Source organism: Psittacula echo (genome assembly GCF_963264785.1).
Source record: "Psittacula echo genome assembly, chromosome: 4".
Taxonomy (NCBI): domain Eukaryota; kingdom Metazoa; phylum Chordata; class Aves; order Psittaciformes; family Psittacidae; genus Psittacula; species Psittacula echo.
The window spans coordinates 23,722,684-23,850,972 of NC_137738.1; the positions used below are offsets into that span (position 1 = coordinate 23,722,684).

At 41.5% G+C, this 128,289-nt stretch overlaps 5 protein-coding genes across 9 annotated transcripts; 2 read left to right on the forward strand and 3 right to left on the reverse strand.

Annotated features, from left to right (window-relative positions):
* Positions 1–19,525: 19,525 nt before the first annotated feature.
* Positions 19,526–31,394, reverse strand: SULT6B1 (sulfotransferase family 6B member 1; the record flags this gene model as incomplete). The annotated part of the gene is given in 10 exon segments (XM_080615862.1): positions 19,526–19,548; positions 23,601–23,702; positions 24,548–24,716; positions 25,009–25,103; positions 25,732–25,858; positions 26,863–26,951; positions 27,196–27,312; positions 31,194–31,302; positions 31,306–31,376; positions 31,379–31,394. Coding segments are annotated over 10 exon segments (918 nt in total).
* Positions 31,395–34,530: 3,136 nt separating this feature from the next.
* On the reverse strand, positions 34,531–54,608 carry CEBPZ (CCAAT enhancer binding protein zeta). Of its 2 annotated transcripts, XM_080616096.1 has the most exons (16): positions 54,453–54,608; positions 52,769–54,291; positions 51,486–51,717; positions 50,734–50,908; positions 45,347–45,435; positions 44,795–44,848; positions 44,025–44,127; positions 43,513–43,581; positions 42,079–42,145; positions 40,641–40,741; positions 39,116–39,176; positions 37,842–38,050; positions 36,718–36,801; positions 36,168–36,229; positions 36,000–36,081; positions 34,531–35,193 (listed from the first exon to the last, which is right to left on the reverse strand). In XM_080616096.1, exons 1-16 carry the CDS (start codon positions 54,603–54,605, stop codon positions 35,054–35,056), a joined length of 3,204 nt encoding a protein of 1,067 aa, XP_080472222.1. In that variant the 5' UTR covers positions 54,606–54,608; the 3' UTR covers positions 34,531–35,053. The 2 variants fall into 2 exon arrangements, with proteins under 2 accessions (XP_080472222.1, XP_080472223.1); XM_080616097.1 differs by lacking the exon at positions 36,718–36,801.
* Positions 54,609–54,654: 46 nt separating this feature from the next.
* Positions 54,655–61,820, forward strand: NDUFAF7 (NADH:ubiquinone oxidoreductase complex assembly factor 7). The gene is made up of 11 exons (XM_080616516.1): positions 54,655–54,678; positions 54,823–54,980; positions 55,058–55,221; positions 55,315–55,395; positions 56,072–56,182; positions 57,180–57,390; positions 58,853–58,911; positions 59,604–59,717; positions 60,541–60,684; positions 61,032–61,205; positions 61,578–61,820. The coding sequence occupies exons 2-11, from the start codon at positions 54,914–54,916 to the stop codon at positions 61,788–61,790; spliced, it is 1,338 nt and encodes a 445-aa protein (XP_080472642.1). The 5' UTR covers positions 54,655–54,678; positions 54,823–54,913; the 3' UTR covers positions 61,791–61,820.
* A 486-nt stretch (positions 61,821–62,306) lies between these two features.
* PRKD3 (protein kinase D3) lies at positions 62,307–102,648 on the reverse strand. 4 transcript variants are annotated; one of them, XM_080614729.1, is made up of 20 exons: positions 102,561–102,648; positions 98,832–99,861; positions 88,981–89,119; positions 87,111–87,242; positions 86,759–86,851; positions 86,264–86,421; positions 84,701–84,890; positions 82,028–82,105; positions 80,490–80,673; positions 78,668–78,791; positions 76,103–76,180; positions 74,266–74,542; positions 71,201–71,253; positions 70,577–70,649; positions 69,650–69,756; positions 68,913–69,074; positions 68,389–68,487; positions 67,467–67,734; positions 66,492–66,577; positions 62,307–65,655 (listed from the first exon to the last, which is right to left on the reverse strand). In XM_080614729.1, the coding sequence occupies exons 2-20, from the start codon at positions 99,120–99,122 to the stop codon at positions 65,482–65,484; spliced, it is 2,766 nt and encodes a 921-aa protein (XP_080470855.1). In that variant the 5' UTR covers positions 99,123–99,861; positions 102,561–102,648; the 3' UTR covers positions 62,307–65,481. The 4 variants fall into 4 exon arrangements, with proteins under 4 accessions (XP_080470855.1, XP_080470856.1, XP_080470857.1 ...); XM_080614730.1 differs by lacking the exon at positions 102,561–102,648 and adding an exon at positions 101,234–101,356; XM_080614731.1 differs by lacking the exon at positions 86,759–86,851.
* Positions 102,649–108,633: 5,985 nt separating this feature from the next.
* Positions 108,634–120,764, forward strand: QPCT (glutaminyl-peptide cyclotransferase; the record flags this gene model as incomplete). Its single annotated transcript, XM_080615283.1, has 7 exons — positions 108,634–108,753; positions 112,622–112,768; positions 115,100–115,381; positions 117,906–118,082; positions 119,125–119,224; positions 119,708–119,824; positions 120,619–120,764. 7 exons carry the CDS (start codon positions 108,634–108,636, stop codon positions 120,762–120,764), a joined length of 1,089 nt encoding a protein of 362 aa, XP_080471409.1.
* Positions 120,765–128,289: the final 7,525 nt, after the last annotated feature.

Below are 128,289 nucleotides of genomic sequence, written 5' to 3' on the forward strand. Positions count from 1 at the left end.
GAATCTTCACTGTCTACATCCTTCCCAGTGCAAAAGGCTATGCACTTTCTTACTCAGAACAGGAAAATGTTCTCTATCCTCATATGAAGATATGCTCAGACTGAGAGGAAATGCACCATTTGATGTAAATCTTCAGACGGAAAAGCAAATGGTCCCTGTGGAGAGATAACCCCTTCTTCTATCTGCATCTGTCAAGTTTGAGTCATGACAGAATTATGACCCCAAAATAACATTTTAATAAGTGTTTACATGCTACCACTCCCCGAAGACTAGGCTGATAAAATTCTCCCTCAGAACTAATTATGCTTCAAGACAAGGCTACCCTCGGCGGATGCAGCAGTGAAAAACAGGACAGCGTTAGACCCTTCTCTGGCAGGCGCGGGGCTCCTCCTTGTGGATGTCGTTGCAAAATTGCGTCCTTTGCACGTATTCCCATGAAAAGACAAAAGAAACTGAAGTCATGTGTCAACATGCCTGGAATTTTCACTACCTACATTAGTTACATTAAAAATATGTTGACATATCAGCGTATCTCCCTTCCTTCTTCCAATCTTCTCCCTAATGGGACAAGGAAGGATAGATCAGCTAAATGATCTCTGTGGAATTTTTCCTTACTGTGGGTTCAGGATCAGCGCATTGCAAAGGTAATGCTCCTTGGTATTATCATCTTGTGTTATACAGGCTGTGAAGTGGACAAGACCAGACATTACCATTTCAGGTGTACAGATGGGAAGAGAAAACATGTGGAGACACATACCTGAAGATCTGAGGAAGATACAATGTCTTGGCGTTCTACATTCCAACCTATGCATTTCAGGCCAATTTCTATCCATCCCAGACCATGGGAGCAGCAATGAAGTAGCATGAAAGCGAATGGAGATTTCAAATATTGCCCTTTTCATCTTAGTGTCCAAAACAAAAAGGTTTCTACTGCTGGCAGAAGCTCTACAACTTGGCAGAGACAATGCCAGTATCAGTGGAGGTGCAGTTCAGATTTTGAAATCTCCATATCAAGCCTCAGACTACTGCTACTAGTAAATATTCCCACAGTAATTCTGAAAACAGTGGGCATCTCAAGCACATCTTTCTGAGCTACCTAGCACACAACCCTTCCCAAAGCAGTGGTTTAGAGCCACAGAATAGTCTACTGTTGCATGATTATTCACTGGAGCATCAAACACTTCAGGAGGGGATGTGTGTGTGTGTGTTTTCAAGGAATGAAAATTGCTGAAGAGATTAGTCCTCCCACAGTCAATCAAACCATATAATACATCCAAGAAAAGCACCAGTTAGGTTTCTCTTGCCTGCACTGTGCCTATCAAAAGTTCTTGTAGACTTTCCTGTTCTGATGGCAAGACATTCTTTAAAGCTACAGTGTATGCCTAATGTACTTGCTCTTTCACTAGCACAGTTCATCAGCTTTTCCCTCCTCTTCTCCTCTTGTCATTGTCATCCCTAAACACTCAGTCTCCCAGCCTTCATTCTGCTGGTTAAACAAGAATAGTTGTTGTAGTCTTTCCTTGTACCTTACATCTCCAGAGACCTGTGGCTGTGCTAACACCTGTCCTGGTCTGAGGTTATCTTCCTTGAACATGGAGTGATCAGAACTATCAGAGAAATATATATCAGGATCAGAAATTAATTTCAAAAGGGTTAATTCCTCACTGTCTTCAGTGGGAATACCTTATCAGAAACTTCCTATACTGGCTTTTGATGCCAGGATGTAATGACTATATATAAACTGATAAGTCTGCAATTTCCAATTTGCAAGAGAAATTCTTGTGCAATATGGTGAATCTGAACAAACAGCTTCATGTCTCTGGAACCTCTGTCCTCATGAAAGTTCCTGAATCACTATTTTACAATGTTCATCTGCTACTAAATCATCAGAAAATTGTTTTTCTTCCGCCATAGGTGAGTTTTTCTATTCTGGTTAGCTTTCAACATTCATACTACATTTAAAGGAATATATTTCTTTAACCCACAAATGATCAACTTCATTTTGATCTGTTATAATTAAAAAATAATATTCCCTGATTTCACTTGCAGTTTCTGAAATCTACACCTCTAAGAGTACATTTATGCTCTCCAAAAAGATTATAAGTCCTCATTCCTAGATCAACTGCCTTAGCAAGAGCTGAATAAACCCCAGGGACAGACTTTTGGCCCCAGGAAGTTCCCTTTTGGTATAACCTGTGATGTTCACCAGAACCTCTGACCAAAAGCAGCCAGAACTCCATGACAAAGGGAGCTCAGTGCACACCTGGTCTCTCATTCCTCCAGCTCACACCTTTCAGGGAATCCATATTGCCTGCTTTCAGCACAAGGCCTGTGCTATAAGGTAACATTTACTCTTCCTGGCACATACAATATAATACCACATTATCAGAGTTTGAGTATCAGTCAGAATTGCATGCTGTTCATGTTTAATTTGTTTACTTGTACAGAACTTAGACGGCACTTCTCTCTAAAAAAAAAAAAAAAAAAAAGTCATGTGAAAAATCATACATCAACCACAAAGAGTGCAAAACTGCATCTGTGCACAAGGTCACGATCTCAAACTAAGCTTAGAGCTGTCAGAGATCATTACAACTTCAAAAGCATATCTTCATCAGTAAAAAAAAAAAAAAAAAAAGCAGTAATGGTCCTTCTTTCTTTCTCTTTTTGGTAAGGGATCTTTATCCAGAATTTGAGCCATTACTCTAAGGAACATTAAGTATAGCAGTTCTTCACTGAGACAGAACGGCCTATCTTTAGACTACCCGAGAATGATTAACAAGAGCTCTCTAAATAGTTATTTAATTTCTCAGGTGGCTGTGTAATTTACAGTGTTATCTTCTTTATCCTGCAGGCTCATGGAAATCTTCCACCCTGGCTAAATAACCTGAGTGAAAAAGACCATTTCACCTGCTGATTATGACAAATAAATACAAAGCTTGCAATAGGAAGCCGAGATCAGCCTTTCAGCTATGTAACGTTGCCATCTAGCGATCGTCTCTGGATGTTACGCAAGAGAGGACCCACCTGACTGTATTTACATCTCTGGCCCTTACCCTGAATCACTGGAAACCTCACATCTGCAACTCGTCCTGGCTGACAGAAGTCGGTCAAACCAATTTGTAAGTGCTGGAGAGGCATCTTTTCAGTTTATGCAGCATACATATATATCTCTTCAGGGCAAACTGATATAGACCAAATGTTGGTTGCTACTCCCTTGACCAAAACAGAATTTGTTTACTGTACTTCCGGCTGTAAGTTGATGCTGATCTATAAAGTGAGAGATAATAGAAGAAATAGCCTGTAAGTCAACAGGGAGGGTAACTACTAGAAAAAAGGAAAATTTTCAACAAACACTTATTTCATATGCAGATTTTAAAACTCAGCAGATAATCATTCACTATGATTAACTTTGACTGAAGGGCAGTTTTCTGCATCAGGAATAATACAGATACCCAAGGGGAAGGGGAAACAATGAACAACAATAAAACCAATCATCAAGTGGGAAAAAACAACCAAGGAAAAGTCTTTAAGGATGAAAACATCACAATCCCTCAAGTGGAGACCTTTAAAGTATCTGGAAATGCCAGCACTGGGTAGTCTGAGAGGCAATATTTGTGTGGTACTGGCTGTGTACCTGCATCACAGAATATTTGGGGAGGTAGATGATAATAATGATTTTTACCCACCAGTCTACCTATGCCTGATTCAGATGGTGGCCAACAGAGAAGATCACCGGAGTTTGGGAGAGTCCAGACAGGCCACTTTAAAAATTTACTGCTAATCTAAACCTCTGCTGTGCCTTCGCAAACAGCAGGTCACAGGGAGAAAACAAAAGTAATCACTGACTTACGTACTTGCCCACTGCCAAACCCTGGGTTCCTGGCACGTAGTGCTTTCCTTCACTTAAAAATAAATAAATAAAGTCATTCAAAAACTGTAGTGAGAGAAAGTTGGGCAGTAAGGTCTTACTTTTGACCATTAGGTATAGTTAAGATATGCTAAAGTCAGAATTAGAAAGGCCAAACTAGAAAAGCCAAATCATCAAAAGAACCAAATTAGTGGTGTCATCGTTTAGCAGTAGCAGTCATTTTTTCTCCTTCTTAGTAGCTGTTGCAGCACTGTGTTTTTGACTTTCGGCCTGGGAATAGAGCTGGTAACACCGATGTTTAGACTGACCAAGGACTTTGTGAGTCTCATGCTCTGCCAGGGAGGAGGAGGGGCCGGGAGGAAGCAGAGACAGGACACCTGACCCAAACTAGCCAAAGAGGTATTCCATACCACAGCACATCATGCCCAGGATGTAGAACTGAGGGTTCCCAGGAGGGCTAGAACGCTGCGGGGTGGGGTCAAGGTATCGGTCAGTGAGGTGTTGTATTCTCTTCGCTTGTTATTTCCCTTATCATTATTATTATTGGTGGTAGCAGTAGTTATTTGTGTTATACCTTAGTTATTAAACTGTTCTTATCTCAACCCGTGGGAGTTGCATTCTTTTGATTCTCCTCCCCGTCCCTCTAGGAGCGGAGGGAAGAAAGGGGGTGGGGGGAAGTAGACTGCGTGGTTCTAATTTACAGCCTGGGCTTAAACCACAAGTGGCAAGCCCAAGTCATCAATATGAAAATTCTCAGAAAGAAAGGCAGCAAGTAAGCACAGTAGCGCAATGATAAAGATAAAACAACAAAAAGTTGTTTACCTGATGTCTTGTTATTATTGACTATTTGACAAGACCAGTACTGTCAACATTTAGCACTTTCCTCCGTCTTCCAAAAGACAAGGTCTAATTTTCAATCCTTTTGAGAATGCTCATCACATCAAAATGTCAGGAATAACTAATGAGGTTTTTGTTAACAGTCGGCAGAAAATTCGTTTATAGGGTTGTTTGCATGTGCATACATCTCCTTCTATGCAGGCTTCTAATTTGCTATCCTCCTCTCATAATTTGAGCACTTAACAGTGAGAGCATAAGTGTTCTTCAGAAATAAATAAATACAAAGCAGAAGCAAAAGAACCTGTGGAAGAAAAATTATCATCTGCCTGCCTTTTTAGGTTTTTAGTACCAAAGAGGTACTGAAGAGATCTGTCATCATCACCTAAAAAAATGCACACTGCCTGCAAAAGCCGAGCACTGAAGAAGACAGCACAGCAGCAGCTGCAGATATTTATGTTTCTCTCTCCCTTCATTCTAAGTATAAATTTCTCATGAAAAAATTTACCCAAACACAGATCATAAGCTGATCAAAGTGTATTGCCTATTTCCCTGACCTCAGGAAAGAAGTTAATTTAGAACTGACTTAATGAGTTATCTTCCCTTCATTCTCTTTTCTACTCCTCTGAATCCTGTTCTGTTGCCAGCATTTTCAGTTCAACTTGTTGATGCATTTTGATGCTGTAAGAGAAAGATTCAAAAAACTAGCAAGGACTATTCGCTGAGGGCCTTATCCAAAATATACAACAAAGATTGACTACACTGTTTCTTACAGCTTATTGTTTCTGAGCACAGAACAAAGTAAAACTGTTTTTCAACTGCACTTTAATCATTATCAACTTCCTTTTTAATTCTTCCAGCTGAGTGGGCTCTTTCATTTAAGCTTACATGTTTCAGACAAACCAAGTTGATATTTTGGATTCAGCGCTGACTGTAATGAAACAGAAAACAAAGACCAGAACCTAAGTCTGCCTTCTCCCAGCTACATATCTTAGCCACACACACACTCCTGGGACAGAACTTTAAAGCTAGCATACCATGTTAGACAGCAACATTACCCCTTCACTAAGTGTGATTAAAAAGAAATCAGTCACATGAAACTGCATTTTGTAGGGGGTATCTGACCACAGACCAACCCCATAAGCACTTGCAGAATAAAGCAGCCCATGCGCCAGGGGCAGAACACCACTTTCATTTCTGTGCCTTCAGAGGGTTCAGACATCACTTAATACCTGAGCTGCTTCACTTGTCAAGACAGGGATAATCCCTAACATGTACAGAGGGACAGTGCAGACTCTTGGGGAACTTCAGTCAAGCAAAAATGCCCCTGTGTAATTAGAAACCTCCAGGGTTTCTATACAAAGCTCTTTGGGTCATAATTTAGGATTCAAAGGTTTGAATTTATCCTAAATCCAATCTCAAGCATATAAATTCCAACTTGCACTTGGCCTTGTCCCTACTATCTCTCCATACAATAAGCTCTGAGCTGTAAAGGGAGGTTTGTAAACCCTGTGGGACCACTAACACAGTAACCACAGTCAAAAATTGTTGTAGGATCACTCAGAGGGAGATGAAACTGGCACAACCCTGCAGTAACAAGAAAACAAAACCATTCACATGAAAAAGGTATTAATCTACAGCCAAGTCTGCAAAACTGCATGCTTCAAAATTACTTCTCTTGCTCTAACATGTCTGCTATGGAGATAGGTTGATAGAGAACCTCTGAGACATCTTATTCTGTATCTGTGGTAGTGCTTCGCAGATTTTATGGCCATTCAACAATACCCTTTTCTTTCTCTAATTGGCTCTGCTCAGTACTTCACAACCATTTTTATTCTCTCTCTCTCCAGAGAGTTAAAGGGATTTAGACTTTAACTCAGGAGAGAAATTAAACCTCTAATTAGACCAGGTGTGTCTAGGATTACATTCCCCAGGAAACCTACATAATTCCACTTTCATTTCACAAATTTATAAACCATTAGAATGCAAAACCTGTAAATAAGAATTAGTCAGAAGCTTAAAACCATACTGAAACACCAAGAATGAGTTCATGCTTTCCACACTGAAAACATATCACAAAGCATTACATTCCTGATCCAAAGCTCAGTGGAATTAGTGAAAAGAGACCCACAGGGGTTTGGATCAAACTTGAAACCCTGCAGGCATACAGTGTTTAACCAGATAGAGCTGCCCTGGCTTGACAGAAACAGCTCAGAAGCTGCAGATTAGCTTACCCAATGAGCTTCCCAAGGCTCATGTAGAGGCTTTGCCTAAAGGATGAGAGCATGAATAAGACTGAACCTGTGGTGCTAAGTGCTTCTGAACAAGAAAGTCTGCCCACAGCTCAGATAAAATTAAAGTGCAAAAGAAGAAACAATTTACTTAAGGTCACATAGGAGAATCAGAATTACTATATATGTCATCTGAATCCAGTTCTTGTGGCTCATCTCCTAACCTCAAGCTTTGCCTGCTACACTGGAATGTTCTACGCTTCACCCAGCCTCTCCAGCTAACACTACCTGTGCAGGGAAAAGCAGGTCTTTGCCAGATAAACAGACATCAAACTCACTCTTTGCAAGGAAGAAAAGGTTATCCTGATAGCTTTCCTGAGCAGAGAGATCTGTGGAGAAAGGTTACTATGTGCAAATCAAAAAGCCCTCAAAGGGCAGGGCAGCTCATATCTCAAAGGGTATTTCTGTGCTATTAGACAGATTGCTTGACTGTTCAAAAAAAACACCTGTGGAAATCAAGCAAATGGCATTTCTGGTTTATAACATTTATGGCTTATCCATGTTAATTTATGAGGATGAAACCTGTCCATGTTGGTCAGTTAAGCAACCATTGATTTTCTCAATCATGGAAAAAAACCTGGCATGTCAGTAATTAAAATAAACAATAAGCCTTTCGAGGCATTCATCAATCTGAACATCTGCGGGGGAATTCAGAAAAGCAATGGCCCATATTAAGATTATTATACAAAAGGTTTAAAAGGGATACTGTCTCTGCCTTATACTGGATCTATTAAAATGGAAAATAATTACAAACAATATACACCCTCAAAAGGGAATGAGCTTTTCTAACTTTGGTCCAGAGTGTAGACAATTTTCCCTAGGACCTGTCTCTACTCAACTTAGTCATAAATCTTCTCCACAGACAAAGCAGCCATAACAGCTAGCAGCATCGCAAAACATCAAAGCAAAGAAATACTGAAGACAGGTGACTTTGAGAATCATGTGGCAGGTAAGGACAAAGAAAATATGACTTATAATAACCAAAGGAATCAAGTTGAGTAAAATGAGACATTTTGACATACACAAGGAAGAAAATACTGTTAAAAGACAGTTTTCAGAGTCTATTTCATATTTTGCTACCAATTTAAACAGGAAAACAAATCTCATTAAAGATAGATTCCACTTTACGCAGTGGCTTTAGCTAGTGATAATACACTACATCAATACACCTAGTTTTTATTAAATGATGCTCAGCACAGAGTTCAGGGCTGTAGGCATGCTGCAATTTTAAATTTTCTTTCTTAGAAAAGAGTAACAACTGGAAATTGATGAAGGGGTTTTTGTCTGGTTCAATTTTAAAAACAACTCAAAGCAGATATTTTCATTACATTACATCATCTTCTGTATTAGCCACTAAGATTAGTGCAGATGAAGTATAGCCTCTAGTCCACGTTTCTAGTTTATTACTCACAGGAGGGAATCTCTTTATCTGAAAATAACAAATTTTTAAACTTTCCATAAGATAAAAGTAGGACACTGGGCTAGCTGTGAAAAAATGATTGTTTTTCCTCTTCAGATTACAAGTTAAGATTCTATAATTCAATTCTATCAAACAGATGGGAGGGTGAGGGGGTTCTATAATGCCAAGTAAGTCTTTGCATGATCTTTTTATACATAAAAATCAGATTCCCCATAGAAGTTTTTCTTAAGATATTTCATACATAGGTACATACATTCACACACACACACACATATATATATATATGAAGATTTTGCTTTCTAGCAAGAGTCTAGTTAGAATATTCCACTGCAATTCCAGGTATACACATTTGGAAAGTTGATGCAGATTTTGGGCTGTCCTGTCCCCTGTGTTGAAGGACCACAAGTGTGGGAGCAGAAACCTTCCATTTATGGACACTGAAATTGTAAGGGACTAGCTGTATCAGCTGAATGTCCCAAGTCCATTGGGCCTGAGGGGATTCATCCCAGAGTACTGAAGGAGTGAGTGGATGTTATGCAGGACCCCTCTCAATTGTCTATCAAAAGCCCTGGGAGTCCGGAGAGGTCCCTGCTGACTGGAAACTCCTCAGTGTTATTCCAGCCTACAAGAAGGCTGTGAGGGAAGGCTCAGGCCACTGATAGTCTTACCCCCAACTTGTTAGTCAAATCTCAGAAACTGGAAAAAAATTATGGAGACAATTATAAAGGGTACTGTTGAAAGGTATTTAAAGAAACACATTTCCATTGCAGGACAGTATCGCCAAAAACTTGGTGTGATCTAAACTAAAAGTGTTTCCAATACCAGAGTTACTTACAGCTTCTAAAAAAAAAAAAAGTGAAAAAAATTATTCATATGAAATCACATAAAAAAATAGAGAAAAGGACAGAAGGTCTGTAGTGCCTTTTCTGATGTGGGCATCTTAAAATGTTATTATTGAAGCTCAAACCCATTTGAAGGTTTCCATAAACATTTAAGATAGAGATCTCATTCCATGAGAGGCAACTGCGGTGACACAAATACAAAGAAAACCCCCTCAAGAATTGGCTAGGCATAACTTCCGACTGCTCATGTGGTGCATGTGCTCTTCTTGCATACCACACAAAGCCTTTGAAGACTATCACAAACACAGCGCAGCAGTGAAGAACTTCACATGGAGAAATGCACTGAGGCTCCCTGGGTGTGCATCTCTCCAGTGCTACCCGAAAATATTTCGTGTTAGCATGCAACATGCTGCCTACTTTCCTCTTGCTGGGGGCTTTTAAGCAGTGACCCACTCTTTTTCAGAGAAGCCACATGGCAATGCTTCGAGGAGTGCCCATAAACCAGCAGCACAGCTGAGCAGGGCAGCCACTAGTTTTATGGCCTCTGGCAGCATGCAATATGGTGGCTTTTTCACAAAAGGCTGGCAGAGAGTGAACGAGTCCTCAAGATATGTTCAAGAAAACATACAGAAAAAGTGTTACAACCTACTTGGATCAGGAATACAGCTTGACAAAGTCGTGATGACAGCAACTTAACGAAGGTCCACTGGTGGTCTGTGGCTCTTCATGTCAGGGTACTTTAAAAGAACCAGAAATCTCCTTTTACTTTCATAGATCCCTGTGAACTCCCTAGAAATACTGGACTTTAACACAAATCGCTAATTCTTGAATAACTGTGTGCATTTGAGAAGAAAAATACTCCAAATTCAACCTCCTACACCTTTCCACTGCATCACAAACAGAGGTGTCAATATTTTGAGGGTCAGACATCTCTGAGGGCTCAGCCACGTAATGCACTGATGTAGAAGACACCAACCCACTTCATCTTCCTTAGCATAGTACATACAAGGAAACAATTCTGAACCTCACAGCCTTCTTTCAGGCAGCCATGTACTGCCATGCCTTCAAATTACAGTCCATACCAGAGGCAAACAGGGGGGAGGAAGGCAAGGACTGACCCTGCTATCAAAATAAAGTTTGCAGCCTGGCATTATCACTCTCTGAGAGTTCATTATATCTCACAGAATCCACAGAAATACATATTCTTACATTCCCCATTCTGTAAAGATATTTTTTAATGCATAACCAAACTACTTTTGAGTGCTCAATATTTCACATGGTGCCAGAAGGCAGGAGTATTTCACAAAGCACTTTGGGGTATTTACAGATTTTTGTGCAGTTCAATAAATACTGGAGGTCAGTTACACTTAATTTCAAAAGGTCACAGAGGCTTTTACACTGCTCCAGAAAATGAATTATCTTGGGATTTTTATCTTGTTAACAAAAAACCACATCATTCTGTGCATATGATGAAATAAAGTCTGTGTAATCCTTGACCTTTGCCAGTACACCTGAAGGCTATGTCAAAACTACATCTGAGCCCCAAACAATAGCTGACCCTTTAAGCCACAGGAATGGCAAACACTTTTACAAACTTACGAAGCAATTGCATAGGCAATCTGAAAAAACACGTGTACTTACACTTAAGGAGGGACAATTAGAATTATATAAGCTTCAGAAACAACTGTAACAATATCTGAATTGTTTCAGTACTGTATATCTGATCTACATCTGATATACTGAGATACTGATATACAGGTCTGGTGTCCTCAACATAAAAAGGACATGGAACTGTTGGAACAAGTCCAGAGGAGGGCCACCAGGATGATCAGGGGACTGGAGCACCTCCCATATGAAGAGAGGCTGAGAAAGTTGGGGCTGTTCAGCCTGGAGAAGAGAAGGCTGCGTGGAGACCTCATAGCAGCCTTCCAGTATCTGAAGGGGGCCTAAAGGGATGCTGGGGATGGACTCTTCATGAGGGACTGTAGTGACAGGACAAGGGGTAACAGGTTCAAACTTAAACAGAGGAAGTTTAGATTGGATATAAGGAAGAAATTCTTTACTGTAAGGGTGGTGAGGCACTGGAATGGGTTGCCCAGGGAGGTTGTGAATGCTCCACCCCTGCCGGTGTTCAAGGCCAGGTTGAACAAAGCCTTGCGTGGCATGGTTTAGTGTGGGGTGTCCCTGCCCATGGCAGGGGGGTTGGAACTAGATGATATTAAGGTCATTTCCATCCCTAACTATTCTATGATACTGTATACCTCAGTAAACTGTTAGTGGTTAGGCTGAAACTTTTATCAGGATGAATGGTGTCCTGCAGGTCTTGCAAATTCCCCAAAACCTAAAGCAGCCTGATCCCAGGTGGAACAATGTAGGGGCAATTCCCATTTTTCTGAAGGACAGCAAAAGAAAAGGTGTTTTCTGAAGAAAATCAGAAATATTAGTTCTGTTGACATGACCATTAAGTCTCATACAATATTAGATCTTAAGCAACAGCAAAAGCCAATTTCTTGATTAGATCTGCAGGACCTAGTTTGGTCCTAAATTTCAGCCCGAAATATACTGCACTTTGTGCCTTTGCTACACAGGGTCTTTAGTAAAAAAAGCCTAACAACATAAGTTAAACTTATTTTATGAGTAGTTAATGCAGACATGACAATGTCGGGCATAAATTTTTGTTTCCTACTGCGGCACATACATAAGTATGAAAAACCTCACAGAAGGTGGATCTTGGCATTTTGTATAGCAGACTGGAGGGAAACGTTCTATAATAATACAGTTGAAGGAGGAAAGAACAAACTCTTTGCTCCTTTTTAGTTACATTGTAGTTTCACCTCAAGGTCTGAGAAGAGAACTGATAGTTGCTATACCAAGCACTCTTGCCATTGCAGCTGCAACTCAGCCTGTGAAATTGGGGCTTATTCCATTCCATTCACTCCCATTAATATCCTGTGATGCTCCATATGAAAGACGTTTATATAAAAATACATGTTATTTTGCTAAACATCTTTATGTTTATCAGGTAAGAGAAATTATCAGCCTAGCAATACCCTGCACTGGTAGAGTGGCGTTTGATGAACTGAAGCCCACATTCAAATCCTAACTACAAACACACTTTCTTCAAGTGAGCAAGGTTAAAACTCTGAATTCACATTTCTCAGCTGATCACATTATTTAAAACAATACAGACCAATCCCAGAGATAAATATACCCATGTTCTAAGAAATTAAACATTTGGACTCTTTTCCTAATTAGGGTTCCAAGGCATTATAATTCAGGTAATATTAAATTATAAATTAAGAATATGCTTTTGAAAACTAATGGTACGATTTTGTTTCAATACTTTGGCAATGCCCTGCATGCAGAATGTACACTATTTTAACGGGATATTGCAAGGAACAAGAGGCATTCCTTGGCAACAAACCTGTGGCCTTCTTCTTGTTGTGGAAAGTCACCACTAGAGCAGGAGCAGCAGGGACCACTTCCATCCTGAACCTGCCAGAACAGCTGCAGCCCTCTGGGACAAAGGAGCCCAGAGCAAAGGTGAGAGGAGAAAAGGCAGTCTCAGCTTTACACAGTGCCCACAGTCTGTGTGAAAATCTCCTGGAGGACTTTGAGGTTCATCCACCTTAGAATCAAACATTTATCTGGAGGGAATACTTTATCAGCATTTGAGATCAAGGAGAGTGTTGGATGAAGGATGAATGAGACCATAACTAATGAACTTAACCCAAACAGGCCCATAATACAAACCCCTTTACTAGGCAGGGAGAACTCCCATGTGGTCTACAGAGACATTAAACTAAGCCTGTTTTCACATGTTTCTGAATGGGGACTGTTTTAAACAAGTGCTTTTTCTTAAAGCAGGGGCTTAAGTAGAAGAGAAATTAATACAAGAATTTATCAGGAAAAAGTAAAAATCAGTTACTTTTGACTCAAAATGAACACTGTGGGCAAACTAGGTTCAAAGTACATCCTGCTACGCAAACACAATTAGAATTTGTAGTGGAAGGTTCTGTAGTATAATTAGCTAATTCTTAACAAAAATCTTTCAACACCAACCTAAAATCTCCCTACAACTAAAATGTTGTCAAATTTCATTAGCAGTAAAACCAAACAATCAGTGAACTCAGCGCTGGAGGTAGACTGTTATTTAGCTGGTCAATAAACAGCAACTACAGCAGTTTCAGACTTTGTTTGGGGAATAGTAGGGCTGATAATGAGACATTTACAAGACTAATAATCCTCCACAAATTGTTTCCTAATGTACTTTTGTGTAAAAATAACAGTAACTACATGAGTACATAGATATGCCATGAATACGCATGCAGAGTCTTGGAACAACACGTGGCTTAGGGTGAGAGGAAGTCTTCTGTGGTATGAATAAACTGGATATAAAATGCTTACACCCTGACTTTTTTTGCTATATTTTTAACTCACAGCCACTGACACCTCCCATTTTGTTCTCTTACCTGATGTCTCCTTTTCCTCTTCTCCATCTTGCTACTCCCTTTAAGTATTCTTTCTGAAGCAGCTGGCTTACAATGATTAACAAATCCTTGACACCTGCAGGTTGCAGCATTAGGCTTACTTTTTCAGTGGGCCTTCCCTAGAGAATCAGAGGTGAGTGGGGCTTGTGTTATTAAATACAGTCCCTGGAAACAACAGTGGGAACAAAAAGACAGTTTAGAAGCTGAGAGCTGTGACACCAATGTTCCCAGGGCTGTTACATGCCAAGATTTCCATGCATTGCTGTCACATCTTAGAGCTCTTTAATCAATTCTCTCCAGAAGAGCTGCAGAGACAGCGCAGGCTAATTATGACACTGCAAACTAAAGATTACCCACTCAATCTCCTTCTACGTACCAGTGGCAAAGTGCCATCAAAAGCAAACAAACCACCTCTTTTCCTATATTTTCTGTGCTGCTTTAGGGGTGTCCAAGCTGACACAGAGCATGTGTGACAAGGGAGCAGGAAAGACATCCTGTGATGTCTTACACGTGCCAGAATGGGTATCTTTAGACAAGAGTTAGGATATGGCATGAGCAAGTTGCACTAGAGGTTGAAAACTATAGAGTACAGTTGGATAAGAAGGTACAAGCGAAAAGTGGTTGTACAGAATTTTAGTAACCCTCAGCTACCTTTTCCCACCACGGATCTGCCAGAAACTTGTCTTTTTCAAACTGCTCCAACCTCTCTTCCTAACCATTTCTTTCTCAGCAGTCCTGTTGCTTGTCCTGAGAGATATGGAGAGGGGGTACTGCTCTCATATCCAGTGAGTGTAGGATAGACAAGCAGAGGAGTTTGCCCAGATGAATGTTACTCTGAGAGCAAACATTTCCATTTGACCTGAGGATCATATTGTTTTCATGCCCATACGTCTATGTACTTTCATTCTCCCATGTCTAAACCTGCCAGAATCAGCAGATGGACATTCCCCAGCCTCCCTGAGGACCCCTGACCTCACGTGCCTGCCTGACATGCACCCATAGGATTGCTCTCCACACTGGGCACAGCACCAGCAGCCATTTCCATTCAAGAAATACAGCACATTCAGCAATTAATGTACTATTGAAGAACACAAAAGACCAGTAATTTCCTTCCCTCCTCAAGTTTCAGACCCTCCACCATCCACCAACAGCATATACACTGGCTCAATGTCATGTTCCCTCTGTCTTGCCCGATTATTTTGATCGTTTTAAGCTAAATTCAACAGGAGAGTGGCTGAAGTCCCCTTATATCACAGGAGCCTACAACTTGGCACTTTGATTCTATCTGGGGATCCATAGGTTTGATCCCTCCAGCTGCAAAAGGAATTAAATTTAGGAGTATGATCTCACCATAAGATCGTCCCACAAAGACAAGAAGGGCACACTGGCATCATCATGTGTGGGAAGGTGGAGGTAGGGAAGAGGAGGAATCGATGTCTGACCTCAGGGCACCAAGACCTCAAAATCTCCTGGGGATCTACCTGAAGGAACCCCAGTTGATATTCTAGGGAAAGCAGTACAAAGAACAAACGAGCAGTCCAGTATGTTCCTTGTATCCTGTAACCACTGACAGTACTAGATGCTGATGGCTTCATTCCCAGGACTATTTCCTTGAGAGGAGAAGTGACAAATTACCTACAATTAAAGAGACTTCACTGTCCCTCAGGATTTTCCCTGTAATTCAGCATCTCTCTTCCGTAATGGTGTGAAGATATTTTGGGCTTTATGGTTTTACTCTGCACAGAGAACTGAGTTAATCACAATACAAACACTGACATCTATGGGACAGGATCATGCCATGTTTTGCTGAAGGGCATTTTGATAGGTCTTTTCATTTATTACTTTTGACTGAACCAGGTAATCAAACAGATAGAACAAAACTAATAGTCACTGACTAAACCAGCCCATCAGCAACCCAACCATGTTCCCATGGCATTAACACAAGAGCACAATATGAATTCCCTCCCGTTCCCTTCAATAGAAAGGGAGTTGGAGCATTTTCCAGTACACAGAGGAGAGCAATCAAAAAGTCAAACTCATCCCCAATAGACTGATGCCAATGCCATGACAGCAGTTGTTTCTAAGGAGAGCATTTATCCAAGACCATAACGTGGCACTGCTCTTCTCTTATATTTAATTTCAGGTAACTTTTATAGTCCAAAGAAGCAAAAAATAAGGTGGCTTTTTTTTTCTGTAACAATCCTCACTATCCAGCTACGGTCTCCAAAGGTAAATGTAGACTTTCTCTCCATCCCCAAATTTGCTACTAATTAGAGAATTAATTGCATGATATTCTGATGCAAAAAACTTTATATAATAAACCAGAAAAAGATGGCTACAAAAACATCAAGCACATATCCCCCTGTAAAATGGTTCACTCAGATTTAAGAGGAAAAAAAAAACCAAATTCATTTTACTGAATATATGGCCAATTATTCAAAGCATCAGATTAACATAATTCAAATTATAATGGATTTCTTCAAAAGGGGGCTGCTGTAGTAATTATATAAGGCATTCTAAACAGGAAACAAAGCCAATTGCAAATTTCAGATGTTGTTTTATGCAAATAATGTAGCTGTAGTGTTCTGAAGAATTCCACTGTGCGCTGAATTGTCCGTTTCCAACGCTATGAATAATTGCTTACCCATTTGTTTGTAATAACCTATAATTTATGTGCCATTTCTTTTGTCCTTCTAAATGGTATGAAGCCATTTAGAGAAACCACCTACATGACAACTTACCAATTATCTTACAAAACCTTGTAATGCTTTGTATTAGTTGCGCACATAATTAAATGCCAACTAACTATTATGTTCATATAAGTTAGCAAAACTCTGTGAACCCCAACAATATAATATTTAATTCTAAACAACTACTTCTAAAAGGAAATAATTTATATATAATCACCCCAGAACACAACCAAAATTACACTCAGTTTACCATTAAAAAGATTAGTGAGTGCCTATATCAATATTTAAATATTTAAATAACACCTTCATTTTCCAGACCATCCCCGAAATCAACTCATTCTCTGCTTTACTCTTCCAGTGCACTGATATTGCATCCACTTATGCATGTGCCAAGAAGTATGCCCATAAGCAGCCTCAAGGCATCACATGTGTACCCCCATGTTCCCTTCGGGATATACAGACATTGCATTTGCCCATTGGGCCACAATCTGGCTCAGAGTTGACAAGCTGGGTTACTCAAGCCTGTTGCACCCATGCTGCGAGACTTGGCTTTCCTCTTGGTCACACTGCTGAGTACCAGTGCTGCTCAGAGGGACTGCACTTGCGTTCTCTGCCAGCACACAGGCCTGAGTCCCACCATGTTCTGCAGCAGTGCCATATCCCTACCGCCTGGGCAGAGTGAGGCAGCCCACCGTTGCCAGCAGCATAGCAGAAGGACATGACCACGCAAAAAACTTTAAATGTGTTTCTACTCAGGCTTCTTTCTTCTCTTTAAACTCACCAAAAAATTGCTGCAGCATCTCATTAGCTCCCATGCCCAGGACACCATGCCTGGGGCTGCCTCAGTGGACGGCAGCGTGGCTGTCAGGTGCAGTGGGTACCTGAAGGGAAGAGACATGCTGCCAGAGTTACATGGGCAAGTTACAAGCAAGCAGAACTTGGTCCTGGAAGCCTCTTAAAGTATCTTAAAACAGGGCTTCATATACATCATTGTATAAGTGTAAGCATAACCTGGGGGCTGGTAGGCAAGAGGAGCTCAATTTGTCTGAAGGGATCTCAGCCTAACTTTCCATTTCTTTAGCTTCAATTTTTCTGTATTTATGTTCATTCTTTTGCAATGAGATGCTGCATTTGGTTTGAGTTCCCTCTTTTTCCAACCGAACTGATCCTTAGCCAATGAACATGATTTGCCATATTGACTCCTTTGATACACTTTCCTTGCATCAGCATCCACCTCTGTTTCTATGCTACTGAAAGGCTGCAGCATCGCTGTATCTAAGCTAATGCTGTCTTGTTTCTTCCTTTTACCCCCAGTGATTTTGACTTAACTTTGGACTCTGAGCAGTTTTCCTCCTGAAATTTCTGTTACTGTTATTCTGGAGGGTCTGCCATGCTGGCAAAGAACTTTGTATTTACAGCAGTTTATAATGATACTTATTCTACTTCATTACATAGTTGTCTTTTATATTAATGTATTTTTCATCTCTTTCTGTGCCCTCAGGCTTTCAGCACACAACTCATTTGTGGGCAAAGCACTTGTATGGCCCTATATTGTAAACCATTCCAAACACTGGCAGTAAAAAATGCAACACCAGAGAGCCCTAGAGGGCTTGTCCTCCACTGCACGGAAACCGCAATCATCCATGTATAAAATACACACTCTGTCTCTTGTGCTTCAGATTGCTTATTTAAAATGGCAACAGTCAGGGCCAGATACATGGGCCAGAGAGGCATAAAATGGCCTGCAAAGGCAATTACAGTGCCACAGAGACATTCACCTTTGGTAACTGCAGAGGATTGTTTATTGCCGTGTTTACTCCTCCATCACGAATACTGTGCTCCAGGGAACAACAACAGGAGGCCTGAGCACACCCCAGGACTTGGACACATCTGTTGTTGGACACCCCTGAGGGTCTCCAGCACATGCACACTTACCACCAGCATCCCTAAGCAAGTGTCTTTCTCAAGGCTTTTTCCTCCAAATTATGATCTCCAGCCACATGGGAACACACTCATCAAACCTCATCGGCTTCAGAGCCACTCTCCTTTCCAGGCTTGCTTGTTTTGTGCGTTGCCATTCCTCCACATGCTCCTACACCATGTTTGCTCTCTCTGGTAAGACCACAGCCAGGCTTTACTGCTAGAAAATCCTCAGGAGGCCAGGATTTAGAGCATGGAGGGGACCACATTTACCACCATGCAACCACTGCTCGCCCCAGGCCTGCTGGCACAAAAGGTGTGTCAGTCACCAGGATGGGAACTGACTCCCCAGTGCATTGCCTCTGACAGTGAACCTTATTTTTCAGACACAAGAGGACAACTCCTCTCACCTTTAAAAGTAGCGCAGGACATCCAAGAGACAGGACCTTTGGCAGGAGAGCCCCAGGCCACTGGGCTGTGGCAGCCATGGACCCTGCTTTTCTACTGCTCCTGAGGTGACACGAGAGTGGTTTTCCCTTCACAACCTCCCCTCAGCGTAGCAAGGGCCCTGGGCACATGTCTGACATGACACTGTCACCTGATTTTGGAAGGACTGAGGCACAGGGAACCCCAGCCTCCACCACTGCTCTTTGTCTTACTCCAGTTAACATCCCATCCTCTTGGGACAGAACCATCCTGTTTAAGACTATTTAACGGCGCCTTGGCAGAAACCATGGTCCAGCTGACCCAGGCACAGGCTGACTGGCTCCCAGGGTCCACCTCACCCACTGGCATGAAGTCTCACCACCTCCGTAAGTAAAGTTCCTCTTTATGTTCCCTCAGCACCACAACATTAAGGTAACTTTTCTCCGCTGATGCACAAATGCCTGACCATGTCTCTGATAACACAGCAGCAAGAAAGGTGGGCATTCAGATGCAAGTGAAGACAAACACAGTGGCTTGTCAGGAGAAAAAAAAAAAAAAAAAAAGAAAGAAACAGAAGAAAAATAAACAGTTTTCTAATTAAATAACAGGGGAAAAAGATTCCATGTAATTTGGGAAAAACAGGGTGGATTGTGCTGGGAGACTGGAAAAGAAATGAAAACTGTAGTCAGCATAAATACTCACCCAAGGTATGAAAGAAGAGACCTGCTCACTCATGTGCAGAAGTTATTCCAATCGCTCTTCTATGCCTGCAGAAAACAAATTAAGAAGAGGGAAGAATAGAAGTTTTCTGGGTTTATTTGGCTGTTGGGTTGTTTGGTTTTTCTTATTTTGGGGGACATACGTCTAATGCCTAAGATTACCTTGTATTTCTTTTTTTCCTCTGATTACAAATACATTGCCTATGGATAGATCAGAAATACACAGTAATGAAACTATGACTTATTTTCCTGCTAGGGGAACACTAACGAGTGTTCTAGTAATGAAAAGCAGATTCACTGGCTTGTAAAATGCGAAACAGCAAGGAACTCGCTGGAGACCCCACAAGCATATGCCAATAAACTTCCATTATTCACAAGTACAGAGACCTCCCAAGACAGCAGTTCCCCAGCCTCCTTTCACTTCCTGACTGCTCCTGACTGCCTCACATTTTGAGCGAAGACTTTTTATCTTCCTCAAGCCTCTGAAGTTTTTTGCAGAAGCCAAATGATCCTACGAAAAACTGTCCACTCAGATGCAAACTGAACCTTTTATCAGCTAATACTTCCTATTATCCGATCTACAAGTATCACAAAGTGTGATAGCAACACAGGACAATTGTATCCATGACTATAAACATATGAACATCAATAACATTTTACCAGAGTGCTCTAGCAATGCACCCAGCCACAGCACTGATACAGTATGCTCTCATTCATAATGCTGTTGTTCTCTATTTCTCCTGACAATATTATCGTGCAGAATGAACACTGACCAGTCTCATTTCAACACTTCCAGCGTACATTGCCAAGCTCTGCAGTGTTTTCAGAGTAAAAAGGGAGTGCTAATCCCCACCAAAGGTGATCATTCAGCCAAAATTCAGAACAAAGTGTGAGGATTTTAACAAATAAAACCCAACATTAGAATACAAGTCCAGGCATCTGCTGCCATAAAATTATTTCAATGACTGCATTTCATGTCCCCCTTCATTATAAATCCATTCTGTATCCATTCTAACAGCGAGGCTACCTTCAGAAGAAAAATTATTTGATGTTCCTGTGGATGTCATAAGTGCCCTGTACTTTTACAGCAATTCTATTGTAATTCAACATTATCTTTCCAATTAATGTACTGCATAATGCTGCAATATGAAATGCTTGCATTTTGTAAATGAGAAAATTGAAAATTGAGCTCAGTTCTGTCTACTTTGATCCCATTTTACTTTTATTATAATTCAGAACCAGAATCCTCTTCCTTTTTGGTTGGGTTATTGACACCCTGAACACACACACGGGAGCCATCTCTTGCATACGAAAGATACATTTACGCTTCTCTTTTCGAGAAGACCTCAAATTTCTCTTTTTCAATATGATTTTAATATACTTTCCTGCCTTATGATTATTACTGAACCACCCATAAGGGAAATAGATGTGACAGAAGTACTAATAGAGCAGCATTTACCAGTTACCATAAACACAGACATCATAAATACCTACATCTACTGAAAAACGGTAAGTGTGAAGCAGATAACAAATACAGAAAAAAAAAAAAAAAAAAAAAAACTATGGTCAGGGAGTGAAAAAAAATTCTTCTTTAGAAGCTGAATGATCCAACATACTCCTTAAATGTTGTGTGTAAAAAATACCATTTAAAGTTTTACTGCTGATTACCGAAATAAAAAGTATAAAAGCAAAGATACATACAAAATATATAAAATAAAGAAATGGAAAATATATATCCAAAATTGCTCCCTGTATGTATGGATGAAAGAATTTATGACTGGTGATTTTCCACAATGAGGAGTTTAATTTTTCTGTTGTGTCTGAATCTTCTGTTTAGTTTATCTGCAGTCATCGTGGGCTACTGGATTTGACCTTAAATGCCACTATCTCAAAGCACTTCACAGTGCTTTTTCATCCAGAATGGCTGAAGTGCTTGAGGAAGCTACAAATCCTGTCTCTGGTGACATTATGTCTAGCTGCTTTCCCTGTTATCCCCCCACGTCATTTTTAACATAATCAAAACTACAACACAAAGAAAGCTGCAAAAAAAAATCAGTCACCCGTCACATTCACTAGTCTTACACACTTGATGCTTATCATTTGCTGGCAATTACTGAGTATGTGCTGAGAAGAATGTGCAGATCAAATTGATGTCACCTATAAAATGTTCCCTGAGACAGCTAAACCACCTCAGGCAGCTTAAATAACCTTGCTGGTCAAAAGGTGCAAAAATCTAAGAGTAGCCTGTTTAGCATCTTGAGATAGGATTTCCTCTTGAACTGCCCTGGAATACTTCATCGTAATCTTAAACTGAGAAATACAGCGGTTTAAGTGGACAGGCTGGCTACCACTGATCTATCAGTAATTCAGGCAACCTACTTTCACAGGAAGTAGTGCTCCTGTTTCAACATCATCCTCAAACAAAGCCTTTTGAACATCCTTTTCTTAATTGCTTAGCTATGATCTTGACCTACTGCCGCAACAAGGTATAGCTGAGGCAAATCACCATGGAATGATGACGCTTTCTTCTAGTGCATATGTAAAGCTTACAGGGAACCTCAGATTTGATTGAGATAGCTTTAGTGACCTGAAAATTCCATTTGTTTGGTATTAACCCACTTCATTCTGATACAGTTTGGGTTTGTTTGTTCTATTTTCTTCTTCAATCCTCACTGGTACCCCACTTTTGGTGTTCTTATTTTAAATGGCCGTTATTACAGCTGTTAATCTTGAAAGCAAATTCACATCTGCCTTGATCCTTTTCTACAAAATGACAAGATGTTCCTAACTACGCACTGAAGTTAACCTGTGGTAAACCTGTGGTTTTCCAGTCAAATCAGAGTAGAATAATGAGAAATAAATGAGAAATAAAACCAAATCTTAAAAACTTCTTCCCCCCACCCCTTCCTTCTTTCCAGACTGAACTTTACTCCCAGTTTTCTCTATCTCTACCTCGCAGCAGTGCAGGCAGATGGGCAATGGGGTTTCTGGTCAATTCATCATACATTGTCTCTGCCGTGCCTTCATCCTCAGGGGAAGACACCTCACACTCTTTCCCTGCTTCAGCGTAGGGTCCCTCCCACAGAAGACAGTCCTCCACCAACTTCTCCAACGTGGGTCCTTCCCACAGGCTGCAGTTTCTTCACAAACTACTCCAGTATGGGTCCCTTCCATGGGGTGCAGTCCTTCAGGAACAGATTGCTCCAGTGTTGGGTCCCTTCCATGCAGCCTTTCAGGAACAGACTGCTCTAGCGTGTGTCCCTTGCATGGTCACAAATCCTGTAACAAACCTGCTCCAGTGAGAGCTCCTCTATCCCACAGGTCAGAAGTCATGTGGACAAAAGCTGGTGTTCTCAACATGTTTTCAATTTCCCACGAGTAAGCCTGTGTTGAGGTGAAGCAACAAAGCAAGCCACCACCAGGAGGGGGACTTCAACCTCCATGAGCAAGTTCTATCCAAGGCAATTCCTTCAGTTGCTCAGGATGAGATCTCACATCATCAAAGGAAAAGAATTATTATTGCCAAAAGGGGAAGAAAATTTCCACCACTGAGTTCCTTTACTTTTTTCTCACATTCATCAGCACACAGAAAGTAGCAAAAGACTCAACTACAACACAACCTTTTGAAATTTCATTTTATACTATGAACCGCAGAAATTAACATTATAAATTAATACTTTGAACGTAGAAATTAAGAATTAAAATGACACTTTATGATTGCTTTAAAAAAATCTCTTGGAAAATCACTTCCAGTGTACCAAACATATTTCCAGTGATTTCAGTAGGTTTAACTACTGCATATATATATTCCACATAGGATTCTACCAGGTAACATAAAATTAATTATTAGCTGAAAATCAGTGTTAAAAACCAAGTGAGGCCAAAGAACTACAGGTCATTTAAGAAAACCCAGTGAAGTCAATGATACTAACTGCACAATCAAGGGTTGTTTGAGTAAGTTAAGCCAGCAGAAACAGGCTTGCAAACTGCATGCATTTTCAATTTTTTTTAACCAGGTATTGCCCTGGTTTCTGTTTATTTCATAAAAGTGAATGAAAAGCAGCCTGAACATGAGCTTTTTCCATAAAGGAAGTTCAGACCTTGCAGTACACTTAGAGTTCCTTCTAAGCACACTTTGAATTTGGCATCCATTTCCTGGTTCTGAGCTTCAGTGAAAAGATTTTTCCAGTCTTCAACAACACCTGTTATATAAAGAAAAGTAAAATATTACCCTTGACTGTAAGTACCAAGGAGTATGATTTAAAACATACAGGGTTATTTTTTTTATTTTTTTTTCTGCAAGAAATAAAATCTCTGACTCAAGAACGAAACTCTTATGTTTGCCCTCTGCTTGGTGTCCTCAATAGAATGTGAACATAAAGTGAACATAGGAAGCTACTGGTCTGCCTTCATAGCTTTGGCATGTGCCTTGTACAGCTGCACAAGACTGTAAGATGACCAGCAGTTGTGAAAACAATCCGGAAAGTTCAGAGATATGGCTTTTAACAGCAAGAGCTTTGTGCGCTGCCTTAAGGTACAGTTTATGTTGAATCTAGATTTTGGAGAGCCCACAGTCTGAGGCTATCTGAGTCTACAGCTCTAGCTTGATCCATGGGTAAAAGACATAGCTCAGTCTGTGCAGTGTCTGGATTCCAGATGCTGACTGAGGCTCCTAGGCAATGACATGGCTATTTAGAAAACCCCAGAAGAAAAGTCAGCAGAGGCATTCTGTAGACCCAATGCCAGGCCATCCCCAGCACTCACAGAAGCCAAAATAAAACCCTTCTTTGTTTCAATAGATGCTTACTGCATGCCATGACTGAAGTTATCCTACCTGTAGGGCACTTCTGCTTATCATGTCATATAGGGCTTTAACGAAAAGTACCGGCCCTTGTGAGGAAATCAGTGACAGTGTCCTGAAGCACAATCAAGCGTTTCTTAAACAACTCCCAACCTTGAAAATTGTATGTAAAGATTAACCATCTACTGACCCAAACTCCTGTTTGCCCAAGATGCAGTCCTACCATTCACCACCCTGGCAAAATACAAACAAATTTGCCTTTGTGGAAAAGAAATGAGCCAACAGCACCATGAATCTCCTGAGCCTTATCCTTCACTGCCTGGTAAGTGGCCCTGTCTGCAATGGACTGGATCTGCTCTGCTGTTGGAGAGAATCCAAAGAACTCAGCTATCTGCTTTACACTGGCAGTCAGGTTCTAAAAGCAATACAGTGAAAGGGAAACATGCAATATGCTTACTCTAATAAAGGAGTTACCCACTTGGGATGTGCATTGCTATCATCTATTAACAATACATTTTCCTTCACCGTATGTTTTCTGCATTACACTGGAGCTCAGCTTTTGTATAGCCCGATTCAAGCTGTCTCAATTCAATTTGATTTTGCTCTTTCACAAACACAGGTTTCTGAAATTTTCCTGTTAATTTCAGCAAATTTCAAGTAATAGGCTCAGATGTGTTTTGCCTGTCAGTTCATAGCAACTGCTTTACCTCTTTCAGGTCTTCATGTATTACAATCATAGTGTTCTCATCCTCAATGTGTTTGTTCCAGGTGACTGCATGATCAAAACAGGATCCCCAGCTGACTGTAAAGGAGAGAAAAAAGCATCAGCATGACATTCTTTTCTTACTGGGTACTTATTTCTCATCCATGCAAAGGAACGAACAGCCTGCCCTTTCTGTGCTACCATACAACATAATGACAGAGGCTTCCTCTGGACTTTTTATAGGTAAACGGTTTCCACACAGAAATACAAATTTATCTAAGTGCTTCCCCTCTGTTATTTATTGTCATTTAAACACATCTCCTAAAAGCCAAAGCCACACATCAGTCTAAACCTAAAATTTGGGTTACTAATGAGGTGTTTGGCCTCATGTTCAGAAGCAGTAAAGTCATCAAACTGTCATTTTATTAACACTTTGGATCTGTAGCATTTCCTTCATCACTAAGTGGCAGAATGTTGACCCAATGCTATTGTCCAGCTGCCATGCAACTCCCTCACCCTTGCTTGGAAGAGCAAAATACCCAGAAGCAAAGAATCTTTTGGACATTCTCCCCATTCTGGCATTCAGCTGCCTCCTTTATCACGACATATGGCCATCAGTAAACTAATTATGACACAGCTGTTTTCCCAAAGGCCCCATTTAGTTGTTTTTAATTTTATTCTTTTTTTCTGATGTTTCTTCAGCTACATTCGGTAACTGCAACAATACCTTTCCCATTCATGAGCTCTGAGAAGAACTCATCCCAAGAGCTGTATCTGGGGATGCCTGGCACATTGTTGTGGAAATAGAGAAATGAAACAGCTGTATCTTTAGGGTTTCGAAACAACACTAGTATCTGGAGTGGGAGAAAGTCAACAAGTTTAGATCACTTATTTCCCCTGGCAATCAAAATGAGAATATAACCAAACATTCTGCAATCAATAATATACTGGGGGCTACAAAATATTTTATTAGTTAAGGCATGGAGACCAAACTTACAACATAAACACAATAAAGACCTTCTTACAACTTCCAAGATTTGCTTATGTCATGAAGCAATTGTAGAAAGAAGCAACTGGGAAAACTGTAATCTTGTGATTGAATACTATCCCATAAGATTTGGTATAAGTTGTGAGCAACCATTTGCCAACCACCTGCTAGGAAAATCTCTGTTCGACTCTCCTTGAGGAAACTGCCGCTGTTACAAACATCTCTCATTTTTCAAAGCATGGCAATACTGTTCATGAAATCCTAAGAGACTGTAATCCTCAGAGAAGCATGAACACTTCTGAAAACACCTTATACATATTTAAATTTTTTGCTATACACATTGTATTTTTTCCTGTCTCTTACAGGACAGTGAAATACCAGTGAAACATGGAACAAATCCTCATTCCTTAACCAGTTATTTCCTTCATCTGTGATACATCTCGTGAGTGCTATGTATCCGTCACTGATCAGTGACCAAGTATCAGAAATACTGAAGTTTTAACAGTGTGACTCTTTGCAAGGAGACAACCAATGTCCCAGAGATACCGCTGCCACATTGATTCCCACTAGGGTTGTGCATAAAAAGAGTAATATAAAAAAGGAAAGTGTGACACTCCAGCCATTTCAGAGCACTGCAACAGCCTCTAGATCTGTTCTTGTTTATGTCAACTACGGCACCCCTACGGCTACTATAAATCATAGAGGGTGCTAAGCTAGCATAGGCATCATAAGACTCCCGTTGTCTCCAAGCTGCTTTCCCCCAGTGCGACCTGCTTGGGTGCAAGAAAAGGATGTGGTCCCAAAATCACTTTTGCATGCTGGCACTGTCAGAGAGATGAGGCTTGTTCTTAGAAAAAGGAAAAAGCCCACCTTGGCTTTGTTCTTGAAAATAGACTTGGGGAGGCAGTCATAATTCAGATGTGTTGCCAAAATCCTTGGAGATGGAATCTGCTTCATCTCTTCAGAAATAAACAGAACCATAAGTGAGAACAGGCTTATTAAATGGGTGCAGCAATGATTTGTGAGAGTCGCTTGGGTGAAACAGCCCCTAATCAAAAGGCATTAGTCATCCCAGATTGTCGTTTTTTCCCTCTCAGGAGAAATATCTTTACTTGCTGCATGACTTCATTTTAATAACTTGTGTGCGGGGGTGCAGGAGAGAGAAAACAACAGACTTTAAGTAGTGCAATAGCTTCTTTTCACTAACCTGGTATTTACCTGGATCTCCACATTCAATAAATGGTAGTTCTGTGCTCACAGGTTTACTCTGGATAGCTGTAAATATCAAATCACTTAAAATCTTGATAAGCCAGTTCACACCTGCACTAAGAAACCCAGAGAACAAAATGAAACATAGCAGAGGTTTATATAAGATCCCAGAGCCTTCTCATTACATGGCTTAATTCAGCATAATAGACAGTCATCAAATGACAAACAGTATAGTATAGACAAATAGTTCTCAAATGATTATAAATAAAATAATGCCTTCCATTAATGAGATCCTCAGCAGCTTCTTAACTGTGACCAAGGGCTCACTTGTAACTGGTAAGTGGTATGGGGGCAGAACTGGATCAACAATGCACTTAACATTGTTTTACTGTATTCATTAAACAGTGTTAGACAATAACAGGAGCTTTCCTGTCTTTTGCAGAAGCACCTGGGAAGGTTCTAGATAGGAGAGGGAAGGACTGAGCAAGCAGCTTCGCTCATTTTGCCAAGGGAAGCACCTGCCTCCGTCTACTGCCCTAGGTCAAGAACAGAACACAGTCACCTATTCAACATCACTGCCAGCACCTGTCCTTTGTGCCTATCGCTGTCTCTATAAAGTGCATGCCAGAACATGTGCTAGAAGAGCTGTTACCCACTGAAGACCTGCATTTTCCCCACTCCTGACCCTTTGGAAGGGATCTTGCAGCAATGCCTCCCCCATACCGGATCCTGTTCCAGTGTGAGCCTGTGGCCAGCTCCTGGAGCTGTGCCGTGGTGCCTGCTTCCCCGAGGTTTCCAGGAATCACATTTGCTCCTCTGATACTCTGCCGATTGCCGGCAGGACAAAGTGAGGGAACAGTGTGTTCACCTTGGCCCGCAGCACCCTCCCTGTATCCTTGTGGGGAGGTGCTTTGGAAGTCTTCCCACCAGGCTCACAGAGATGGAGCTGCGGAGCTGCTGCCTTCTGCATGCTGAAAGTCCCCTGTGAACACAGCTGCCGGAGGCACTAGCAGGGAACACGCAATGTAAACAGCTTTAACCTCATGCTTTCAGTGGAAAGTTATTCCCAGAACACAATAACTTCCACCCCACGCTACACAAAGTGCCTCAGGATGCTTGAATGGAAGCAGCTGATATGTCAGTATAGTACAGAAATGTTTATACAATGTGTACACATTGCACAATGTCTTAGAATATTACATTTATATACCACCCAATCATACTTATTTATAAGACACTGTATACTTATTCTATGATTCTATGATTTATATCATTATCCCATTTACGCACAGATCAGAGCCAAGAGCATTAAGAGTTTCCAAATCCATGTCCTCATCTGCCCAATATTAACTGCATGTGCACAAATACAAATTGTAACAAAAAGCTTCAGCTGATACAGCTAAAATCCCTAGTCTCTCAATCACTGACTGGCTTAAACCATGACATTGACCTACCACAAACTGCCCAGTATTAGCAGTGTGAGATCTTTATCTACTGATCCTTTTCCCTAAGCAGGAGAGGTTTACTGAGTTACTAAACCTCAGAGGCAATCAGCATCACAGCTCCATGTCTGAACTCTTCCAAACTTGATGAGAAATCAAAGCTAAGCTGTGACAATGGCCTTTTAGGCCTTTGTAGTTCCAGCAAAATGCTGGACCCGAACCCAAAGGAATTATGGGATCCTTAAAATAAAGATGCACATTTCATATTTTGTGCTAGCTCTCTTGTATTTTCCCTCTCTATTGGTTCAGTGTTCTGTCTCACAGCCGCTACAAATTCACCCTAAACATTACAGGCATACTTCCTACACCCCTAAACATACAAAACAAGGACAGAACTCACCAGATCAGAACTCACCAGCCAACATGGATTCTGTGTGCTGAATGAGACCTTCATCTAGGACTCCCTGGTTAGAGCCCAACTTGAATGCATCTACCACCATGTTCATGAAATGAAATCCTTCCCGGGACCCACATTTTCTCCAACAACCTTCTTCAACAACCCAAGAAGCTTCTGCTTCTTAGGTTTCAAATAAGAAACATATTCTTGGGGGAGGATTTCCTAGATTAGCAAAACCCATCCCTTTCTTGTAAGCAAGCATGTCACACTTGACATTTACTAAAACTGGTCAAAATCAAGTAGTGGGTTGTTTGGGTTTTTTTCACTGCTCCTGTTGCACCTTTCCTCTTTTCTGCAAACCTCTGACTCAATACCATTTTGCAGTCACAAAACAAAACACAAAAAACAACGCTGATATTGAATAATGCCAAGAAACAGCTTATAACAGAATGAGAGAACTAGAAGTAATTCCAATCCCCCTTCATTAAACAAAGAAAGTATCACCTTACCTGGAGTTCTTTATTTGCTGCGGTGTTCAAGGCATCTTTCTCAGCTCACACTGCATACCCGGCTGGCTCCTTCTCTAGGTCTTTAATGCTTGCTCTGGATGTCATTATACTCTGGAAGTTACCATTTGGTGCTAGAGATGTATAAGTAGCCAATTTTGTTCTGCAGTTGCTAATGTTAAACGTTGATTTTATTTTCCTTTCTGATTTAAACCCTTTGAATTTCCTTCATGCATACAAAGAAGTATTTAAAAAAATAAAACCATTCTAGAGGGGGATTGTGGCAACCAATAGTTCCCATGGTTTGTGTGCTTTAAGTGATTTAGATTCCACAGGCAGGATGATGGCATGATTTACAGAAGCATTGCAGGGTCACTGTTTATTGCAAGCCTATGTGAGAATGCATGTGAGTCCAGCAGCTTCTGCAATGAGGCTTAAGAAGGCCACACTGGTATAAGAAATTCTGGAGTTTAGCTGGGACTTTTTGTATGTCTCCTTCTCTTCTATAAATCTCTCCAAAATCAACTGTCACTGCAATCAGTGTGGGTTTGGCAGATTTCAGTCAAAGTTGGATGACACCTATTTGACCATTGCATTTGAAGTGAGATAGCATATGGTACCGGCTTATTTTGTTCAGCTACTTTGGTATGTAAGTTCTAAGTATACCAACTGAAGATCTCTCATTTTCTGTTTTAAAACTACCAAGTCCATGTTTTCTTCAGTTCAAAGTAACATCATCCTGAAACAAAACTTCTGTAGGGCACCACTGATTTGACTTAACACACAACACACAATATTCAGCAGAACAGCAACATACAACATTCAGGAAAAAATCCATTGCAACCATGTGTGATCCCTTTTAATTCTTATCCCACAATGAATAAGATGCAAGATAAGGATCTTCTCGGCCTTAATAAAAATACATTTTTTTAAGGACAGTATCTCTTATACACATGTAATGGAAAATGCAATAGAGATTATTCCATCCTAAACTCTCATTGACAAGCCTTACAATTAAGGATTTTGTGTGGTTAATATCTTCCTACACTGAGTCTATATTGCTCCATCCTTGGCAGTGTTCAAGGCCAGGTTGGATGAGGCCTTGGGTGGCATGGTTTAGTGTGGGGTGTCCCTGCCCATGGCAGGGGGGTTGGAACTAGATGATCTTAAGGTCCTTTCCAACCCTAACTATTCCATGATTCCATGATTCCATGATAATTTTGCAAGTAAAGGCGCTGTGTCCTGACACCTTCTACTCATTAAAAAGTCTAATGCATAACTTTATTGCTTTTGTACACTACGCTACATTACATTACTTAACAAGCTTTCCAGAATACACTTTATCATACTGGCAAAGTTGTCTCGAGTCACTGCTATATATATGAAAAATATGCTTTAGTCTTACTTCTTCAGTCAAAAAACAGTTTCGAAACTTCCTTCCAGAAACATAAACCATATTAAAAAGCAGCATGACAGCCTGCTTGAGTAACATAAAGCTGGACAAAACCCTGCTGCCTCCGGCTGCAGTAGCAATGCCCAATGTCCTCACTTAATATAAACCCACATTCAGTTGTTTTTCCTTCTTATTGTGTCAGCTCATGAGTTGCAGTATCGTAGATCACAGAAAGCAATTTATAACTTATTCACCACATTTGGGGTAGGACACCAGCACTATATCACCTCTTCTGGCTTCCAGGTCCTCCAGAGCTTGGAACATTGCCGCACTACACACTGTGACAGGATATGTGGTCCCCTGCTAGGAGAACAGCAGATCCTTCAAAGTAAGTCCTTCACACTTTGCCAGCACTTCACTTATCTTGTCAACAAAGGTTTTTTATCCTCAGCCATGTTTACCACTTTTGGGATGTGAAACTGTTAGTCTAATGCAGTAAGGGCCTTTAACTAGACATTATTAAGGGGTGGAGCAGAAATCCTTGGCATTACTTCTACCCTCCCCTAAACTTGATATGTTCCTCTCCTCCCTTCCCTCCTTTCTGGAAATGGAACCTCAGCTGATCCTGTCCACTGACAATCTAAAGAGCAGGAATTACTTTAATAAGAAATCCCACTGAGAGCAAGCAATTCTTGCAAGCTCAGCCACTGGAGAAACAGAATTGGATAATTAATCACCCTGTGGGAATGAGCAGCAAAATATTAGATCTAATCTTCCATAACATTAATGGGAATAAATAGCATCTCACTAGGAAAAGAAAATCCCTATTAAGAAAAACCCCAAGAGGTTTTATTTTGGCAATAAAGCCAGCCCCACTCTATGAGTCAAGAGAAATAGATAGTGAACGATATAGAACACTAAAATCAAAACTACAGAACAGGAAGAACACTACTGGCAAGGAAAGGATGCTGCCATTCTAGTTTCTAAATACTCCTATATGGAAGCTAGTCTGCACTAACACCCTTTTTCACATCAAAAAGATGAATATTGAGGTAGAATTATAGAATCATAGAATGGTTAGGGTTCGAAAGGACCGTGAGATCCTCTAGTTCTAACGCATCGGCAGGCACACCTCCCACTAGACCACGTCACCCAAGGCTCTGTCCAGCCTGGCCTTCAACGCTGCCAGGGATGGCGCATTCACAACTTCCCTGGGCAACCCATTCCAGTGCCTCACCACCTGTACAGTAAAGAACTTCTTCCTTACATCAAACCTAAACCTCCCGTTTTAGTTTGAACCCATTACCCCTTGTCCTATCACTATCATCCCTGATGATCTTGTATGGCACAGGTTTTGTCAAGATCTCCATGACAGAACTAGGATCCTTTTTCAACAGTTGTGAGCCTCATGTACCTGGCTGTGTAGTCCCCTAGCAGGAAACAGACAGAACAGTGCAGGCTCCCAGGAGGCACAGCACTGCTCCTCCACCAGCTGAAGCAGCAGGAACACAGCACTGAAGAGTGGGCCTGCTCCCTTGCTTATTGGGGGGCACCTGCTCATGACCCTCAGCATGGGACAAGAAGACCTGGCCTGGCCTCTTAATTGTGGCAGCACACATGCCACCAGCTCTCAGCTGAAAGAGAGATGGCAGGACAGTGGGTGTCCCTGGGCAGCAGAAACAGGCAGTGCCACGTCAGAACAGCTGCCTGCACCCAGAGGTGACCAGCGAGGGTCACGGCCTGCCACCAGCACCCATCACCGGCTGGGCCTGCCAGACAGCGACGGGACTGGGGCAGCTCCTGCCCCCTTCTACAGCTGCTGCCCGTACCCGGGCAGAAGGGCATCACCTCAGCACGACACCAGACACAAAGGTCCGAGCTGAACCCGCCATTACAATAGTAGGTACACGCGAGCGCATCCGTGCGCATGCGCAGCCCGCTGCGCGGAAGCAGCGCATGTGTGGCCGGTACCGTCGGTGACGGAAGGACGCCGTGGGCCGGCGGCAGAGATGGCTCGGCGTGTCGTGAAAGGGCTGCTGGTGCTAGAAGCGGCGGGGCTGCTCGGCGCTCTCTTGCTCTACCGCGCCATGGACCGCAGCCAAGGTGCGGCGGGACGGCCGGGGGACGGGATGGCAGCCGGGGAGGCCGGGGCAGGGCGAGCTTCTCCCTGCCTGAGGCGCCTTCAGAGCACCTCACGCTGCCTGCGCGGGGGTTTGTAAGTGAGGGTCTACTGACCTGGCTCGGCTTGTGTTAGTGTAGGTGCACACAAAGTGTTGCTTGTTGCACGGAACCCCGAGTACGGCTGTTAAAGACAAGCTACTATTTTAGATTTGCAAAGCCAAAAACGTGGAGATACTCTTGAAAGGCCCACTCATGACCCCCAGGAACAAAGCTGAGTTTGTGTTTGAATTGTAACATCATCAGTTCAAATAGGCATTTAAAAATGAGAGGCTGTCTGGAATGAGGCAGTTATCGATCCTTCTTCAGGCACCTAATGCTCAGCCCTGAAGGGGTGCCCCTTCTCGAGTATAGGTCTCACAGGCTCTGTGATTTGACATTTCCCAGGTAGACAGCAGACCGGGCTAGCATGAGGTACCCAGCATCATCTTCCCAATGATTCAGCTTCAGTCCCTCAAGTCTCTCAGACTTAGGACACTCTGCCTCAGCAACACAAAAGTAAGCCAAGCACCAGCTCAGTACTGCAAGATGTGCTCTGTACAGCAGTGGTCTTACTTTGCATTCAGGGCTCTGCAGGTCGCAGTGCTGGTTTGCCGGAGCTATGGGAGAAGGCAGTCCTGCTACCAGCACGGCCAGTGCCAGCCAAAAGGCAGCTGCTGCAGTGGCTTGTAGGGCACAAGCCCACCCATTTCAGCAGTAGCTGAAGCCTAACTTCACCTACACTGTCAGTTGGCATTGCTTATCAGATGCCAGCAGGCTGTTACACTTCAGCTATCTTTCTTTGCATTTTTATTAAAAAATACATAATCAAAACCTTCAGGATAGGTGTATGGGCCTGTCTTGCTAGCTTGGTGCTGGACATTCATGGTTTCGCACTTCTCCTTTTCAGTTCTAGGTCCTAGTTCTTCTATGCCTTTGCAGAAGATAAGTTGTAGTTGGTGTAGTTCTGGAAGGTGCAGTGAGCTCTTTTAACAACTCAGTGTGCTTTAACGCTTGCTTTGTGCTTGTACTAGCACTGGAAAGATCCTTCTGTGAGCTGCTGTAACTCATTAAACTAGCACAAAGCTATCATTACATGATTTTCTATTGGGTTGCCAGAGCACCCCTCATGAGGATTCAGCAAACACCTAAAGCTGTGTAAGGAAGCAAAGTAGTTTTCCCAGTTTTCATTTGCACATCGGTCTGCTCGAGGTATTCAGCTTCCTGTGGATCTGTAGCTTGTATCTGGTTATCACAATTGTGAGTAAGTTTAGGAAACACTGCGATGATAGGGCTGCACATATAAATAAACTGAATACAGTCTGTAATACAATGTAAAAAAAGTAAATTCAGATCATATTATTTAATGATGGCTGTAACTAAGGAACTCAAACTTAGGTAAAACTAATCTAGTTAGAAAAATAGTGCATTTAATTCCTTGCCCTAAACATGGTGGATAAAGTAACTGTGACTTATCTTTTTTGCCAGATTTCAGATACACAATGCAGAAGAAGTTCCCATCAATTCTGGAAGGTAGGTTTACAGCTGTTGGCTTCAGAAGGAGGCTGAAGCTTCTGCTGTATCTTTCATATAAACCCAATTTTATTATTGCTTAAAACTTATCCCAGGAGACACTGCAGAAGTGTTTATTGTTATGCAGAGGTGTGGTTGGAGTGTCACTGTTGGACAGGCTCCTTGGAACTGAAGGACTGTAAATCCAACAAAAACAGCCACAATGTGGCTCACCTTTGGACATGCCTCACTTGGAGCTGACATGGATTTTCCTGTTTTTCAGTGTATTACAAATCCAATGAGTGGTCTGGAATTCACGGCATAAGGGAGAATGACCAAATGGCATGGTTGAGCAGCAAGAACTGAAGTAAGAAAGGTGTGTGATTGACTGAAAAATTATTTTAGAATAATTATTGTAAAAAATGTCCACATTAAAATGTCCAGTTCATCTTTTTGATTTCTTGCCTTTGTACTTGTTTTTCAGCCCTCTGTGCCTGAACTGTTTTTTCCTTTTGATGATGCTTTTCACATCCCGGTCGTGAAGCCACTTGTCGCGCTCTATTTCCCACTGGATCTGTTTAATATCTTTAAGAGGAAAGGTGAGAAATGAGGAGTCAACAGCTATCTCTGATCATGATGTAAAATACAGATGAACATGTAACAGTTAAAACTTGGCTGCTGTATTTATAAATGTTAATAAAGTGCAAGCTGCCTTTTTGTTTTTGACACCAGAGAAAGTTTTGGGGTTTTCATTTCGCAGAACATACCCCACCTTCTCAGTACCTCAAAGTTTAAGACTGCTCTTGCCGTTGCTTTGTATTTTACTAATGCTAGATATGCTTGTGTTAGGAGTACACAGTGTTTGAGTGCTGCTGTTCACATTTTTCAGGTGACACCAGCAAGACTTGTAAAAGCTCTGCAAAGGACTGATTATTCACTCAGTATATGCACATTTAATTCATTAGAATTATTTCTGGGAAACTACTTTTGCTTCACTGATACTGCAAGGAAATACCCCAGTTGGTATATAAATGGCCATGTCATATGCCTTCCTTTTACAAGAATCCAGGACACTTTATCAGAGCAAAATTCACACAAATGCTTGACAGACAGCATGCTGCCCATACTTATTTACAGTGTGAAAGGGCCACATGATAGCCTCTTCATCTTTTCTGAAGCCTTGTTCTGTCCAGTAGACACAGTTAACATCAGCACTGGGCTAGTAACTGGCTAAGTCATGTCTTATTGACAGTGACCTACTGTCCCTACTGTGTGACTTCTGACCACGTGTGAATTTCAGTTAGAGAAGGTACGTCTTGTTAACTACAGAATCTGAAGAGAAAGAAGTAAAACAGCATTACACCTTTCTGCTGTTTGTACCATGTACTTACTTGCATTATCTCTGTTGGCCATGGCGTTCATTCCAATATTATCAAACTTAGACCCAACATTTTCATCCAGCAGAGAGCCAAACTTTAAAGAGAGAAATTTTAGTATTTTATTACAAAGAACCAGGTAAAATGCTTGATCACTTTTTGCTAAGTACTGATCAAACTCACCTCCTCTGCAGATGCCAGTATCTTGGCATCTTGGAGTTTTCTCTTCTTTCCTCGGTTGGATCCTTCAAACAAAAAGCATTATTCTTATAAGACAGAATTTCAACTTCAGAAAGACACTAAACCAAAGTACTACCATGTGGTTGGGTTTTGGTGGGGGTTTTAACATTTTTTTGAGACCATCTAAAATAGCTGTTAGAAATGTTTATTCTTCGCCTCCCCCCCCCAAAAAAAAAAAAGGAATGAGCACTTTCCAACCAAGAACTAATAGCACAAATCCGTGCATCAGACGTTAGGAACAGATGCATAAACTGTGAGTACAACTCCATCCTTCCTTCGAAAGCTCCTTCTTTGAGTCCCAGTTCCTGCTTTTGAGTGCCAACAGCAGATTGTTACTCTGAATTAGGCCATGGTGGTTGAAGGACAACCTCCTTTTAATTCATGGTTTATTCATCCAAAAGCGTAGATAATCTCCTGTACCAAAACCCAAAGTTCTTCAGACTGTATTTGTATTAAGCTTTCTCACATGCAAATCATGGCAGTGTTCCCTTACCTACAAGTGATCCTGCAAAATTCAGATCTTTCTTTCTCTTGCCCTTTTTATTGACAGGCTTCAATTGTTTGTTATTGTTTGGGTCTGACAGAAAAGAAAAAGATACATCAACCCCTCATTCTCAAACCATGTACATATATTTAAAGCACAGCAGAGACTAAAATTTCTTTTTAGGCATTTTTTGGTTTACAGTGGTCCAAGTCATTACTTTAAAAGAGTTTAAAACACAGCACAAACAACCAAATCTGGGATTTCTTCAACCCAGACAATTAAAAATGGGTCAGTGGTGTGCCATTCTTTATGCTTTTTTCCACAGCACCAGAAAGGAATGAAATATGAATCTAAGATACATAAAATATGAAGGCTAAAAGCAGGTGTTACGTACACCTCAAATGTCCACTTGGTAAGTTGGGTGAAATAATAATATGAATGACTACTGAGTTAACAGCGCTCTGAATAATTTACCTCCTCTACCCTCAATCATCTCCCTGTGACCATCAGTTGTTAGTTGAACTGTTAATCTGTGCTTTTCCAGCCACATAAAGCATGTACAGTGTAAGCTGTGCTTCTCAGTTGAAAAGATAATAAAATCATGAAGGTGCAACAATCTATTATTACAATGGTAATAAAAATTTGGGTGCATAGTTGTATTAGAAGAGCAGCTGTTACTTATGAGACAGCAATTAAAATAAAAGTTACCTCATTAAAAAAAACCCAACAAAACCCAAACATTAACTAGGTCTAAAGAAGTTAAAAAAAAATCACCAAGTAGCAACACTTCCTTTTTATTTTTCTCTTTGAGATCTTTTAATATTTCTGCCTACTGTAGCCAGTTATTTGTGTATAAAGCTACTTTTGTTACTGCCAATGTTTTCAGAATGAAAGAAACAAGTCTTCCTTGCAAATTTTTATACCCAGATGCCAAATTCCCACTCACTTGGGAGACTGTTCCAGGCAATGTCTCTCTCAAGACTTCATTGTCCAGAGGACTTGTTGTCACTTCTTTACTTAAAAGCCAAACCTCCAACTTAGGTAATTGAATCTGAATTTATGTATGTAATTACATACTAGATAACCTAGTTTTAAAGCTGGTTTTTTTTTTTTTGTAGGAAATGGTATTTTACCTAGGCTGTTATCATCATCAGACACATCCATAAATACACCTCCTTCTTCATCCATATCCTCTTCAAAGTCTTCCTCCATACTTCCTAAGGAGACTTCCTCATCATCCAGATCACTGAATTCATCTTCATCATCAGAATCCTCCCCGTCAGCACTGGATCCTTCCCTTCTCTGGCCTTTCTTACTGCCTTTGGCTTTCTTTTTTATATTACTAAAAAAATACGAAACAAGCTTAGCACTTTACCTGGCAAAATACTGTTTACACCCAGATGACATCTACTGGCAAACACTATGTTAGAAAAGTTCAAGATCATTGTGAACCACTATACATGTAGGCTAAGACCAAAGAAACATGCGTTATGCACTCAGGTATGTTTTCAGCATCAACATGTGGAACTGTATTATAAAAGTAAACCATTTTAAGAAGTTCTAAAGAGAATCCTATTATGCCACTGACAGAAATGTCAGCTTCGGTATTTTATCCGCTATGTGCCTTTGCTCCTTTTCAGACAGTCTTTTCTGCAAGACACACACATTGCTGCTATCCCTAGCAACTCTACTAAATGAAGAAATAATACATTTTTTTCCTTTAAGTAAGGAACCATGGTTCTTCATGTACTAGACGGTTACTTGGGTTTTGTTTCCTTTCTATTATTTTTTACTCACACCAGTCCAGTTCACAGAAATGTTCAGGTTTCAAAAGCAGTTTAAGCTTTAATTCTCCTTTCACTTCAAGGAAAGAAAGTTTCTGTGTTGATTAAAAGAGGCTACTTAATCATTAAAGGTCTTTTTAAATTTTAAAGGTCTTTCCTAACCTAAATTAGTCTATGATTCATGAAGCTGCTGACTTCCTGAGAACTGAGCTCTGTGATTCTGGATTTCACAAAGTTTATTTACTGCAGTAGGTCCAGTTCAACCAGTCCTTATTGCAGCAGTACCGTTATGCCCCATTCTACCTACTCTTGTACTCGGTAATTCTCAAACAGAAACCTCAGACCATGAAAACCAAGATTTTTACCTTGCTTACTGAGTCACTGCATTGTATAAACAAAATACTACAGGTCTCATGTGTCAAGCCAGCAGACTGTAAGAACCACAGGATCACGATGCTCCATTATGGGACATGCAGAAAAGCAGCATTACCCAGCATTCAGCTGCTACTGCCCTTTTTGCAAGGTGATATTCTTAGTGGCTTTGAAAAAGGTCTGTGCAATTTTGCAAAGTAAAACTCTACATAGATATGAAAAGAGATGAAAGAACCAATTTCAAGTCTTACCCAGCAAAATCAAGGTCATCCTGGCCAACATCAATGGCATTATCAGCAGCTTCAAATGCATCTGGGGGAAAAAAATTGTTTATTACTACAAAGCCAAACACAGAAATATGAAGTAATTGTAAAATAGATTATTTCTAGGTATCATTTTTTCTGAGCACTTTATATAATGTGCATCAGTAACAAAGGGCCCTGATACCAAAGGGTTCATGCTCCTATAGAAAAATACTCTACAAAACAGTTACCTAAAGCTAACTGGACTTTTTTCTGTGAAAAATAATGAAACTTTTCTTTAATCCAGGATGTCATTTCTGGCCAGAACTAGATGATGTGGAAGCAGACACAAACAGTTTGAAACACTGGACACATGGTTGCACAGTGATTCAAATTTAGTTGGCAGGTGGGATATCACAAGTCTCAATCCAAGCCAGATAGAACTCAATTAAGAAACCCCAACCAAGTCTCATGCCAGCTAATCTGCATGTTAATTTTCAGATCAGAAGTATTCACTATAATTTTTCACAGAAAAGCAAGCAGGCTAAAGGATGAGAGCTCCTATCATCAGAGTCACTTAAGAACAAATTGCTATACAAAATAGCAGATAGAAACAAAACCTGAAAAATTACAACTTGTTTCAAAGGGTAAAAGCTAACATTAAGGGGTACTTAATTTAAGCTTCTGAATATATGAATCAAATTCTCAGAGACAGTCATCTTAGAGGTACTAACAATAAAACAACAAACACAATTATTAACAGATTCTTGCCCATGCTACTTGAGTCACTAAGGAAGAATCCTGCTATGGGAGTTCAGAATTCTCTAAAAATACTGTACAAATCAGTTATGGAGAGCTAGCTGGTTTTTGGGGGGGGTAGTTCAGGCTGGGGGTTTGTTTGGTTTTTTTTTTTTTTAAATATATGTACTATTCTATAAATAAAATAATGGACATTTTATGGTACACTAACAAATTCATATTCTGGAACCAATCATATACTAATTCCAAAGCAAACAAAGTACATGCTACAGGAAGAGCTAAGACTACTGCAGAAGTTTGCCACAGACCTAACTGAACAAATAACCTCATGAAAGATGTAAGGAAGAATATAAGGAAGACTGAAAGAGGCCAAGCAGTAAAGAAAGAACAGAACCAAATGTTACATGCTGGTAGTAAAAGTTATTTAACTCTCAGACTACATAAGGAAAAGAACAAAACGGCATGCACTGCCACCCACAAGCTTATGTTCAAAATCAGACAATTTCCACCCATTTGAACAAACGACTACTGGAGTAATGACAGCAAGACCTCTGTTAACAAGATGGCCATCCAGCTGGCTTGTGTGATGGACTGGATGAAATGCTGGCTGTAGTAGGGAATTGGAATAGGAATTGGAAAGCCAGTTTTTTTCCACTTCCATGTTCCTGTATCTGGCTCTTTTATATAATATAAACTATGGAAAGGATAAATTAATGATCTTGCAAAAGCAGGAAATACTGGCATAGTTACTACAAGGAAAAAAAAACAACCTTACCCAATGCTCTTTCAAATTCATCATCATCTACATCTTCCACACTTTCTTCATCATCCTGACGCCTTTGTTTCTCTCTCCTCTTATCAAACTTAGAATAAAATCTGAAATAATACATTGCTCTTAGACACAAGATTACAGGCAATGATCTTTATGACAAAAACCCCAAAACAATCTGCAAGTTGTTTCATGTGTATGTTGCCAGTTAAGTAATCGTTTCAAACACATCTCAAATCAGAGATGTATATTTTTTGTGTTTCAAAGAATATAAACCATTACTGTAAGATTTTAAACGAAGTTTCACAGCCAAAGGTGCCAGAAGTTATTCTGAACATAGTGAATTTGTAAAAGGGCATAAGAAAGATGTGAAAATCTGCCTTATACTGATAAGAAAGAAAGGATCAAGTTCAACATGAATCTAACGGGGGGGGGGGGGAGATTCACCCATTAAGTTCTACTAAATTTTCCCCTGTAGCCTTCTTCTTCTGCGTGCTTAGTTCTACCTTCTGTCAGCCATTTTAAACCACTTTCTCTCCTTCATTTCATATTAAACAGCTGTCAAACACAAGGCAATTCTGGGCAGATACAAGAGCAAAAGAGTACAGCACTTTGTATGGAAGACTTTAAATGTGTGATCACAGTTAACAGTTAACAACTGTTAACTTTCCATAGGGGGCATGCTTTTAAGCTGCTTTTCTTTAATCTCAAAATTAATACCACTTTTTAATTTCTTTTTTATATTATATTCCTCAATACTGTATCAATTGATTTAAAATAGTAAGTTCCATTAACCTGATCCTTCACAAAAGCAATGACTATATTAATAAAACAAAACAAAACCAAAGTGAATTCAACAAAGTAAATGAAGTTAATTTAAACACTGATTTCCTAAGGAGACACTAACCCATATTTTGAGCTAAGAAGAATAAATCTTTGCCATACATGTATCACTTCAATTTTAATGTTACAGTTACATTTTTATATCATGAACTATGACTATAATAAAAAAAGACAGGGAAAACTAGCTCCTCTGACTTTTTTTTGCATTGTTCCATTCTAATAAGCTTTGTTGCTAACAATATAAACAAGATATATTCCATTACTTTTTTTTTAATATACTTCTAATGCATAAGAATTACAACCCACAAACCATTCATCACTACCCATTGTTTAAGGCTTCCTTATTACAATGTCAACTTACTTAATTTTGGACTACACGCACTGCTTGCTTATCTTCGTAAGTGATACTCTTTCCTAAACGCTTTTGAACAGATGTTGAAATTACGTTCTAAGGAAAGTACTATCATCAGAAGTCACTCAAATTAATCAAACTTTGAAAACACTTGGAATACCACAGAATACTTAACAAAATGCAATGGGTTTTGATGGCACTGCATTAAAAAACAACACTTCAAATGAATGTTCTCAAGTATTTCATTACCTGTGAAAAAACACTTCATCCACTGGGATTTTGCTTTCGTCTTTGGCACGGAATTCCTTACTGTTGACTGCAAAAAGAAAAATAGAACCGATTTTACCTCAGGTTGAAATGACTGTTATTCTTTTAAAAGGTTAAACACCATGCACAGACAGAAATATGTAGATACCCAGTGTCACCCATTAAAAAAAGTGGAGCTCATCTCACAACCTCTTCAAACAGTGAGTTAAACAGGGAGGTTTGCAATCACCTACAGCAGGAATGCATTAAAAAAATATAAATAAAAGAAAAAAGGGAAAAAAAAAAAAGTAGGAAATCAGACAAACTTGCTGTCATGCACTAAAACAGTGGAACCACTTCTGCCCAGCACTCCTGGCAGTAGAAATACACATCAGCAGCTGCAAGGCAGGACTATATACCAGCTGAACCTGCTGAAGAAGGGACTGAGCCTCACCCTGTCTCCAGGGCCACCCCACCACCTCTTCTTCCTTGCCTATCCCTTCTGAAGGCTTCACAGCCACCCATTGCAGCACTCCATGTTTCTGTGATGGCATCTATGTCCTAGCTTTCCTGTTGCACGATGGCTACTGGCTCCTCTTGTTTGCTGCCCATGTTATGTGCATTAATGTAGATGCTTTTCAGTTGGGCTACTGATCCTGCCACCTTTTTCGGGGTAGAAACCCTAATTCCTATGTGACCGTTCTCAGGTGTTTCCATGGTTTCTAACACATCAATAACCCTTGATGTCTTTCCTGCCTCCACTGAAACAGCAGAGCAAAGGACCTGACTGACACATTATCCCTCAAACATTAGCATGCTTCCCCCAGGCTTGCCTCTAGCAAAGCTGGGTTTATCCCTTCCATCCTTCTTGTATAATTTTAGATATTTTTATGAACTCCAACAAGTATTTTTCATAAAACTAGGATGCCAGACAAAGAATGGCATGTTTGTGAGCAGAATATTTAGCATCTATAAATTCATGTCTCCCTAAGATAAGTACCCTAACAATTTGCTCTTCTTAAACCACAATAGAAGAACCCAGGACATCTTCTAACTAGAAATATTACCTCAAATAAATTGTAAGGCTTTCTTTAGCTCTTTCCCCCCCTCCCCTAAGTGGTCATACTGCCAGATACAAACAAATTTGAAACTATGTTCTATACTACTCAAGAGGCTAACAGCTGAAGTAATTGACTTTATGTCATTTGTTCTTAAAATGATTCAAAAGATATAAAGTTGAAGCTGTGGAGATTCCACACACCCTCAACAAGAAGATTAGACCTGATCCTGAACATCAGACACCACCACTGCATTCCTGATGGGCAGGACTTTCTTTTATTGCTAACAGAAATAGCACAGATGGTGCAGATGACACATGTCTACAATAACTAGATAAAATTTTTTAGCCATCCTAATCTTAACTGAAAAGAATCTTACCTGCAAAATTCTGCATATCCTTCATAAACTGCTTCTTCTTCGGCTGCATTACCACACTGCTGGTGTTTTCTGTAGAAAAACATAAACCAGAAACAAATTACAACTGATACAAAACTGTGAGGAGTGACTGATAGACCAGAGGGTTTTGCTGCCAACCATAAGGACCACAAGAGGCTGGAGAAATGGGCTGACAGGAACCTCCTGCAGTCCAACAGAGGGAACTGCAAAGTCCTGCATCTGGGGATGAAGAAACCCATGCACCAGTACATGCTGGTGGCTACACAGCTGGAAAGCAGCAATTTCTGCACTGTGGATGTGAGAGGCAGCAGTATGTGACTGCCAGCTAGTTCTGAGTTGCAGACATCTCCTGAATACTGATCCCACTCCTGTTGCATGACATGCACCAAAGTACTGGACAAACACCAAGGGCTACTTGGCAATCTGAGAGCAAAAGAGTTTGGTCACCATCAATGGACAAGATCATACGCTAATATGTACAAAGAAGTTTGTACCTTTGCCTTTATGGAGTTTGGGATTTCTGTACACAAAGCGATCCAAGAATCTCATTAATGTGAAATCCTGCAAAGGGTCACCCGAGTACTGAATGTGATTTCCCTGAAAGAAGAAAAAGGCCAAATATCATTGAGGTCTTCATTTTAGAAAGACAGCAACTAAACACAGAGGACTCAAAGAACAACATTAAACCACACTTTAAATCAAAGACAAGGACCTGGGGATACTTCACCACATACACCTGACCAGTTAATACACTTCTGTACAGGCTCCTATTTTTGGAATTTCAGTATTTTCTTAACTAAAAACCACCTCCCTCCCTTTGTTTCAGTGATGAACTGCCTTGCAATGTACTGTGCTAACAGCAGTTAATCTTCAGCCCTACTTGTATACCATATATTCAAGTGAAAATAAATATTCTAAATACATAATTATGTAAGTTTGAGTATTTTTGACACAATACCGTAACAGTATCAAAAAAAATTTGTTCTAACAGTAGTGTTCCTCACAGAAAAACTCATGTTAAATACAGAGACAGACCAAAACTCTAAAACAGGTTTAAGGACAATGTAACACCCACATTTCTAGCAACTTAATTACTTCTGTGAGCAGTCTCCTCTACATAGTACACTTTAATTCCCTGAAAGCTTTGCATTTCAGTGTACATTACAGTGCTGCAGCGTGCAAGGAGGCTTTATAATGTATTTTTCAAACATCAAAGGACAGCTTACATGAATCATCTCTCAAGCTCCAGATTAGAAGCACTTACTTCTAGAATTGTTCTTGCAAATAGGGCCACAGATGGATGAAAATGTTCAGAAAGCTGAAAAACATTAACAGTTTATTTATTTCTACTCCAAAAAGAAATGCAATCATTACTCAGCTTGACATGACTTCTGACAACACCACTATGTCATAAGACTGCTCTGTAAGTCAACAACTACTGCAGATGCATGCAGTAGTGCAAGGCTGATGTACTCTGCCCTTGAACAGCTGAAGAACTTCAACTCCTAATCTTTTGCTTGCATTAACTAAATACATTCCAACTTACATAAAAAGCTTTAGTGATACAAAGCTAAGATCTGAAAGTCAAAACAGATTCTTACTGCCAAAATCTCCACTTAAAAATTGCTAACCCCGACTCCAGAATATCAGCATCACATGTAACATATACAAGCTTAAAGCTGAACAACATATCAGCTTTCACCTTTCTGTTATGTTTCCCAGGTAGATACCCCAAGAATAAGCAGGTTCATTTTCTTCTCTCAAATCCAACACCACACTAATAAACACAGTAATCTGCAACATATGAATGCCTTACCTTCTTCAGTTCCCAAAGGCTTGTACTTTCAGCACCACAGTATAATGGACTCCGGTGCATAGGATCATAGGAAGCTCCACTCTTCCTGCCTGAGGGGCAGAGGAGAGGAAAACAAATTTCCTCAGGCAACTTTATGACAGCATTATTTTCATTTTACCATGACAGCCCATCATTCTTAGCTGGACAGGTCACAGATGCACTCAGTAGCAAGTAAGTATATTCATAGAATCATAGCATAGTTAGGGTTGGAAAGGACCTTAAGATCATCTAGCTCCAATCCCCCTGCCATGGGCAGAAACACCTCACACTAAACCATGTCACCCAAGGCTCTGTCCAACCTGGCCTTGAACACTACCAGGGATGGAGCATTCACAGCTTCCCTGGGCAACCCATTCCAGTGCCTCACCACCCTTACACTGAAGAACTTCCTCCTTATATCCAATCTAAACTTCTCAGCCTGTCTTCATACAGGAGGTGCTCCAGTCCCCTGATCATCCTCGTGGCCCTCCTCTGGACTTGTTCCAACAGTTCCATGTCCTTTTTATGTTGAGGACACCAGAACTGCACACAATACTCCAAGTGAGGTCTCACGAGAGCAGAGTAGAGGGGCAGGATCACCTCCTTTGACCTGCTGGTCACGCTCCTTTTGATTTTGATTATTCGGCTGCCCTTCCCCATTGTATGAGCAAGTGTACAGGTGAGCTCCTACGTGCTTCCAAGGAAGCTCCTGAAAACCCCTGCTCTGTTCCAAAAAGTCCTCAAGAAAGAGTGAAACTAGAGCAGATTTGCCCTGGGTTCAGCAGTAGCAGTCGTTTTTCTCCTTCTTAGTAGCTGGCACAGTGCTGTGGTTTTGACTTTCAGCCTGAGAACAGCGCTGATAACACCAATGTTTTTAGTTGCTGCTCAGTAATGTTTACTCTGACCAAGGACTTTCTGAGTCTCATGCTCTGCCAGGGAGGAAGGGAAGCCAGGAGGAAGCAGAGACAGGACACCTGACCCAAACTAGCCAAAGAGGTATTCCATACCACAGCACGTCATGCCTACTGTATAAACTGGAGGCAGTTACCCGGAAGGGCTAGATCACTGCTCGGGTCAGGCTAGGTATCGGTCGGCGGGCAGTGAGCAGTTGTATTCTCTTCCCTTGTTATTTCCCTTATCATTATTATTATTGGTGGTAGCAGCAGTGATATGTGTTATACCTTAGTTACTGGACTGTTCTTATCTCAACCCGTGGGAGTTACATTATTTTGACTTTCCCCCTCATCCCTCTGGGAGCGGGGGGATGAATAAGGCGGGGAGTGAGCGAGCAGCTGCGTGGTTCTGGGTTGCTGGCTGGGCTTAAACTCCAACAATTCTTTTGTGGTGCCCAACGTGGGGCACAAAGGGTTGAGATAATGACAGATCTGACCAGAATTTGTCTAATCGTATTTGCGATAAGCATTCATTGTTTCAGATTAATAGTCACTCATCACAATGCTGATTTATTGGCTCTCAAAGTTGTTGCTCTTTATCTCGGAGTTTCAGCATGTTCTACCTTACTTACAGCCGGTATTTGTTAAGTGTTTATCGGCTGGGCGGTCTGGGCTTAAGGTTCTTGTTTCACTGCACATTATGGTAATGACTTGTAATACAATAGAGTCATTGATCATGAAAGTGATCTGGCTTGCATTCCCAGTGGTCATCACCTCTATACTTTGGGAGGTATATAATGGAAGTGTTTAGCAATTACACATCTTTTGTTTCCTCCTTGAGTGGTCAACTTGTGAAGGAGACATTCCCTTATGTTCCCAGCCCCCCACTAGACTATTTACAGCATCATTTGAGAGTTCTGAAGGTTTTGAGTGGCCTTTGGGTACCCTTGAGACCTGCCTGCCGACTGTGATGGGGATCACCATGTTGGCAAGCATACAGTGCGTTTTACCCAAGACCATTTCATCTGGTCTCGAAAGTGAAGCAGAGTTGGGTTTGAGGTTAGACGACAATATAGGAGGACCAAGAGATTTTCCCCGAGACTGGACAGTCATGAGTGGCAGGGTGTGTGGGATAGTATGGGCAAGTATCTAGGCCAGTGGGCCCCTCCAGTGCTTTGGAATTTTACCACTGAACAAGTGCAAAATTCGGAAAAACTAGTTAAACACTTAAATGTTGTGTGTTGTCATCCTGGTCATACCAGAGAGGGACAAATCACAGCAGCGTGCTGCGGCTTGGCCTATGCTTACAGGGCCCTGTTCAACATTATCCAGCACCTTCAAAGGGATCCAGATCTTCATCTGGATCTGATGGTAAAGCAACAGACAAAGCAGCTACTCCAGCTCCAAGCACAGAAGCTACATCAGACCCAGTGGTAAGTCCTGCAGCTACTCAAACCCCCAACAGCAACAGAGAATGCAGCTACTCCAACTCCAAGCACAGCAACTACATCAACCACAGTGACAAGTTACAGCAGCTACTCAAACCCCAACAACAGACAACGCAGCTGCTGGTGCTACTCAACCCCCAAACAGAGCAGCTGCACCAACCTTGACAACAGATACTGCAGCCACTCCAACCACAATGATAATCACTGCAACTAAACCAAAGGCCCAATTTGTGCCAATATCAATTGCCCCTGTACTCAAGGGGAAATGCAAAAAAGAGGCACAAAGAGCAACCCATATAGTGAAGAAAGATGAAGAACCAATGCACTTACTAAACGGGGCAGCATCTGAACAAGAGTTATTATTACGTGGATCAGAGGAAGAGGAAGAAGAAGAGGTGACTTCTCGACCCCGGATCTCAACCAATCTACGGAATATGCGAACAGATTTTACCTGTCAACCAGGGGAGCACATCATCATCTGGTTGCTCCGATGCTGGGACAATGGAGCCTACGGTCATGAACTAGAAGGTAGGGAAGCTAAGCAGCTGGGATCACTTGCTAGGGAAGGGGGAATTGACAAAACAATTGCAAAACAGAAACAGTCCCTCAGCCTTTGGAGGCAGCTCTTGGCAGCTATGAAAAGAAAGGTTTCCATACAAGGATGATGTTATGAGTCATTCGGCCAAGTGGACTACGCTAGAGAAAGGCATCCAGTCTCTGAGGGAATCAGCCATTGTAGAGATGATCTATCACAGGCCGGATGCTGGGAATGCATCTATAGATCCAGATGAAGTCAAATGTACATGACCCATGTGGCGGAAATTTACATGGAGTGCACCATCATCATGTGCCCACTCATCGGCAGCAATAACCCGGCACGAAGTAGCACCACCAACAGTGGATGAAATGATTCGTCAACTCCGAGAGTTCAAAGACAATCTCACGCCTTCCATCATTTCAGCTGTGGAAAAACTGTCCCAGGACCTCAAACAATTGAGAGATGATCTATCTGATCTATCCAGCTCCCCACATGTACCAACCCACATCTCAGCTATTAACAAAAGGCGCTCTGCTGCTCGAGAGAGAAGATACAGGAGGCATACGCCACAGGCCACCCTATGGTTTTACCTGCAGAATCAAGAAGACATGAGAAAGTGTGATGGAAAACCTACTTCAGCTCTGGAGAAATGGGTGTGTGAATTGAAGAGGAGAACAAAGGTCACGGATGATCATCCCATGAAAGCTGCGGCTTCAGTCCCTGGTGAGCAGGTTCCCAGATGGAGCGGAAGAGCTGATTTTACTCCAGCTCCTGTGACAAAGAAGACTAAGCCCTTTCTACAAGATGTAAGTACCCAATGTTGTGATCACTATTAGGGGGGCCTGCCTCCAGCCAGGTGGAGGTAGGGGACAATCGGATTTACTGGACTGTGTGGGTCAGATGGCCTGGCACATCAGTCCCACAGAAGTATAAAGCTCTAGTAGATATCGGTGCACAGTGTACCCTGATGCCGTCAAGCTGTCAAGGAGTGGAACCCATTTATATTTCTGGAGTGACAGGAGGATCCCAGGAGTTGACTGTACTGGAGGCTGAGATCAGCCTGACTGGGAGGAAGTGGCAAAAGCACCCCATTGTGACTGGTCCAGAGGCTCCATGCATCCTTGGCATAGATTACCTCAGGAGAGGGTACTTCAAAGACCCAAAAGGGTACCGATGGGCTTTTGGTATTGCTGCTTTGGAGACTGAGGAAGTTGAGCAGCTGTCCACCTTGCCTGCTCTCTCAGAGGATCCTTCTGTTGTGGGGTTGCTGAAGGTCGAAGAACAAGTGCCCACTGCAACCACAACTGCAACGGCGGCAATATTGCACCAACCGAGACTCCCTGATTCCCATCCATAAGCTGATCCATAGACTGGAGAGTCAGGGAGTGATCAGCAGGACCCGCTCACCCTTTAACAGCCCCATATGGCCAGTGCTAAAGTCTAACGGAGAGTGGAGACTAACAGTAGACTATCGTGGCCTGAATCAAGTCACATCATTGAGTGCTGCCATACCGGACATGCTAGAACTTCAGTATGAACTGGAGTCAAAGGCAGCCAAGTGGTATGCCACGATTGATATTGCCAATGCATTCTTCTCAATTCCTTTGGCAGCAGAGTGCAGGCCACAGTTTGCTTTTACTTGGAGGGGCGTCCAGTACACTTGGAACCGACTGCCCCAGGGGTGGAAACACAGCCCTACCATCTGCCATGAACTGATCCAGAATGCACTGGAACAGGGGCAAGCTCCAGAACACCTGCAATACATTGATGACATTATTGTGTGGGGTGATACAGCGGAAGAAGTCTTTGAGAAAGGGAGGGAAATAATCCAAATCCTGCTGACAGCTGGTTTTGCCATAAAACGGAGTAAGGTCAAGGGACCTGCACAGGAGATTCAGTTTTCGGGAACAAAATGGCAAGATGGACATCGCCAGATCCCCACAGATGTGATCAACAAGATAACAGCAATGTCTCCACCAACTAATAAGAAAGAAACACAAGCTTTCTTGGGTGCTGTGGGGTTCTGGAGAATGCACATCCCAAATTACAGTTCGATTGTAAGCCCTCTCTATCATGTAACCCGGAAGAAGAACGATTTTAAATGGGGCCCTGAGCAACAACAAGCCTTTGAGCAAATTAAACGTGAGATAGTTCATGCAGTAGCCCTTGGACCAGTCCGGAACGGGCCAGATTTGAAAAATGTTCTGTACACCGCAGCTGGGGAGAATGGTCCTACCTGGAGCCTCTGGCAGAAAGCTCCAGGGGAGACTCGAGGTCGACCCCTCGGCTTTTGGAGTCGGGGATACAGAGGTTCAAAGCTAGCAACCTTCACAAGTGAATGAGCAGTTACACATCTTAACCTTGGCTACATCACTTCAATTTGAAAAATTAAAATAATGTTTTAATCTCTTAATATTACAAGTCTTTATCAACATGCCACTGTTACAGAATGTCAGAAGTTAAATTAATTATATTTTCTTGCTAATTTACCTCCCAAATTCAGATGATGCACCCATGAGGCTGTTGAATTTGAATCATTTGTCTTAGCAGAGTTTTCCACTGCGTTCCTCTCTTCACCTTCTACTTCTTTATCTGCATTCATAAATTTTTCCTCATCCTCTTCAGGCTCTTCTTGATCCTTAAAGCACTCTTCATCATCCGACTCCTAAACAACAGAAAATGTTAGCAAGCAGCTTTTCCTTTCCACTTCTATTCTGTCTGATTTATTAGAAAAATGCATATGTAATTCTGAAGAAGCTACTTACAAAAATACAAACAAACGATGGCCGATGTTTAAGCAATACAAATTTTTGGCCTTGATACGGGACTTAAAATTGATGTAAACTTTACAGCTTACATCACACACGTGTAATGGTCTCTCCCTGCCTAAGAGAGTTAAAAAAAACCCAGTCCTGCCTAGCACTACTTCAGAGACAGCAGACAGAAGAAACAAACAGGCCATGTCTTGATAAAGCTTTTGGGTGAAGAATGCTCACCTCCTGACTTACACAGCATTTAGCAAATTAGTCCTCTCTCCATGAACGAAGTCCATAAACCCACCGGAATTCTTAAATCTCCTTCATCTATGCAGATTTTTAACATAGTTATAATTGTTCAAGGCCTTTCTCCAATGACATAACATAGTAGCAAACTCTCAAATTACTATTAAGCAGGTTAGAGAAAGGTGCTTATGAAAACAGCTCTTACTGAAAAAACAATGAGATAATGAAATCATCTTATACCACATGATCCTGCAACTGGACCCTTAACTCCGGTTTTACTTTCAGAAGCTCAGACAGAAGGTACAGGGTTCCACAAACGAAGGGTGGCATTTGTCCACAAGCAACTTGAAGTAACCTCTTCACAAAGGCCTTCACCCGCCGTAACACTACATCTGCCTTCAGAGATTTATAGATAAGATTAAGAAACATGGATGGTTTTGACCAGGTTGCTAAAGCAGGATCTAGAAGCTTCCTGTAGAACACACAGGAGAAAATATTGCTGATTGTCACAATGCACGTAGGAGAATAATTGCTAGTAACAACAATCATCCACGTTTTTCAGAGTGCCATCTAAAAGACCAGTGACAGCTTGTTCCCCAGCACCCAAAATCATTATGATCAACCCTGAACTGTCAACAGCTGTGTACGTCTAGATATATATATGGGAATCTGAAGATTAAAAAAACTTGTATCAGTAAAGAAAAAAAAAAGAAAACAAAGAAAGGGAGTTCAACTAAACATAGTTTCAAAATCTGAGATACTCACAGTAATAAACCGATCTGATTTACTTAGATGTTAAACAAAATAGAAAGAAAATAGGTAGCAAGCACCATGCTTCAAATCAGACCTGACGTACGTTATTAGCAAGTTCATTTTCTACTCTATGTTATTTTCCAGGCTGCCCGGCACAGTAAGGCTTTTAAATGCATTGCACATTCTGAGGGAACTCGAGTTCCACTTTAAAAAAAAAATCAGCAGTTTCCCTTTGGCCAACTAAACAGAAGTGTGCAAGGCCCTTACAAAGAGTCTAAACAATCAGCTGGGGTAAAACAAATAACTTTTACAACACAAGGCTTTCCAACCACACAAATTAAATGATCTAAAGAATATGTTAAAGTAATATTCACCCTTCCCCATGTGGAAAAAAAAAAAAAGAAAAAGAAACATATTTTAGGCTATCACAGGACTAAATCACAGTATCTGTAAAAATGATTCCAGAAGCCATCAGTAAGTTTCAAATAACATCTGGAATTACAACATGCCACCAGGAAACAGTTGCAAAGGATGCAATGTGTATGTCGTATTCTCAGGACCTATCACTACCATTTGTTTTATCCCCCCATTAAATCAAAGATATCACATGCCCTTTCTTCTAGCTCACACAAACCATGAGAAATTTTTAGCCAGTGAGACACAGAACTCACAAGATCCTAAAAGCAAAACAGGTGTTTCTACAATTTGACATCAATGATGACTACTTCATAAAATGAAATTTCTATACGAAGGCCAAACCTGTCACTTACTTGTACAGTGCTGCATAGTATCTATCTGACACAGTCTGCTGAGAGTCCATCACCTGGAACAGTAACATCAGGGCCTGGATGCTGGTACTGAAATTCACAAGGTGCAGAACTTTAAACAACGTGTCCATCTGCTCTTTCACCCTCTCATCACCAGTCTCAGCATACGGGTAAGCTCTGTTCACCCCGCAGAGAAGAGCACTGAGCATTTTGGATTCGACATCTTTTTTCTTAATGCAGTTCCGAAAAAAGCAGAAATACAAAGCTATGAGCTTGTTGGCCAGGGCGCTTTCTTCGTGACTGAGGACTATCTGATTTAGAAAGCAGATGGCATAATACTGAGCTTTCACATTAATGTTTGACCGGTACAAAAGCCTCTCCACCTCACTGCACACTACTCCCTTCATATTTGGATGCTTGTGAAGTAACGTCTCTAAAAGGTAAGAGGCTTTGGTGGCAACTTTGTTCTGAGGATCTCCCAGTTTATTTACCAGCTGAACAAGCAGAGCTTTCTCCTGCTCAGGCTTGTTACAGAGAAGCTCGTGGGCGACTGCCAGCGCTCGGGATTTCACTGCTGTCAGAGAATCATGACTGAGTGTTTCTAACGCTTGCACAAACTCTGCCACCTGCAGTTTCAGATGATGCTCAAAGTACCACAGTATCAATCGCCTGTCCCTGGAATCCCTGTTGCCACTCGACATCTTCTCTATGTTGTTAAAAGGTCGCTGTGAGAAAGACCATAATTTTCGATTGTCTGGTAAGAGATCTGAAAGGAGAAGCTCCTTGAAAGTATCCAAAGCCATGAGGCTCTGATGTCTGCTGCCCTTCTTCTTTATGAGATTTACCAAGTTCTCAACAAACTGGATACTGTGGACAGCACTGTCCTGAATGAGAAGGGTCATCGCTGCCATCCTATCAGCCAAGGTACCTGATGACACAACAGTCTTCATCCAGGCTGAAGAGGCCCTCTTCTGATAATCTGTTTTATTCTTATACAGGTCTGTCTCATGTTCATACAGCTTTTGAGCCAAGGCCTTATACTTGGACAGAAGGGTCGGATTTTGTGGCTCTGAAGAGAACTCACTGGTATATTCCTGATCATACCATTTGCCCCCTGGTTTGATCAGTATCCCTTGCCTAGCATGAAATTCAAAATCTTCTTCCAGCCTCTCTTTTTTTGCTGAAAGGTGCTGGCCCTGCTCACCAAGATAAGCAGCTTGCTTCTTCTTGCTGTCTTTCATGCCGCTTGCCTTTTCCTTGACTTTTTTATCTTTTTTCTCTTCTAACGAAGGAAGGTTAGTTCCTTTCTTGCTCTTGTCTTTCTTTGGGGGTTTCTCTTTCTCCTGGCTGCCGCTGGCGCTGTCATCCTCCTCCACCACCAGGCAGCTTTTCGCGTACTTGCCGATCCCCAGGGAGCTGACGAACGCCTCCAGCTCCCCTTCCTTTAGGTCGTCGATCGCGTCCTTCCTGCCGCCGTCCACCATCTCCTCCGCCTCGTCCACGGCGCACAGCATCACGTAGTCTTGCTGCGGGCGGCAACGCACGGCAGTCACACGGGGGGACGCTCCTCACAGTCGTCCCCACCACCACCCCCGCCCCGCTATCACCCCAAACAGGCCTGCCTCGGCTGTGCGGAGGCCCATCAGCCACGTGCTCCCGCTCCCTCCCGCCACCCCACCTTCCTTACCTTGGTGCCTCCGAGGCGCAGCACCTCGTCCAGCGTGAACCCTTCGCCATCTCCATCTTCTCCTGTTTCTTCTCCTTCATCTCCCTCCTCGTCGCCGCTCTCGCCGTCCGCCTCCTTCGGGCCCCTCACGCCGAAATCCCACAGCGCCGCCATTACTACCCGCCGGAAGCACCAGCGCGCCCGCTTCCTGCCGTGGGGCACCACGGGCGCACGGGTCCTGTAAGGGGTGTGTGTGGCGGGGGAGCACATCTCCAGAGGAGGAGGGGAATGAGAGCAAGCGGGGGGGGGGGTGCTGTCTCAGACAAACTGAGCCGGATCTTGTCTTTCACCCGCCCCAGCTGCGTTTACTCAGCTCCCCGTTCTCACACAGCTGGCGAGCTGCAGGGTCCCTAGCAAGCGGCCAGGACCCGGGGAGGAGCAGCAAGCAGCTGCAGCGCTCCCCGGTCGCCGCTGGCGCTGCCATGGTTCTGCTGCCCTCGCGCCGTGCTCTTCTCGCCGCCGGCCGCCTTTGGCTCCCACGTCACTGTGGTAACCGCCGCCTTTCCCTCCTTCTCCTCCCCGGAGCCGCGAGCGTTCCACTGAGTCCTCCTCTGCTCTCCCCACAGCTCCGCCGGCGGCGCGGCCCTCCTCGGGCGCGGGGGGCGAGCCGGAGAGTGAGGGTCCCGGCCGGGACACCTCGCTGCTGCGGCACCTGCTGCTGAAGCTGCGGGCCACCGGGCCCGTGACAGTGGCCGAGTACATGCGGGAGGCGCTCACCAACCCTGGACAGGTGCGGGCGGGGACGGGCCGGGGTCTCCGCGCCTCATCCGGGGTGCTGTGCCGCTCACCCTGCCCCCGGCCCCTCTCTGTCTGCTACCTGCAGGGCTACTACACACGCCGCGGCGGCATCGGCGAGAGCGGGGACTTCATCACCTCACCTGAATTAACTCAAGTGTTTGGAGAGGTAACGCGCAGTGCCTGACGCGTGAAGTAACTTGCTTTCACTCCTGAGCTGCGCGGGGCCGGCTGTGGTTTCCAAGCCTACGTTTGGGTGTGTTACCAATGTCAAAATACTTTAATGGCAATTATGCTGTTCAAGTTATTACCCAGGAGAAAACTGGGTTTTGGAGGTGCGAGGGATAGTTTGTGTAAGCTCGGGGAGCCCTTTCATGTGTTACAGTCGGGGACACCATCTGTGCTTGGTAGCACTTGTCTTCATATTAAAGAGAGTTACAGTAGTTTCTCAATGTGAAAACTCAGGAATTATTTTCAGGCTTTGGTGTGGTTTGTGTGTCACTTCTAGCAGTGAAGACTGGCTAAACACTGTTCTTCCCTTTGGTGAAATACATATTCATGAAGAGCAGTTGTTCAGGGACAGCTGGGCAGTAACCTGCATTTGAGCCTGGAATAAAAGTTCTTGCTATAGCCAAGAAAGTTTACCAATGGAGAGTTGCTTCTCCCAGTCTGACAGCAACCACCTATTCATATTTAAAAAGAAGGGGGGGGGAAGTTACAAATCATAATGATTTTTCTTAACTTTAAAATATGTCGAGAGAATACTGCCATAGTATCTTAGCTATTGCACTTTCCACCAAGTCTTGGAGTGATTACTGTAACTCTTTGTGCTGTTTCTTTCTCAGTTGATAGGAATATGGTTTGTCAGTGAATGGATAGCCACAGGCAAGCCAAAAGCGTTCCAGCTGGTGGAGCTGGGCCCTGGGAGGGGCACTCTTACTGATGACATGTTACGGGTAGGTAAAAACTGTTATTAATATTCTTTATTCCTGGTTTTATTCCGTGGCTACTCTGAAATCTGAAGGAATGATATTTTGCTGTCGGGGTTTAATTTTTCCTGGTAACCAAATCATTTCACTCATGAGATTTGCAGTTTAGACTCTAATTGAAATACATGCATGTTTCTGAGACCAGTTGTCTCAGTTGAAAGCAGAACACTCTGTTCAGTGTGTACACACTGAACAGACACACATATAAGCTTTCAGAAGGGGAGGGCAGGAATACGCCATGACAAATTATTTCTGTATAGGAAAGCATTGTCCAAACTGGAAACTGTTCAGGAGAGTGCTGCTGTGTGTAACTGAGAAGGAGGCCTCAGTGCAAGTAATAGGAGAAAGAGCATGAGGACAATCATGCAGAAGTTGAGTTGTGCCAGTTTCGTTCGGGATTTCAGGGGCACTTTTCTTCTGAGTTAACCCTTTGTGTTCAGTCATACTTGTATGGCTGTCAATTAAAATACTACTGATTTTAAAACAGATTGCTGTTGGGATTTAGAACCTCAGAAGTACTTTTATTCTATTGCGTATGTTAATGGAAAAGCTCTTAATAAGCAAAATGAAGTGTAGGATATTGAACACTTTTTGTTCATGGTCCTTGGGAAAACAGAACCATTCTTCTCCTAATGCTAAACACTCTGCAGGTTTTACTAAACTGCAGGCTATTACTAAGTTGCTAAATTAGCATTTCATGTTGTTGTCCTTACAGCTGTGTAATGCATGCTGTATTTTGCCAAATTTGTTAAAAGCATAGTAGCTTTTATCAAAATTGATGAAGAAATTCCCACTTTCTTCTGGAAAAGCAAAATGCAGTCTCTTTCACTGAAACTATTTTGTCAAATGAAAGCCAAATAAATCTTTTATCTTACATAGAAATAGTGAGATTATAAATTAATTCTTAAACCTTTAACATATGCAGCATGTGAGTGTGCCTAATAGAATTCATCTGCCTTTATAGGTTTTCAACCAGCTTGCCTCTTTACTTAGTAAATGTGATGTCTCTATTCATCTGGTAGAAGTGAGTCCCAAACTCAGCGAGATCCAAGCACTGCAGCTGACAGGAGGGAAGGTGCAGTCAAACACTGAGGACAATTCTGCCTACATGAAAGGCGTTAGCAAGACTGGAATTCCCATTTCCTGGTACAGAGACATTCAGGATGTGCCAACAGGTAAGGAACTTGCATGTCTCGCTACAGGGATGACATCCTTCCTCCATTTGCAGCTTTTGATAATGAGGACATTTCTGCTACCCTTCACAATGGATAGAAAAGTAGTTAATGTACATGCTTCTTCATGTATGAGTTTGAGGCGGGATATTAACCCATTTTCATCACAATTCTGACTACCTGCATTTTGGGATAGCTACCCAATTGCATGTATTCTGACTTTTTCTTTTCATGGGAAACCATTTACTGGCTTTATCTGAGCCTCCTTTCATGAAATACTGATCTAAAATTCATGGACTAGAAGCTAAAGCCAGCTGTAGAAATGCTGTCTTGTATGTACCTAAGCAGGAAGTAATGATAGATATTTCACAACCACATTAACTAGCTTAATTCATTAAAAGTCATAAAAGCATTTACATTTTCATAGAATCATAGAATAGTTAGGGTTGGAAAGGACCTTAAGATCATCTAGTTCCAAACCCCCTGCCATGGGCAGGGACACCCCACACTAAACCATGCCACCCAAGGCCTCATCCAACCTGGCCTTGAACACCGACAAGGATGGAGCATTCACAACCTCCCTGGGCAACCCATTCCAGTGCCTCACTACCCTTACAGTAAAGAATTTCTTCCTTATATCCAATCTAAACTTCCCCTGTTTAAGTTTTAACCCGTTACCCCTTGTCCTGTCACTACAGTCCCTCATGAAGAGTCCCTCCCCAGCATCCTTGTAGGCCCCCTTCAGATACTGGAAGGTTGCTATGAGGTCTCCACGCAGCCTTCTCTTGTCCAGGCTGAACAGCCCCAACTTTCTCAGCCTGTCTTCATACGGGAGGTGCTCCAGTCCCCTGATCATCCTTGTGGCCCTCCTCTGGACTTGTTCCAACAGTTCCATGTCCTTTTTATGTTGAGGACACCAGAACTGCACACAATACTCCAAGTGAGGTCTGAGGAGAGCAGAGTAGAGGGGCAGGATCACCTCCTTTGACCTGCTGGTCATGCTTCTCTTGATGCAGCCCAGGATGCGGTTGGCTTTCTGGGCTGCGAGTGCACACTGAAGCCGGCTCATGTTCATTTTCTCATCGACCAATACCCCGAAGTCCTTCTCTGCAGGGCTGCTCTGAATCTCTTCTCTGCCCAACCTGTAGCTGTACCTGGGATTGCTCCGACCCAGGTGTAGGACCTTGCACTTGGCATGGTTAAACTTCATCAGGTTGGCATCAGCCCACCTCACAAGCGTGTCAAGGTCCCTCTGGATGGCATCCCTTCCCTCCGGCGTATCAACCGAACCACACAGCTTGGTGTCATCGGCAAACTTGCTGAGGGTGCACTCAATCCCACTGTCCATGTCACCGACAAAGATGTTGAACAAGACCGGTCCCAACACCGATCCCTGAGGGACACCATTGGAAGCTGCTATAGAACCATTAATAATTTAACACATTCTCTTTTTACTTTCCCACAGGTTACAGCTTTTACCTTGCACATGAGTTTTTTGATGCCCTGCCAATACATAAGTTTCAGGTATAGCAAGATGATTGTTGTAATTGGGACCATCTACTTAAATGCCTTCTCTCTTTGAGGAAGAGTAGAATTAGGGTGCCAAACTAGACACATGCGTTGTCTCTGATGTTAAAATGTTCTTCCTGACTGAATTTGGACATAAAAGGCTTAATTCAGTTGATAACTGTAAAATTAATAACTGTTCTTGAATGGAAATCTTGCAGAAAGCTTTTTCTGCTGAGAGAAGTCTCCAGCTTTTTAATTCCCATGTTATTTTATCTGCAACTACTAAGAAAGCCCGAAGGACTGCAATTTGAATGGTAATGACAGTGGCAAAATAGAGGCTAGTTAGGATTCAAAGGTGTCTTTCAACTTCAGTTTAATTCATTAAAACCACTGGTAGAATAAAATATTTCGATAAGTTAAATATTGTGTTGTCAATACAAAAGCATCATTTTTTAACAGCACCATTCATTCTTTTGAGTAAAATTAAACCTGTATTTGTTGACCCTGCAGAAGAGTCTTCTCTTTGGAAGAACAAGCTTCTTCCAAAGCAGTTACTGGAATTACATAGGAATAAATAATTGTTTTTAACAGTGTATTATGTTCTTAAAATGTTTATGAGAATGCTTCACATGTTAGTGCAATCAAAGAAACAAGCTACTGTTGTAGCCACTGAAGTATAAAACAAGTGCTTTGGGCTCATCAAACAGAGAACAGAGAAGGGCTGGCGTGAGGTGTTGGTTGATATAGATCCAGAAGTTCCTGACAAGCTGCGGTTTGTCCTGTCACCATCCCGTACCCCTGCAACGGAAATCTTTATCCAGGTGAGGTTGTGCCTATCAGAGCTCACCCTTACATCTTCACCGACTCTCTCAAGTACATTCACTGCTGTTCAGTTCCTCTGACAGCAGGAGGAAGGCTCTCAGCCTGCAGGTATGTAAATACACCTCACCCTTTCCATTCTGAGAAACTTCCACCAGCATCTAACTTTGTATGCTTGAAAATATAGCACGGAAACAAACACGTACATCAAGCTTTGCAACATCAGAGCTTAAATAGACAAAACATTACAGAGAACAAATGGAGGGAGCAAGGGGCAGGGAGAGTTCTGCATTGTATGTGTCACGTCAGTGGCAGCAGCCTTGCCTGAGCCAGGCTTTCAGCACAGTGCTGGATGCTTCTGTGCTGCACTGGCCTTTAATGGCGGGGGTCTAAGATTACTTTTTTTCCTAAAGTTCACTGGATTATTAAAGTTAAATAATAAATAAAGTAGCTGAGACTAAAGCCAGCTACAAAGTCTCACACAGAAAGGCCTTTTTGAAGGGTGCACACAGCCAAAGAGCTGTTTTCCTTCTTTCACTACCACAGTAATGCAATTTCACCTGATGCAGGTGTTCTTACTTGTTAGAAAAATTTGTATTTCAGTCAACTGTAGGTTACAGAAGAGATGACTGAAATCCAGCACTCAGAAACCACTAATTGAAAATGACTGTTAGCAAAAGCTCAAGCTCTAGGTAGCATAGAATGCAGCCCTGCACCTCTGTGCCCCAGTGAAGTGCTGACAGTTCCAAGACATCAGATGTGAAGAACTCGTGCCCTGTGCTTGTTTGCTAATACAGGTGTTTTGATCTTTGAACTCTGCTCTAGCCTGAGGAAACAAGAGATCATGTGGAAGTGTGTCCTGAGGCTGGTGTCATCATTCAAAGGCTTGCCTCTCGGATAGAGGAGGATGGTGGGGCTGCACTGGTTGCTGACTATGGTCACGATGGAACCAAAACTGACACTTTCCGGGTAAGTCCTTTGCCCTGAAATAATAAACAAAAGATTACAGAGTATTTTGGCTTGTCGTTTGGAGCATTAGGCTCTTGTAACAGAAGTATCTTGGGTGGACATAATAGCAAAAATTGCCTTATGCTGCAATGATAAAACTGAGTAATAAAGTCCTTAATTAATCAGTATGCATAAGGGTTTGTCAGACAAAAAGGATTATCTGAACCCTTCCTACACTTATCCGAGATCTTCCAAGTGTAATTTGCTGTTCTTACTCCTCACAGGCACAACTTAGTGTTGGCTAGCCCCAGCTGTGGGAGCAAGGGCTACAGCTGAGTGTGATCTTTCAACTTACTTACATGTTTCAGGGCTTCCGGGATCACAAGCTTCACGATGTGCTGACAGCCCCAGGGACTGCAGACCTGACAGCAGATGTTGATTTTAGCTATCTTCGAAAGATGGCACAGGGAAGAACAGCGACATTGGGCCCCATAAAACAGCGGGAGTTTTTAAAAAACATGGGCATTGATGTCCGGCTGCAGGTACGATTGTGTTACAGGTGCATAAACTCTCCTAATCCCCATGCAGTAACCTTCGCCAGCAAGAGAGCTGTTATAAAACCTGATTTCAAAGGGAAGTTGTTCAAAACAGCATGTGCAGGTGAGATCAAGGGTTGCTTCTCCTAGACATAGGTTACTCTGGATCCCTCAAAGTAAACTTACCATATTGTGTTTAAGAGTATTTAATGCAAGACTTCTCTACGTACAGCAGTGTATGAGTTCCATCAGGGATCTCCCCACTTCTACTGGACAGTACTAAGTTAGTTTAAGTGAAAGGGATGCACTAAGGGATCACAAGTATGAAGGAATTTATAGGAAAGCAGGAAGGGCTGTAATTGACTTTCTTTTTTTCAGGTGCTGTTGCAGAATTCACATGACACAGCGACTCACAAGCAGTTACTTCACAGCTATGATATGCTGATGAACCCCGAGAAGATGGGGGACTGTTTTAACTTTTTTGCCCTGCTGCCTCACCAGAGACTTGTACATCATGACAAGAAACATAAACAAGAATTAAAGTCTCCCTTACCACCTGTGGCTGGGTTTAGTGAACTCTTAATGAAGTAATTTCAGCTACTACAGTAGTAGCTTGCAATAGCAACTTACTGAATAAATCACACAAATAAAAAGGAATAGAGTCCTGCATTTTATGGTTTCATGTACTAAATGTTTGCAGTAACATGACTGGCATATAACTACACGTGCAGTAAGGTAAGAACCAAGTATTTTACCCTTGAGCTGAAAGCATATGAAACATCACATTCCTTCTCCAGACTGTTTTCTCACCCTGCTCTATGCTTCAGGGCTGTGTTTTGGTAGGGAGTGCTATTTCGGAGTAAAGGTAGTGCTTGTGTTTTAACGATACTTTTGAATGGAGACAGGAACCACGCAAAAAGAGTTATTAGTTCAAAGCACCAGCTAACGGAATTCCCACGGCAGGGCATATCTAGTGACAAATCCAGAAACAAGGAAGTATAAAGAACCATTTACTTCCAAGAACATGTGACAGGAGAGTTAATTCATGTAAATAAAAAGAACAAGTCTGATAGGGAAATAAATTTTATTTTCAAGCTTATCAGAGGATATTTACAAACAATGGGATGTATAAAAATATAAAAGTACTTGACAGTGTCCTTTTGAGGCTATAAATTTTACATGAGCTTTTTTCTAGCATCATCATAGCACTATTTCTTATGAACGCAACTTAATTCACCTAGGGGTAGGGATATTAAACACTGTAACCTACTGCTGTCAAAGTCTGCAGTAACAGTAGAAAAAAAGGGAATAGAAAACCTCAGCTTTTTTACTACGCTGAAGAAAGTTTACTTTTAATGTATGTCTGATTTTGTTTTGGTTCCTTGACTATTAGCTGCTTGCAGCTTCTACTGTCTGGCCCCGTAAGTCTGCGTACACAGTCAGCTAATGTCCTCCAACTGCCAACCGCATTATTTATTTTAATACAACTTGAATAAATAGCTCATATAATATTCTGGAGCACAGCAGACTTCATGGGGACAGACATCAGCCAGGCCTTCTACTTCATTGTTGTCCCCACCTTCCTCTATTCCTGTTGTGCTTTTTGGAGTGACTGAACTGGCTTTACTTCCTCCCTTAAAACACCACCAAAAAAACCCAAAACAAATCAAACCCCAAACCACAGGAAAACCTGAAGTGACAGCTCAAGTAGAAATGCTGAAGTTTATACCAGACTGAAGCTGCATTATTACAGTTAGGAAGGAAAACAGCAACCGTTTCACTGAAATTTGGGCACTGCACAGTGGAAGTTGGGAAAAAGCCCTGCTTCCCTTGCCAAAGCTGAGTAAGCACCAGACTGCTGATTTCATGGGTGACTGCTTTGGTTCCGTAGATGAAAAACAGTGCCTTGCTGCAGGATTGGTCCTGAACACCTGCCTTAACAGGATGGCACGGTTCCACTCAGAGTTCCTCTGCTCTCACTGCCCTGACAGCACAGAATGGGGAAGGTGACCCCCAGTGTAGGAGCGGCAGTGACAGGACAGCCATCAGACAGGTCCCCTGCACAAACCTGAGAGAAACATGTGCTGGCAGAGAGGACTCTGGTGGCTGGAAGGGCTGCTGGGCACTGCCATGCACTAGCATCTTGTGCAAGGTTTGGTATGCCCTAACAGGGAAGTCAGAGTGCAGGCTTTACCAACCTGGATACCTGCAGAATGTAGTGGCAGCCAGATCAAAGGCAATAGGAAAAGGCAGGTTAAACATCCAAACCTTCCTGTGGTTATATATTGCTGCAGCTGTTGCTGATGTTATTATCACCAGGTCACTGTCACTGCAAGCAGCTGCCAGCCCTGAAATAACCTTGCCAAACTTTATGTATATCTAACAGAGAAAAAGTCTGCTCACCTGCTTCCTTACCTGAATAACAACAGTAGAAAAAATACTTATCTACAAACACACATACAAAAAGTCTTTACAGGAGAGAGAGATACCCCAAAGCCTCTCGTTGACTTTGTGGTTCAAGCCTGTATTAGTTCTTTAAAAAGTATTTAAAATCAAGCTGCAGTTGAGCAGCTTGGCAGATCAGGGATATGTACAGCCGTTCAGCACCTTCCAGCATCACAATGCTGTTACCCCACACAGAAAGGAAGACTTCACTTTTTCCACTTCCCAAAATCAGACAAAAAACCAAAACCAACTTTCTTCTCTTTGCATTTAGCATTCATGGCCCCAAACATCTTTGAAATACCATGAACTCTGACTGCTACACTGTCCTCTGAGAGAATCATTTCAAAGAACACTGCTGCTTATTCTCCATTGTGCCATAAGTCCATAACTGGTTGGAAATTCATCAGCTGAGGCATCTGCATAGAAACTGCATTAGGAGTTGGTTTGGGACTCTTCTTTCAGCTCAAACAACACAGTAAAGAGGAGAACAAGAAGGAGCTGCAGGTTAAGGTCAGAAGGCAAAGCCCATTCTCCTACAGTCCAGCTGCCCTGGCAGAAGCAACAGGTGATCTGATACCCAGTGTTGCTCCCAGGTTTTGAGCAGAGTTAAGACACAAGCTCGCAAGCTACAAAGTGCTCCTGATGTAAGTCCAGAGAACCTTAAAAATATTAGAAAAATATTAGAAAAAATTAAACAAATCTAATTGCTCAGAACAACAGAAGAAAGTTGCATGTGCTCTTCCCTATTTTTCCACATCCTTCTGCCAGAAGCTGGTTTTCCACAGTGAAAAGGTATACTACATCAAGTCTTGCGTGCTCTCTGTGCATTACTTGGGTAACGCCTTTGGTGTGTAACAGCAGCATGTGTGCCAGCCTTGTGCAGCAACATACTGTTGTGGCTTACTGCTCTGTTTTAACAGACAACAGGAAGGACTAGCATAGCTTTGATTGTCATCTCTTTGGATTGTCAGCCAGCATTTCAAGAGGAATGTGAGCAGTTGGGGGGGGTTCTCTTCTTCAGGGTAGCTGGGAAAGGTTCAGTTAGGGCAAAGACACACATTTAACTGTCTTACCAGCAGCAAGTTATTCCTTCATCTGTGAAGCTGTATTTGACCTAAACCACCATGTTGTGCTATTGGCCAAGGTACTGTGAGGGTGGTGAGGCACTGGAATGGGTTGCCCAGGGAAGTTGTGAATGCTCCATCCCTGGCAGTGTTCAAAGCCAGGCTGGACAGAGCCTTGGGTGGCACAGTTTAGTGGGAAGTGTCCTTGCCCATGGCAGGGGAGTTGGAACTAGATGATCTTAAGGTTCTTTCCAACCCTAACTATTCTATGATTCTGCACTGATTTCTTTTTACAGTCTCTTTTCACCATGCAGTTTAAGAAATGGGAGATGTATCCAAGTAACAGAAAACAGTCCTCTATGGCCTAGTAAATAGGGATTAAAAAACCATTACAAAATTCTTATTGTGTAGGCTATGAAAAAAACCCAAAACAAACAACAAAACCAACAAACCAAAACCAGTCCAAGCCTTGAAACCACACAAACCATTCAATGTGTGCACATTACACCTCAGTAATGGCTTTGTAGTCGCACAACTTGGTGAAATGCTACCCAGTGGGGCCTGTCCCACTGTCCAGTAACTACTCATAGTTTAAGCAGAGATGGAAAGAAGCTTGTCAGATGACAGTCTATTCCCAAGTCAATGCAGGATCCTCTGGGGTGTTGCAGACTGAACAGCATACAGCATTCAGAAAGAGCAACAGTTGTGCCAAAACTTATCTTCAGTTTCTGTCGGAGTATCTTTCCTTGCTGCAATTTAGCATAATGAATAGATCAAGGGTCTTCTTCCATATCATCTGGGTTGGGAGCCATAATAAAATGCTGGGGGTACTCAAGGTTGTGTTCATATGCATGGTCTTTCCAGCGCGCATCATCACTCTCGTGGGTAATGTAACGCTCTCCAATACGTGTTTCAAATTCTCTGAGGTCAAGCCACGTCTGATAATCCTAAGGAGTAAATGAGATTTAAGGAAGCAGTGTAAGAAACAGCAGTACTACACTCCCACAGATAAATTCTGCAGTTTTCCTCTACTTTTAGTATAATGTTAAAAAACCCAAAACCAAAACACCTCTCTCCAAAATACCCCAACACTGTCCACAAAGAATGGTTAAGTAGGCTGGTATCTAAGGTTGTCATACTGTAAATCCTCAAAACTTTTTGTAAGAAGGCAGCTATGTCAGCTTCAGTATAAAATTAATTGTATACATACCCATATAAGAAATTATACTCATTCCAATATTGTTTGTACTCAAAAGTAATTGAATTTTCCCCTTAATATTTTTTAGGTTATTTGGGTGCATGGATACATCATACAGTGTTGTGAAACCATTGCCAAAGGAACCCACCTCAAAGTGGTGGATAAATTCGTGGCACACACCAGCCTGTGTGTCTCTTTCAGCACTGAACTAACAATGTTCGTCTCTAACACTCATTGCAGTGTGGCTTCATGCACACATCACTGCCGACATTCAGGAGATGCCAGAAGACTAAAACTCTGTGTTGGTGTCAAACAAAAAGTAAGGGGCATAGTGACAGTAAGATAAATTTTCCCTTGAGGAAAGAAGCCATTAACAGATGGACAGAATCCCGGAGCACATAAAATGTAAAGCTAAACCCAGAAATACGCAACCTTCTGTGAGTGCTTCTTAACAGACTTTGATAGCAGCAGATTAAATAAACCTCTGAAGGATGTAGTAATTAAAAAAAAAAAAAAAAAAAAAAAAAAAAAAAAAAAAATCACTATTCACCCATTATAAACATAGAAAAAGGCAGATGGGTTTACCTGTAGCCATGGGTGACTAAGGGATTTGTCAACACTGAAACGCTTTCTCATCTTCACTTGAAGCAAATTGTTTATTAAATCAATGGCTGACAAAGAACAGGATAAAAATTATATTGTTTAAATATTCACCACCTCTATCATCATTCACATGCTGCAGTGAAAGTCAATTTTTTTACAAGTGTTTGTGTGTATCCTACTGAATGTTTTTAATCAAGCTCTTGAATTTTGTATATAGCTTTGCTTATGATAAATGAGGCTACCAAACAGGTATGGGGTAAGCTTCCCCCTAGCTTTAATGGAAACACTAAAAGATTTACAAGTAACACAGTAAATCTTGTCCCCTCCTGATTTTAGTGGCTTACAGAAATGCCTAAATAACTTGAGCATAATCCTGTATTCCAAAATGACGCAGCTACTTCCACTATTGTATACTTCTGTGTATGTCCCTCCACATCTACACACGTGTTACTTTACATATATGTTACTAGTAACACAGCTGGCATTGGACAGCATCAGAGACCAACCGTGTAAGCTTCTGGATTGTTCAGACCTGACATTTAGATCCAGGTTTTGTTTCACTTGCTAATGTACAAAACTAAAATTCCAGAATCAACTTTGAACTGTTTCTGTAATATGAGTTTAGATTAAGTACATTTTGAGATCAGCATTCAGCAAGTACTCACACATGATTTAACTTTTCATTGGGAATTTGGGGAGGTTTCAGGTTATTTACCCTACTCCTCATGCATGCAATTAATTTTTCTTGCTAAATCTCTTAGCCCCTCCTGTATTTGACAAAGTATTTTTCACAAATACATCCCAGCTCGTATTTATCCATTTTGGCACAGTCTGCTAAACTCAAGCTATCAATAATACTCACACTCCTATCTATCTGAATTAACCTCCAAGTTTAAGCATTTCAATGCACTAATCTACATATAAAGGCATTCTAAAAGCAAAAACTAATTTCCTTACCTTCACTAGAAATTTCCTTCCAAGGATTTGGTGGGTACATAAATGCTGCATTTTGAATCTGATCATTGATATCCTCATCTTCATTGAATGGGAATGTACCACTAAGGCTCACATAGACAATAACTCCTACTGACCACATGTCTAGAGAGCGGTTGTAACCTTTACTCCTGAGCACTTCAGGGGCAAGATAAGCAGGTGTCCCCACCACAGAGCGCCTGAAAGATTTTTCACCAATGATGCGTGCAAAGCCAAAATCACACAGCTTCACCTGCAAAAGATACATTTTGAACTGAGAAATCTCTGCTTGATCTCCAAAGCATGCTGCTGTCCAAGACCAGAGTGGTACTTGATACCCTTTCTATCATCATTAAAAATGGCATGCAGTAAATCAGAGACAAACATTATGTAAGCCAACCAGTTAAGGTTTTAGGTTGCTGGTTTTGCAGACTGCGGACCTAAACTGGCCTTGCACAGACACAAGGTCTGAGGCAGCTTGTCTATTACATGGCCACAAGTGTGCAAGTAAGGACAAAACACTTGATTCCCAACTCAGCTCATTTTCAGAGGCAAATCCGCACCCTCACAGGGCACAGAACCAAACTTTTAAGAGCACATGAATCCCAGCCAGATCACATTCCTCTTCATCAGATTCCTGAAGCTAGTGGCATCAGCTACACAGAAATCAAACAATGAGGTTTAGCTAGAACTCAGACCAGCTTCTGAGTGGAAAGAAACTGAAACAGACCACGGAGCATAAAGCTAGACTAAGAGTTGGAAGGAAAAAAAAGACAACTATAGTACATCTAATTCTAGACAAAGTCAGTTGATCAATTCCACGAGAGGTCACTTTTTAAGCTGCAAATTCTATATTTCTTAAAAAACAGTGAAAAGTGATGAAAAGCATTTTTTAATCTTCACTCACTTGAGGGAATGGCTCTGCTGATGCTAGTAGTACATTTTCTGGTTTTAAATCACAGTGCACAATGTTCTTGAAGTGTAAATTCCTCAAAGCAACAAGTATCTGCAAGAAGAAGGAACATTTTCAGAACTATTTAAGCAGATCACAAGTGTCAGAAGCCACACACACTAACCAATACAGTCATTTTTATCAATACAGTCTTCAAGAATTAACCCATATAATATACTATGCGAGCCTATCAGGAGCTGGTACTGATGGGGGTTTATTTTCTTTTCCCAACTCTGTCTTTTTGAATGCTTACTGTTTTAACACGCATCTTTGGATGCTCATAATGTTACGTGTTGGGAAAGAAGAGCAAAAAATTTAACATAATTAACAGCCAAATTCTTTCCATGTTTATTCAACTTTCTGTAGATGTGCAGCCCTCTGTGCTCTTTTAAATAACAGTGCAGAAACCCCCTTCTCCAAACTGCATTCTCACATAATAAGAAAAGACATCTATTGAAGTAGAGAGACTGACTACCAACCTGAGTGACCATGAACTTAGTTATTCGTTCTGGAAGTCGACTTTTCTCACTGGAAAGAATCATCTCTAGCATATCGCCATGCAGCTTTTCCATCACAACAAAGACCCGTTCTGGCGTTTCAAACATACATTCCAGGTTCACAATCCCAGGGTGGTGCAAATTCTAAAATAGAGTAGTATATCACTAAAACAAAACAGTATGAAATATGCCAGATTACACAGAAATGTTCTACCACAAATCACAAAGCAGCTAAGTGGAGAGTTAGCAATGAAAAAAAAGAACCCCAAACCAACAAAATGTCTGAGGCAAGAAAGTAGCTTGAAACAAACATCAACCTCTGAAACATGCCAGTTAAGATTAATCTGGTTTCACTCAAATTATCCAAAATTATAAATTTATGGCTGATAGACTCAGTAGCTTGAGTACAGAATATACAAGAATAACACTCAGACTGAGGAGCCAGTAGTGGAAGACAGCAAAAAATAACACAGCATTTCCTGTTACCCGAGTACACACCTTCAGTGGATCCCCCATACGGGGTAGATATCACCCCCAAGTTATCAACTGTACCAAATACTCAGGAATTCCCACTCTCCTAAGATTCCCTCTTGTAAAAAGATTCAGAAATCACATATGCAGATTAAAAAAAATCAATTCAGAGCACATACACACATTACAAAATCTCATTAATGGCTTATCTGAGAGAACTCCAATGTGATCCAAAAACACTTTTGTACCTGGAGAATGGCTACTTCATTACGAAGCTGACTTTCCTGTTTAGTTGGAAACCTCATCTTGTCAATGACTTTGATAGCCACATCTCTTCCAGTCTTCCTATGTTTTCCTAAACAGAAAATCAATGTCAGCTATCAAAAGGTTACCATTTTTAAACCATCAGTTAGCACTTTTTTCTTTCTTTCCAGATTTATGGTCTGTGGTTTTCTCAACACTTGAAATTTGACACAAGGGACCAAAAAATACAGGAACAAAAAAGAAGTGCTGATTCATGTCTAGCATTTATTCTTTTTGTGACTATTCTAAACAAGCTATCCATTGCAACAGAATTTTTTAACAACTGAAAGTGATAAGACTACATCTGAAACCCAAGTTGAGGTAAAGAATTTCTCCCTCTACTTTCTCCTGCTGACAGAAATTTGAAGCTAAACTGTTTGCATAAAATATGTCAATAATGCTTGCATAAACAGCCAAACCACAAATTAAAATATGCATTTTTCTAATTGCCTGGGGCCACATTTCTCAGATGTCATTAAAAAACACGTATAACTGACAGTCTCCTTAAATGGATGACTTCTAATACTGTGTAATACAGACAACAGCTAGAATTTGCAATTAAAGAAAACCAAGCAAAAAACCAAAGGCCAAATCCAGACTATACTGTACTGTATTTAACTGTGGTCAAAATGCAATGCATATGCTGAACTGATATTTATGCCAATGCAAAACTCTAAATGCAAAAAAATGAATTGTAAGAAGCACTGCATAAAAACAGCACAGAGACAAGGTAACATGATCCAAACAAAGCTTTTAACATGATAAACTTCACCTGGACAATCTAGGTACAGCTAAGTAAATAAGAAAAGAGCAATTGTAACAGACAGACATTCTAGCCCAGTAAATGCATAATGGAATCAAATGTAATTTACCTCCATATACAATACCAAACTGACCAGATCCCAGCACTTCATCAGCAAATATTTGGTACACAGAGCTGATATCCTAATGCATGAAAAAAAGAAATCAAAAATACAGGAGTCATCAAAATGTTCACAAGCATATTAGTATACAGCATATAAGTACTGGTTAAGCTGTATTTACATTTGACATTAATCAAACTCTGTAAAGGGTGCCACCATTACCCTTAATGGAGTGGAAAAACACAACAAACTTTTCCTGAAGAGGATCCACTTAGCTGCACTCTAAGTAGGGACAGCCAACTATCAGTTGTGCCAGGTAAGTAGATTACTTCCATATTTAACACAGACTTTGTTAGCTAGAATACTCTGGTGTTGATTTCTCATCTGGATGCTGTTACTACCAAGTACTTTGTAATACCCAGGTATTACAAAGGTGCTCCAGGCTAGAGCACCTCTCCTACGAAGCCATGTTCAAGGCCAGGCTGGATGGGGCTGAGCAACCTGCTCTAGTGGAAGGTGTCCCTGCCCATGGCAGAGGGGTTGAAACCAGATGATCTTTGAGGCCCCTTCCAACCCAAACCATTCTGTGATTCTATGAAATAAACACCATTATTATACAACGTACATACTCACCACATTTTCTTGGACCTGGCAATTTGAAACAGAGATGCTTAAAGATAACTCTTCTGCAATAAAGAAGACATAACTGAGTAAGTAAGTAGGAAGGGCAGAAGCTTTTTTTAGTAAAAAGGGGGGAAAAAAACCAAAACTAAAACCAAACCAAAAATCCCCAACCATTTACTGACTTCTAACCCAGTCATGATGAAACAATTTTTATTGATGTTATGCAGAAACATCATATCCTGGAACATGGATTTCACGGATCGATTAGATAAACAGCCTTGGGAGTTCTGTTGGAATTGTCTATTTTTTGTCATACCACTGATAACAGAAAGAGTAGAATGAGTGTGTACACAATAGAGAGCAGATGATCCAAAAGCAATAGTAATGTGGCAATTGTATCAGAGTTCATCAAACTACTAAGAATTTCCAATAGTAATATAGAAAAATACAGGGAAGCAGACCAAGTAGTTACCTTATAGTCAAATGAACATGGTTACTAATTTCCTTTGGCATCATAAAATGCAGAATTAATGCATGAAAAAAGGAAACAAATCAAGCAAGGCAAGAAGGCCTGATAATTAAAAAAAGCAATAAAACCCATAATATAAACAATCTTTGTTTCCTGGATAAACCACAGAAGCGTACGAGTCTTTGCAATATAAGAGCGCATCTCGGAAGTGTAATTTGCAAGTAAAAGCACGAGATAGAGAATTCTTCAGCCTGCAGCAAATTTTGACAAGAAGTTTTCATTACAGGAATAACATTAAGATGCACAGACAAGAAGAGATATGTCAAGGCAGGCAAAAAAACAACTCTTTCCTTTCACTTCCAAATACACCTACAAGGTGGAAAGAAGATATACTACGTATTTACTAGCCCTTTGAAAAAGTCTTCATTAGCCTTATGAAGAACCATAAGATTTAAAAACCACAGTTTCAGAGAACAAAGAACATGTCTGTATCTGATTTCTGCCATCTGTGCTTTACCTCAGAGAAGTAACTTAGAGCCTTAAGATAGGAATAAATACTACTTTTCAAAGACACCTTTCAAATCTGAAATATAAACTGGAATTACAGCCTCGTATATATCTACTGATTATTGACTATAGCCAAGTCTGCACTGGAGTAACAGTACGGAACACAAACAAAAACATTGGTGGTAGACAAAAAAGTTACTAAGGTCAACACAAACAGTGTTTACTGTTTAAAGAGAACACACTGAACCCCTCTCCACAGATGGCTACAGCATACAAAATGTCTGGTAAGTAGAGTCTGAGTTACGACTTTCAACTAAAACAATTGTCTGCAACGCGTAAGAGTAATGGCTGAAAAACAGACACTTCTGAAGCAATCAGTAATGCCACATTCAACATGTAATCTATACCAAGTAACATCTTACTAATCTCTCATTTCAGCTCAGAAACATCCCACCTCAACCACCAAGCACAAGGTCAGAAAGGACTCCTTCCCTCAGGTCAGACTGGAAGAGCATCCTCCTTTCTAGCCACTTTCTGGCCAGACTGTGGTATAAAGTGATAAGCTACTGTCTTGTGGACATTTCAACACTATAAATTCCCTGATGCTGTTGCAAGTATTTCAAGCAATAGCAATATCTGCCTCCTCTTTCGGTCTTGTCATTCAGAAGACTGTATTACAGGTTTCTGGGGTTTTGGTTTTTTTAACTAGAAGTCTAGTTTTCTTAAAGACTCTTGGAAACTTTTGATGTCTTGTAATGTGTAGGAAGAAGAGGGATGAATGGATATTTTGTGGGCTTTTTAGAGTTTAAAAGCGAACCTGAGTTGTATAAAGATATGAGAATGCCACTCCACAACTCATGGTAGTTACTTCTACTCCTAGAACCCTAAACGCCTTTAAATACTTCAAAATACTCCATCACCATACCTACTCTTGCAGGTCTATTTCCTACAACTGCCAAGTTTTAATACAAAAATGTTATTATTTACATCTGAAAAAATACTGATTTGGGGAAAAGCAACTTTGGAAGTCTCAGCAACAGTGAGCCTTAGGTTCTAGAAAACAAAGGGAACTTTGGTGTATATGTATTTGGAACTAAGAATTTCATACTGAAAGAAGCATTTTACATATGCATAAGGCCAGTCGTGAGGTACCATCTTACAGGTACGTTTCTTCACTGCAATTGAATACAGATACCAGTACTGGCATTTCATAGTTTACCATTTCAGACCACAGTTGCACCGTTTTCAGAAGGTGCCTTTACCTAACACTAGTGGTTACATGCTCGTAACTGTTGCTGGTGCAGAGTAGCCAGACATCAGAGACAGAGAAATTAGTCTCACAATCTCCTGCAAAAAAGAGTTTCATTAAAAGAAGATTAAGTAGTAGCTGAAAGATAAAAGGAAACTAAAGAATGAAAACATAAATCTCAGTACAGAATGTGAATTAATGTCATCAAAAGGAACAAGATGTCTGAAGAGAAAGGACACAAGATACAGTTTAGTGGAGTCTTGATAATGAATCTGATCCTATGTCAGAGAAAGAAACAGAGGGCAGGTGCATAAAAAGGACACTTTTTATCACTACCCACAGCTCAGCAAAAGTCCTTTCCAGCACTGGTGGTGCTTACATTTTATCACTTACTCCTTTTCTTCTCAGTCACTGACATCTGACAGCTTTAACATATATACAGGATAACATCAAAAAGCATCCAAATTTAGTTTTCAGAGTATATGATCTGAATATATTGATTTATTAAAGTACAGTAAAAATATCTAAACTAAGGTCCCTTTTTATGTCCAGCAACTACATGTGAGATCTTACTGCTCCTACAATAAAGCTCTGCAATACGCATTCATATTGTAAATCTGATTCCTAACTCCTACTACCTGCTACAACAGATTGAAGGAGTTGCCCACCCTCCACAAACCGGAGTGTCACTTTTTAGAAACTTGTGGGAAATTATGGACACAATTCAGCAGAGGATAGACAGAAATACTTCACTATTTAGAAATACTCTAAATAAGACCTTTCCTGAAACGAATCTTTACTATTAACAGCTTCAGAATATGAATGATAGTGCCTTGTCTGCCTGCTTACTGTGATCTTTTCCTTGTCCTGCAGCAGTGCAAACGCTAGCTTGAGGAGTGACTGGCATCAAAGCCTGACGAATGGCTTTCTCCCAGCCCTGAGCTACGTCAAGTCCAACTCCGGTGGCAGCAAGAACAGGACTGTGATGACTGCTGCCATTGTTTTCGCCAACAAAGTACACCATGGTGTCAGTGATGATCTCAAAACAGTAGGGGTTGCTGCCCTGCACCACGTTTGAAAAATCTCGAGGCTGAGTCACCTGGAGAATTTCTGAAAGTGGAATCTCCTGAAGAAAAATATTAAAGGTTAAAAAATGAAAATGCACATACTATTTTTATATACTGGTATTCAAAACTTAAAGTGCTTGCAAAGAAATAAAATACATCCAAATACCAAACACCAAGCCTCATAACTAATGTCATAAACTACGCATGACCATTGCCCACCCACAGCCTTCTGAATTCCTCTCTACAAGCCTAGAGAGACTTCCAGCCCCAGCACAGTTCTCTTGATACATGCATGAGACACCCCACCACCACACACAAATGATGCACAAGTACAGAATGACCATTTTCCCCCTGTAGTTTATGCAGCTTAGCTAGAGAAGATGACAGGGTAAAAGTGAAACAAGACAACATTAAGAAGATGATGCAGTTCTATAAGCTAGTCAATAAGCACTGCTTCACTTATCCGAATCATTTTGGGTAAATTATCTCTTTCATACAGATGTTAACAATTTGTGGCTCCTCAGCCTTGTCAGTTTAAGATCATAGTATAAGCAGTACTAGAGAACAGATCTGAAGGAATAAATGGTTGTAAGTTCACACGAGGTGGAGGAGGACATTCCACATACATAGGAAGGTGTACAGGTACGTCACTTGCAAGAGTAGTGAACAAGTAGGTGAACACATGGCTGGCATTAGGGTGATAAGAGACAACAGGCGATTAAGATGAAGACCAAATAAGTGTAAGGGCAAAAACTTGAATGATTCTAACAGCAAAGACAAATAACCTGAGATTTAAGCAGTTAAAAAGAGGGGTGCAAAGGGGCAAGTCAAAGGACTAGAAGCAGTGACATAACGGAGCAACAAGCAAGGAACATATTTTACCAGCTGTGTTTTGAATGCACAGGGCAATACAAGTTATCAGAGAGGTCTGAGAAGAAGAGACTGCATTGGTCAAGATAGGGATGAAAAGGATCTGGGCAAGTTTAGCTGGGTGTACAGAGAAAAGGCTTGGTCTTATAAAGGAAGAAGCTGCAAGATTTGGACCCCCACCTAAAGGTGTAAGACAAGAAAGGGAAAAAACCCTGTTTATACATTCAAACACATTTTCTAAATATTCCACCACTGAACACACTGTTATATTTACAATACACTAAAACAATTGCTAAGCTTCATGTATATAATACCAGGCTGCACAGTAAATTTTCCTCTAAATCTTGCTTGCAAGTTTCAGTTGTACAGTTGGAATAATTTAATTTCAAGATCAAATGAAATACATAAGCATGCAAACTTCCAGTCACTACTTCTATATAGAATGCAAAAACCCTAGCCTTCATTAGACTGGCAGCCAAACAGATTCTCTGGTAATTGTAAAGAAGGTTTAATTTGCTAGGTAATTCAGAACAGTACATGTAAAACGTAAGGAGAGACATAAGGAGAACTGCAAGCAACTTTTCAGAATTGGTCCTGGTCCTTCTCACTTACAAGGTTTGGCCAACAATTAACCTGGTCAGTTATGATTACAAAAGATTAGGAAATTAAGAAAATACTTATACTGCTCACAAATAGATTTTAGATCAGTAAAACACTGTGCAACATAATTATTAGTCAGCATTCATTACCTTGTAATATTTTGTTCCTGATTCATTTTGAAACAGCATGAGGCATTTGCTGTCCAGTCTCCAGTAATGTCTTTTTCTCTACAAAACACACAGTACAATAATGTAAGAAATAAATTGGTATGGCTTTGATTACCTGATTATTTAAATAAGAAACGGTTAAAATTACTAACATCTTCAATTAACATAAATCTACATGACTAGATACATAAAAAAGAAGCTCACAAGTTATTTCCACAAACCAGAGGAAAGTATCAGTTACCTAACAGTAATAGCAGTGACAACAGCAGCTATCTCATATAGGAAAAACACTCACTCATCTACCTGGTTTTCACTCTAGGTAATATGCTCCCTGAACGTGAAGCATTTTGATTTAGTAACAATTCTTGGGAGTCATGCTTCCTCCCTCTGAGGCCTCACACCAACATCATAAGGGTTCAAAGAACTGAACAAGCCTAACAAGTCCTTAATTCTTTTGTCAACACAGAGTTCAAGAATGTCAAGAGCCCACAAGCAAGACGGATAGATTGTGAGATTCAAGTGGACAAACTATCTTGGGAGAAAAAAAAAGAAAAATAGAACTCAAGACAGACTGAACAGCCATTTTCTGAAAGTCTCCATCAATAAGAAACATCTGCGCCAAAATGAGATATGAATTGCACATAACTGTCTTGTAATTTTAAGCAGAAGAAACAAAGAAGCTTTTAGTATGTATGGCTGTATGAGTCTAACTTACTTTGCTTGCCCCATGCTCACATATTAAACCCATTTTTATATTTCCGTGAAAACCCAAGATCCTCATTCTGGCTTAGGATGCAAAAGTTTAAAATATAATACAGCAGAGCTTAAACACCTTCAATCATGGGGAAGCTAGGTCTACTTGTAGGAGTTAGACAAAGAAAGCTAGGCCATGAATGAATTTAACTAAATGGAATTCCTAGCCAGCACTGAATGGAAGATGAGTAAAGACATAAGGATGAACCTGTCCCTTGGACATATACTCTTTATAAAATCATGAATCAGGAAAGACTTCAGAGGAGGGAAAAATCAAGGAACAAGTGGTAACACCCTCAGCGATATCAAAATCTGCCCATACCCTATTCTGAGAAAGGATGGGCTCAGGGTGAGGAAAACAATATAGATGATGATAAAGAAACTTCTCATTATAAAGGGAGAAATATCTTGTTACCCAGGACGAGCAAGAAGAATAAAGATACTGCTGTTAAAATGAACCTCTCTGGAAATGACAGAAAGCCCAACTTGTTCAGGAATAGGAAACAGTCTGACATTGCTGAGAACTGAGGGGTCAAGGGAAATAGCTGATGTTGTAATGCCTAATACGGAAGTCTCCTCCCATTAGGAAGCTCTATGAGATCTTGCTTGGCTGACAGTACCTTGCTTTGGGGCAGAATACTCCACTTTATTTGCATGGCCTTCTCGGTAGATGTCATCTAGGTAGCAGCCAGGCTGACAGCAGAAGAAAAACAAACTAAGCTAAGGTGTACAATCTGACCACTGTTCCATGAAGAGGTTCAAAAACATCCATGGAAGAAAGTACTGGCTGTAAGAAAGTACTGGCTGTACTGAAAGATTAAATCAGAGCTGAGTACCATGCCTGTCATGAACACTTCAGAACTATTTGTCTTTGCCTGCTACCTGGCCTTAGCTCTTCATAGCCAGCTGATAATTGTATCTGTTAAGTAGCCTTGGCTTGAATGTCATCTAAAATATGCTAGATACTTATTTTTGTTTGTGATAAACACATCTAGGTATTAGAAAACAGTACTTCAAAGATGGTTTTTAAGGTAGTTTCTGACAGACCACAGTGGTCTGTTTAGTGGATAATCACAAAAAGCAAAAATAGTACAGTAACCTGAGCTGAATAGTGTCACTCCTCAGCTTGACTTTAGGATAACTTAAATTAACTTTGCTTCTCTAAATTCCTGTAGTCCCCTTCAACTAGACTCCTGTGTAGACACAAAGAATGCAAAAGTATTTATGCTGCCTTTCATTAAGTCTCAATATAACACACTGCTTCATGAGATCTGGAAGTGTCTTGACTTCATCCTTTTCACTCATCTACCAAAACATGAGAGGATCCATTCCCTCCCATCAGACAACTCTAAGGAACCCAGTTACTCTTCCTTATTCTCCTTCTCAACACATAAACCCAAGAAGCTTGCCTGAGAAGGTTCAGTTAAGAGATTATTACTGGTAGCACTGGAAACAAACAATGTAGTCTTTTTGGAGGATGCTTGAATAGCTAAGGACAGCGTCAAGCCACAATTCTTTATACCACTGACATCAAGAGGAGTAGTGAGTTTCTTGGAGGGTAGAGTGTGTTCAATAATGCTTACTTTTAGATACAGCAAATTGATGGAGGAATGAAGGGCCCTCATATCTACACATAAATATTTACAAACACCTAGATCATCAGAATAATAGTGCCAATAGTTAAAATTTCTTTCAAATGATACTGTAAATCAGAATACCTAATTAAGATTTATAAAATACACTGGTTTAAAAAAATAATCTAACTTAATTTAGGAAGAAATTAAAGCCACTGACCAGATTGTCTCTACTAGTATAGTGGACCATCCATCCTTCCTTCACCATTGTACTGCTCTTCCTCTTTGTGTGCTTGATTGACTGTACAACTCTCATGAGTGGAATATTATTGCTCGTTGAAGGACTGAAAAAAAGATAGAACAGTTAATATTTAACAAATGAAATACAACAGTACTGCAATTATACTGGTACTACACATTCAGACCATTATTTTCAGGAACAGGCACCTTTTCTTCCCATACAAATTTTATTCATAGCTGAAACTGGTAAGGTATCTGGGTTCCCACTATCTCTCCTAGTGCAAGTGTTGCAGTACGTAAATTGATCTACAGAACACAGAAGAAACACACTGGAATGAGGACACCTATGGAAACCATCTTCTCTCAAAACAATTAGCTGAGACTGCTGGTCTTAATCCATCATAAAAATATAATGAACATCAGCATCACTACTATTTTCTCTTGTCTTGACTATGCTACTTCTTAATATTTTTATTACACTAATGAATGTCCCTAAGCATACTTTCTAGTTACGAAAATATTAACAGGGGTGTGTTAATTCAAATCACAGCTGCACTAGAAAATTCTATCCCTGCTCAGGGATGGTAACTGTCCTGCAGACAAGGATTTGACAATCTCTAATATCGTGACAGTCACTACTTAAACGTACATTTTTTGAAAGCACTGAAGATGGAGTCAACCACTAAGTTACCTGCTTTACATCAGAGCTCCTACATGTGGCACTAACAGAAACGTTTGTAAATGAAATCTCAGATTCAAAACAAAAAACTTAAAGATGCTTTAACACAGCATTCTGTGTAATTCTAGTATACAGAATATATACAATATATACTATATATATATATACAGAATATATACTATATATAGTGTAATTCTACAGTATAACTGCAGATGCCACAGGATGCTCTACTTGCTAAAAAATTTAATTGCTTCAAATCCAATTAGAAATAAATGGAAAAATCCTACCTAGAGGTGGAACACAAAAAAGCTGCTACTTCCAACTCAGGAAGTCCTTGACCTATAAATCACTGAAAGTTGGGAAGGTATCACTATATGCTCTTCCTCACATATTTGAATGTTAAGTCCAGAGTTAACATGACCTTTAGTTTGACGTAATAGAACTGTTCTTATGTTAAGAATTACATAAGAAAATCAGCATGACATTATTCAGAATACAGAAAGTAAAAAGACCAAATCTGATTAAAGGAGCTATGTAACAGTGATTAAAGGAACTACATAACACCTCTGGATAGAAGACTTCAGAAAAAACACATTCAAGATAAAGCAAACTTCTGCCTAAATTAATATTGATTATGATGTGAATACTAAAAAGTATCTCAAGTAATTCCTTTTAAATCAGCAGATGTATAACAGTAAATTAGGCTGAAGTCACAAAGATCTTAGTCATGTCAGCCATGTTAAACCATAAGTTTTAACATGTTTTGATAACATTGTTTTACCTCTTTGGTAACAGCCATTTCACAGCACCTTTTCAATTAAAAGAGATTATATTACGGTAAATTTTATGTTTCAATTTTCTTGAGACAGAATAACTTTCTGAAATGTTTAAGTAGTAAAAAAAAAGAAGGAAAGGGAAAGGGAAAGGGAAAGGGAAAGGGAAAGGGAAAGGGAAAGGGAAAGGGAAAGGGAAAGGGAAAGGGAAAGGGAAAGGGAAAGGGAAAGGGAAAGGGAAAGGGAAAAAACCCCCACTTTAAGAGGTGCAAGTTGCCTAATCAAAAACGGTTTACTCACATTATTGAGGAATTTATATCCAGAGCAAAGAAATCCACCTTATGACTTACCTGATGGTTTTGACAGCTTCTTCATCTTTGTCTGCATCAAGGTCAGATGGATCCATAAAGAAGATCTTGTCCTCTGGCGGAGAGGGCTCCTCAGCATCATCTAGACCTCGACTACCATCACTGTTCAATTCGCTGCTATCAACTTCCATTGGCATGTCCAAGTCCTGCCCTGGGCTAGCAGGTTCTGGAAACACCACAGAATTCAGATATTCTTTCAAGTACACAGTTTAAAAATAACCAACAAATACCCCACCACCACCTAATTTCTTCCTCAGTGTCTTCAGTTCATATTTATGCAAGTAAACATAAAAGTAAAATCAGAATAAAAAAAGTCCTCTAGTTTTCACTACGTGATGGAAGTGCAAAATAGGCTACTGCACATTATCAATTTGGTTTTGCTAAATGTCAAGGCAAGAGAGACCCAACTAAAACAAGAAACATATTGAAAGAAACAGAGTGAAAAGCTTAAGGTCTAAACCTATATCTCATTAAGTAATTCTGTTCCACAATAATCAGCACAAATTAACCTTTCACTGGCTAGAGATGACCCAGAGGATTATTCCTGTGAGAATGAAATTCTCCATCAACAGAAACCCAACTCTGTTCTTGCTTTTGTAGCCCATAGTAGCAAAAGTAAGAGAGAAAAGAGAGGCTGTGGTATTACAGAAAAAGAGAAAAGCAGAACAGATCTTATTCACATCTGACTTTCTGTTGGCAGAAGTTTAATGTTTCCAAAAGCTTTATGACTTGCACTGTGCAAAATTACGAATTAAGACATACCATTGAGAATTAAGAAATACCTTAATCTATAGCCTTTTTTAGCCTTTTTTTTTATTATTATTATTTTTATTATTTTTTAGGCCTGAAGAGAGCTCAATTGAAGGGTGGGAGAAAGAACAATAAATAAATAAATAAAGAAAGAAGAATTATATGAAATCATAGTTCCCAAACTACGTGCCCTAGCACCATCACAAGAGTGCTGAAAGCAGGCTGAAGCAACAACATGCTGGCCAACAACCAAAAACCTAGGCAAGAGCCTTGGAGCTGGAAAATGGAGGCACAAATGGATGGAACACGCCGTACAATGGCAACAGACACATTGTTTTTTCCTTTCTCTTTTACCTCAGAAACTGCTGGGCTAACTCTGGCCACTGAAGATCATTGATACGGGAAAGTCATAAAAAATGGTACTAGTCTTCAGATAATAACATCTACAAATACAGTTCATGGTGAACAATGAGCAGACTGATCACAACAGATGATTATTTTTTCAACACTGAGATAGCTTCTTGATTTTTTTATTTCCTTTGAGCAATCTCAGACAAAGCACACTGCACTTGCCAAGGCTGATGAAGTAAAATTGAAGTCACCAGAGTGTAAGTTTTACAATGCATCATTTTAACTGTTTTTAATAAAACTAGATCAGTGATCTCAGGCAAAGAAACTGTGAAGATAGAACAAAAAGATGTAAAACATTCAAAGATGAGAGAGCCAAAAGGTACGACTGTCAGTATTTGAAACCATGTTTCTCATCTTACCTCCATTAAAAATCACCTCTCCAAGACAGTCTTTAGGCACTTTAGATGCACAGCGTTTGTGACAGTTGAATCTGCAATCTAAAATAGAAGATAAATAAGATTATGATACCAGAACCTCACTCCTACTCAGCCACTAACATTCTATCATTCACTACTTCCATCACGAACTGCAGCTCAGTTTTATACATTTGTATGTAACTGAAGACAGCACCAATGAGGTCACCTCCAGAAGGAAATTAATATTCTTGTCCTGATGTCATATGTTGATTTGCCCCACCACTATTCATTGTGTCAGCACTTCCCCTTCCAGTACACAAGTTTTCTACTTTTCCAGCTTTCTCTGTGGCTATTTTTGCCATTATGATGTAATTTTTCCCATCCTCTAATTTGTTCCACATCTTTTTTATCACTGCTGTGATTTAAATGTCTCATCTCTACCATGTTTCCCCACCTGCCACCTAAGACTTGCAGCTGTCAGAGCCTCTAGGATCACACACCTGTATCACAGAGCAAATATGCTGTGCAGTAAATCCCGAAGTCCAGTTTCCCTATCATTCAGACAGGCTGAACACTGAAGCTCCATAAAGGCAGACAGAATAATGTTGTGTCCAGATCTGGCCTGATGTGAAGATGGAATTTAACCTGAATGTGTGCCATTTCTGCATCTGAGGCATCAGATGCAGCCTACTGAACAAAGTCCAGCATACAACATTAGTGGTATTTAACAAGAATTTCCTCTATTAGCAGTATCACCGTAACTTTCAACTCAGTATCAACATCATGAATCTCAAAAGTCCCTACTGTCCCCACAACCGTTTTCAATCTGAAGTCCCTACTGTCCCCACAACCGTTTTCAATCTGATAGCTTAGCCCCTTTCTGCCATCCAAGGAAAGCTCACTGTGCTTTCCTTTTCAGCCCAGACAAGAGAAAAATCAGTATCTCCCCAGACTAAGAGCAAGTCAATCCTAATAAATTAAACTACATCTAGAAACATTCTCGGGTGTTGCAAGTAGTCTATTAAACAGTTAGAAACATTCCCTAGCATACTTTTGGTCCACAGCATTAGCACAGTCTCAAACAGTTCTCAGGTCTAGTTCCGATTTATATCAGAGCATCCCACGGAATTGCTCCAACAGGCAGTCTGCATACAACCACCTAGGCTGGGATACTAAGAAAACCTGTTCATGACCATGGGTCATTTTGTCCCAGTTGACCTCAGTGTCCAGGTCCAGGAATGGTACTGGGCCCATTTAATTTATTACCACAAATATAGCCTTAGCATCCCAAGAAGTCCAAGCAGAAGCCTGGATGAATTCAAGAAATCCAGGGCTGTTACGGGTTCTCAGGAACATGGTACTCATGAAAGATCCATGATGCTGCAGACTTGTGAATGTGCACAAAGAAGTTGGTGTGAAACCTTAAGAATCTGCAGAAGAAAGTGGTATGAAAATATTCTGATTGTTTAATACCTATCCCTGATATATTAAAAATACATATAGGATCATACTGCACAGACCAAGGCCTATTAGGAAACTTATTTCTGTCCTCTGTGTATATATTTCTCTCAGCTTGTTTTCCATACATAAATGCTTGTTTTACCCAATGTCATTCACTTCCTTGAAACTGATGTGGTAGCCCCATTTGTTCGGCTGGATATACAGTCACAACTGCATATGGTCAGTAGCACCTCTGTGTTAACTACGTTCTAAAACTGCAAAACACCTTTTTCAGGCTTCGTTATTTATGCACTGCATGTATGCAAGAGACACAGTGACGGGGCAGGGGGGTTGGAATCAAAACAGTTCAGGATGCTGCCTTCAAACAGACTACAAAGACTGCACATTAATAAAACCAGAAATGAAAGATAAAACTACTTCTTTACTTGAGACTGCAGTATTTTTAGTAAAAAGAAAATTAACACAGCTGTACGCTTACAATTTTTGCTCTCCTCTACTTAAGGAAACTGAAAATGTATTCAGTTCCCTCTTTCAAAATGTTGACTTTCGGTACTCACATGTGACTAACTCACATGAGAGAAATGGAAAGTCCTTTCCATATTGTTTATGATTCATCATTACAGTTTTCTTTCCTAAACCAAAGCTGATAGATTTGCGCTACCCAGCAATAAACAGCTGGAAGAACATCACAATGCCATACTTATGCCCTGGGAACTGCATGGAAGTCTGAGAACTGAAGTCATGCATCTTAACATATGCTAAATAAACCCCATGCACCTGATGAAGCCTAAGCTAGCTCAGGAAAGGCACCTGAAAAAAAAAAAATTTGGAAAATTTTTCCAAACTATAATAACCAGTATTCTGTACCAGAATAACATAATGAAAATTTACAAATTCTTTAGTGATGAGTCTGGAAGATACTGAACAAAGAGAGGTACTTCCCATTTTACTAATTTAGGATTATCCTTTTACAATTAAGGTATTCCCAATCTACTTGTGATTAAATCTTATTTTTCAGAAAAATGTCCAATGCACAGGCTACTGGAATGAGATGAGGGCTGCTGTCATCCTCTCAAAGATACACAGTTTTTCCAAAAACTATACTGCTCTATTTCACAGTGTGCATCCTTCTGGCAACGAAAACAGAAGCTGAAATCAATTTTAAATACAAGACCTTTACTGAAACTTGTTGCTGCAGCAGAAAATCAGGTTTACCTTTACACTGCATCCCTTGGCGGAAAAGGCCCTTGAGCAGCCGTTTGCAATACTGGCATATGGTTGGACGAGTGTAAGAGTGAACAGCAAAGGTGTGCGGAACCTTCACTCTGCAAAGCACCATCTTTTCCATCCAGATGGGACGGCCACTCCAGGAGGGAATCCTCTTACTAGGTTCTGGGCAGCAGCGCTGGAATAAAGAAGGTACACATGATTTGCCCCAAAACTGTTCTACTGTCATAACTTTGAAAAGTCATGGCAGTCAGGTGAAGTCCCTGGTGTCTGGAAAAAGGCAAACATGGCACCCATTTTTAAAAAGAGTAGAAGGGAGGATCCCTGGAACTACTGACCTGTCAGTCTCATCTCTGTGCCTGGGAAGATTATGGAAAAGATTCCCCTAGGAGCTATGCTACACATATAGAGGATAGTGGAGTGATTTAAGAGTCAGAACGCTTTATCAAGAGCAAGTCCTGCCTCACCAACCTAATAGCCTTCTATGATGGAGTCAGTACATGAGTGGACAAGGGAAGGGCTACTGACCTAAAGCATTTTAAGACTCCTGAAAGATGAGCCACAAATAGGATAATATATTACTGACCAAGTATTCAAAATCAGGTAAGAAAGAAGAGGTGGCAAAGAGGTACTAAACACACATGTAGAAATCATAAATTCTGGGATAGGAGAAAAGGTTACAATTCTATGATCACTGAATAAATCTTACCAGCAGTTACAAAATTCAGAATTCAGTATTTTTCATTACTCAAGACTAGACTTCATAGCCTATAACTAAAAAAATATGTTCTTGAACTAGACAATCTATACAATTTATACTTTAAACTGTGGTAAGAATTGTTATACTGTAAAGTAATAGAACTAGGTAAGTAGGAAAGACTAAGTGCCTAAAGCACTGCTTTTACCCCACCATAAAAGCAGCAATGAAACAAATGGATCTAATCACTGCCTGTCCTGTCTTACAATCCAAATATAGTTGCAGTATAATCAATAACCCTTCAGCAATCATCATAACCATTATAACAAAGAACTATTATGGATGACTTTATACTGTAAGCCATTCATTCCCTACACCCTCCTTGATAGGGCTTCGGGTTTTTTAGACTAACTCTCTGAAAAGCGTAACAGCATATCAGGAATTCACTTTCGTCTCCCAGCATAAAAGCTTACAATTTGTACTGCTTTAGACAAGTAACTATTCTGTACTGATACCATAATTACAGAATGAATCTGTATTACAAAGAAGGCAGGATGTTTTATCATTCCTGAAACTAAATTTCTCAGAGTTCATGTAACTATGAGTGATAGACTAATAACAAAATTATACATAAAAGTTATAATTTACTTCCCATTTCATTTCTCACAGTAATAATAGTTATCAGTAAGTGTCACAGGCTAAGACTCAACAGATTTAAAAAGCAAACTAAATCAAATCATAATGGTTAAGCTCAACTCCCTGGTACCCATTATGAGCCACTTGCAACACTATCTAGTTCCCCAGAGGTTTAAGGGTTTAAAACCAGAAACTGTTTGCCCTTTCACATTACATACTTCTTCAGAGGCAGAGGATGTGTATTCAGCTTGTGCTGGTCTTGGAACTGAAAGCCCTGCTCCTGGTAAAGACACGTTAGACAGACGCCTCTTTCTCACTCCACTGCAGTTATTTGGAATCTTGAAGGCACATCGCTTATGGTAGTTTAACCCACAACCTGAAAGAGAAGTTATTTTAGACAGAAAAAACCCTCTCAGCATTCAAAGTAACAAAATTAGTATTGATATTTTGATAAAGCAGTTAAAAAGATGACCCAGAAAAATTGTAAAAGCAGAAACAGATCGTTCTGTTAAACTCTCTTTAGTGTTCTTGTGCTTCACAGAAACAGTTTTTTTCTGCACCACTTGCTGTAACACTGGTCCTCAGTAAGCCCAGCTACAGAAACAAAGTCTTAGACTCCAAAGCAGCTTCTCCCTCCACCATGCAGCTTCCATCAGCTTTTCACTTCAGAGCACAAGATCAAGGAGAAGCCAGTGAGCAGGCAGCATCAGTACCTGTCAGCAGGCTGCAGAGTGCTCCACAGCCAGCTGGATGAAGGCCACAAGGAAAGGAATTCCCCTTCAGGAGTCTCTCCGAAGTATGTGCTCCTTGTGCAAAGAACACACTCATAAGCTAGCTATTTCTTTCAAAGTAGGAAACAAGAACACTCCTTAAGTCTTTTGCCCAGGATCACACAAGGCTTGCACTAATGCCAGGATCAGAACTCAGTATTCTGATATATGACCCCCTCAAACTCTAAAATACTACGTTTATCAGGTGCTAACATATCAAACATGATACACTTTCTTTTTCCTCATCCTATATAGACACACATACACAAAAATACACTAAAAATCACAGACTTACCTTCACATTTTAAGCCTTGTCGTACCAAACCCCAAAGCATCTCTCCACAGTAGTCACAAAAAGTAGGAGCCTTGTAGGAATGCACATAAAGTGCATGAGGACGAATCTGGAAATCTTCAACTGTAGCCAAAGCTTTTAAAAAATTGCAGTAAATTATGGTTCTTGCCACAGGATCAACAAGGATTTATGGAAAGAATATGTTGTTTTAAAAATGGCACATTCAAAGAACACTAATGAGCTGTTTAGACAACAGCATTTTACTGTACACCATTTAAATATGCTTTTAGAAGATTCCATAGTTTTCAGTAAGCTTTACTGAGGAAAAATTCTGCTGGGGTCAGTAAGCTAATGGCCACAACCAATCAACAGTATGAGTCACAAGGCTGAAAACCTCACTAACTTGAGAAGGCAAATACAACATACAACAGACATTGCTAAAATCAACAACGTTTGAAAAAGCAACTTAATTTTCAAGCTGTTTTGTAACCTACAAAACTTTCAAATAAAGAACAGTTCTACAGATTATTCATTATATATACAGATTTTTATCTTCTAAAGGACTTTTTCAGTAAAAGCTAGTTAGATTGACCTTTGTATATCAAAACAGAACTGCAGATAGTTTCTATGTAACACTGGAAGTTTCATTAGTAACATTCTTTTTCTTAAGCATAGATACATTTAAATGAATTTTTTCTTGTTTCTTTGGAATGTAAATTAAAGAAAAAAAAAAAAAAGTGCTGTATTTTACATTAACGTTACCTTGCCCTGATGGCAAGGTAACTATTGCCATCTATGACCAAATGCTATGCTTTGATCAAATATGTACTAACACTTCATATTCAGATTCCCATGTCTCAGTTTTAAAACCCTACTGAAAGATATTTACATCTTCAAAACAGCTTATTTTCTGGTGGTCTGTTTGTAAGGAAACAGCCAGAGATTGTCAAGAAGAGGCACACACAAAAATTTTCCAAATATGCCATTCACCAGAAGCAATGAAAAGCTCAAACCAAGATAATCAACTTGGTTGACCATCCCAGACATGCCTAGAAAAGTAGGTCCTGAAATGAAGGATCTCAGCCTCACAACTCTGGAAATCACATTTTATTGATCCAATTTTCAAATCTAATCCCACAACAGCCAAGAGATGTCTCTTTCTAAAACATAACCTCAGTTCGGCACTTCATCCTCAAAGTCTGATAGAACAGCTTGATGCTAGTTCAGCTTTTATTCACAGCTGGCTTTTGGCTGAATTTGACACAGTACCAATGAAACACGATTCAAATCAGTTAGGATTTGGGGGGAGGAGGGGTGTCCTCATTATTGAGGAGTACCACAGGTTAATAATACCACTCTGAGGACTTTATTGTTTAGAAGAAACTGTTTCCAAGTACTACAATAACCCTTAAGAGTCTGTCCTTACAGGTATGATTCAGCGACTACATTTATATGAAGCCTTTTAGCAGTATAAACCATCAATGGCAAAAGCTACAGAATAAAGACAGATCTGAGCAAAAGAAAGCAAATGACAGGATTGAAACAGCAAATTCTGAATCCTACCTGCATTTCAGCTTCAACAATTACAATAATAAACTTATATTATTATAATTATAAATCTAATAATTCAGATTTATTTCTAATAATAAATCTGAAGATTTATTCATGATTTATTCATGACAATGAAACTAACAAAACTCAGTACTGAAGCATCAGTACCACTTGTATTTTCTTGGAAACCTTTAACCCAAAACACTCATCCATTATGAGATTCAAGTCAAAAGACCTCAAGGTATGATAATCGTGTTCCATAAAGTCCTGTTTCATATTATCTGTTGAATAAAGCACTGTTCGCTATTACAACAATACCTACCAGAGAGCACAACCTCAACAAGATCTCCCTCATGTATCTCTTCTGCTGATGTAATTCGTTGCAAAATATTATCAGAGTTCAGGTCATGGCGGAAAAGGAGAATCTTGTCATACATGCCAAAGAAACCACACTCTGGGAACTGCAATAGAAAGCAAACTCTAAATTAACACATGCTGTCCGATAATCCTAGTAACAGCTACAGAACTTAAGATCTTTAAGTGTTCCATGAAAACAAAACTGATCTGCTTATTTTTGAGGAACTGAAACATTTTCTGCACTGAAATGTAGCATAAAGAAAACAAACAAACAAAAACTGAAAAATAACCCATGCCAAAACAAAACCTGTAAACCCCATCAATACCAACTTCTTCCCCTTCCCCCCCCACCCAAAAGTGAGACTTTTTTTTCAAACCTGAAAAGAAAAAAATGTTAAGAGTTTCTGTTTCTTTGGGTTTTCAATCTCTCAGACCTGCATAATCAGTCCAGCACGTGAAAGCCAATGCAGATCTAACTCACACACCAGCACCTGTAAGGTTTATTTCAGACATTCTGGTCAGATAGGTATTCAGCTTGAGACATTCCACCAGCACCTGCCACACTATTCTTGAGAGACAAGCCAAAAGAGGCTCCATGTCATTGTTCTACAACAGTTTACATTCCAGATGCAAGAAAAGGAAAACTCGATTCCATGCACGGACAGAAAATTCTGCAAATCCACGTAGGGAATAGATAGGCTACTTAAGTAACACACCATTTCCTTGTACACTTCACTGAGAATAGCTTTCTCAGACTGTATTTTCCCCACTCTTCAAAATACTGTCAAGTGTGAGTAAAACTTCATAGAATGAAAAGTTTAAAGCAAACAGTTCATAGAGGAAAAAAAGAGCAGGAATAGACTCTCAGAGGAATGAGTAGGAATCAACCAGCTCCTTTGGCCTTTTTGCTTAAAACAAAACTCAGTGGGAACACACACAGGAAGAATATGGGGAAAAATATGGAAAAGCACACCACAAATTTTCATTTAATTAGGTAACAAACTAACACTCTGATAATTTAGATCTTACACAGTCAATAAGTAGCAGGGTCTAAACTGCATGAAGCTTGTGGTATATTAACTGTCCTTAATTGAAGCAGTCAAAGACTTGTTTCTACCACATCAAAGACATCATGAAGGTATCAGTCACACCCATTGTTTTCACACTCCCTTCCCATTCAGAGAGAAAATAATTTCCTCTTTCTGGTAGCAATTTTATTCGAAATATTAAGTTGGCTTTCTCTGTGTTGGTGTGCGCACCTTACACATTTACATTACACATAATGCTGAAGAATCCCCATGCTCTGGAAAGCATAAAATCTCCATGGACAGTCACAAAGAGAGGCAGAACCTGTGCCATTTAAGCCATGCAAAAGAAAAGACAGATCTGATGAAATTATACTGACACCAGTAGATATTTTATCCACAAACTGATTCACTGGGCTGATGCCAAAGTAGCAGGCTGCTTCCTGTGTCTCCCAGCTCACTCTTAGGTTCCCTACTTAAATCTGACACTCTCGTATACTCTGTACAGTAGCCATGACAGAACAGATATGACAGTATCATTATACTCCCCTAAACCAGATGCTTTTTAAACCTTTATACAATAAAATCCTATTGCTTAAAATTCCTTAGGTCACCTGGAATTACCTGTAAGAACTCTTATCATATATGTTTCAGTATACTCATCCACTGTATCAAGTTTACAGAACCACTTACAAACCACAGATTTTAAGGAATCTCTAAGGTACTTCACAGGTTAAGTCTCTAAGTCTCTCTCATTGGATGTGTCTTTGTTTCTTTTTTTTCCAGTCTCTGAGACCATACACCTATCATGCAGCTGCCAGAACATCCCTACACATAATCCCCCATCCCAGGAACCAGAGGTCACATAAATCACATACCAAGAAGCATTTACTTTAAATGCCATGACTGTATGTATTTTGCATGTGCATTTATCCATTCTAATGTAAAAATCTTGGACTTATTAAAATGTTTTAAACATACTATTAATTTTGGAGACTAAAAAGCGCATTAGCTAATACAAAACTTACAGATAGATACTCAAATCCTTTTTGTGATATCAAGTGTAATGATTTAAAATATGAGACATTACATTCCCTAGAAAGCAGCATTAACATTAATTCCAAAGTTTGTAAGTAACAGTATAATGCCTACAATTAAGATTTGGTTTTCCAGACAAAGGCTAAATGAATTGTTACAGAACAAAAGTATTGTTAAAAAAAAAAAGAAAAGGCAAAATCATCTATTATAGACCAGTAGAACTGCTGGCATCAACACCCTCCTTTAGTTCCATGTTAATTAAATTGACCTTTTAAATTGTACCATGAATGCTTATGATACCGTAGTGACACGTTTTACTGCCCTCTTCTCTCACAAGTAGTATACATACACATGGATGAAATGACTGTGAAATGTTGTCTGGTTTTGTAACTGTAATGGTTAACCTCCTGAAAGACTGTTCTCATCAGAACAATTGTCTGGTCATGCCCTGTGCCTGATCAGCACCATGTGTCCTATCTTTTTATAAAATTCCATTTCTAAGTATTTTCCTGGAGGATGGGTTCTCATTCTGAGCACACATGCGTGTATGGGGGGGGGGGGGAGGGTCTGAGTGGCAGCAAACTGGAGCCAGACCACAAGACCCATGTGGTACCAACGGTGCCAGCAACTGGAGAGACTAGACTGAGTAAAATCAAGAGCTTGAATATCCAGGTGCCAACTGGACGTTCAACCAAGGTGCAACTAGAAAGATCAAGATCAAGAAGCACCTACTAGGCCTGAGAGTACCTGAGCCCAGCTGCTGGGGGCATCCGCTTTTTTGGTGGTGGTGTTTTTCTGTTGGGGGTTTTGTTTGCATGTTTTTCCACTAACCAACCTTCAACCTGAACCACCAGAAGAAGGTACAGTATGAGACCACTGGCGCTGTCTGTGTTAATGCGAGTGCTGTGTGTCTGCCTGTGTTGACCTTTGTGCCCACATGTACGTGTTGCACACCTGTATCCAAGTTGTACACCAGTATCCAAGTGCCTGTGCCTGCTGGGAATACACGGTCAGTCTTGCTGCTGATTGGACCTGGGCATGGAGCTGTTGCAGCCTCGTCTCTGCCAGGAGGCTGTTGGATTCAGTCATCCCTAACTAAACTTTTCAAGTTTGATGAACAAATCCCACCCTTCCACACACACTTCACCACAAGATTCCCCTGTGATCGAAGCACAGACCCCAACAGAAAGATGCCTGTCTGACCACTCCTTTTCACACACTTCAGCTCAGACTCTGCTCTGCCCCCACTGGAGTCCTGTGCGCCGGGCACTGGAAGCACTGGCTGGCTGCTCTCCACACAGCCGGCCCTGATGAGCTGCAGGTGGCCCGTCATAGCCTGTGTCTAAGGCACTTGGCCAGGCTTCCATGGGGGAGCTGTGCAGGCAGCTTGGCTCCTCACACACTGCAGCGCCCTGCTCACTCTTCCGCTCCCCAGCACATTCGGGAATACAGCATTCCTTGCTAGCACCTTAGCCAGAAGGCTATGTGCAGACTGCTGGCCAACAATAACCTCATCGATTAACAAGGGGTTTATGTCAAGTGGTATCTTTTAACAGAATTTTTACGCAAAGCTTAAACTATGTTCAAGCTGTACACTATCAAATTTTTCTCTCTTGTACTGCAACAAAGTACAGCTTTCACAGCCTTCCTTATGCTCAGTTACAAGAAGCTGTTAAGGAAGAACACTATCCAGTTCCTTTGAAGCGTTAAGAGCTCATAACAAAAACTTGAAAACAAAACTCAGAGCAGAATTTTTTGAAGCCTGTTTCATCTTATGGGATTATACAGCTATTACTTTCCTGCATAAAAACCCAAAGTATATGCGCAGTGACTCAGAACATATAAATGGCTAATCCCAGTATCACTATATTTCCTAAAAGCAAAACAGAGACTGTTCCCAGTGTTAACAGTTCCAAAAGAGCATCTAACTACAGGAAATCACTTGCAGGAAGTCTACTTATGTAACAGACTGTGCCAAAATGAATCTCTGGTACACCAGTATCAACTACTTAGGTAAAGAATGTAGGCAACCCCTTGCACTTGCACAAGTAACACTACTAGAGCATCACTGCAGTTACACTGAGGAAAACCAATTGGTGTTACCTAGACTGCTTATACTGTAAGTATTACAGCATGTCTAGTTTTAATGGATAGTGCATTACACCCTTCTTTTTACCCAGAAGAACTCAATATACCGCAGCCAGTATTGCTGGAGCAAAATACAACTGAGGCTTCTTTCTATCTTGGCAGAAACTGCAAAATCAAAATCCCTCTACTTCAAGTTCCAGGACTTACTTTACAAAGTCCTGGACCAGTCGCCAAAAACTCACACTAGGGAAAAGCGTAGGAGGATATTGTTTCAAGGTCCAATATCTCATGACCCATCCTAACTCAAAACAAATGCTTCAAACCACCGAAAGCTAATTCCAAAGACTAATGGTGCAAAACACTCATTACCATGGAAAAGTCTCTTCGTTCACTGAAATCACTCCAATCTATTACCCCGCATCCCTACCCAGCTATTCACTCCCACTCTTTAGAATAATGTGCCAAATCACACTATCACACAGAGAATTAGCTTCAAACACATTACATGAGATCTTTCCCTCACCAGATGACTCAGTACAGACATACTTGGACTACTGCTTGGCTAGTTTTTTTCCAGCATACAAACCTAAAACCCCACTGGAAATGCTAACCTGTCCAACACATACCAGCTCCATGCCCCTCATACTTCCCAGCTGCCACCTTCTCACAGGCACGTTCGCTTTTCATGCCTCAACTCTCCATTACTCTGCTGGCTTACTTAGCCCGTAAGAAGAAAGAAGATGAAAAACCAAGAAGGCAAACCAACAAAAGGAAAAACAGATTTGAGCACAGCTGATGAACACAAAACACAAATTTAGACACATTCAAAAGTAAGTACAGTCAACTACAAGCTTAACCTAGAGAAAAACCCTGAAGGATAACTGCACTACTGTTACCAATTAATTACACCAAATTAAGCTGCTACTGCAAGAGTTGTAGAGATCTATCTGTAATATGGCCAGACTGTAACACGAACTTCGTAATATGACTCTCTTTTCAGTATTTTATTAGTAAAACATCTGCTAATACTTCAGAAATCATATGAACCTTCAAGTCAACATCTTTGCCACAATTTAGTTAGATAGCCATTTCCATGACAGTGCCCAAACCTTTGGAAGACAGCTCACACTCATTTCACGTGTTTTGGTCTTTGCACAAAGCGACACCTTAAAGTACTTTAAAATAAATTTGTCCACCTTCTAGCTAGCTATCCAAACTACTTCAATTCAGCCACATTAAAACTTGAGTTCTTAGGTATACAAATAATACAGTTAATTGTCACTTGGTTAGAAAATTCTACAGATGTATTTGCATGTTCTTCATTTCAAGCTTTTTTCCCTCTGATTATCAAAGCAAAATATTTGATCGCATCTAATCTTCCTTCCCCCTCTGCCCCAGTGTATTCAATTTTTAAGGGAAACTGGCAGGTTTGCCAAATAATCCAAGGATCTCAGTCATATTCCAACTATGGAAAATGAAATCCCACTTTGTCCAATTAAAATAATAGGGCACGACTATCAAAAAAGTGCACACATACCAATAGGATCATATTCAATTCAGATTATTCAAATTCTTGACCAGGGAATACAATGTACCACGACTACAACACTTACAAAAATGATGAACGTCTGAAACTACAGAAACAGTAGAAAGATGCACAAGCAAGTGTAATATGCAAAATTTAACCCCTTTTAAACACAGCCATACTTAAGTGATTGTGTTCTCAACAACTTACATAGTTCAGAGTCATAAAGAAATAAATATGAGTGTGTACATGTTCAGTATCCATGTAAGTGCCTATTGACAGATTAAGGCCTGAATTCAGGCAAGTCAAAACAGCATAATGTAGGGTGAAACAACCAGGAAATTAAGACTACTAAGAAAGCATAAGTACTGTTGAAAGAGGAGAAAGTATTTAAGGTAAAAAATTACACCTTAAAGACATTCATTGCCTACAGAAAGACAGACGACCCAAAAAAAACCCAACATGGAAAAAACAGCCAAAAAATAAGAGGAAAGAACAGAGAAGCATAAAGCAAGCCAGTAATTAAGTAGAAATTTTACGATCATTAATTTGGTGTTGCTAGCCAATTACGTGTGCAGTTGAGAGTGATCATATCAGGATGAAGAAAAAAACAACAAAAATATTACTGCTAGTAAAAGCAAAGTCACCAAACACACTGAAGTTACCAGAAACCAAATGAAATCAAGAGTTGCTAGATAAAGAGTTTCATGCCTGCACATAAGCAACACAATTTTGAGACTACTTTGAAGAAAGAAATTAAAAACCAGCATATGACATATGGAAGAGTTCAGCAATAGCAGAATTGTAAAAACTGTTGGTGAAGAAGGTTTAAGAGCAAACCTGAAACAGGTAGGTCACAGAAGGAACAATATCTGTTGGAAGTGAAATAAACAAGACACAAAAGAGACTACGAAATACCTGCTGGATCAACTTTGATGAGAAAAAAGATAAACAGAGAGGAAACAAGTGCATCAAACAGGAATGAAAACTAGAAATATATAAGGGCAGAGAAAGAAGAGGAAGAGAGTGAGAAAATAATTTTGGCATGGTTTTTTTTTTCCTTTAAATTTAAGACATAGGAGAGGACTACATTAACAAAAATACAGAAGAAAAATCTGAAAAAGGCTTATTAATCAATAAGACTTAAATACCCCTTTAACTTTGCTAAGTGGTGATCATTTGGGTGAGTTCAGTGAAGTATTAAAAGGAAAACGAGTTTGGGAGATTAAGAAACAGACTGTATGGGTAAACAGCATGTCAGTACTCAAGTCAAAGAGAAGACAATGGTTAGAAAGGATTGCAAGAATTCCAAGCAAGCATCCTAAGGTAGGAAAGCAGAACGCAGAAAAGCACTGCAGAAAAAGCATGTAAAGAAGGATGCCAAGTATGACTGAAAATGAAAAGGATGAAGGACAGGTTTGTAGATGAAAAAGGCAGATAAGGGTAGTTTCAGAATAATGAAAGTAAAGTTTCAGAAAAAAGTTATAGCAAATCTTGCAGGTACTGATACTATACAAGTAATAGCACTGAACAACCAAAAGTTTTTCATTTATAGCTATTAGTTTAGCTAGAACAAAATAAATAAGCTAGAATAAAGCATTCATAGTACCCTGCGCTACATAATTCTCAGTCTGCAGGCAGTGGAGCATCACCACACACGAGTTTCTAGTTTTAAGCCAGTAAACCCTATGTTCTAGTTCATGTCCTCCCATGTGAGGAATGAAGAAACAGCATTTAAACATGCAACAGGATTATGAACTTGCCTCTGAAATATCTGATCACTGTGCAAGGCCACACACTGTCTGCCTGCAACTTATGCTACATATTTTTCTGTTTCTAAACACACTCCCTCTATTCCAGCAGCAGCCATTTCTGTTCATGCTTTAGTTCATCTTCAGACTGTCCCTGAGAACTGTATGTCTGGTACTTTAATATACAGCAATCTGGATAAGGAATGAACAAAGATAGATGCTTCAGAAGATTCATAGTTATAGTCTCAATCTGAAACTTGTGTTTCCTGAGGACTTCTATTAAGCATTCCAATACACAACGTCCCCAACATAGCTCCCCAAATTTAACTTTAAACACGAAAAAGGTTTTTGCTCCTCTGCTGACATTTAGAAGGTTTTAGCAGAGCTAAAAGACACATCAAATATTTGCATTACTCATCTTGCTCTCCTTGCAGACACATGCCTCTTTAGTTTCAGTTCTTCTGATGCTACTTCTAATTACTCTTCTGCAAAACCCGAACAAACTACATGCAACAGCAGTGCCTGAATCAGGAAGCACAACTGACCATCAACAGTACAGCAAGACTACCAACAGAGAAAGAGCTGTGAAAACACATTCAGTAAACACAGTACTTATTTATTATACAGTACTCATTTATTACACAGTACTAAACTGCTCCCCAACACAGGTTTTTGCTAGATTGTTTTCTTCTCAGCTGATTAACTTCCCCGGGGGGCAGGGGGGTGGGGGGTGGAAAAGGCTACATATAAAGTTATTTTTCTGGAAAAAGAAGTTCATGCAGGACTTATTGCTCCTGTCAAAGAGAGGGTGGAGGGAGGATATTGCCATTTGCGCACTGGCTGCAAAACTACTTATGAAAGATGAATCCACCACACATAAGGTTGTTTCCTGATCAGTTTGCTGCCTGCAAACATGTTCTCACTGAGCACTCATTCACTGGTAGCATCAGCTGCAGGAGAGCATACACTGAATCAAAGCCAGACAAAAGAGGACAACTGATCCTGAAATCCTCATCAATTTTGCAGTACACTAAGGCTCAGCATATAAGGTATTTCTTGAGCTATAACAAGAACTGAAGTTAAACTTTGAGCTGAGCCTGCCAAAAGAACAATAAGAAAAAGAAAAATAAGCATGAATGTTTTCATCTTTCTTTAAGATAGAAGACAGGAAATATGCAGATGCAAAGAGAAGAAGTTGATGCAGAAAGAAAAAGCGGTCCCTAAAATGGCTGCAAAACAGTGCACCTAACGTGCATGGTTCAGAAAAAAAAAAATAAAAAACTTGACCCAAATAACTTGTCTTTTCTGAAACTAACATGCTGAACTACGTTTTGGTAGCCAACAAAGTTATTATGAAATCAGCTTGCTTGCCAGCTAGTTTGTAAAATAAACTACAGATGCAGTAATTTCTAAGGTAGGGGAAAAAAATACACAAGTATATGCAAATGAGAGCTCACATAATGTTTGCATTTATGCTCTTTCAAGCCATTATGTAAAAAAGAATCATCTAATAAAACTGATCAACCATAAACAGTAATCACAACAATGAAAGACATGAAGAAAACAATTCCCTACAAAATAAACTACCTTCTACTCCCTCCCTCTCATCCACCCCTGGCCTTGAGGGAAAAGAGTAATTATTTCTTAATTAGGTTATGAAATAATGTTAATTGCTTTTCAGGTTGCTTAGTAAGGTCTAAAATACCTAACCTAACAAAAGATAAAGCTTGGATGCAAAAACCACAAGATCAATGTTATTTCCTTTCTAAGGAGTCAGAACCTGCAACAGCTCTACAAAGATACATCTGAAAAGCATGCTAACAGGTTTTTTATTTCTTGGTCAACTCCCTCTTAACAGAAACTATGCCAATAACAGTCCTCTCATGAAAGAGTAATGCGTGTATTCCTTATATAGAAAAAAAATACAGCATTAGCTGTTTGGTGGAGGCTTTAATTATTAACTAGAAACAAAAAGAAAAGCTAGGATCTTGCAGCATGTTTCTGTAGCCACAACTGGTCCTTTCATTATAGCTGGCTATAGGGTTCCAAGAATACTCCTTAATAATAGTAAGTAAAAACCTAAGATAGCAGTGACAATCACTGAAGAGAAAAAGCATCTTCTTCATATTGTGAAAACTAATTCTTGCAAAAAATTCACTACTACATCTTTCATTAGCTATCACAAGCAAGAAAGTAACAGTAAGGTCTTCTCCTTTTACATATCTTGGGAGTTAGAAAACGTCTTTGTGCATAACTGCAAGCATCTAACACGGATCTTTGTCACTGTACCAAACTTCTTGGCATATTCCAGTCACACACTGTTATTGCTAAGCAGTCTGTTACAAAACAACTGTTGCCATCAGCAGAACATGGCAGTGTTATACCATACCTTCTGATAAACTATAGAGCACACAAGGTCTTTAACAGCAGAGAGGGACAGGTCCTGAGCTTCAATGGTGACAGTCTCTCTAGTGAGACCAATCTGCAGAAGGAAGGAGACCCCATGCATAGAGCCCCTGGAGTTGGTGAGGCTCTGGGTACTGAAACTGCCATTGGAGAGTCGACTGGAGAGCCCCGACTGGGGACTTGAAGACAAAGTTGGGGTTTGTGGTGCAGCAGCATGACACGTTGGTGGGGAAAACTTCTGTAAGGATGGGGGAGAAGAGTCGTTTGCTGACATCTGACTTGCTTTACTCTGCCGAGATCTCCCTAGTAGTCAAATTCTAAGAAAAATATGTTGTCAGTTCTTGGTTTGAAATGAAAACAAGGATAATGTAATTTTCCCTTTCTTAGTTCAGTAAAACACCACTGAGCAGTAAAACTTAATTTTCCCTTTCATTCTGTGCAAGCCAAAGCATAAAATAATTTCAGCTGCAAGTTACGTTAAATTAAAGGTTATCTTTTTGCAGTTACAATCAGCTGATCAAATGCAGATTGCCTGTCCTTTAGCACCACATCCAGACAACAGAGGCTCACATATAGGCCTTGCAGAAATACATCAGCTCTGCTGCTTTATATTTGTCCTTCATTTTTATGTATTAAAAAAAAAAAAGCTGGAAACACAGACAGAAATAAATGTTGGCAGCTCATTAAAAGTATTCTCATTCACCTAATTCCACAGATCACATCTTAAATGCAGACTCATCTTGATGTAGATAGCCTTTCAAAATAAAATAAAGAAAAAAAGTGCAAAAACAGAAGTTCGCATATGTGATGAACCTACTCCTCCTTCAGAAAGTCTTCTCTGACTTCAAAGGACACAGTTAACTTGGAGATCCATGAAGGTAGCCGATTTCATTTTTATAAAATACTTTAGCTCATGAAACGCAGGAGCAGAATGTCTGAAGACACAATCACATTCAACGTAATCTCTAGCTTCACCCAGATAATCTCCAGCATTTTGAAACGTTGCAATCTGCCTGTAGGGGAAAAGATGAAGCTGTTATTTCACATGAAATGCATAAAATTGTACAGCAATGTCATAGTCACTTTACTTTGAGTCAGCGGGATCACCAATTCCTTGTACCAAGCATGTTAGTAACAGTTAGCCCTTGTAACTTGAACTTAGATGTTTTCCCACTGTATGATACACAAGCCAAGTCAGACTAACACTGCCCAACATGTTACTGCATCTTTTAATTAGCAGTGATTTAGCAGCGCAAAGCACTTAACAGTTAAGAGGGAAAAAAAAAAGGGGAAGGGAGTAGACCACAGCTCAGCTCTGTAGGTGAATACTGAAAAGCTGGTGGGAAGGGAGGGAAATTTACCAAATGCATTGAAATGTCCAAAAATCATAACATCAAACTTCAAAAAACCCTCTATGTAGCATGTCCTCAGGGTACCATTTTAATGCTTTTATTCAAGACAACTGAAGAACATATGGACAAGCTCTAACTGCAGGAAGATATGTAGAGTATACAACTGAGCACTGGTTCTGGGGAAGGAGGAAGGGGGAGAGAGGAAATAATTTAATGTTCAGATGTCTGATTAAAAGAGTAAATCTGCCTACAACTTTTTAAAATAAATCATTCCATAAGTATGGGTTCAAAATACTTGTCACAAGATGCTGTGCTACCTGATGCTGTACTAAATGATTTTAAGCTTTGCATGAGTAACTGAAATGCTTGAAAAGAATAAATTTAAGATTCCCCATGTAAGTTCTGCACAGAAAAAGTTACCCATGAAAGCAAAAGAAGTTCAAGGCTGTAGATACTATGTATCACTAACAGGTTTTAAAGGAGCATAGATCCATAAATAATAATTCATCAATAAACCAATATAAGCTCACATAGTTTTCCCTTCTCTTACATGAAAATAAATAAATAAAAATCTCAGACAGAGTATTACTAAAATTAAGTGACATTTTAGCAAAGAAATACCACAGTTTATCACACACAATATAAACCGCCCTTACTGGAAATAAAGCTGATAACTGGTAAAACAGTCCATTTAATAAATTATGCACTCCTGCTATTGATCAGTATAATAACTCAAAACCACACTACCACTGCATTCTAAAAGTAGGTAATGAAAGGGAGATACACAAACTGCAGTGCTGGAAGGAAAATAATCTCCTGGTTCTGTGATAAAAATTCCTAACAGGAACTCCAGAAGTGAGAACAAATTGACACCTTCTGGATTTTAAGCAGAGGTATCCACAAACGGTTGTCTTCAAATATTCAAGAGCTGATGGACATTTACCAAGGACAAATTCTGCATCAAAGAACACACTAAACACCATACAGATGAATGTCATAAATAGGAAGAGTAAGGACAGCAACATTTAAGCACCTTTCTCAAGAGAACAACTTCACAGTGCCTTCAGCTGTGCTTGAAGATGACTTATTTTTGCTTTCCACATACTGCTCTTCTCTCCCTCACTTCTCACAGATACGAGAGACAGCAAACACAAACCCTTAGGCATCTAAATTAAAAAAACAATAACACCTAACTGACATAAAAGAAAATGGAAAAGCTATATAATGTGAAAGAATTAATGGGTATACTAAGTAAGTTTAATTTAGCCAGTGAAAACATGCTGTGAAAGCTCACTACAGCTGCCTAATGAGAATGTTAATTATATTTACCAAAAGCGTGATGCATTTGCATTTACAAAGCCTTTTCATACCAAGAATATTTGCATATAAGCCTTTTATGCAGTTTATTTTTACTATGTGGTAGGAGAGAATGGATCTTTCTAAGAAAGGAAAACCATAGAAACTGCTCACTTTGTAGTCAGGACAAACTGATTCTGAACATCAAATACTGAAGTTCATATTCAATCCTAAGACTCTGTACTCAGATACATATACATATATAATCCTTACACCTGGGAAAGCAGAGGCACACGGGCTAGGAAGGGAGCCCACCTGACCCTCGCCCTGCCGCACCGCACGCAGCTATGCTTTCCAGGCTGCTCTCGCCGCAGAAGTGCTGACCCTCCCCTTCCTTTTGGGGCTGCTCCCAAACCAAGCAGCTTTCAGGCAGCTTCTCCAACATCTGGCACTTCACTCGTCCTCCCTTCCCCGCGCTACACGAGGCACGGGCTCCGAGCCGCGCTCCCAGCGGCTCCTCTCGCTCTATTACCGTCCCAGGAGCCAGTCGCTTCCCCGGTTCCCGCCGGATCCCGGGGCCGTCCGCAGATGCCAGGCTGGGTCTACGGGCGGCCTCCCCGCCACCACGGCGCGGGCGGGACCGATGGAGGAACCGCGGGGACGCGTCCTGCCTGCCGCGAGTCACGCAGCCCCGTCCCGTCCCTCCCAGGTTTAAATCCCCGCTGGGCGGCCCGCCCCGCCGGCACAGCTCCCCGCGGCGCCGCTCTCCGGAGATGATGTGGCCTCGGCCCGTCACCCCCACCCCGGAGCACTCCCGCGACAGGGCGGAGCTGCCGCCGCGACGGCGCTTCTCCCCCGCGGGGGCCGGTGGCGGCGGCGGGTCTCCTCTCACAGGCCCTGGGTTAGGGCCCTCGCCGGGTGTCGGCGGCGCCGCCGCTCCCGCCGCGGCAGGAACTTTCCGAGCCCGCCTCCGCCCTTCCCCGCCGCGGCGGGCCCGGCCCCCACTCCCCCCGCACCGTGCGCAGGCCCCAGCGCCGGCGGCACTCGCGCCCCACCGCCCTCACCTGCTGCCCCGCCAGACGCCCGCTGCCCCCGAGCCGGAGCTGCCCCGCGCGCATCTCCCCCGCCGCGCAGCCCCGCGGCTCTCCACACACACCAGAGCCGCCCGGGACGGGCTGCCGCGCGGGGGGTGACGGGAGCTGTAGTCCTGCTGCAGCGCTCTTACCCGTGGAGCCGCGCTATGACGAACTACGAGTCCCGGCGTGCCCCGCCAGAGAGGGGCTCATCGAGCGCCGCGGCGCATGCGCAAGACTGCCAGAGAGAGTTTCCGTTAGTTTTGTTGCCCGTGGTGGGGCTGCTCTGCTTCGCTAACGGGACGGCAGGGCGGCGCGGGCGGTGGCTCAGTGCGCTCCATTTTGCCGCCGGCGCCCCAGCGCCGCCCGCGCCTCTCTGGTCCCCCGGGCTCCAGCCGTACTAAAACCTGGGTCCGTGTCAGCTCGCACCCGATGCTGTGCCTCGAGTTTCGGCAGCTCCTCCGCCCTCCCCGCTGTACCTCAGGCAGAGCCCCGGGCCCATCTGCCACTCTTTCGGTTCACCTCCCCGGGGCGTGCGTGGCGCAGGGCGGCCCCGACGGGATCCCCCCGCGGCCTCGGACGGGGCCCTTCATCTCTGCACAGGAAATACTTGACCTACTGTGTCACAGCATCACGTTGGTCTTGTTCGTGGCCGCTTTGATCCGGTGGCTGCGAGCGAGCAGAGTGCCCGCCAGCCCCGCCGATGAGCCTGGAGCTGCCCGCAGGAGTTCGGCAGGCCTTGGGGCTGTCCCTGTGTGCTGCTGCGATTTAGCTCCCCGTTAGTGCTCTTCACCCGAACCCCGTCCTTCTGCTCCGTGTTAACGATGCCACTCTTCCATCATCAGCGAATCTCCTCACACAAGATACTCTGCAAAAGCTTTTAGCAAAAGTACTAAATAAAACCGGTCACAAGGCAAAGCTGTGTTTGTAACCTCCGTCCAGCCCAAAAGCTCCCTTTTAAAAGACAGCCCATAATCCTCCTTGAATTTGGGTTCAGTGTCTGCACACGAGTCTTGAAATAATATCCACTACCATAAGAAGTGAATGAAGTTTAAATCATACACTAGACCTAAAACACTTGGAAAGGGCAAACTGTCAACAGAAATTAGAAGGCTTCTAATTCTTAGTTCAGCAAGATGCAGATGGAGGAGCAGATTAGTGCTTTGTCATTTACAGTGCTGTTTGTAACGTACGTTTCTCATTTCCTTCATCTTGCGCTCCTGAGGCCTGGCTTAAAACCCACTGAAGCTGAGTGGAGGCTTTCCACTTACTTGACCCTATTTTGCATCAAGCCTTTACACAGTGCAGCTGATACAGAATGTACCCGAGTTCTGACTGGAGCCAGTTTATTTGATAAATAATTAGCCTGCAACTTCTGGTCGAAATCTGGAACTACTTTAAACTAAAACTGTAGCAGTTAATGGTTGATTCTGCCTTTAACTGGTTTTGAATGCTAAAAAACACCCTGGGACTTTTTAATGAAGGCTATTCTATGAATAGAGGGTGTTCTTGCCAAAGCTCTGCACCAGATAACTGAGCAATCTTCGTTTCCTTTTCCCTCTAAAGTGGGACTCCCACACGCCACCACTGTAAACATCAAGCTTGCCTCCATAAACATGTTTTTTGATGTTTAGCACAGCAAGAAGTCATACTCCAGAGCATTTAAAGTGCAGCAAGCTTCTCACATTCTGAGCAACAGCCCTAAAAAATAGCTGTTTATGGATGACACCAGATGGGTATTAGGTATTACCACAGTCACTGGGCAACGATTATAGTTTGCAAAGAGCTCAGCTTTATACCATCCAATAGGGTTGGTGCCATTTAATTTGCTGCCCTAAGCCATCATAGCTGCTTTTTCAGAAATTAGAACAGGAGATGGATTAGTAAAAATCAATTTATTACAGAACACAGGAAAGCATCAGCCAAAACAAAGCAAGCTGCTATAAGCCTTTGTGCAGCAGTACTTCTTACTAAACAAATACTTCTGAAGCATCTGGACACTGCTCTGATTGTAAAGATCTCTGAGTAAAACACATCTGAAAGCAGCTCTGCACTTCAGTGTCTATGTATAGAGCAGAACAAACATCTGTGCATCTGCACATCTGATGCTGTGTGACTCTGTAGCGCAGCAGCATGGCAGCATTAGCCCTCCCTGCACCAACCAACAGGGTGAGCATTCTGGTGTATGTTTGTGACCACTGTAATTAGCGATTTCCTGTGGATTTCATCAAAGTTCTCCAGCTCCTTTCTGGGCCCACATCATGCCCTCAGATGGTTAGCTTGTTTTCACAGCTCAGAGCTTGCTCTGCTGAAGCCGGCTGCACTTTACAAGTTGCTCTCTCTCTTACAGTTACAAGATACCAGGAAATAGGGGTAACTTTTATTGTATGTATTTGATTTTATAAAAAATGGGGCTTGTTCTGTATGGACCACTAAGTCTATATAGACAAACTGCATTTAGAATGAGTGGTGTATAACTCTAAAAACACGTCAAGTTTTTCCAGGTTTAAATTCCATACCATCAAGCTGGGTTACAAAGAAGGCAATGTCCTGGGAGACTTGACTGGTGCCTTTGTCTGAGCAACTCCCTAAGCACATGCTGCCATGATTATTTTTCACTGCTTTTGACACCAATGTTGCATAGCAAATGCCCCCATTCTGGATTTGCAAGACCTGCAAGAAATGCTTGCAAAAATAAGAACTGGTATCTCTATGGACAAAATGTCAAAACGATTTTCCTTTGTTTTTTGGTTTGGGCTTGTGGACTTTTTATTGTTGTTAGTTGAGCTTTTCTTGCAGTTCACGGTCTCCTTCCCTTCCCTCCCCCCCCCCCCCCCCCCACGCCATAAGAGAACTGACAAAGAGTTAGGAGTTCAGGTTTGGATTGGATAAAGTCCTGAAATGTGGATGTGTCTCTGAATTACCTCATCGTCTTGGTTTGAGCCCTTAGCTGAACTTTGTCCTAAAATCCACCTCCAACAAAACAGTGAAAAGTTTAGTATAGCCTTAAAAAACATGGAATCGAAATTTACCTTGGTATAAATCCACTGAAAACAGAATAGATATTTATATTATTAATTATATGTAACTGACCTTTTGGAATTCACTTACTCCCCACAGTTTGAAGAATGATTTCACAGATCCTTTCACTTGCTGCATGGGTAGCCTCATACATACCATATAATCCTACTGTACCGACTCTGGAATAAACATAAGGTAATTTCCCTAAGTAAGTGTCTAGGGGTAACCTCCATATTTCACTTCTTAAAGCTTCATCTGTGAATACATCACCCCATGGAAACAGAATGTCTTAACCTTGAGTCACCAAACACGGTACTTCCACAGCCTGGTAAAGGCTCTGTTCGAAACCACACAGGGATCAGCGGTGAGTGAGTTCGACAGGAATGGGCCCACAGAGCACACATGAGCATGAGGCACCTGCAGCCCTGCCACCCTTTCCCTCTAGGCTGTAAAAGCTGCTCATGGATTCATGAACATGCAGCAGCCCAAGCTGCCAAACACTGGAAGTCTCAGGCTGTGTATTCTAACCACTGCTGGCACATAAGCCACAGCTCAGGCACAAAATTGCCTTGTATGAGGTGATTCAAAGCACAACAAACCACACTTACTCTCCTCTCCCTACCACAGGCCTGCCAGTTGGAAGAGCTCAGCATCAAAACGATTTGAAAGGGTGGACGGCGCAGGAGTCCCATTTCTTGAGAAAATGGGCGTGCATTAAACCAGCAGCCTCTGGCAGAGTTTACAACCGAGGTAATGACAGAGCATGCAGCCTCGGCTTCCGAGGGGCGCTTTGGGATGAAACGCTGCTTTTATGGTGCAGGGCCAGCAGAAGTAAAAGCTTTTGACAGGGTTGCGTCTAGCGTCTGTCCTTCGGGACTTCAGTAGATGGCACTGTCACATTAGCTGGGTTACAAGAATGGAGTGATGTACAGGTCGTATTTTCACAGATAATATGTGCTTTTCTTCAAATAATCTACCTTTTTTTTTTTTTCCTCTATCTAGATGATATCTGGTTACATCTATTTGATTTTTCAGGGTCACAAACCAACTATTTAAAATGTATAAAGTAGAACGGCTGACCACTGAGCAATCTGTTGACATTCTTTCAGTTTGGTAGTATAGAGTGGGACTAAACAACATGGGTTTTGTTCATGAATCCCGGGGAAAACAAAACGTGCATGAACTTTGATAATTTTTTTAACCTTGTGTATTATTTTTTAAAATAGTTACATAGTTCTTTTTTAAGCTGTGAAGTGCTCTGATTTCTGATACATTTCAATAGATGCTTTTTTTCCCCTCTGTCTTTATCTCATTCAACACAGAACTTTGTGGGCTGGTTCTAAGGAGGAGGGAAGGGAGGTCTCTACTCCACATTTCCAAAGTAACACCTTTAAAAAGTCCTGTTCAATCTCTCTGAGCATCTGGTCCAGAACTGCTCCGTGTTTCCCATGTAGGTGAGATAACACTGCCTTAAGCTGACTTTACGCTTGCCAGATTTGTAATCTATCAAAGAACTGTAGCTCTTGGTGGGACCACGGTCCCTCAGGGGAAAACAATATTAGTTAGGCCTGAACCAAGCTTAGATTCTTGGCAAATTTCTCCTGTAGCTATTGTACTGATTTTAATTTTTTTTCCTGCTAAATTGCTTGAGGAGCTTGGCACATCAGCCAGAAATTTTGTCCAGCATCTGTATTATAGAGTCAGCCACAGGAAATCTGACAGAGGGCAACAGATTTTGTTCTGTTGTGTAGTCCTGCTGGGACAGCTTGTCATCTTCCTAGGTGGATTTACACACATTTCCTGTGACTTGATCTCTGCTGACTTGCCAGGGCTTTTGCCTAAGAATCTGTAAACCCTGCTGGTTTTTCTTGCTAATCGAATGATTGCCCATCTCTCCCTATTCACTGGTGACTTGGCTTTGCATTTGGAACAATTTCCTAACAAAGAGAAGTGTGGACTTCTGGGAGGGGAGAGGGATTAAACCCCAAAGGCATTGATTTAAATTAACTCTTTGGTTTCCCATATGTGAAAACCTTGAATACAGCCACATCTGAGTATCAGCTTGGAGGATGCTGAATCTACCGTAAAACTGTTGCTTCCAGAGATCCCATCTGTATGTTGGGCAGCAGACCCAGCAGCTTTTCTAGGAAATCTGTGGAATCTGGGTCAAGAATCTGCAAATCAACAAATTGCTCCATTTCTCTAATATTACCCTCAAACAGACGCTTTGAATACTCACAAAGCTATAGTTTCCAGGATGCAGCTTTCCAGTACAAGCTGAAGAGCTTGTTACTTCAACTGCCTCTCTCTTTTATTTCTTTTTTCTTTCTTTTCCGTTCAATGTGGTTTAGCATTAAGTCTGAAGTTTCAAGAATGATGTAAAGATCAGAGACTTTAAATGGGACATCTGTGGTGCAGAATGGTCAGATGCTCTCCACACCACCACAGAGCGAGGATGACAATGTTAAATGACCTGAAGAAGGGCTTGTGTGCTCAGATGCTTCTGTCTCTGGTTTAATCGTTTTAATTGGCCTGCTGCAAAATGTCGCCTGACCACAGACTGTGCTTCATTGGTAGTTAATAGAGTAACCACGGAATTTAAAATGCCTGAAGACAGGACTGACATTTTAGCAAGCATTGTCGGATTAGGCCTCAAAAAGGTGGCAAGAAGAGCTTTATAAAACAACAAATTCACCGCTTTGCAGTTCTGTAGGTCTTTGCCGTTCGGGTCTCCCGGACCCTCATTTCACACAGTCCGCAGCAACGCACGATGCCCGAGGCCGGGCCCTCACTCAGCGCAGGGGCTGCCCGCCCGCCTCCCGCGGAGCTGCTGACGTCGTGCCAGGGACCAGGCGTGTTTGGGAGCGGTGACGGGCCGGGGGAGGCTGGCAGAGCTGCGGCCGCAGCAGCCTACCTCATTCCCTGCTTCTCTCCTTCCCGCGCCGGCCCCGGCTCCCCTCTTCCCGCCCCCGGGCTTCAGCAAGGCGGAGGGAAGGGGGCCCGCGGGGACAGCCGTGAGGGGAGAGCAGACCACAAGAGAGGGATGGCGGGGGGCGAGGGGCCGGCGGGCCCTGCCCGGCTGCTGGCGACACTGTGCCTCGCCGCCGCCTGCCTGCCGCTGGTGCTCGGGAGGGACGCCGGCGCGGCGTGGACCCTGGAGAAGGTGGGTCGCGGTCGCGTCTCTGGGGCTCGCCGCTGCGCTGGGTTGCGGCGGAACGCCTCGCTCAGCCCCGGCGGTCCGGCCCTGGCACAACGCGGGCTTCAGTGGCGGGTCACCGGTCACCGGCCGCCTGCGGGGAGCGCAGGTGGGGATGGATAACATGGCTTCCTGCCCACCCCGAGCTAATGGCCGCAGGACAAGGCTTCCTGACGGGTTTGTCACATCGGAGATGAGCTTTGTCTGGAGCAGTTAGTGGATTTAAGGGAAAACCCAGAAAGCGCAAAAGGAATCAAAATCCCAAATTATATTCCGTATAACATTCCATTATACTCCAATTTTCAATGTGATTACCTCTTCCAGCAGTGATGTGCATCTCGGTTGGAAAAACAAATAGGGATGGTGTTGATAGCTACTGCAAAACTGCTTTGAAAGGATGTAATATTCTAGTATGTCATAGAGACATACTATATTGGTTTTAATTCAAAGCTTTGTGTGAACTAGTGAAAAAAGCAGCCTTGAGACAATGTTTAATGAAACAGCAGTAAGCACTAAACCCTCTATTCCTCTGTGTAACAGCTCTCAATGGTCAGTATGAAACACTACATAGTTCTTCATGAAGAACTAAACCACAGGGAACATGGGAGAGTACGCAACTGCAAATTGCATTCAATTCAAGGGTTCAGGCATTTCCAAATGGAAAATACACTTCTAGGGCCTATTCCCAGGAAGAGTAGAACTCAAAGTTCAGCCACAACCGACTAAACTCTGCTAATCCAATGCACCGTCCTGTTCCCCAATAGACCAGAGTCCAGGACAGACTGGCAAAATCAAGCTTTCTTCCTGCCTTTCCACTCATTTGCCCTCAGTCATTCCCTTTCTCCTTGGTTTTATTCACACCCATTCCAATAAGTAGTGTGGTGTTTGGTTGTGGGTTTGGGTTTTTTTAACAGAAGTTTTGTCATTATGTTCTATTAATTGTATCTTACTATATATATAGCTCAAGTATATAGACTACATATCTGTAACATAATACATCTATAGTATGCATAATAAATATATATGCACATATATAAGGATAGGCAAGGCTAAATATTTAGTCATACAAGTCAATGTACAACTGTGTAGCCTCAGTGCTCCTTTTGTCAGCCCCCTTGAGCCACACCAATACACCCTTTAGCTCATTTCATTCCCACTAGTCGATCTACTTGCCAATGACGTAAGTAGCATCATCTAACCACAGAACCATAGCATCCGTACTCCTCTGCCTGCGCAGACACTAACCAAGAACCACTTCCTCTCTCTCATCAAATTCTTGTCCCTTGACAACTATTGTTCCTTCTCCCTAAAGGGATGTGTGAGCCAGAAGTTGAAAGCCTTGTACTTTACAGACCTTCCAGTCTTTCTGTCATTGAGGAGGGTCCTAAACTGAAGAGTTCTTAGAAGCTAATTTCCATTGGCACCAAGCTGAAGCTTGGGCACCAAGGAAGCATGGGCTACCTGCAGAATTTGAAGTCTTGCTGTTTTATGCAGGTTACAATCACTGCTGTGGCCATGGAGGAAACAGGGATTGACCAACACTGTAAGGAGTGAGTCACCTACAGATCTCATTCTGCTTCTCTTTTCTTTCATGACCACTTTCGTAATTCCTTTCACTTCCCAAATTTGAAGATGCCTCTGTTATTAGGAGTGGGAATTTATTCCTCTCTTCTGAAGTGTTTTCATACATTTGTATTTTGATAGTCATAATGTGTCTTTGCAAAGTGATTCAGTGACCCCAATTACCAGGCACACTCTATGGTTAGAAGAAAGACGATTCCACATTCTAACTGAGCCCCTCAATTGTTCAGCTGAAGGCATATTTTCTGAACTTCCTTAATTAAGTTGTCCTCCTACATTCTTCTGAAGTACACAGCTTCAGCATTCTCTTCTCGTACAGCCTGTTCCTCCTAAACAGAACAGCTTTCTGACAACGTTTGCTCTTGTCTCTGCCTTTTCTACACTGGTGTAAGTTCCACTGTATTAAACTTCAGGTCTTTCTAAAGACACTTTATGCATCTTCTACAATACAGTTTCCAAACTTGTAGAAGTTCTCCTTTATGTATCAGACAAAATGCAGTTTTTCTTTAACCCATGTATAAATTCAGTAGCATTAAAAATGTTAACTGCACATCCTAAAATTTGGTGTCCTCAAAGTCTTAAAATACAGCTTGAAACACTATCTTAAAATTAGCATCGTAGGATTCAGTGTTTTTGTGTCTCCTCTCTACTTAATTTCACTAATAAAATGAAGTGGAATTGGAGGAAAGGTCCACTCATAGATAAACAGGCATGAAAAGGGTAGAATTCAGTGTTTACAGTGAAGCTTTGAAAATATTTGTGCTTCTGCCTGCTTTCCTCAGCACACACAAATGAAGTAGAAAAGACACCAAATAGTGAGGCAGAAGCATTTGTTAACAATATTCATTAGGCAGGGTCATTAAGGTAGCAGGCCATTCATTACACAGAGCCACAGAAGCTCTCAAGGTCAGTACACTTTCTGGCCAGGGAGTGAGTTCCAGCAGTCATTTCAGACAAATGTGAAATGAGGTACATGAGAGAGGGGGAATGATTAGGTTTTGTTAACATATACAGTGATGGAGCTAGAGTAAATACATCTGTGAAAATGTCAGCTTGATGCATCAGAGCCCAAAAGCCAATCAGTTCTTCAACAGTCTGAAGAAAAAAAATAGTAGAATGGCAAGTACCATTATCCTACACATAAACCACGGTGCACTCATGTTCCAGTTTCCCTCCTCTTCCTCATCTCAAAGAGGATGAGGTAAACAGGGTACACTGAAGGACAGCAATCTGATCAATCATGTAAGGCAGTTCTGATCAAATAACAAACATTTTTCCAATGGGAGAGAGGTGTAACGGGAAGTCTCTATGATAGAAATGAGGAATGGATGGGACTGGAATATCCTATGACAGTGCCTGAAATAGGAGTCTATAAAAACAAGAGTGGCTCAGGAAGGTCCTGAGGAGACAATTGCTAGAGATTGAGTAGATTCAAATTAGGTGCCCAAAGGAACATTTGCAATGTCCTTGGTGTTCCCACATGGCATTTGGCTACCACTCCAGAACAGCACAAGGCTCTCACAGGTCCCAAGACGTGCACTTGCCAGCCCCAGGAGGATCATAGAATCATAAAATCATAGAATAGTTAGGATTGGAAAGGACTTTAAGATCATCTAGTTCATCTAGTTAGGATCTCTCAAGTATTCTGGGTCATCTGAAATAGCTCTAAAGGTCTGTGCTTAGGCAGCAGAAAAGAAGCCACTTGAGAGGTAGCCATCACTGGGAGCTGCTGTCACAGGAGAAAAGCTGCCAGTTCTGAGGTTAACCCATGTGTTACAAAGCTGACATAGACCCCAGGTAGCCCCAAATGAGCCACACCATGCTGTGTAGTCACACTGAAACCACCACTGTGGGCTGGGACCACAATGACACAGCTTCACTGTCTCTGGACTGAGCCAGCTTATGCATTTCTTTGCAGTACTGCACCTCATAATGTAGACACTCACTGCATAACACTAAATATTAGCAGTACTAAAAACAAAGCTTCTGGTGCTTGTCTCAATGGAAACTTCATTTGAACGTGTCACGGTTGCAGACATGACTGTACGTATGTAGAAGTAAGATATTGGAAAAGAAAAATCCCAGCCATGTGTTGTGTTTTTACAGCTAGCAGTAGGTAAAAATGTCTCCCATGATTTTCTCCCAGTAAATCAAAGTAGCAGAATATACCACATTACCATAATTCTGGAGAATACTGTGGTTAAAAAGGTCTAGTAATAGTTAGAGCAATCTTGGCTTTTTCTCCCTCATACAGTATTCTCACCGACCAAGAATTTTACATGTTGATGCTATCAAAAAAGTTGCTGCAAACACAGATGTTTCTGAAATGTGGGAGAATGATTTGCACCCTATGCTGATAGAAAGATACTCGGGATCGCAAGGAAATTATATCGTACGACAGGTAAGAAGACATCTACTACTTATATTCTGGCAGTGCCTTTAGTGACAGCTAAAGGGACAGACACATTCCTTTCATTTGGCAGGACAAACTCTTATCATTGCTCAAGTCCAGACTGCATAGAGCCTACATGACACAGCTTGTACTCCAACTGACATTATTTCCCAGGGCTGTGTAGCATGATGGAAAAAACCCCTACAGTCTGTTTTTAAACTTATAAATTAAATACCTTGCCTCAGGTTTGGTAACCAGAGCACAACACAACTGTTGCCCTTTCCCTCACGTGAGCAGCTTTTTGGTCACCAGTTCAAACCCTTTGGGACCATACAAGGGGATGAAATAAATGACACCCAACCACCCTTTCTCTGTAGAGGTGTTGTGCTGTTACACTGCCCTGCAGCATTGCTTCAGATGCATGCATCAACACAGAAAGGGACCAAATAGGCCCAAAAGGGCACTCAGGTGAAACAATCAAAATGACAAAGCGCAGCAGTGGCCCAAGTACCACATCAGCTCTGCTGGCCCAAGCACAGCAGTGAGTTTGTGCTGGGGTAAGATAATCCAGATTGCGCTTAGCCCCAAGCTTTTACTCCAACACATTGTATTTGAGCCGCAGGGAGTCACCACACAATCAGGTTGCTGCCCTGCACTCGTAGTGGGGCATCTTCAGGACCATGTGCCATGCTGGCTCTGGATTACATTATCTAAGCAGGAGACTAAACAGTGGTACAGCTGAGTTTGCTAGAAGACATTCACACCATCTCATTAGCCTTTATCTACCCTCTAGGCAGTGACTCAACAGCTCCAAGGCAGCCCTAACTACAAGATTATTTGCCACTCTGCAATTGGTAGACTGGAAGAATGCAGCTTTTTTATGCTTTGTGTGTGTATGCATGCACGCATGTCTCTATAGTTTTGTGGTTTCTTTAGTGATACCCTGGAAGGCAGCCAAGTGAAAGGGGAAAGAGTAAGAAAAACAAAAAACTAGCTGAGCCTAGGCTAGAAAACCACAAATCATGTTCAAAATAGGATCATCCTGTTACAAGGTAACAGCATGTACCAAAGTAGGGCCCCACCGGAGGAAAAAAAGAAGAGTTCTCATTGTCAAAGCACAACGGACTTTGAAAGGAATGACATTTCTTTGTTAAGACACAGAAGAAGGGAGAAGGCTAGTACCAGTTATAGCTAGTGGACACCGGGAAAGCCATTCAGGCTTCTATATTCCCCATAATCCATCACAGACATCCTTTGCTCTGCCTACAGATAGTCATACAACACAGTAAGAGCTTTTAGAGGATGACCACAAACAAAATGGCAGTTTGTTCTAGCACTAACATTTATGGCAATATTCCCACTGACTTCACTAAGAGCAGGACAAGTCTTCAAAGTCAATTTTCTTTTTACCCCCTAGAGGCTTTTCCTAATGTTTATTTAAAGAGAGAGGAATCTGCCTCGAAGCAGCACTCAAGGGACACATAAAAATAAGTTGCTCAGCAGAGATAACTCTCTAATAAGAATTAGCCAGAACTCTGTACTAAGTATAACTGGGGTTGTTATTAGAGGTATTCTCTTTAGGTAGAATGATACCTAAAATGAATGATCTCTTTTATGTAGTCCCTGTCTTAATTTTTATCGTTATGTAAGCTACACGTACAGGATTTAATTTTTAAAACATTGTTCTGAAATGTTTAATTCTGTCTTTAATTTACAGGAATCAGACTGTCTTGTACAGCCCTGTAAGCAACTTACGTCACCTGAAACGCAGATATCTCATAGAAGCTAAAAAGACTGAAAAGTAAACACACACACACACACACACAGACCCCCAGCCCCTAAAGCAGATGAACAAAAACCCAGCATCTTGTTTATGGCTGCTGTGACATCTACGCGTGGTAATTGTCAGATTAGCCACATCAAGTTCTCTGCAGCCCTTTTTGATATTTAATTTAAGGTCACAACTGAGTTTGGATTTGAAGAAGTAAATGTTAATATTGTCCTGGTGGCACCTCAAAAACCACCGACCTGGAAACTTCAGAGACCAAGATCTAAATGTGTCATATTAACGGGCAATCATTCAAAGCACCTTCAGACTCCAAAAACAAGAGACAAAAGGGAGCAATGAAAAGCAGCTTAGCCAGTCACAGGCTAAGGTAGCAAAGACATTGCTTATTTTATATAGTGACATTACAATTTTTGCTATAAAATTTATCTTTTAAAAATACCATGAACTCACATAAATAAACTCAAGTGCCACTGATAACTAAGCACAATTTGTCTGCAACATCTTTCTGAAGGAAGCAATACTAATGTGGTCATTTTTCCTTTTAATTGCAGCATATCAAGCACCGTCTTCAAAGATTACAGGCCGGCTGGGAAATTGAAGAAGACACGTTTCAGAGGTACACACCATATGGATATCAAACCTTTTCAAATATTATCAGCACTCTCAACCCCTCTGCAAAACGGCACCTGGTTCTAGCCTGCCACTACGACTCAAAGTTCTTTGGACAACAATGGCAGGAGAGGCCGTTTGTAGGAGCAACTGATTCAGCCGTGCCTTGTGCTATGCTTTTGGAGCTGGCACGTGCCCTGGATAACCAGCTTCAGCTAATCAAGGTAGTTTGCTTGTTTAATTTTCATTTGGGTTTGTTACAGCAATAGGCCTCAAGGGCACTTCCATGTTCTCTTCCATAGCCTGCATGCCCAATTCTTTGATTGCTTTGCTGTAGGAAAACTCCCACTGACTTCAAGAAGAACAGAACAGAGATCTGTATCTACTCCTTTAGAGTACATTATCACAATAAAAATTATTATGCAAAGGGTGGCTACCTAAAAATTATCTAATAAATATATAGTATATAAAAATAGCAATTTATACATGAATAATACATGCTTCATAGACTTGGCGAGATAGAATCCTACTTTCTATCTAAAAGGCACAGAACCCTACACTCAGAAGCCCCTATCACATCCGGTAACATCTAGGGTCAGTAACATCTAGGGTCACTGACAAGTATCTTTGCTTTCTTAATCTTGCATTTTAAAATCTCTCAGTTCTATTCTGTTTTGGGAGACAGATGAACAGAAGAATTAGACTCATCCTTCCATCCCATAATGATTTCAAGATTTTCTTCTTATTTTCCTTTATCGATTTGAATAGTTTATTTATGTGACAATACTAATAGTATATTGTCAGTCTGTGTTACCTTTGCAATGAAAATCTGCCTCAAAGTGCTGCCGTTGGCAGGCAAAATAATCTGTTGAGCCCCCTCGCTCTAAAAACTCGAGTATTACAGGTTCGTGAGTGCCATCTAGTGGTTCAGGATTTGCTATTTCCAGAAGAATCCTTGTACTCCAACGGAGCTTTCACAGGGAAAGCTCTGTCAAACGCTTTAGAAAGTGTCAGGAAGACACTCAGCTCAGGTATGAAGATTACTTGTCGGCAGATGTTTCCAAAAACTGATCTGGTGCCTTCTGACATCAGAATATTTACAAATTAGAAGAGTAAGAATATGCCGAAGTTTTTAATCACAAAACAAAGCACTCCTGTAATACAGATGCTTTCATTTAGAAGCTTTATGTAGAATAAAATTGCCTGATGGCTATTTATGGAACAACCTGCACACTGACTTAAAGACTGGAAATTTTTTGCAAGTAATGTATCATTTTCGATTAAACTGTTTTATCACGTAAGATGACAGCATTTGACAAAAAGGCAATCTCATTACTTTGCACAGGATACCATTTGAACAGTCTGTTAATAAAATATACTTTGGGATCCATCTGCTTAATACATTAACTATGACCTTTCTGCTCTGCTCATAGTAGCATAACAGACTTTGTTATGTTTTCAGCCAAATCTATTTATACTTTGACTTGAAGCTGTGATTTTTATCTTGATGTTTCTCCAGTTATATAGAGTAAGTTTAAAAGTAAAGGGCAAAGACAGCTGTTATTCAGACCTGAGAATGGGTTAAACAGTAATAATACAAATGCTACTTTCTAAAATTCAAATGGCATTAAGACAGTTTCCTCCATAATGCAAAATGACTGCTATTGAAAGACCTCTGTCCTGTGCAAAGGACAAAGGGCAGCAAAGCACTGCCATTAGAGAAATCCATATATCACTATGAGCATACAATCAATACTATCTTGCCTGTGTGAGCGACATTTTATAGAAGTTTTCTACTACTGTTTATATTGGATCTGCTCCAGCTAGCTGGGAGCAGCAGCCCATACAGGACATGACTGTTGCCAGTGGCCCCACCTTATTAACCACATCATGCAATTTCACTTGAAATAGCATTAATTCATAGGCAGTTAAAACATTTATAGCAACTGCCAAGACTACAGTTCCCCAGCCTGTTCATATAGCGGAACCAAACTGGGGTTAGCCATGCTGTAGGTTATTAGGGAACGCTGCCAGTGCAAAGAAAGCTTCAGTTAGTAAACAGAGAGACAAAAAAGGCTCTTTCTACATGGGGAATAAATTTCACACAATGTCTCCTTTATTGACCTCAAATACATAAATCATATATTCTCATTTTTTACTGTTGTGATATTTTTGGTTGTTGAAAGGGAAAGGTGTATGCACTCCACGCTCTGTGCTTTGGTTTTAGGGTGGAGCTGCCTCAGTGGCTGCGAGTCCCCCTGAAGGAAAAGAAATAGTCATGCTTCTCATGACTGACTGCTCTTTGTCCCTCAAAAAACCATCAGCTGTACAAATCCATAATTCATTTCCATTGATGCACAGCTGCAACAGAGAAACTACTCCTTCAGGGCACTAGCAAGGAATAATATTAGCACTTGCATCAGGTGTTGTTGCTGACATGTCTCATTGCCGTTTGAGGTGGTGGTCCTGCTTTTGCAGACCTGTCTCAACATACTCAGCACATGTCTACTGAAGTAAGAAATAAAGCTTCTAACCAGAATCCAAATGATACCAGACTGCAGAACGTGTCACTGCACTAGATAAATAATAGTGAGTGATCACTACCACTATTATACAGCCATGGGAGGGTTTGCATAGGGTACCTTGAAAATATACCCCTACTGATGTGGCTTATATGACTACAGTATTTGTTCTGTATTTAATATTCTGGCCAGAGTCAGTTATGCTACTTTTACTTTCCTTCAACAGACCAGCTCAGCATCAAGACCAGACCTTTCACTTCGGCTCATTTTTTTTGATGGTGAAGAAGCCTTTGTCCATTGGTCCCCTTCTGATTCCCTCTACGGATCTCAACACTTAGCTCAGAAAATGGTATCTACTCCACATCCACCTGGTTCAACCACCACAAATCAGCTGCAGGGCATAGTAAGTGGCTTTTCAATTCTTGATGAGCAGGAGTAAATTGCCTTTTTTTTTTTTTTTTAAATATTCAGTTAGTAAATTCCTAAATTACCAGGAAACCATGAATCTCACCAATGTTAAAGGAAAAAGTAAGCTTGGGGCAATTGTATGAGGCATGTAAAATAGAGAGTTGGCAAGAGCTTTTCAGGTGAACCTGCTTAGACCCTTTCCATGCAAGTATGGAGGAGAAGTCATAGAAAAATCAAAATACACAAATTTATTAGAATATAAACTAGGATACCCACCCTCTTCAAGAGATAATTCAAAGTGATTAGGAGAGAGCACATAGTATCCATCTGTGAGCAAATCTCCCCTAGATAAGCGCTGAACTACAGCAAGCTGTTTCCCTTTGATTCCTACTAAAATTCTGGTCGTCTGCTCTCTTCTAGTTTCCCTACTCACTGCTGAGACACTTCTCTTCTGTCACCGTGTCTTATGACTCATAAAATGTCTTTCCCTTGACAGACTTTGTTGTTCTCCAGGGAAGAAGCAATTTCCTCTTCTTTCTCCCCACCTACCGTAGTTTTTCTTTTAAAGGGATATAACACAAAAACTGCAACCGAAGCAATGCAGTCTGCTTCAGCTTGAAGACCAGAGAAATAGCCAATCTTTTCTTCCTCAGAAAAACAGCAAAATGCATCAGATTGGAATCAGGTTCTGCTAACGAGTTCTTCTCAGGCATTATGGTAGAAAAGCCAGATCTTTGGCCAGAGCTATCGAACACCTAGTCATAATACAGGAATGAAGAGGTCTCATTGCTGATCTCTGTTAATGGTGGTGTAGTAATATAAAGAATCCCACAGAATCACAGAATCACAGAATCCTGAGGGTTGGAAGGGACCTTAGAAGATCATGTAGTCCAACCCCCCTGCAAGAGCAGGGTAACCTAGAGTACATCACACAGGAACTTGTCCAGCCGGGCCTTGAATATCTCCAATGTAGGAGACTCCACAGCCCCCCTGGGCAACCTGTTCCAATTTTGCTTTAAAGATTCTTTCTTCTGTAGGACCTGCTTGTACTACTGGATTTAATCGGTGCACCAAACCCTGTCTTTCCCAGTTATTTTCCAAACACTAGTCGATGGTTTCAGAGGCTTCAAGTAATTGGTAAGGATTGGGGTATGGGCTTTTGGTGAATTTGAAAGTTTAGTGTGTAGTTTCTGAATGCATTAAGTCCTGTAAATCAGATTTTTAGGTTACTTTTCTGGTTTACAGTTTTAATACTTACATTATTAAATGTTATATTTGGTGCATCTTAAACCTATGTGAAGATTGTATTATTTAATTAATAAAATAACTGAGGAAGATTCCCAGACACCTGGAAACCATGAAGGAGATTCTATAACTGATTGACACTCTGAACACTTAGAACTGCTTCACTTCTCTGTTTTAGTTCCTTCTTCTGTAAAATGACAGTAATAGCACCAATGCTGAGGTCTTCCAAGTAATGGACAAATGCAAAAGACAGTTACAAACTCCTTTTTCTTCTTCGATGGAAAAAGCTTCCACATGAGAGGAAAAAATAATCAAATGTGCTAACATGCCTCATATTGTCCAAAAGTTATAAGTCACTTTCAATGTGAATTACAGAGGAAGAGCTACACAACATGAATCTATTGAAGAACCACCACATTGAAAGGCAGTATTTCCAGGCTGCTTTCCATCGAGGCTTGGTTGAAGATGACCACATTCCATTTCTATTAAGAGGTACTGGAAGCTCTTATATTTTAAAGTATAAGTTCAATAACAAATGCGTCATTTAATAAATGAGCAAGTTCATATGACCCTATTTTTCAAGCTTATTTGCCCCAAGTATTTCTCATGGCAGATATGTATGCCTTAGCCTCCAACTTTGTGTTCATTCTTTTTCTTCGGGATGCAAAGGGAAAGCAGTTGGATTACTGGTGCCACCTTGTCAAGTGACAAATCAGTAATTAAAGCACTTGTCCTAGTTCAAGAGTGGATTTGGTGTCCTTCTCTGTTCAAGCACTCAGCAAAGCATCTTCACAACTAAGGTGTGCTGAAGAAGGGCAGTAGATACAGTAAAGTCTTCTGATTGAAGTTTTCTGCTGTACAAGAGTTGTATTGCCAGAGAAGAGTTAACCAAAAAGAGAGGTTACAATAGTTCATTGAAAGGGTATCTACCTAAGAAAGGAGGAAGGTATCTTCATATCCAGCCCCTAATTTTGCCATTGCTTATGCTCTGTTAATTACTTAGCAATGTAAAATTGGTGCACAGCTCTGGAAGCAGGCACAAGATCAGCTACACCTCTAAACTTCTAAGCGAGTGCTCTTTTCATTGAGCTATGGTCACTGTCTCCTGCTCAACAGCTTTTCAACTCTGTGAATCTTGTATTTCTCGCAACAAAACAGGGCTCAAGTCCAACAAAACCAACACTTTTCGAGTAGTTACCTGATTCTTTTGTTAAATGGTGACATATTCATTGGCTTAACGGAACATCTCCAATATGTCTTCTCCAAATTTCACTTTCCTTTTATAGGGGTTCCTGTCCTACATCTGATTCCATCCCCTTTTCCTGCAGTATGGCATACCATGGAGGACACAGAAGAAAACCTTGACAAAACCACTATTGACAATCTCAGCAAAATCCTTCAAGTGTTTGTACTGGAATATCTAAACCTGTGAGAGACAAAATGGCAACAGGTCATTCTCCTTTCTAAACACTGTTTGTCCATCTTCACATTTGCTATTTAATTGCATTGGAGAGACTAAAGTGAAGAAAAACATAGTGATAGTTCTTGCTAGACAGATTATTGATTCAGCTGTTCCTGGCCCCATGTTCTATGTAGCCAAACAAGATAGCATTAAACAAGAATTAGTTTCAGCCTGGAAAGAATTTGTTCTTTCCATGTTTTACCTCTGAATAAAAAACCCAGAATTTTTCCAGATGGTTATCCCTGTTTCATGTCACATATTAAGATCCAGGAGGGAATGCCTCCTGACTTAAGTATTAGCTAGTTTTCACAAGGTGTGACCCAACTGGAAAGTGCTTAGCAATGGAAATTTATACCACATTATCAAAAGAGGCATAAATCACACTAAAACAAATTTCTACTGTGGGTTGAACTAAACCACCCCCATCCTGAAATGAGCTGCTACAACTCCTGACATGCAGAAGGGATTTTTAATCCTCTCTGCTCCCTCTCCTCCTTCCCCCACGAGTAGGGCTGCAAGGGCTTCTTGTCTCTGGACATGCAGCCACCAGCAAACAGAGAAATAACACAAATTCAGTTTTCTCCCTGTTTTTTGTTGGATACTTTTTTATGGAGAAGAGTGGTGGGGAGTGATGCTAAAGGAAGGTATGTGGGGGCTTCCCCCACACCATGCTTTGACTGCAACACAAGAGATATAAACAGAAGGGTAGGTGGTTCGTTGGAGCAACTTCCCAGCACACACCATTCAGTCATGTGAGTATCAATCACAGTTTGATCTAAAATTAAAAAAACAATAGCACAAATTTGCTGGGTTTAATACTAGGAAAGTGATCACTTTAAAATGGTATTTATATGAAACCACAGCTTGTAAAGTGCTATTTATCAAGAGTAAAATAAGTATGAGACTCAGAAGCAAGAAGACAGTTTAAGTAAGGACAAACCACAGGCTGTATCAGAAAAAAGATACTCACCAGTTTAACAACCCAGTGCTTTTACATTCCATACTGGAATTATTCAATAAATTTAGTATAACACTCTGCCAAAAATCTAGCCTGGAATAGGAATCAATAGGAGAAGAGCAGTATTCAAAAACTCCTACAGAATGATGGTTTCCACTGGTGAGGAAAGGATGAGAGCAGCTGAAAAAGAAAGTTAAATATCAAGCTGGTAGAGAACAAACTGAAGTAAAACAAGTCAGTATTTTACTGCTCTCAACTTCTTCATTAGAAAGTTCTGTCCCAGGCAGAGACATTTAGAAAGGAAATAAGTTACAGAGTTGTAGGCTTGTTAGATTTGGCCTCTGTATTACCATTTTCCTAAAGCAAATACTTCTGAACCTAAGATAATACTTACATATTTTAAAGTTGTAATCAAAATATGTATTTACAGCAATGCAAAGTTGTAAAATTCTACTATTACAGGGCAGCCTGAAAATGAAATTCAATTTGGTTCTGTTACTCAAGGTGAAAGTTAAGCATTTCATGTTTTCTCATCAGTTCAATATCATGAGAAGTGTTTCTATTCTGCACACAACTTCTGAAATAGAATACAATGAAAATTCTAAAAACTGGACAGATGTGCTTATTTTCAGATATTGCTGTACCTCTGTGTAAATACGTCAAAGCTACTTGAACTCTTTGCCACAACATTCTCCTCCACTTCAGCCCGTGAGAAAGCATTCTAAACAACTAAATGAAATCTGAAGTTCGAATACTTATACTCTGAGCAGTATAAGGCATCTACTGCACCCACCTAACTGGTGAAAAAAAGGCAACAAAATGGCTACATACAGAAACACTAATAATGAGTGTGTGTGGCTAATTTCACTGCTACAGGTGAACTCTTGTTTTACTTCATACTTTTCACGGCCTTTGAAAAATGCAGTATGCATTTGCAGTGTGCCCTGCTAGTCTGCTTCTTCAAGAACTTGAAAGTCAACTTGCAACAAGCTTCATTATGACATGTGGGATCAGAGGGTTGTTATAATTGGGAAAAGTCTAGTTAAAAAAGTCTCTATTAGAGTTAGTTGAAACCTTAAGTCAATCATGTAGTACACCAAGTATCTGGCATGCCAGTTTTGTCACCAACATCTCACTGCTTCAGCATGCAGTTCTCTTTAAGTTTATTCAGTTCATTAAGAAATGATATACAGGCTGGTGTAACACGATTCAGTGGTTCTCAAAACATGAAGAGGCAAAGAGGCTTCTCTCCCCCCTCAGGTTTCGAAGGGGTTTATTTTGTACAGGAAAAGAAGGCTATCTCTTAACCAGAGGTGAGCCCTGGAAAGGGTGCCCCCGAGGGGAGCCTCAGGTCCTCGGCAGGACTTGCCCAGGAGCCGGCAGCTCAGCTGACGCGAGTAGGGACTCACAGGGGGCGGAGCCAGGAGGAGCGGCGGCAGATTTGAAGCGGATCATTATCGACCATTGTCGGTCAATTGCTGAGGTGAGTAGCTCGAGAGAGGACGCCTTCAACACCGGAGCTGGGGGGAGATCAGCGTCCAGGAGCCTCAACTCAGACTGGCCAGAGTCGCCGAGGGAGCCTCAGGTCCTCGACAGGACTTGCGCAGGAGCCGGCAGCTCAGCTGACGCGAGCAGAGACTCACAGGGGGCGGAGACAGGAGGAGCGGCACCAGCCCTGACTGGGTAAAAACCTGCCCCTGGGAGACGCGAGCGACCAGGACGGGTTGAGGCAGTTTGCGCGGGCAGGCAAGCGGGATGGTGAGTACTCGCCGTATGATCGGGGCTCGGTCTGGGAGCTCTGCTCTGGCTGCCCCTGCGGTGGCCAGCGTAGGCACCCAGACAGAGCCGATGAGAGGGGAGGCTGCGGTGCAGAGCTCAGAGTGTAGAGAGTGCCTGCACTGGTCTCCTGAGGGAACGGTGCCAAACGGGCAGGGCTGCACTCGGTGCTCCCTGGTGGAGGTCCTCTTGCAGCAGGTGCCTGAGCTGCGGGATGCTGTTATTAGGCTGCAAGATGTCAGAGAAGCTGAGAGGAAACAGGACTGCTTGTGCCAGGCCCAAACTGTGCAGGGGCCTCAGGCGTCCCCTGAAGCTCATGGGGGAGTGGAGGAGGCTGTCAACCCAGGAAGCTGGGAAATAGTAACAACAGAAACCAACAAAAAAAGGAGGAAGAAGACAATTAAAAACAAGGGGCTTCCTCCTAAAGCTGTTGTCCCCACCCAGAACCGCTTTGCTGGCCTGCAGGGGGCTAAGAAGGAAGGGCACTTGCACCAGAAACAACCGGCTGGTGCACCGGTAAAGATGATCACTACTGCTGCTGCCAGGAGAAAGAGGCGGGTCATAGTGGTACTTTGAAAGGGACAGAAGCACTCATCTGTCGGCCTGACTCGATCTCGAGGGAGGTGTGTTGCCTACCTGGGGCAAGGATCAGGGATGTTGCAGAGAGGCTGCCTGCTCTAGTAAATCCCACGGACTATTACCCACTTCTAATGATCCATGTGGGTGCTGGTGATGTTGCTGGCAGTAGTCTGGAGAACATAAAGAAGGACTACAGAGCCCTGGGAGAGGTGGTTAGGGGCTCTGGAGCTCAGATTGTCTTTTCATCAATTCTCCAGGATACAGGGGAGGACCTTAAAAAAGCTAGAAGGATTGGCTAGGTTAATAAATGGTTAAAAGGATGGTGCCATAGTCAGGGGTTTGGGTATCTTGAACATGGGACTCAATTTGGGAGGCCAGGTCTACTGGGGGCTGGTGGAGCTGGTCTGACAAAGAAGGGGAAGAGTGGTTTTGGTAGGAGGCTTGCCAGGCTGGTCAAGGTTGCTTTAAACTAGATGTGTTGGGGGAGGGGGGCATTGTTTCATCCCAACACACCCAGTCAGTTGCCAGCACCTACAATAAATGCTCGGAGCAATGTAGAGATATTCCAGCCGCTCCAGCCAATGACCTGGCTTCATTTGGAGCTCGGCTCAGATGCCTCCATACAAACGCCCATAGCATGGGGAACAAACAAGAGGAATTAGAGATGTGTGCACGACTACAGGAGTATGATATAGTAGGCATCACAGAAACATGGTGGGATGGCTCCTACGACTGGAGTGTTGGAATGGAAGGTTACAGGCTCTATAGAAAAGACAGGCCTGGCAGGGGGGAGTTGCTATTTATGTTAGGGATAGGCTGGAGAGTATGGAACTCTGTCTGGGGAGAGGTGAGCAGTCGACAGAGAGTTTGTGGATCAAGGTTAAAGGGAGAGCAGCGATGGGGGACATTACTGGGACAACCTGGACAGGCTGGAGAGTTGGGCAGGGAGTAACTTGATGAAATATAACAAGGGAAAGTGTAGAGTCCTGCATCTGGGCAGGAACAACCCCAGGTTCCAATATAGGTTGGGGAACAACCTGTTAGAGAGTAGTGTAGGGGAGAGGGACCTGGGGGTCCTAGTGGATGGCAGGATGACCATGAGCCAACACTGTGCCCTTGTGGCCAAGAAGGCCAATGGCATCCTGGGGTGTATTAGAAGGGGGGTGGTCAGTAGGTCAAGAGAGGTCCTCCTCCCCCTCTACTCTGCCCTGGTGAGACCGCATCTGGAATATTGTGTCCAGTTCTGGGCCCCTCAGTTCAAGAAGGACAGGGAACTGCTGGAGAGAGTCCAGCGCAGGGCAACTAAGATGATTAAGGGAGTGGAGCATCTCCCTTATGAGGAAAGGCTGAGGGAGCTGGGTCTCTATAGTTTGGAGAAGAGGAGACTGAGGGGTGACCTTATTAGTGTATATAAATATATAAAGGGGGAGTGTCACGAGGATGGAGCTAGGCTCTTCTCAGTGGCAAACAATGATAGGACAAGGGGTAATGGGTACAAACTGGAACACAAGAGGTTCCACTTAAACTTGAGAAGAAACTTCTTCTCAGTGAGGGTGACAGAACACTGGAACAGGCTGCCCAGGGGGGTTGTGGAGTCTCCTTCTCTGGAGACATTCAAAACCCGCCTGGACACATTCCTGTGTAACCTCATCTAGGTGTTCCTGCTCTGGCAGGGGGATTGGACTAGATGATCTTTTGAGGTCCCCTTCCAATCTCTAACACACTGTGATACTGTGGGGATCTGTTACAGACTGCCTGATCAAGAGGAATCTGTGGATGAAGTGCTCTATAGGCAGATAGGAACAGCCTCACGCTCACAGGCCCTTGTTCTCATGGGAGACTTCAACCACCCTGACATCTGTTGGAGCGATGGTACGGCCTGGCACAAGCAATCCAGGAGGTTCCTCGATTGTGTGGAAGACAACTTCCTTCTCCAAGTAATAGAGGAGCCGACAAGGAGAGGTGCCATGCTTGACCTCGTGCTCACCAACAGGGAAGGGCTGGTTAGAAATGTGATGCTCCAGGGCAGCCTTGGATGCAGTGACCACGAGATGGTCGAATTCGAGATCCTCAGGACAGTGAGAAGAGCGTGCAGCAAGCTCACTGCCCTGGACTTCAAGAGAGCAGACTTTGGCCTCTTCAGGAACCTGCTTAGTAAGGTTCCATGGGATACAGCCCTAGAGGGCAGGGGGGCCCAAGACTCTTGGTTGTTACTCAAGGATCACCTGCTCCAAGCTCAGGAATGTTGCATCCCAACTAGAAGGAAGTGCAGCAGGAGGGCCAGGAGACCTCCTTGGATGGATAAGGAGCTGCTCAAGAAAATTCAAAGGAAAAAAGAGGCTTGTAGAAGGTGGAAGCAGGGACAGGCGGCCTGGGAAGAATACAGGGATGCTGTCCGGGAAGCTAGGGACCAGGTGAGGAAGGCTAAGGCCCAGTTAGAATTGAACTTGGCTAGGGATGTTAAGGATAACAGGAAGGGATTCTATAGGTACGTAGCGAATAAAAGACAGACTAGGGACAACGTAGGCCCCCTCCGGAAGCTATCAGGAGAACTGGCTACCCTGCATTTGGAGAAGGCTGAGGTTCTTAATGACTTCTTTGCCTCAGTCTTCACTGGCAAAGGCTCTGACCGCATCACCCAAGTCTTGGAAGGCAAACACAGGGACTGTGAGAATGAAGACCATAGGCCCACTGTAGGAGAGGATCTGGTTCGAGACCATCTGAAAAACCTAAACGTGCACAAGTCCATGGGACCTGACGACATCCATCCATGGGTCCTGAAGGAGCTGGCGAATGAAGTTGCTAAGCCACTGGCCATCATATTGAAAAATCATGGCAGTCAGGTGAAGTTCCCGATGACTGGAAAAAGGGAAATATAACCCCCGTTTTCAAGAAGGGGAAAATGGATGACCCGGGGAATTACAGACCAGTCAGTCTCACCTCTGTGCCTGGCAAAATCTTGGAGCAGATTCTCCTGGAAGGCATGCTAAGGCACATGAAAAACAAAGAGGTGGTTGGTGACAGCCAGCATGGCTTCACTAAGGGGAAATCCTGCCTGACCAATTTGGTGGCCTTCTATGATGGGGCTACGGAACTGATGGACAGGGGTGGAGCAGTTGACGTCATCTACCTGGACGTGTGCAAAGCCTTCGACACTGTCCCACATGACATCCTTGTCTCTAAATTGGAGAGACGTCAATTTACACAGGAGAAGTTTAGATTGGATATAAGGAAGAAATTCTTTACTGTAAGGGTGGTGAGGCACTGGAATGGGTTGCCCAGGGAAGCTGTGAATGCTCCATCCTTGTCGGTGTTCAAGGCCAGGTTGGATGAGGCCTTGGGTGACATGGTTTAGTGTGGGGTGTCCCTGCCCATGGCAGGGGGTTGGAACTAGATGATCTCAAGGTCCTTTCCAACCCTAATGATTCTATGATTCTATGATCATCTTAGCAATTTATATGATCCATCATTTGTTTAAAAGCTAACCGCTGGAAGGAAAGCTTCTATCAGCCCAGTAACCATGTGAACCCTGGAATCTAAGCTCCCAAAAGCACAAGAACCTGAAGTAGTCAGTAAAGCAAAGACATGGTGCAAGGTGGGTTCTCACTGCTACTAGGGCAGGGGAGAACAAGCAGGCAGGAGAATGTCTATGTATTTGATAAAATACCCAGAAAAAAAAAAAGGGACACCAGGACTGGTATCTTTTCCATTCTCAGTTTCAACACTGAATATCACTAAGTATATTTCAGATCTGTAGGATCTGAACACACACAGTACAGACAGTCACTTCAAAATCAGAGACAGGCTTTATGTTAGAGCACCTATACCTGGATAGTTTCTCTCCCCCTGTTGGACAGTGGCAGCAGGGGACAGAAATCAGCTGGGGGACTTCAACTAATCCAGCCATTACCCAGATCAGCAGGATTGCTGTACAGGTTCTTTCCTTGAATAGCACTTGTCACATCTCAGTCAAGGAAGGGGGGGGAAAGAGGGGAAATGAATAAAAAGCATCAATCTACCATCATGAGAGGCTGTCACTTGTCAACAGTCCTCCCAAAGCTGAATGGGGATTTCACCTGGATGAAGGGAACACAGAACAGAATGAACTCAGGAGCCATTACTCAATAGGTAAAGCTGCAAAACTCCCCATACATTAGTTACTTGTATTGTAGTAGATAGTCT

Bases quoted from the DNA above. Each gene is read 5' to 3' on its own strand.
- CEBPZ (XM_080616096.1), bottom strand. From the start codon at position 54,605: ATGGCGGCGCTGTGGGATTTCGGCGTGAGGGGCCCGAAGGAGGCGGAC. The intron at 54,292-54,452 runs GTAAGGAAGGTG...TGCCGCCCGCAG, and splicing joins TGCGCCTCGGAGGCACCAAG to CAAGACTACGTGATGCTGTG. The intron at 39,177-40,640 runs GTAAGGTTGTTT...TTTTTCCCCCAG, and splicing joins TGAATTTGAAAGAGCATTGG to ATGCATTTGAAGCTGCTGAT.
- NDUFAF7 (XM_080616516.1), top strand. From the start codon at position 54,914: ATGGTTCTGCTGCCCTCGCGCCGTGCTCTTCTCGCCGCCGGCCGCCTT. The intron at 59,718-60,540 runs GTGAGGTTGTGC...ACTCTGCTCTAG, and splicing joins CAACGGAAATCTTTATCCAG to CCTGAGGAAACAAGAGATCA. The intron at 60,685-61,031 runs GTAAGTCCTTTG...TACATGTTTCAG, and splicing joins CCAAAACTGACACTTTCCGG to GGCTTCCGGGATCACAAGCT.
- PRKD3 (XM_080614729.1), bottom strand. From the start codon at position 99,122: ATGTCAGCAAACGACTCTTCTCCCCCATCCTTACAGAAGTTTTCCCCA. The intron at 89,120-98,831 runs GTATGGTATAAC...TTTCTATTGCAG, and splicing joins GCTCTATAGTTTATCAGAAG to TTCCCAGAGTGTGGTTTCTT. The intron at 80,674-82,027 runs GTAAGATGAGAA...TGGTGTTTCCAG, and splicing joins AGAGGTGATTTTTAATGGAG to AACCTGCTAGCCCAGGGCAG.